This window comes from Bubalus bubalis, chromosome 1 (genome assembly GCF_019923935.1).
Source record: "Bubalus bubalis isolate 160015118507 breed Murrah chromosome 1, NDDB_SH_1, whole genome shotgun sequence".
In the NCBI taxonomy this organism is placed as follows: Eukaryota; Metazoa; Chordata; class Mammalia; order Artiodactyla; family Bovidae; genus Bubalus; species Bubalus bubalis.
Window position 1 is genome coordinate 43,515,623 of NC_059157.1, and position 142,909 is coordinate 43,658,531.

Below are 142,909 nucleotides of genomic sequence, written 5' to 3' on the forward strand. Positions count from 1 at the left end.
TGGCAGCCTACACGCTGGGCCATGCACCGCAGACAAGGGGGTCCGTATGAGCCTGATGTACCGAGGTCCTCTGGATCCAAGTGGATGCTCTGGGGGACGGAGTTCCCAGCTGGACAGTCAGGCTAACCAGTGCTCAGTCACTGCTGGCGAGGCCAGCGGACACGGAGGGCAGGGCTCCGGGATCAGCTCCGCGGGCGGCTCTGAGGTCCGTGCCCCCGGCCTTGTCTGCCGGTTCCGTGCCCTGGCCGTGCTCCAGGTGGCCGCTTCCAGCAGAGGTCCCGGCCCTCCCCTCACTCCTCCTGTGAGTCCAGCCCTGTTGTCCCAGACCTGGGGAGCACAGGAAGGCTGGCCTCAGCCTGACTTTCCACCAGTGTCGCCTGCAGCCCCAGGGCGCCCGCCCGCCCACCTCCCTGCACTCCGAGGCCCTGGCCTGACTTCCTGCTGGCACGTGGGCCCCGGGAGCACGTGTCCGCACGACGTCACTAAAAATAAGACTGGGAGGTTCTCGACTGCGTCCCTGGAGTCTCTCAGCAGCGACTGGGGATTGAAAGCATCCTTCCACAAGGTGCCGCCTCTGGGAAGGGACCAGTGCGCGGTCCTGCCAACATAAGGGAACAAAAGGCAACTCATGCTGTTGGATGTTGCATTTTTAAATAAAAAGACTTTATTTATGAAATAAGATAGCAGCTAGCAGTTTAAGGAAACCTGGGGAGATATTACTTTACATGGGGGCACATATGCACCTTGGAAAATATTTGGCTAAGTCACAAAATTAGCATTTTTAGTCAGCTTTAAAGTGCTGAGACATCTGTCTCGGGTGAATGCCTGCACTGTCTTTTTTTTTTTTAACCATCCAGTGAGTAGAACATGGGTAGACAGATACACATGGAGCACAGGGAACCCAGGTCACTCGCTCACGGTGACCGAGGCAGGCGGCCTGTGTGCCGGGGCTGTGCTGACCGAGGGCCACCCCACCTGTGTCCTGTGTTCACCGCCAGCAAGGCCACACCCCCGACCAGCACCACGCATCCTCCAGGACACGTTCGAAGCCAGACAGCAATCCTGGTCGACAGGTGCAGACACAGCAGGAAAGGATGGACCAAAACGCCGTCTGCCCGGCTCCGGCAACACAAAGATACAAGCATTTATGATGTGGGTATTTTGGTCTCGAGGCTTGACTCTAAATATTGATAGGAATTGAGCATTTTGGTTCCATGGAAACATTATTTGTGAAATGTTACATGTAATATATTGACTAAAACTTTGTTAATTTTTTTAATAGAAAATTACGATATAAAAATACTACTTTGTTAAAAATATACAATACATGCATTATAGCACTTTGGAAAACCCAGCTCAACTCAGAAAGCAAATAACACCACTTGGACTGGTATATTTTAACCAGCTTTCTTCATTGTTACAAAGTCTATTTTGGCGTTAAAGGATATACAACATAAATAAAAGTAGTGAATCTGAATCAAGTAAAATTGCTCTGAGACTGTTAATAAACCCCTCCACTACCGCCCATGTGGGACTTCCTGTGAGTTCCGAGTCTGCGAGCTCTGCAGGTAACGGGGCAGACGTGGAGCACCCTCAGCTCCACGAGCGTTCACCCCGGGCTCTGCTGTGGGAGGAGCAGCGAGGGGGCTGCCCAGAGACGCCCCCAGGACGGTATTGCACATTTCAGCCCCAGAGACGGTCGGGGATCCATCCCCAAGCAGCTCGACAGCGGTGAGCCCGCACGGGGCGTCGGCCTCGGCGGGCCCCTGGCTCACACGTGCAGCAGGGGGATCTGCCAGACCATGAGGGACGAGGCCAGCTCCTCCGGCCGCTGTGGCCTGGCCTTCCTGCTCACACGCCGGTGGCCCTGGCCCCCACAGGCCACCAGCACGGAGCTGGCCCTGGGCCTCCGGGCCCGCCGGCCTCGGCCGGGGGATGTGCAGGGCAGGCGCAGGAGGTCCTGGGCAAGGCTCTCCTCCGGCCGGGGCTCCAGGGAGCCAGAGCCCTGGGAAGGGGTCGGGGACCCAGACGAGGAGGAGACGTCGCTGCCCTGGGTGACGGAGCCCGGCGAAGTACCCAGCCAGACAGCGTCGGGGCCGCCCCGGCCCGTGCAGAGCCCCGGCCCCTCGCCGGGGGGCACGTCCCGCTGCTCGTCGTCCTGGGGGTCAGCGCCGGGCGGCGGGCTGTCCCTGGGCCTGTCCTTGTCAGCCTTGAGGGCGGCCGCAGCCACAACCAGGAACTTGACAGGCCCGTGGTGCGCGTGGTGGGAGACCAGGCCCCGTCCTGCAAGGGCACAGGGTGAGCTCGGCCCTCCCTGCACTCCCCGGCCACCCCGCCACTCGGGACTCCCCATACGCAGCGGCTCAGAAGGAAAACAGAGCCCAGGCCACGTTCCCTTGCGCTTCCAGCTACTCCGAGAACACCCTCAGAACCATGGTCTAAAAAAGTACAGCCACGGCTTTCGTCAACAGTATCTCAGTCTGGTACTTGCTTAGAATGGTTAAAGTGATAAAACAGGTATTTTGTTCTTTGCATCAGAGCTTTCTCACCTGCTCTATGTGCTAAATCAATTCAGTCGTGTCTGAATCTGTGAGACCCCACAGAGCCTGCCAGGCTCCTCTGTCCATGGGATTCTCCAGGTAAGAATACTGGAGTGGGTTGCCATGCCCTCCTCTAGGGGATCTTCCCAGCCCAGGGATCGAACCTGAGTCTCTTACATCTCCTGAGTTGGCAGCTGGGTTCCTTACCGCTAGCGCCACCTGGGAAGCCCACGTCTAATATGACTTCCACCTCTTACTTACAAATTGGCACCTAATATGGTCACTCAGTTCATTTTACTCCATCCTCTCCCACTACCTGTCCACCATCCTGTTGTAAAGAGACTTTTCATATAACAAATGGAGAAGGTAAAGTTTCATTTGGGTAAAAGAATAAGGCTGGATGAAGTACAAGCTAGAATCAAGATTGCCAGGAAAAATATTAATAATCTCAGATATGCAGATGACACCACCCTTACAGCAGAAAGCAAAGAAGAACTAAAGAATCTCTTGATGAAAGTGAAAGAAGAGAGTCAAAAAGTTGGCTTAAAGCTCAACATTCAGAAAACTAAGATCATGGCATCCGGTTCCATCACTTAATGGCAAATAGATGGGGAAACAGTGATAGATTATTTTGGGGGGCTTCAAAATCACTGCAGATGGTGACTGCAGCCATGAAATTCAGCGATGCTTACTCCTTGGAAGAAAAGTTATGACCAACCTAGACAGCATATTAAAAAGCAGAGACATTATTTTGCCTACAAAGGTCTATCTAGTCAAAACTATGGTTTTTCTAGTAGTCCCCTATGGATGTGAGAGTTGAACTATAAAGAAAGTTGAGCGCCAAAGAATTGATGCTTTAGAATTGTGGTGTTAGGGAGAAGACTCTTAAGAATTTTTTGGACTGCAAGGAGATCCAAACAGTCCATCCTAAAGGAGATCAGTCCTGAATGTTCATTGGAAGGACTGACGTTGAAGCTGAAACTCCAATACTTTGGCTACCTGATGCGAAGAACAGACTCATTTGAAAAGACCCTGATGCTGGGAAAGATTGAAGGCGGGAGGAGAAGGGGATGACATAGGATGAGATGGTTGGATGGCATCACCGACTCAATGGACATGAGTTTGAGTAAACTCTGTGAGCTGGTGATGCACAGGGAGGCCTGGCGTGCCCAGTCCATGGGGTCGCAAAGAGTCAGACATGACTGAGCAACTGAACTGAACTGAAAAAAACAGGGTGTCCTTCCAATTTCTGTTTAGAAGTGTATTCCCTTCAGAGCATTCTCGGCTGTTGCTGTTGCTCCCTCTGTACTCGAGTGAGGTGAGACAAGTCTTCCAGCCCTGAGCTTGGACCTGCAGGTCATTTCCTGCTCCTTCTGCATCAGGCCTGCTCCTCCATCTGGCTGCTTCCCGAGACAGGCTCCTGAAGGGGAAACCTGACTGCTGACGCTAGAGTGTTTTCAGATCCTTGACACCCAGGTGCTTTCCAAAAGGCCGTGCCTATTGGAGCTCCTCCCAACACTGCACAAAAGCACAACCGAGCCTGCTCAGCTGCTGGTCTCTTCTGCTGCAGAGCATACCAGCATCCGTCTTCACTGAGTAAAGGCGTATAGCAAGGCAGAGACTAACAGATGGAGAAAAAGGTAACATGAAAACATGTTTTCAGGAGGAGGGTCTACCTGGACCACTGATGACAGAAACAGGAAAATAAAAGCATGACCTGATGATTCAAGTTGATAAACAGTCTTTACAGGACGAAATGAAGGAAAGAAGGGTGGGAGGAAAGGAGAGCGAGAAGCCACCAAGATAATTCATACTAAGTGAAGACACAGCTGGACACAGACCCGTGGGCTCAGTGAGCGTCCAGGACAGGAAGAGGCCCCAGAGGCGCAGATGCACGGCGTGCACTCACCGGTCACCTTGGGGATTCCCTGCAGACGCGGGACGGGCAGGGCCACCACGACACCCAGGCTGGTGCCCACCATCAGCAGACCGTGGCAGACGAGCAGGCTGGTCACAGACAGCCGCTGGTGCCCTGGACAGAGGGACAAGACAGCTTCTGCCCGCAGCCCAAGCTCCAGGGCAGCGGTCCCGGGAACTGCCCAGAAACACTGCAGACCCCACCCCGAGCGCTCCCCAAGCCGCATCTCCCAGGAAGGCGGGTGTTGCCCGAGCCCTAAGCTCACACTGCGATGCTGCAGCCAGATGAGGAAGACTCTGAGGGGTGGGTGCGTCCCGGCTGCGCTCAGGACCACACAGCTGAGGCCAAGAGACAATCCAGGCATGATACTCTAGGCACCACTGGGCCGGCGCTTCCAGAGCCGAGCGCATCCCCGAGAGCCGTGCAGGAATACCATCTACTTCCAGGCAGAGCCACACATGCACACACACACACACACACACACACACACACACACACACACACGTCAGACAGTGGCTACCATGAGCCAGGGCCCACCTGCACAGAAGAGACCCCACTGTGGGTGAGGCTCCCAGGGCAGCCCACGCCAAGCCTCTCAGAAGAGACACAACTGAACGCTGCACAGAGGTCTGTGGGCAGGAGATGCCTGAGGTCTGGGCAGCTCTGGGAAACACTGAGACAAGACTCTGGAATCCCAGGGAGGGCTGACCCTGCGCTCACGGCCACCCCTCTGCGACCCTGCCCCCAGCAGCAGCGCCTCTAGCAGGAGCTCAGTCAGGCACCATCCAGCGGCTCCCTTCAGCACTGCCCTCGAGCATGAGACCAGCCGTCCAGGCTGCTCCCGGGAAGCCAGGAGGACACTTAAGAACAGCTGGACCCTTCTGTTCCCCAGAAACGAGTCATTTCCAGCTTTTCTGCATTTGACCTGAAGTTCCCCTTAGATAAACAGTGTGAAAATGGTCTAAACGCAAAAGCCAAAGGCAGGTCAGCATGTCTACAGAAGTCCCTTTATGATTACTTTTGCAGCAACAACTACCACCAAACTAAAAGAGCAGCTACGGAAGCCAAAGCGTTGGTTTTACTTCTAAACACAGGCATGTGGTTTTTAAAAAGCTAGTGTACAAAGTTCCCAGGATCCTGAACGTGTGCCTGTGGGGGCAGCCGGGGCTCTGGCAATGACTAGGACCTGCATGTCTGCCTGCACCTCAGTCTGCTCCCTGGCTCATAAACAGTCACTCTCGAGTCTGGTTTCTGGTTTAAGTTGCTGAATTCCCTTCTGATGTGATTGATGGGACTTAGAAAAGCTACAGTGACTTTTTGATTAGATAGAAAACGTGGCTGTTTCATTTGGTGGCGTTACCCCTGGAAGGCACTGCATTCGCTGCTCGGGCCCTGCGAAGGCCGATCTGATGCGCACTCAGCACGCTCCACCCGCCCTGCCGCCCTGGACACAGCAGGAAACAGCTGCATCCTGGTGTCCCTCGTGACCCAGAGGACACGCCACCCTCTGAAACCTTGACCAGAACCCCCCACCCCTAGAGGGGAGCTGGGAAGGCTGATCGGCTGCCCTTGCAAACGTGTGCGCTGACCCAAGGCACCACCACCCACTGTCTGCTGAATCCGACACGGTTTATGGCAAACGTGTGGCACTAACGGAGCTCAGAGTGAGCTCCAGAGAGGACGGAAAGAGGCGGCTCATCACGCAGACCCAGCCCACAGGAGCGCCGGCCAAGCCCCCGTAAACTAAACAGGCCATCAACACTGTGACAAAAACAGGCATGAGTTACAGTATATATTTTTTTCCAATTCTTATTCCTCCTTGCCTGGAAAGTCTTCATTTCTAGAACCTACTGGGATCGCACATTCTGAGAGAGAGAGCACAAAGGGACAGGTTACGTGTTTCTGCCGTTTCTGCATAAAAAGCAAAGCCCACTCAGTGGCCTCAGGAACACAGCTGCAGAATGAGGCCCACACACACGTGTCCAGGGTGACGGGAGCCCAGCGGCTGCGATGCCACAGACCCGTGGTGCAGAGATGCACGCACCGAAGGCCTGAGTGTCAGGCAGAACAGCACGAAGCACTCACTGTGCACCACTGGCCCAAGGGTAAGACGATTCACGAAGAGACGCGAGAGGGGTTCCCTGCTCCCAGATCACCGGTGCACCGAGAACCAGACCCGCAGCAGAGAGCTGTCTGAACATCCTGGCAACGCTGTCGGTGAGGCTGCGGCCTCATGCCAGTGTACCCGAGTTCTGCTCTAACTTCCACCTTCCTCACGGCCCGCCACACCTGGTGGCTCCAGATCCAGAAGTAAAATACAAGATGCAGACAGAGCACAAACCCCCGGGTATGGCCGAGCTTCTGAGGATGTCTCACACGACACACTGACACGGAGCCCATGCCAGCCAGAGACTCCGCCTTGACGGGCCGCAGCTCAGGAGGAAAGGACCCAGGCCTGGAGCACGCGGGGCGGAGCGGGCAGGGGGGCAGGCACGGGCCCGTGACAGTGGGCAAGGCCATGTGGGTCCTGAGCCTGATAGCAGGAGCCACGCTGGTGGGTGAGACACAGGGCATTAGCCAGGGGCGGGCATGGGGAGAGAGGGAGATGGGGCCCGCCCGCAGCCCAGCGCACACGGACCACAGGCCTCCTGGGCTCTGACCCACGGGCACTGGGAGCTGGGGCGCCTGGGGGCTACACAGATCCGTTCACACCATGCAGGGCGGCCTGCAGGCTCTGCCAGCAGCCAGGAGAGGCGGCCAATGTGGGGAAGGACAGGACGCACCTGAGGTGTGAGCGTGCCTCCAGAAGGCCCACTGAGGCATGCACACGTGCCAGGCAATGCACGTACACACTAGCTACATGCATGTACACACTCATACACATGGGCCACGTGCTGATACATGACAAGCACACGTGTATACATAATAGCCACATGCCTACATACACACGCACGCATGCGCGCCACACGCGGCCCACACCCCCCTGCTCTGCATGCTGGCTGCTCTGAGTCCCGCTGTGGGAGCACCTCCCTTCCTGGGGCTGGTGGAGCCCAGTGGGGCCACCCTGTGACTCCCCAGGGCCCCCACACCCTCCAGCCGGTCTCCCCCATCCTCCACTGCTCCACTTCAGGTCCTGCCCACCCTCGACCCCGGGGCCTGCTGACCACAAGGAACAGTCCGCGACCCTCGGCTCTGGCTCTGAGGAGGGCACCCCGCTGGGCCCCGCGCCCCAGCCATGGGGAGGCCCCACCTGGCAGCATGTGGTGGACGGGGGTGGCGACCCAGCCGTGGGGAGGCCCCACCTTGGTAGCATGTGGTGGACGGGGGTGGCGCCCCAGCCCTGGGGAGGCCCCACCTGGCAGCATGTGGTGGACGGGGGTGGCGATGTTGACGTCCTGCAGGTGCTTGAGGGTCTCCGTGTGGAACAAGCGGAGCGTGGACCCCGAGGTGAAAGCGACCCAGATGCCCACGCCAGCGATGGCCATGTGCGAGACCACCATGCCCTCCTCCTGGTGGGCCTCCAGTTGGCCCTGCAGAGACAAGGGAACGGACATGGTGTGGCATCGGGCGCTGCGCACTGAGTCTCAGGTGGCCTGTCATCCCCCCATCTGTGTGCGGTGTCCAGCCGGCGCCCCAGACCTCACCTCCCGTCAACCACCTGCCGTGAGGGCACTGTCACCCCAGACCCAGGGGCGCTGAGCAGCAGGCCCTAGACGCGTGTGGACCCATCAGCCCCAACCTGAAGGGAGCGAGGGGCCGCACTGCCCATGGGGAGACCCTGGAGGCAGCAGGATGCTTGCCCGCTCTCAGCGCCCCTCCACGTCCCCCACTCCGGTCCCTGCATGGCCACCTGCTGCTGCTCTGTCTGACCAGGTCCCCCCGAGCCTCTGAGCTGAGCGTGTCCCCACCTCCACCCTGACTGCCCTGCTCTGGGAGAACCCCAGGAGGACCCCTGCACCCTGTGCCCACAGTGGACAGCTGGTGCTGCCTGGGCAGCTGCGGTCAGTGCCAAGGACTGGGGGGCAGGCGGGGTGAAGCCCGGAGACTCTGGGCAAAGGAACAGCATGCCCACAGAAGCCCTCTTAGCCCAGAGTGGATCACAATCCTGCCCCACTCCCTGCCCTGGAAAGAGGTCACTGAAGACCCCCTAAGGGTAGACAGCAGGTTCACCCCTGTCCTGGGGCTGCTCCTCAAGCGCTGAGAGCAGGAGCGTTCACCACCCGCGACGCAGGCCGCGCACCGTCCTCGCATGCACACGGGAAGGGTCTGCTGGCAAACCTTCCTGCCACACCCACACCGCCGGGCACACCCGAGCTGGACCTGCGAGTGTGCTTTTAGTAGGGTGGGGATTCCAGTCCCTAGGCATCACACCCCGTCTTAAGTGAAGGTGGCCCCGAGCGCCTTGGGGGGTTTCTGAGGCCCCTGCACAGAGGCTGCAGAGCCTGGGGAGGAATGGCCAGGGGTCATCCCGAAGCCAGAACTCCGGCAGCACCGAGATTCTGGAGCCGCGGCGCTCAGTGGCTGGAGCACGCAGTTCTGCTGCCACCACGAGCCGCAGCCGCGCGTTCCCTCGGAAGGCAGGCCCCCCCAACACGCATGTGCGCCTCCCACAGAGTCTCCAGATAATCGCAAGTGCAATTTAAACGTGCCAGCGGGCTGGGCCAGCGTCTCAGTCAGGAAAGCGTCCCGAGTCCTCAGGGAGAGGCCCTCCCGAGCGCACGCGGAACCCCACGGTCCGCGTTCTGGGGAAGGACAGCCTGCGCTCCAGCAGCACTCGGGCCTCGGCGCCCCCACGCCGTCTGCGGCACGCGTCAGCGCTCCTCTGCTGTCACTGCTGTCTCCGTGGGGGTGACACGGTGTCTTACAGGCGCTTCAGTCTGCGTTTCCTTGAAGACTAACGATGTGGTGTGCCCTTCCCTGACTGCGTGGGCTTACTGGGTATCTTCCCTGCGGAATGGTCCATGCAGAGCCTCGGTCCACTTGTGAATTTATTCCTGCTCTGACTGTTGAGCCGTTTAATGTACATCCTTGGCGGGTCCATGACTGGTCTGTCAGTGTGTCCTGCCTCCCGAGGGTCGGCTTTGCACTCTGTTGGCAGCCTGTGGAGGGGCTGGGCTGCCCCACCCGCGTCGTCATGTGACAGACACAGCGGTTCTCTCCTGACGGGCCTCCCGGTGGACGATCTTGGTCCTCGTCTTCTGAGAACCAGCGCAGACCCCTCGGGAAGCCCACTGCCCAGACGGGGCTGCAGGAAGTGGGCGCCTGGTGTCACCCCACACCCCGCGCACCGCCGACAGACTGGGCGGCCGGCCCGCGGACCGCGTGCAGACACTGACCTCCCGTGTCCGGTCACCACTGAGGGAGAGCTCAGGACAGCGGGGCCACCCTGGGAGGCAGGGCCAGGCGGCCCCCCAGAGAGGAACAGGGCGCCACAGGGCCATCCCCATGCTCCCAGAGCTTGACGGAGCACCATGCCTGCAGCCCTCTGGCGGCCGACTGTCTCGCCGTCAGCGCTGAGGCCTCTGCAGAGAGCCTGGAGGCTGCAGTCTGGGGAGGCGGCCGGTCCCGCCCCCGCCCAGCCTGGGGAAGGCCCGCTGCTTCTCCAGGACCACCGTCCTGCGGGTCCTCCGGTCACATGTCTCCCAGGAGGAACTCACAGGCCGGTCCTGGTGCCCCCCACACTGGGCCCCGTGCCCACCGCCGCCTCATTCCCTCCAGAAGGGCCTCAGTCCCCACCCCGCTGCCCACCACCCGCAGGCACGGGAACTTTCCCACGGAGCTCTGCGGTAATGTTCTCAGTGCGTCTTCCGCGGCCAACCTCGCCCCCCTCCCCTCAACACCTCTCAGAAAATCCTCCAAGAAGACAGATTTCCTCACATCTGGTCGGTGTTTAAATCCCTGCCCGCCCACCGCCTCCGGAGCACAGCATGGGGCTCAGGCTCACGTGGCAGCTGGTTCCAGAAACAGAGCCCAGTGCACCGCCTCGTGGCCGCAGCCTCCGCCTTGCCAGCCCTGTCCAGGCAGGCCGTGCCCCCAAGCCCTTGACGGGGCCAGAGGCTGACAGCCCCCGAACCCAGGCGAGGCCTCTGAGCCCCAGCCCAGCCTGTGCGCCTCACACCCCCATGCCCACACTCAGCCTGTTTCTGGGCCGAAAGGCCCAGAACCGCCTGCTCACGTCCCTATCAGCCCTACCCTGGGACGCTGTGCGTCCTTCCTTCTGGGGAAGCCCGCCCCCTCCTCCAGACAGGGCCGCTTTGGGGGTCAGGTCCCCACTCAGAGGGCCCCTGCCTGGTGCAATGCCTGACAGCTGGCATCTTAAGAGGCAGGACGTGGGGCCTGGCAGACCCACAGCTGTCCTCACCCGGACATGCCCCCCAGGGCCGGCGGCCAGCATCGCCCTCACCCACCCTGGGCACCGTGACCCGCCCCTGAGTTCTCCCCGTGTGCCGGCGCTCTACACGGCACCTGCATGCGGTGAGCGCAGGACACGGCTCCCTGCGTGACGGACAGTGCGAGTAAGAGCTCATCTCAGGACGCTCGGCTTGCCTCCCGCTGTCTCAGAAGCCTGGTCTTCCGTTTGAAAACGGGAAGTTTGGGCAACAAGGCACCTGAGTCCCCTTCTACCATGATATCATGAGGCTCCAGACACCAAAGGCCTCTGAAGGGGCAGGGTCCCAACCCTCAGTGGGTGTCTCAGAACCGGCCCACCCGTGGACTCAGCGCTGTCCCCACTGTGCCCTGCGTTCCGTCTTTCTACAGAGTGACAGGAATTAACTCAGAAGAGATGCATCAACTCAGGAAACACTCTGCTACCTTAGTAACTTTTCCGTTTCATTCTTCCCATTTTCCCCTTCAGCATCAGGGGTGGGGGTAGAAGGAAAGCTTTTTGTCCTTCTTTCCTTCTGTCTGTCTGCAGTCAGTAGTACCGCACATTGCAGAAAATCAAGAGTAAGGAAGAACAGGCCTTAATGGAAACAGCTCCAGTAAGAAAACAGACTGAAATTAAACCGTGGCTCCCAGACACAAAGCTGCGTGGTTAGCACCTGCAGAGCCCGGAACATTCCGTGTGCTCCCAAACGTCAGGCTACCTTCCGAGCTGCGACTGTGTTCCCAAAGCTCGACGTTTTCCTAAAAGGCATGAAATGAGTCCCAGAAAGGAGGCTCTCGTAGCTGGGAAGGAGGAAGAAGCCTGACCCCCAAATCCATGCAATGCAGCTCCATTTTATACACTGAGCATTCATGGTTCCCCGTCTGCTCTCCCTGACGCAATGGCGGGCAGGCGGGGAATTCTATTCCCACAGCACTGGGCACACGGCCCACCCACGGCAGCACCATGACACGGAGCTGGCCCTGCAGACCTGCCACCACCTGGAACTGGGCCAACCACCGCCGAGCAAAGGTCACTGCAAGCACACTGGTATGCTGCTGAACCTCAGACACCCTTTCCTTCCGAATGTACATCGTGTCTCACCTCCTGATTGACCCAATCCAGAAAGAGTGCAGCCTCATGACCGTCACAGCGCACGCCGTGACTGCCCACGTCACCTCCGGGAACTCTCCCAGCAGCAGCTGCCCACATTTACCCTACACCCTCACTCCCCACCAAAGAGGGTGCAGACCACCGTGATTCAGGTCTCTAGGGCTACACCAGCAGCCCACTGTGGTCTCCCTGCACGACAGAACCACGGGACAAATTACATCTTTTCATAACAGCTTCTCTCTATATAAATACATCTACTCATTTTGGTACTAAAAATGCACAGAAAGGAGGCTCTTACTTAAATCCAAACATACTATTTCTGAGTATCCGAGATTTACAGCATGCACTCTTCGGAATTTTTGAATGGAATATATTCTGAGGATTATAAGGTCGTACTGTTATGTTAGCCTGGAATTGCCCTGGTGGTGGCTACAGAAACCATCTTTCCGGCTTTTGGTATGAACGTACGACAAAATTACCGCACTGGTTTTGGAGAAGTGTCCTAAAGCAGCGGTGCCCAGCATGTTGGCACCAGGAGCGATTTCACGGAGACAATTTTTTCCGCGGGTGGAGGGGATGGTTTCGGAATGAGACAAGCGCATCGCATTTACCGTGCCTGCTAGTCTGGTGTCCCGGCAGCTGTGCCTCAGGCAGCAGGCACAGACCCTGGAGGTGGGGCCCTCTTCTAATGAAGGGCTGTTATATTATTATTCCTTCTGTGTGAAAAGAAATCGAAATACGACCACCGTGCAGTGTGGGGCTGAGCTGGGATGTGAACTCTGACTCTCACTAGCTGACTGATAAGGGGATGCTGCTGCGGGGCACGGCAGAGAAACGTGGTTCCAGCAAGTGGTTTCCACGCTGATGAGTCTCCTGTGCAGGCGCTGTGGTCAGTGACTTCTTCACGCCCCACTGAGGGTGTCTTACTACCCTGAGGTATGTGAAGCGAGAAGGAGCAGATGCATAGAAGCAGAAACAAGTTACTACACAAACACTGAGCAGGGACTCCCTGGAGGTTCAATGGTCGGACTCAGTGCCTTCACTGCCAGGACCCTGGGTTCAATCCCTGGTGGAGGAACCACAATCCTGCAAGCCGTGCGGCACAGCCAAATAAAGAACAAACAGGAAATACCGGACAAAGCCAGGTTTCTCTCCTGCCTCCGCTCTTGCCATCAGCCCCGTCTCCTCTCCTGCTGAGCGCTGACCCTTTGTCACCTGAGGAGGCTCTGTCCTGCGGGCCCCGGGGAGGTCACCTCAGAAACACGGAGGAGCGGCTTGTGGTCCAATGGCCAGCACACCCCACTGTGGGCACCTCGTGTCTGTGGCTTTGTTTGGGCTCTCACGTCCCTCCGTCCACATGCCTTCAGGGTAAAGACTCGGGGTCTGAGACCAAGCTCTGATTTCTCCAACAGCTGTCATCTCTACCGAATAAATCCGTTTATCGCACTGACGCGAAACACCTCTTCAATCAAACACTAAGCTTCCATATGTCCCTGAAGACTTCCCACTATGCTCCTACCGAGCACATTTTTTAAAGTAACATTAATACTAATCAGCGGGTACGCAATGCATAATTATCCCCTGGGTGTGGCTGGAAAAGGGCTGTGGGATCCTCAAGTTAATCCCTCTTCCCACGCCAAACTAGGAGGGCTCTCCCTTTAGCGCAGTGGCCGCAGGCAAGACGCTGCCTGAGCTTTCTACAGGCAAGGGGCGCCTCAGCCACGCCTGGGAAGTCAGTGCACCGGTGCACGGTATCTTTCCCACACGGCGTCGCCACTTAAAACAACGTACCTCCACGGCAAGAGTCTCCACACTGATGATGAAAACTTGACCTCCAGATGCCGCCCACAGCGTGTCTTCCATCAGGAGCAGACTTCGAACTGGGAGGACACCTAACTTAATCACCGTTTGAGGCTCGGAATTCCAGGATCCATCTTGAAAGAAAATATTTCTTTCAATTTCATTCAAATTCAGTTTCTCAAACTGACATTTATTCAAAGACGACACACAGATGGCCAACAGGTACATAAAAAGATGCTCAGCATCACTCATCATCAGGGAAATATAAGCCAAACCCGCAGTGAGATACCACCTCACACCTGTCAGAATGGCCATCACCAAAAAGACAAGAAATAACAAGTACTGGTGAGGATGCAGAGAAAAGACAAGCCTTGTGCACTGCTGCTGGGAATGTAAGCTGGTGCAGCCACCTTGGAGAACAGTATGGAGGTTCCTCAGAAAGCTGAAAAGAACTACCATACGCTCCAGCAACGCCACTGCTGGGCACATATCAATCCACACAGAACAGAAACATTACTTTGAAATGATACACACCCTTCAATGTTCACTGCAGCATTATTTACAACAGCCAAGACACAGAAGCAGCCTAAGCGGCTGATAGATGAACTGATACAGAAAACGTGATACGTATACACACAATGGAATATTACTCAGCCATAAGAAAGAATCAAGTCGTGCCATTTGGACCAGCAGGACTCAATGCTAAGTGAAATGAGTCAGAGAAAAGGAAACACTGTTATGGTCTCACTTATATGTGGAATCTAAAAAAGCCAAACTCAGAAACAGAGAAGAAGAGGGGCTGCCAGGGGCAGGGGGTGGCAGAGACAGGGCGATGATGGCCAAAGGGCACAGACTGCAGTTGTAAGACGAAAGGTTCTGAGGACCCAATGTGCAGCATTACGGCTACAGTTAACAACATACTTGAAACTTGTTAAGAGAAAGGACCTTAAATGTTCTCAGAACAAAAAGAGCAATGGCTAGCATGTGATGTGATGGGGGTGGGAGATAGCAGGTGGTGGTGACCACTTTGTAACATGTACGTGTATCAAGTCAAGACACGGTGTACCTCAAACTTGCTGTTGCTGCTGCTAAGTCACTTCAGTCGTGTCCGACTCTGTGTGACCCCATGGACGGCAGCCCACCAGGCTCCCCCATCCTTGGGATTCTCCAGGCAAGAACACTGGAGTGGGGTGCCATTTCCTTCTCCAATGCATGAAAGTGAAAAGTGAAAGTGAAGTCGCTCAGTCATGTCTGACTCTCAGCGACCCCATGGACTGCAGCCTACCAGGCTCCTCCATCCATGGGATTTTCCAGGCATGAGTACTGGAGTGGGGTGCCATTGCCTTCTCCAGTACCTAAAACTTACACACTGTTATATGTCAGTCATATCTCAGTAAACTTTGCGGGGGCGGAGGGAGGGGGGTAGATTTAAGTTCACCCAATAAACAAAAATAAAGCCTTAATAAATTCATAACACTGGAAGAAATGGACACAGACACCCCAAATCAAGTTGGAGACCAGATATATCATAGTCATTTCAAACTTTCAAATAGTCGATAGTTCCCATGAAATTTAAACTCGACTGGAGCAGCAGAAAAAACAACTTGAGTAATGCTGAACAAAGGTTGCAGAGAAGAAAAGCAGAGAGAATCCCATGATAAACACTCATGTGATTCTAAATACATGTGTATTTAAACACGAAATCACACCAAGCAAGAGCGAAACAATGGGTCCTCTGCAGAGTGAAACCTCACTGAGGGGCCCCGGATCCTGCTGCACCGCTCATCCTCTGCAGGAGTTCAGCGCGGGCCTTAACCCTCCCCTACCCGGGGCCGCGGGCTTCTGCTCTGGGACGCAGTGAAGTGTGTGCAACAGCTGGCGCTGCGCCGGGCGGCCTAACCCTGACCCTAATCCAACAGCTGGCGCTGTGCTGGGCGGCCGGCTTCTGTCTACGTCCTCCCTCAGGACCGACTGAGTCACGGGAGCCTCGGGATGCGGGGTGGCAGGTACTAACGGGACTGCCGTTTGGCCCGGAGTGAACCACCCCCACCCCAGATGCAGCAGTGACACCTCTGCGCAGGCGCGCCCAGGACACTCACCATCCGCTCGGGCGTAGACGGCCACGGCGCCATTGACCAGGCCGGCGTACAGGCTCTGGGCTGTGCAGGCCAGGCTCATGACCGTGGACTTCTCCGGGGTGAAGAAGTGCTGCAGCCGCACCTTCTTGCAGCCTTGGCTGCTCTTGTAGATGGAGATGCTGAGAGATGCATCACCCGGTGGGCGCTTGCTCACATGGAAGGGCGCGACTACTGAGCAGGAGAACCCTGTCCACCCCAGCCCGCCCTTCCCCACCTCCCGCTCCTTCTGCAAATACCTGGTTGCAGTGAAAAGGCTGCTGACCCTCTGATCTCTCTCTTCTCTTTTAAAAGACAAGTTCTGGGTTCTTTTTTAAGCCTAGTTCTTCCTACAGATCTAGGGACTTCACACTAGGAAAGTCAACGCAACTTCCCTTTAAACTCTGAACGATGCTCAGTGTGAGGTTAACACAGAGCACAACTGTTTCATCCTGAAGTCTAAGAGTGATGTGCCCTTAGAAGCATGAATCAGCAGCAAGCGCGTCTGCGGCAAAGGGCAGCAGGAACTAGAACTGTCCCTGTCAGGTGCTGCCGCCCCCTGGGGTTCCCCGGGAACGTCCCACTCACGGGCTCCTTCAGAGTCCAAGTCCCAGCCTGCTCTACCCTCACTGCACAGACCACAGCAGAGCCGCCAGGGAAGGGCAGTGGCAAGGCCCAGGGCCGGGGGAGGTGCTCACCTGCCCTCCTCCGTCCCCAGGCAGACGGTGGGCACGCCCAGCACCCGGCCCCCGCCCTCGGGCTCGCGGGGCCTGTCCTCGGCGGGCACGTACACCATGCACAGCACGCGGGACTCCACGTTGAAGCACTCGATGACCTTGGGGCTGGAGTTGTGGAAGGAGACGATGGCGATCTGGCCCATCTGACTGGTACAGCTCCCAATCTGGGGGTCGGGGGGAGAAGTGAGCGGGGGGGGCTCCCACAGTGCCTGCACAGTGGACCCCCGCAAGGCCACTGCGAGACCCAGCTCTGGAGTGGGAACCAGCTCCCAACAGTGTTGAATGACCTTCCACGTATGCTCCCTCTGCTACCCTCTGTATTCAATTAGTTAACCTTTTCCTTTACTTAAGCAATGAGAGAAGTTTTGCTCTTGTGAAAGTCACATTTACATCCTTTAAAACCTGAACACCTAGCACCACAGTAGAGGCCCATCGATATGTAATTCAAAGTCTGGAAATACAGACTAGAATCAATCTTAAACCAGGCCTTACCTAAGAAAACAAAGATATAAAAAGAGGAAAAAAGGGGTGAGAACTGCCCCAGTTGAAAGAAAAAAAAAAAAACATTTAAATACTTCTATTATTTAAGTTAGTTGTCTTTGGACTGAAATTAACCTGGAGAAGTTTTATTGGAAAAAGAAAAAAGAGAAACATTTCACTCTAGGATTGTCCTTTTCCCATCCGGGACTTCCATGTTTATTGCGCACTGACCAGTAACAGCAATCTACGGGACGGCCCTGCTTTTCATCTCATTAATTGTGGACATGGATTCTTCACAAACCTGAATTAAAAACAAACAAAGGCGTCTTACCCACAGGAAACCATGAGCCACGGAAAACGAGTCTGACTGATTCTCATTATTCAGGTACGGCTCAGGATTGTAAACAGCACATTCAATCTAAAGGGGAATACAATCAAAGACTCAAATTTAAAATGGGACACAGAGGAGGCTGGAAGGCAAGTCTTTTAACAGATAACAGTGTCTGACATAAGCCACGGAAATGACAAAGACTAAGAGAGGAAAAGATGGATGTATGAGTTGTAGAGATTTCGTTTTTAGAAGCAAACACCTCAGCGTGCCCGGGAGCTGCATCCCCACGGGGGAGGCCACATCGACAGGCCCATGCCTCGTAGGGAGCGGGCTCTGCCACTGCAGGAGTCCCCGCAAACCGAGGGAGCTCCAGGTCTGAGTGTCGGCCAGAGACCACATGGGAAATAGTAACACGTCTCTTAAAGAAAGATACATCCACGTGTCTCAGAGGTCACAGCAGTCACTGGGGGTCATAGTGCCTGAGTGCACAGCACAGGCACCCAGTACAAGGCCGCCTGGAGATGGGTTTGCTTCAGTAAAGAGTGGGCCCCACACCCCAGGCCGGCAGAGGGCCCCAACTATGACCCACATGGGAGCCCAGCTGCCATGCGAGGGGCCTGGGAGGAGGGCGGGGCAGCGGCCGAGACGAGCAGGCTCTGGCCTGAAGCACCCCAATCCTGCAGGATCTCTACACACGCCAGACCAGAGGCCACACCCAAGGCTGCCCAGGCCCCACCTTGAACTCCTGCTGCTTGGCCACTGTCACGGGCATGTGTCCCAGGAGGAGCGGGTGTCTCTCCTTCCTGATCTGGTTTCCGTCGTCCTCCACGCAAAACCAGCCCAGGTGGTTCTCCTCCTCTGCAGCCGCCGGGGAGAACGGACAGAGGTGAGGACATTCTTGCGGGTGACCGGACGAACCCCTTCTCAAGCTTCCTTCCCAGCCGCGGGCTTACCCTCCCGGGCGTGCACCCATCATAAGAGAGGAACGCATGCCACCCCTCGTTTCATCAGCTGACCTCAAGCCGTCTTACCCAGGGCGAGCTTGGCCATCTGCAGGCTGTTGATCCAGGACTCCTTGATGGCGGGAGTGAAGGTGTTGAACACGGCGGTGAAGAAAGTCGGCCGGCCGGACCTGTAGGGAGAAGGGAAGGTCGTTCACTCTGCAAGCAGGCTCCAATGCGTGAAATCCAGTCCCGGGGCCTGCCTGTAGGATACGGTCCCCGAACCGCGAAGACGAGCAGGTTGGGACAGAGGCCCGAGCTCGCAGGCCACCCGCTGAGGCCCACTAACTTGTCCTGCTTCCCCGGGAGCTGCAACTGCACCCGACAGCAATCGGCCGCACGGATCTCTTCCTCCTTCTTCAGAATCAGCCTCTGTAAGCCGGACATCCAGTCCTGGGCCACCAACGGGTTCAGGTTCTAGGAGGAGACACGCAAGTGCACCAAGGCGTTAGTGAGACAGCACCAAACCGAGGTAGAGGAAAAAAGCGATGCCAGGACATGAAAGACCCAGGGAGACCAGTGACACTTCTCATGTCAGGAAAAAGGTTCCTTTGGGAGGAAGGTCACACGGTGCCAGGACGTTTCTAAGACAACTGAGGCTCGAGTCAGCCTCAAGGCGAAGATGGTTACACCGGAGGGCTTCAGCTCCTCGGAAACGGGAGACACTGACAGTCAGATCAAGGCTTGGAGTAACTCCAGTCCTCCCTTCTGGGCAGTGGGAGCCATGCTGACGATGGTTTAGAGACTAAAACAGAATTTGAACCCAAGGTTCGGCTGTCACCTGATAGTTTCCTTTGAGGTTTCCAACCAGCTGAGTGATGTGACCAATGACGCTGAGGTCGTGCAGCAAGTTTTGCAGGTCTTGATACAGCTGCCCCGGCCCCACGTAGACTCGGTCTGCAACACAGGCGACAAAAGGCGCACGCTGAGGACTGCCCTGGTGCTCCAGCGGCTCTGAAGGCAGGGGGCCCTGGTCCCACCCCTGGTCAGGGAACTAGACCCCACAGGCTGCCACGGAAGATCCCAAGTGCGGCAGCTAAGACTGGGCACAGCCAAGTGATACTAAAAAATTAAAGTGTACAAATCTCAGCATGTTCCCGCCAGGGCTCCGAGGAAGGAGACTCGAGAACAGAGTCAAGCTCACCCAGAACTTTTTAAAGGTGAATGTTTCTATGTAAGGAGATGCTTTCTGTTTCTGACCTTTCATTTGGAAGTAATCTGAGACTTTCCAGAAAAGCTCTAACAGCACCAAGTTCCCTGCACCTGGTGCTGGATGGTGACGGGTCAGAACCACAGAAGCATCCTCACAAAGCAGGGAATCACGTGGATGCAGCAACACTGACCAGCGTGGCCCCACCCAGACCTCAGGGCTCCTGGGAAACCGACAGCTTCTCACCAAGCCTGTCTCCATGGAAACTGCAACAGGCTTGAAATCTCAGGGTTGGAAAGCCAAGCGGAGTCCGTGTGGCCAAGGACGCAGCGACTGTGCCCAGAAACCCCCAGGAGCGTGGGCCGGGGCCCAGCAGACATGGCCGACAGCAGCTCTGTGCCCGAGGGTCCTGTGTCACCCCAGGCTCCCAGCACACACCGGGTGCCAGGGGCCTCCAGGGCTTTCCAGGCGGGGGGAACCGGGCAACAAGGAGGTCGCAGACAGACGCCAGCAGGGATGGTGGGGGCGCCCCCGGCTCCTGACGTGCACATCACCCCAATCCACCGCAGGTCTCCATGGTCTGTGCCCGCTCCTGGACAGGGGGGCACCGCATGTGGCTGCCGGTGCCCCGCAGAGCCCCTCTGCCCAGAGCCACGGTCGCACCCGAGCCTGAGCACATCTCCCCTTGGGACAGAGGCCCAGCCGTGCCTCTGGTTTTCACTGCCAATCGTGAGCATTAAGTAACTACGTAGAAATCAATGGGAGTGATTTTCCCAAAATGACATGCATCAGAATTTGCACAACTGCTCCCGCCTGCTGAAAGGTTTCAGGAACCTGTCCTCAGGACGGGCCAGCGGCTGGGTGGCAACTCCTTCCCCATCTTGTGTACACGTCTCTGAGGGTTTGACAGCTCACCCCCTGCCCCAAAGGCCCCCCAAGCGCCCATGTTGTGGACCAGCCCCTCAACACCTGCCACGGTGCCCACCTGGCACAATTTCTTGCAAACTGAGGGTGGTCTAGGGGCCACTTGTGGAAACTGAACTGAGGTTACGAGAATCCTAAATGAAAAATCCAATGTCACCTTATTTTTGTCATAAGGGAAATGTATTTCCTTATAAACCCGCCTCCTGTGAGAGCATGAAGCAGAGTAAAACTAAGACGTGGTGGGCACAGAATTTTGCAAAATAAGTTCCTGAGCTTAAACTAACCGAGAGCTTCTGGCTTGCAAGGCTCCACACCTAGCGGAAAGCTTGAGGCCTCACGTGGCACCCCCCGAGGACAGGCAGGGCGCGGGGCGGAGGCGCCTTCCATCCCGGCTCTGCAGGGCCCTCCTCCCACAGCTGTGGTTGCCAGGCAGGGAGGCCTACGCTGTCCCCACCGCTCGACAGCAGCCCAGCCTGCAGCACTGAACTTCAGAAAAGAGTCATTCAAACAGCACAACAGTCACGTGAACATCGGGGAGCAGGGTTTCTAACTCAGCTTCTCAAAATAACTTGGGATGAGAAGCGCGGGAGCATCAGGAGAGACATCAGTGAGGGCGCTGCAGCTGTTCTGTGAAAACTCCGGCACGACCAAGGCAGGCCGGCCAGCGACCGGCTCACGGACGGGAGGCTCCCAGCTGCCCAGACCCGCCTGAGGGACCCCAGCACTCAGCCTGGCGCTGGGGTCAAGGGGCGGACCCCATCCACAGGGCAGCTCACTGTCCGCCCCACAGGACCCGCCCTCTCTCCAGGTTCACCCGGACAAATCCCTCATCACTGCTGCCGTGGGACAAACACCTGGACCATTTTCAGCGTCTCTGTAAGCGCCGGACAGCATCACGCTCTGTCCCGGAGCTGGGAAAAGGCCCGGAGGGCCCTGACTTGAGTTCCGTCTGCCCACGCTTACAGAATCAGCAGACTTTAGTTCTAACCGAGAAGGCCTTCTAAAGACCATTTACTCCCCCACTCACCTTTCACAGCTCAGAGCTAAAAATTAGACCCACTCCACAGTTGGGGAAACCACAGAGGTTCCCACACTAATCCCAGGTGAATATCCGGTCCCACAGTGCTGACCGCATCTGTGTGCAGAGGACCCCAAGTCAACGTGGACCCCCACTCCAGGCTCGGCACCCGGCACACCCTGACCCCCCACCGTCTGTTCACTGTGCACTTAAAATGGGTGAACTGTGCTGTGTGAGAGTACCATAATCTTAAAAATTAATAAATGCTTAAAAAAGTAGCATATCTAACACAGAACCGAGACTATTAAACGGGTGGCGGCTCTGTCTCCCATCCCTGGGACACCTGGGTCGAGACCATGCCTGCCCCCTCACCTGGAGTCTCCCCACCCGGAAACCGCAGACAGAAGCCTGCCGTGACCACCCGCGTGTGACACAGGCCTGCTGAGGACACGCGGGCTAACCTTTCTCCTGCTGTCAGAGGCTCGCTGTCACCACCCGTGCATGACGGGCCCACTGGGGAAACGCGGGTTAACCTTTCTCCTGCAGAGGCCCGCCACCACCACCCACGTGTGACTCGGACCCGCTGAGGACACGCGGGTTAACCTTTCTCCTGCAGTCAGGGGCTCACCACCACCACCCACACGTCACACAAGCCCACTGAAGACACGCGGGTTAACCTTTCTCCTGCAGTCAGAGGCCCGCCGTCACTACCCACGCGTCACACAGGCCCGCTGAGGACATGCGGGTTAACCTTTCTCCCCGAGAGGCCGGCATTCTCTCAGCATCAGCATTTAGGGTCACCCTGCTTGCCTCTGTTCCAAGAGGAGGTATTTTACTACCTTATCAGCAACGAAAAGGTGTTTTCCTTTTCCGACCTTAGGCTTTGTTCTCCAGCGTCCAACCATGTGTGTAATTGAAACCGTAAGAGGAAGAGGCCCATTGGATGGGGATGGATCTAGGGGCCCATCTCCATGGCAACTTCTCTGTCCCGGGGTCTATCTGGGGGCCACTCAGTGGTCTCGGTCCTATTAAAGACTTGGCAGTACTGCCGTTGTAAGGTCAGAGCTGAGCAGCTGGACAACCCTAAATTCAGAATGAAAGCAAAGGTGTTGTCTGCAAAGTGGCGCACCGTCTCCTGATGGACAGTGAGAACTGCGTGCCTGATTTGCTGGGGCAGGTGGGAAGTTCCTGGTATCATCGAGGGCTCAAGTGCAGCAGTGAACCTAGCCTGGGTTTTTTCTTGTAATACTTTAAAAATCAAGTCATCCTGCGTTTTGCTTTTTAACCTGCTGACTTGACTCCTATTCTAAGCTGGCTCAATGTGAACCATAAATTAGAAGATGAACAAGAGAACGCAGTGTTCCAGGAAAACACCATCTATTTCATGGATCGAAGGCATCCCTGGAGATCTAACACAATGAGGTGATCGTGATCACAAACACATCTTGGGCTTGCTTCCATGGTAATAGGCACAGAAACATTATTTTTGTTCACAAAAACAAGACGTAATAGGATCTGCTATCCTTCCAAGTCATTTAACTAAATTTTTAAGAACTTTCACATTTTCATGTTGCTCTTTATTAAGTGAAAATGTTAGTAATCGAGTCAATTTGGAGACTATTTCTCCCTCGCTCCCCCCTACTTCTCAGCTGGTCCCTCCTTAGGAAAACCTGTGATAAAGTCTGGTATTCTGGCTATTACTTGAGATGGTACGCACACTGTTTAAACAACAGCATGAGTTTTCATCAGCAATTCAGGAGTCTAGGAGCACATGCTCACGGAGCTCGCTCCTCAAGGAGGTGACCAGACGCGTGACTGTTAGCATCAGGGGAAGAAGAAGAGCAAGCAGTGAGCAGACCCCACATCAGCGGGGGCCCAGCAGGCACTGTTTCCTGTTCCCCTAGACCCAAATGAACATGCGTGCTCACTCGGAAAAGCTACACTTTTCAAAACAATTGATGGGAAGTCCCCCTTCACTGTACTTTAAGTACTCCACAATTCAGGGGCTGAGACCAGTGAGTACAATTTAGCCGGGTTTTAACTTAGACTGAAAAAAAAAAAAAGCAGAAGATGAAAGTAATGACCACCACTATGACACCAAGTTCAAGTTCTAGGTCCGTAGACCATTTCCTAACAGTCACCGTGTGCAGGACTGCTGAGCACCGCCCAGCGCCGGGCCCTTCCCCGAGCCCTCTGTGAGGGGCACAGGCAGGCATGACCCCCATGGAGACGGAAAGACACAGGGCAGAGAGCTGAGCCCACAGCCCAGCCCACGCCCGCTGGGACTCTCTCTGCAGCCACACGACATGCCCTCTGCAGAGAGCAGGGCCCCATCCTGGCTTCTGGTGGGGGGGGGCACAGTTCAGGATGGGGATCAGAAAGACTGATGACATCCCAAAGACAGGCCCCCACTCCCAACCCCGAAAGGGGACCGCTCAGAGATGAGCCGCCGGCTGGCATGTGTCCACGCTCCCCCCACGTCCCCTGTAAGGACCGCGCCACCCACACCTCCCGCCTCAGCCCCGGAAGCATCACTCACGGGACTTGGTGCTGGCCGCCAGCAGGCTCTCAGGCGCGGGGCCCGTGGGACAGCGGCCACCCTCTGCCGCACCCTCGCCGCCACCGTACTCGACCACCTCCGCCTGCCCAAGCGGGACGCTCCACTTTAGTAGGTACCTCTGGCCCGACGTCACCGCGCCGCCGTCATGGGAGGCGCTACGAGAAGTGGGAGCCCTGTTTTCAGCAAAAACCACGGGGACATGTCTCCAGGCTTCTCTTCCCGGGAGACGCCATGGAGACCCCCCCGACATGCTCACCAGGTGAGCTCTGTACACAGTGTCTGTGGGAAGGGGACACGCTGCCCGCTCCACCCGTGCCCACAGAGCTCGCGGGCTGACCCCGGCCGCCCACTCACCGGGTGCTGACCGTGGCGCACATGAGCACGTCGTTCAGCATGAAGAGCCGGCGCTCCTTGGTTTTCATGATCTCCCCCCGGTCGTTGTAGACGGTCTCTATCACGTCGTCAGAGCGGATGAGGTAGCGACTGCCGCTGCTTAGAAGCTAGGTATTCACAGTCCATCAAGGAAAAGAAAAAAGATGAGAAAGAAGCCTCATGAGAGACACGAACAGATAGTGTCCAAGTTTTACAGATCCTCTTCTCTTTACAGAGAAACCCTGTGTTTCCAACCACACTTTGTGCATGTATAGCACAGAGCTCAGAAAGTGGCTCTTTTAAAAAACATTTTTCTTTTCCCTTAAAACCATGCTATTCTTTTTAACTGATTTATTTAATGTTTGGCTGCACCCTGCGGCATGTGGGATCTTCTCTCCCTGACCAGGGATTGAACCCACTCCACCCACATTAGAAGGCAGAATCTCAACCACTGGACCACCAGAGAAGTCTCACAATTTTTTAAAATGAATCTAAACAGTGGCAGGAATCTAACTTCCTTCCTCGAGCACAGTTTCTCCAGCTAAGATATGCTGACTCAGCCACAGAAGGCTCACTTATTTTCCCGTGTCATTCACTGCAACCCTTCTCTTCCAATGATTCCTCAGAATACACACTCCAGTCTTCAGGGATGGTCACCCCCACCTTTCCTTTACTCAGGACACCGTCTTGACCTGGAAAGTCTGTGGGAGTCTTTATTCTCTGCTTTTACTTCTCCCGAAGGATATCGTAGTGATGTAACATCCTGACTGCTCATGGTTGGCCATGTTTTACTTGTCTGAGCCAAATAAGACACTCATGGTTTCCAAAGGAAAGGTGCTTAATACTCACTGGTAAAATGACTTAACTCATGCCAGAGGCAGACTTATTTTAGCGCTTTAGCCTGGCAGGAAACCAGGAATCCCTGGGCCAGACACCCACCCCAGCTAGCCGACCTCACGGGGACGAAGCTGCATGTCACTGACCCATCCATCAGTGACACCGCCCTCAGAGCACGCCGGCTGCCCTGGGTTCCCACACATTCGGGTACCATGGGGAAGCAGGACTTTAAACAACACGAACCCTGCTGAGAACATCTGTGAACGCTACTTCCTGCTTATAAAAATTCCTATACAAACCCTTTGGAGACTCAGAGAAAACCTGAGCTTAAAATGTATGGCCATAAAGTGCTTTCAGTTAAATTATTAGGTGTCAGTATCCGGTAGGAAAGGACCCCTGCTGACAGAAACAAAGGTGACTTTTAGCAACAGAGACTATTATACATAATTCTTCAGCACGGCTCATATCCAGTAACTGCTTCCTGTGAACAAGAGCTTCAAATAAAAATGGCACAGCCTACGTGAAACCGGATTATCGTGGCAGGAACACAACCTTGTAAACACGAAGCTGTACTGCGTCCCTTCTTCATGACATATGTAGCTTGGTCCCGCATGGATGGGACAGGTAAGACCATGTGTGACTGCCTATGCGTCTGTGAACGTCCATGCTTCAAGCAGGACTAAGAGGGAACGCTGCATTTTGAAAGTAAAATTCAGCTAGAAGAGTGACTCTTAACCCTCCCTGGGCCCTGGGTCCACCTGAGGACCTGGTCAGCCTAGGAGCCGCTTTCCAGGAAAAGTGCTCAGACCACATGGGCTTTGTGTGCACTTTCCAGGGTCTGTGACCCAGAGGCTCTCCTTGGACCTTGGTCAGCAGCTCTGGGCCCAGAGAGACTCGCCACCAAGGTCCCGGGGGATTAATAATAAGTGGCTCAGAGAGCCACAGCTCATTAGCAGAAGCACAAACAGCCTACAGAGAGGAAAGGCGTCCACCTTGTTCAGGTACCGCTCGTTGATGGCTTTTGCTATCTGTTTGATTTCACAGCGCTGGTCCGCGTCTCTCTTCCTCTCGTTCAGCTTCTCTGCTAGCGTCTCGAGCTCCGTCAGCGCCATCTGGAGGGGCAGCCGGTCGGGGTGTCCCCGGGGTGTGTTCTTCAGCATGTCCTTCAGGAGACACAAGGCAGGGGGAAGCTGACACGTGAGGCCGGGTGGGGGGCAGATGGTCACCAGGCACACCCGCCCCCTCATCGCGCGCCTCCAGCATGGGCTGGGGGGAGGAGGGTTCTGGCACTGCTGCTTCTGGGGAATAAAATAAGCCCTGGGAAAGGACAACCAACTCAGTGAATCATGCTTTGGCTGAACATTCGAAGCTCCTTTTGCAAACACAAAATTGACTCGTTAATCGGGGGTGGGAAGGGAAACAAGATCGCGTTTCCAGGGAAGGACCCCATGGCCGGCTCGCCAGGACCTCAGAAACCTCTGCCCTGGTAACGGTCAGGCTGCAGGTCTCAGCGAGAGTGTGGCAAAGGGGCCTGCAGACGCTCGGGGCCTCCTTCCCAGGCGTGTTTCCCAGTGCTGCGCTTTGAGTGCCGTCCGCCTGGGGGCACAGGGAGGGCCCTGTGGGGGCACAGTGTGTCACCTCCTGCACCTAGGTGCCCAGCTCCAGACTCCGAGTCAGGTTTGGAGAGGGCCATCTACGAGCCGGGCGCTGTCACCTTGGCGACCTTGCAGACTGCCCTCCCTACCCTGTCCCACCACCCTGTCCCACCGCCCCGCCCCAGGCCCGCCCTGACATAAGCCAGCCGGGAGGATGGACCAGGGCTGGGAGCCTGCCATGCACATGAGGACCCGGAGGGGCAGCCGGAGCCTCACCTGGAGCAGCAGGATGAACTGCGGGAACCTCTGGATGGGCTTCGTCATCAGGCTGTGCAGTGTGACGCGGTCAGGGCTAGACTCCTGACACTGCTGCGGGGACAAGGCCCGTCACCCCGGCTCAGACCATGCCGCCCACCTGCCCACGCGCCCGCGGGATGCAGCCCCAGGGAGGAGCACACACCACCCGCAGTGCCCACCAGGGACCTCCACGGCTTCCCGCAGCCACTCCCAGCAGGGTGGGGTGCACCCCGGGGTCAGAGAAGGGGCAGACCCCGGAGCCCCTCCAGCACTGTGGGGCTCATCCTCAGAGGGTCTGCTCCCTGCCTGCCCTGGAGACCAAGGAGCCCTCCGACCAGATCCCAGAGCCTGACCCTGAGGTCACCAGCAGCAGGCAGCCGGCCCCTGGGTCTGGGGTCTGGTCTCCACTCTCTGCCTAGACCCATCTGGCTACATCCTTCTAAGGATGTCCAAACAAAGGTGGTTTTCAAGAAGCTACTTTACCACTAAAAATTCATCTTTATTTCTGGTATTGATCCAATACCGAGGGTCCCACTGGTGCTAAAATCATTACAATAGATAACATTATACGTTTAGAAGGGAAATTTGGTAAAATTTCACTACAAAGTACTAGGCATCGAACCTGTTATCAGTTCAGTTCAGTCCAGTCACTCAGTGGTTTCCGACTTTTTGGGACCCCATGAATCGCAGCACACCAGGCCTCCCTGTCCATCACCAACTCCCGGAGTCCACCCAAACCCATGTCCATCGAGTTGGTGATGCCATCCAACCATTTCATCCTCTGTCATCCCCTTCTCCTCCTGCCCTCAATCTTTCCCAGCATCAGGGTCTTTTCCAGTGAGTCAGCTCTTTGCATCAGGTGGTCAAAAGGATGTTAAAAAACACAAAAAAATTTTCAAGTGTTTACCTTTAAAAATTCAAGGAAAGCAGGTTTTGTAGCACACGTTTTCTTAAGGATTGCCACAGCTGTGCTGAAATTATTCACATATTCACTATAAGCATCCAGCACCATGGATTTAGAAAACTGTAATACAAGAGAAAATCGAGACATGAAAACAATGGAGGGTTCACTGCTTCCTTGCCAAGCTTAGGATGAAGGATCAAAACCTGCACTAACAACAACCTCTCCGTCACTGTGCTCTTAACTTCATTATGACTAAGTGTGATTTTTCCTTTCTTTAAGCAGACTTGTCAGGAGCCTGTGGTTCTTACTCTGCTGACCCCAGGGCACGTCAGTGCTTCCTAGCTCAAAGCTGTGGCAGTTTGGCTGTCAGTTAAGAAAGTTCCTGACTACAGTCATATAAAGATGACAACAAGTACAGACATCCTTCTTTAAACTGCTGCTGACCGGCACTCTGTGGACAGAAGGTCAGGCGCCTCAGTGTGTGGATGTCCTGGGTTCCTGACCTGACCGTCCCATGGAGATGCCACTGTGTGGTCTGAGATGGATCGGGGCACCTGAGCCTCTGGATGTCTCCACATCCTTCCCCAGGTGCACACAGGTAGGTGCACAGAGCCTCCTGACCGCAAACCGGCTTCAACGGGAGGTCCACAGTGTCCGTCCAGGGTCAGCCGGGCTTGCACCAACAGGAGACCCACCCTGAGGCATCCGAGGAAGAAGGGAGGGGGCCCTGGAGCCCAAGGGAGCCCTGCAGACCCTCCGCGTGCACCAGCCCCGTTACCGAGGCCACGAAGACGTCTCCGATCATCTCCACTGAGTCCCACTCAGCCACTCGGCCAGCCAGCGCGATCTGGAGCAGGGAGTGGCACTGCAGCACCTCCTTGACCCGGAAGAAGACGGTCCTCAGCTTCCTCTCGCTCAGCACCTTGGGCTCCATCTCCCACAGCGGCTTCTCATATTGCTGAGGCAGAGACCAACAAGCACGGCCCAGGCTTTTCTCAGGTTCAACAAGGAACACAGAGACACTCGCCCTTATAATTACACATGTGTCCAAATAAACCGCATGACTCTTGATGTCAATGCATAGACACAACTCTCAGAGTCTTTTAAGAACTTGGCAAATTTGAGTATTTTATAATTCATAAAAGACAAAACAGCGTGATATTTGGGTACCTCCAATATCCTCTTAAGAGCATCCACATAGTTTTTCTCGCTCTCAACGATCGAGCCCAGAATGTACCTTCTTACGACCTGTTGGGAGTTTAAAACACAATGGTTAAAAACTGCCTCGGAAAACACAGCAAACAGATTTAACTTCTGTTGAGGCTTACTGATAAAGTTTCTCCATTTATTATGTTAACGATCTACCATGATGGGCATAAAACATACTTACCCATCACCACAATTCTGTTGTTTTTTAAAAACAACAAATTATAAACCACAACTCGAGCAACACAGCAAAATCATGGTATTAATAACCATTTCATTCACTCATACAACAAGAATAAACTGTGTGTGTTCTGCATGCCCAGCATGGAGCTACACGGGGTTAATGTATACTTCGTGTACATATTAAGTTCAGAAAAAAAAAAAACTTTCCAGTCTTCCCCCAAAGAATGGTATTAGCAACACTTATCTAAAATCATTATTCCGAAGTTTTTTTTAAAAGCCCTTGGAAGGTGGAAGTATAGATCTGTTTTGTTCTGAAGCCATTCAAAGCCTCCAAGGCTAGAAGCGCAGGGAGTGAATCACCAAGGTCATTTCAGGAGCAGCCCCCACTCCCTCAGATCTGAGAGGCCTGCGCTTGAAGTAGTGACATCACTCTGGGGTTTGTTCCCACGACCCGAGGGCACGCAAGCACAAGCTTCTGGCCCTAAGGTGCCTGCTGGAGACCAGGACGAAACTTGGCACTTCTGTCCAGCTGACACACAGTTTGGAAAGTTGGTTTTGCCAGTAAACGGGAAGTAGAGCGTAAAAAGCACAGCAAGGTTGCTCTTCCGCGCCCCGAGCTGCGCAGTGGGAGGCTCATCCCAGGAACCGCGGCGCCACCTGGTGGCAGGAGCCGCCCCTGGCTGCGTCAGCGTGACTTTCCTCACAGGAGGGGCTGCTCCTTCATGAGATGGAGGCAAAAATCAACCCTGAGGGACACTTGAGGAACAAAGTGACATGTTTAAAGGGCGGATGCGTCAAAGTACACACAGATGTGTCTATGAGCCCACAGACCCCTCGCTCTGGATCCTCCCCCCAAACTATAGAGGGTCAGATTCAGAGTTCCAGACACTGTCTCAAGTCTGGAGTCAGAATATCTGGGAATTTGGGGGAATCTAACATTGCAGATGGTGACTGCAGCCATGAAATTAAAAGACACTTACTTCTTGGAAGGAAAGTGATGACCAACCTAGATAGCATATTCAAAAGCAGAGACATTACTTTGCCAACAAAGGTCCGTCTAGTCAAGGCTATGATTTTTCCAGTGGTCATATATGGATGTGAGAGTTGGACTATAAAGAAAGCTGAGTGCCTAAGAATTGATGCTTTTGAACTGTGGTGTTGGAGAAGACTCTTGAGAGTCTCTTGGACTGCAAGGAGATCCAACCAGTCCATCCTAAAGGACATCAGTCCTGGGTGTTCATTGGAAGGACTGATGTTGAAGCTGAAACTCCAATACTTTGGCCACCTGATGTGAAGAGCTGACTCATTTGAAAAGACCCTGATGCTGGGAAAGATTGAGGGCAGGAGGGGAAGGGGACGACAGAGAATGAGATAGTTGGATGGCATCACCGACTCAATGGACATGGGTTTGGGTGGTCCGGGAGTCGGTGATGGAGAGGGAAGCCTGGCGTGCTGTGGTTCATGGGGTCGCAGAGTCAGACATGACTGAGTGACTGAACTGAACTGAACCCAGGTGTTAAATACTCTGCATAAGTGCTGAGATGACTCTGATGTATCAGGTCAAAGGGCCTGGAATTGGTATCAAAACAACTGGAAAATAAAGATAAAACCCCAAATCTGCCCTGATTGCAGGGCCCCCACAGGTTAGGACACCCCTCAGTCAACCCTGGCATGTGGACAGCACGCCCGGGGCCAGTCCCCAGACTTCAGGCCTCCCAAGATCCATGCACGGCTGACGGGGCATCGTCCCGGGGCTGCGCTTACACCTTCCTCACGCACGGCCTCCTCGCGCCTCCCCTCTTCACACAAGCCCTCCTCACAAATGCCTTCTCTACGAGCCTCCCTGCAGACAGCCTCCTCACGCACTCACACACGGCCTCCTGAGCACAAGCCCGCTCGCCTCAGCCCCGCCCTCACCCTGACGGTCGCTGACGGTCTCCTCGCGGCAGCTCGCCATCTTTCCTGTCGGACTCTGAACTGACCGCGAGGGGTTTTCATGGTCTGCACGCCATACGCATGCGTGTGTGTCATGTGTACGATGCGTGCATCTATATCGACCATCACCTACCTGCCCACTTACGTCTGTCCAGCTTTGTCATCTACCAACGTTGTCGGTCATCTCGCTCAGCGTCCATGAACTGCAACATGCAGCCCACGTGGGAAGACTCAAATTACATCCCCCCAGGACCAGCAACCCTTCCCCCGAAGGCCCCTGGCTCTCGGGTATGCCCTCGCCCCCCCATGCCTTCCTCCCCTTTCACCCAAACATAGTCAAATGGAAACCACTGAATTTTTTCCCCTCTGCTACTGATGTTCAGAGATTAAGAAATTCGTTTACATTTGGCTAAGTTCATGAGTTACTGGAAATCTGTATTCTAACCTCACCATTGCACAGACGCTTCACACACTCACACCTGGTCTTTTGGCTGTCAACATGAACGAGCATAAGTGAGTCTCACAAAGAAGCAGACCTTCCATGCGTGCTCACAATCACACAGCGGGGACACCTAACGTATTTAAGGACAGCGAGGCCAGAGGCCAGGCGGACGGAGAAGTCAGCGCAGCCCTGCCGTGCCAGCCCCGCCCCACGCCCTACCTGCTGCTGAGACAAGCCTTCCGGCATCGGGGTGAGGATGGCTTCGGGATGCTTGCAGTCCACGTCGATGAACACGTTCTGCTCCTCTTCAAGACAGGATCTGTGGTCTTAAAGGAAGACAGAGCGTGCTAGTCTGATGTTGAAATGGGGCGTTTAGAACACTGCAGGGCAGTAAAGCTGCCGTCAGAGGGGCGCCCTTGGCAGACACCTCAGCCCCAAGCGGCCTTCCCACCCAGCGATGAGTCAAGTGAAGCTTTAACAAACCCAGAAAATAGCCCCTCCCACAAGGGGACCACAGAGTTTGTCGATATTTGAAGTTTTTGGTACTTGAAATCTAACTTCAAAAAGGCAGAGGTGTCATTTGAACACCTAGAAGGCAGAGTAGAAACACATATTTCAGTTCCTGAATCTATAACATAACCAAAATCAGAAGCAAATAAAGGCAGTTCTGAGTTACTCAGAACCAACACTCCACAGATAAAAACGAAGGGAGACTCAGTAACCTCCTGACTTTCTGCCTCTCATTAGAACTCTGAAAAAGCACAACTCCCCCCAGATCAAATATTTTAGACCAAAACTAAATTCATTTCTAAGAACTTAGATGCAGCTAAGTAAGCTAAAGAATCCACAGAATGGCTAGAAACCAGAAAAGCATGGGAATTTTCAGGTAATATTGAGATTATCTAATTCAGAAAACTGTGAGGAGCTTTAAAAAACCAGCACACGGGATCCTGATCCGAGCTTCTCTGCTCTGCCGCAGTCCGGAAGGGGCAGGAAACACACCCAGGGGTCCCAGCACAGTGAATGCATCCCTGTGATCATGTTCTATGATGAATGACCATGCTGAGAACCCAGAGGCTCCGGGAGCGACAGCGAGGGACCCCCATCATCCGACTGCTGGGAGGAGCTGTTTGGGAGGTGGCGAAATCTACCACCTGGGAGAATGCCCCCACTTTCTGTCGCGGGGAGAGAGTTCCCCCACCCCGTGCCCACCCGGAGGGGACCCAGTAAGGAAACGCACCCGCAGAGATGAAGGATTTGGTCCTGATGAAGGAGCGTCCCCGCTTCACGGCGGCCTTTGTCTTCTCCAGCCCATCCTTGGTGCCCTCTCTCGCAGCCCGCACCAGTTTCTGCATCTGCAGGGAAGGGGGGCCGGGTGAGGGGGGCGGCTCGGTGAAAATTCCTTGTTGCTCTTAATCCATTTTAAAAGAATACTGTCAAGTAGTCTGGTCTTGAAACATTTGAAATTGGCTTTTTGATCTGGGAGAGCTTTCTTGGCTGTTGTGTGGGGGGGATGGGGAGGTGGTTTGGGGCTGTTTTGGTTTCACTGGTTAAAAAAAAAAAGGAAAAAGAGACTTAAAAAAAGAGCCCTTTCTTAGCATAGGTTTTAAAATGTGTCCTTCTGTGTTTAAAAGTTGACCTTCGTTTTTATTACAAACACTTGCCAAGAGCCTTGGAGAAGCCTGGGTGTGGAGAAACTGAGGGCACGGACGTCAGGGGGTTTGCCTGAGGTTAAAGGGCAGATTGCAGGATACAGGGGAGCCGCCAGCTGGAGACCCCCCGGCCGGCCCAGTGGCTCACAGGCTCTTTATACTGACCACTCCCAGGACCCACTGCGCCTGCGGGAATACCTGCCAGGATGTGGACAGAGAGACAGCCAGCCTACAGGAAGGACCGGCAGAGCCCCTGCTCTGCGGAGACTGAAGAGTCAGGAAGACCACCGCCCATCACAGGGGAGCGTGCTCAATCTGGTTCCCAGGGGCAGGTCCCGGCACAGTACTTAGACTGGCCACCAGTGTCCAAAGCGCCCAGCCATGTGCCTTGCGTTTTATCCACTTTTCTTGCCCTTTAGAAGCTAACCTTGGTGGTACTGGCCATCCGGCACCAAGTGATTGATTGTTTAGAGAAAATCCAGATGGCCTCTTATGACACAAACCCCTTCAGTCCGTCTACGGTGCCTCCCTACCCGTCCTCCTGTGATCCTCCCCGGGGGGCGGCGGCTGTTCAACACCTGCCAGCTCACCCCCTGCGGCTGCAGCCAGGGCCTCCCAGTGCCAGGCCTCCAGGGCCACCGCCTGGTTGTGCATTTGTCCAAAGTGCCGCCGGCCAAGGGGCTCTTGGGGGCTGAGGCTCGGCTGACCCAGCAGTTCAGCCCAAGTGTGCATCCCAGATGCAAGAGCCATGCCCCTGCAGGTTACCCACTCGTGGGGCCGCCAGTCTGGTGCTGGACGCGCGTAACTGCAGCCCAAAATGACTCTACAGTTCCCCTCTGTCCCTGCGCCTTAGCCGGCCTCCCTGATGCGCACCTGGCCTCCCAGCCAACTCGACGGAAACCAAGCCCAGGTCACGCTGTCTGGCCAACCCCAACCCCAGTGTCCTGTACCCCACCACCACCCACCTTCGCCAGGTCAAACACGGCCAAGCCACTTCTGCCTCCGCTCCTGCACCCCTTTAACCAAACTTGGCCGCGTCCGGAGACCACCGTGAATGGCATCCGGCCACCCCCTTCTCCACGGTGCCCACACCCTGCCGGTGCACCTGACTGCTCAGCTGCCGGGCGCCTCCCCTTAGCTCCTTCCCCACAGTCTCCCTGGATCCTCCCTCCTCCTGCCAGACACGGCCTACAGCCCGGCTCCGTCCACACTCCCTCCAAGTGAAGCCACACAGATGCCAGGGTCCATGGGGAAGGAACAGCTGACTGGGGCCCCACAGCCACCAGCCACACGCCGGGCCCCGCTCACCTGCATAGGACAAGTCGTCCCACTCTGCCACTCACGGCACTTCCCACTGTCCTTTCCTGAGTGTGTCCATCTCTTTGCTGAGCCAGTCTCCCTCACACACTGCCCTGCGCTGCCTGGAAACCCCCAACAGCCTCCGACTATCCCCGGGGCTGCCACCTGTTTCCTGCCCAGGGACCAGCCTGATGCTGAGCCGAAAGAGATGCTATGATTCTGGGGGCTTTGCTCCTGATTTGAAAATTGTGGAGCACAGCGGTGGCATTTACAGGGACGTTTCTGAATGAACACCTGCCTCAGGCAAGTGCCCTTCAACACCTGAACAAACGACAGACATCAGAAGGATGGCAAATCCAGCCGAAGTGAAGTTACTTGACAGTGCTCTTTTAAAAACCATCTCAGACAGCAGACGCCACGACATTCAAGCCAGCAGTTCTCAGCTCTGCGGTCTCAGGAGCCCTTCACACTTACAAAGTCACCAAGCAGCCCTGAGGGCTTCGGCTTACCTGGTGCATTTGTCTGTATTTATTGTCTAAGGAGTTGAAATTGAGAAAAAACATTGAATATTTTTTAAATATTAATTTTATGAACAACAAAACTATTTAACTTTATCTTAGCTAGTAACATTTGATGATAAATTACTATGTTTTCCAAAACAACAAAAAAAGTGCATTGGTTTGCACATGGGGGAACCTGCCTCGAGTCTGGTGTGGAGTCGGAGGATCCCGCGTCCCAGCAGGTGTGGCACAAGGCAGGCAGGACAGAGGCAAAGGAGGTCCCGGAAATGACAGGAACCATCCACTGCCTGGGTGGCCCTGGGGTTCCCTGGACCGCACCCTGAGAACCACCGCAGTTCAGATGTGAGCTTGCTCATTAAACAACAGTCTGCTTCTGCAGAAGCATTTCCAGCGGGAACCACACACCTTCAGTTCATGTTTGTGCTTTAGCTGCTGAATCTCTACCGCGCCCACCGTGTTTGCCATCAACTCTCTCATCTTTCTCTCATAGTGCTCCTTTAAGCGGGTTAGGTCATGGGAGAGCTACAGCACAAAGAGACACAAGCTTTTCACAACACGCTCTTCCCGGCGCTTTCAGGCAGTCTTACATTGAGAGGACTTGAGCCGCATCTGGTGGGTGACGTTCACGCACCAACGTCCTCCTGCCCCGGGCCCCCCGTCCTAGCCCTCCGGCTCTCGGGAAATAAACACACGAGTGAGTAAAACATGTCAGCAGAGGGCAGACTCCAGGTGAGCCAGGATGGAGACTCCTCTGTGCTGAACCAGAGCAAGTAAACGCACAGAAAAATCTGGGCACCAGCATGCGTTTACATTTTAGTGGATTTAAAATGACCCAAAATGTAGAAACACATATAAAATTATTCCTTTATGTCAGCACCAAAGCAGAAGAAACTTGAGTTCAACACTGAGAGGGGCATGGTTTGGTAACAGCCACGTAAACTTTTAAGTCTCCAGACTGACGTGACTTCCTCTGCAGCTCCCAGGGATGGGGTGAGGTCTCAAAACTCTGTCCTCACATCATGACAGACGTCTCCAACGTGCAACCCAAGGCCTGCGCCTTAAAGAGTGTGGCCCATGTTCCCCAGACAAGGACATCTGGGCAATTTCTGATCCAATCTAAGACTGTTTTGGAGATCAGTCTTCTTTGGCAGTTTTTGAAACATGACTCTTTAAACTAGGGAACTAGGGACTTGTTACAGCATCGCCTGTCCTGTCCCAGGATGCGGCCTGCTGGCCCCTGTGAGGGCTCTGCGCTCGCGGCCGCCCGACCCCCTCCGGCATGTTACTGTGGTGCGTCTGGGAGCGTGGGCTCACCTGGACAGCCACGAGGGCAGAGTCTCTTTCCAGAAATCATGCTCACGGCTCACGGGCCATCGCTGGACCAAGCCGGTTTGCACCAACCCCCCGGCCCACTGAAGATGAAATTTAGTTAGGAGTTTCTTAACCGCTCTCCAAAGCCCCCACTGGGTGTGCCATCCTGCTGAAATCAGGCCCCAGCACCATACTGAAAATCTCCATTTAAATCTGGAACGTTGGGCTCAGCTAAAACAAGCGAAGTGTCACCTTAGGCACCAGCTGCAATTAAAACTATAGCTATAACTTCACTTCCTGGTTAAGTCTCCACTGTAATGACTCTGGTGACAGACGAGAGCCAGGCTCCTGGAAAAGCTTGTTAGTGATGTTGAGTAGTTGGGGGACTTCCCTGGCGGTCCAGCGGTTAAAAGTCCTGCATACTTCTAACGCAGGGGGGCATGGGCTTGATCCCTGGTCGGGGGAACTAAAGATCCTGCAAGCCACGTGGCCAAAAAATACATATACGTACATAAGTATCAGGTAGTTGGGTTGACCGCCAGCAGTTGGTAGAGCTTTCTTAAGTTTCAGGATGAGATTACAGAACATGTGAACCCCAGTGCCCGGAATGACCTATAAGCCACACATACATGGAGGCCATGCAAGGAGCCCACTAGATTGGTTACAGGGGCTCAGGCTGCTGTGACTCATGGTGATTTATTGATTGCGTCATGAGGCACTGGCCACAGCCTCTGTCCACGTGTGGCCTGCATGTCAACCTCACACAGAACACAGAGTGCCCTTGGACGTGACTGTGGATGGCCGTACAAATCCCTCTTTCACCAACAGCCCAAACGCCAATGACACGAGCAGTGGGGGCAGCCAGTCACCACTGGCCACCAGGCCCCTCAGTGAGCAGCGCTCTGGTCCCCACTTACACCCGCTGGCCCTGGTGTCAGCCTGGAATCCACTCCTTCAACCCAGACCCTGGTCTCAGGACTGTCCCGCTGAGGGAGGAGAGTGCCCAGCGGGGTGGGGCCTTTGTCCTGTAACATCCTCTGTAACACCTTCTATTTTTACCTCTTCCTGTTTGTGCTCAGAACGCCGAGGACCACAACATTCTGTAAAGGACAGCGGGCTGCGCCATGTCCACCGGCCAGGCTCCCACACAGCCGGCTGCGCACTAGCAGCGCTGTGTGTACACAGCACAGATAGCCAGGGAATGCCTCCTTACTTCCTGAATGCTCAGGACAGGGAGCTTGCTCGGGGCCTGTTGAGGGATTCCATTTATGTAAATTTCATTTTCCCATCCTGCTAGGACTGTACTGTATGAGATAAAGGGCCTCTTCTCTTTTGCTAACATCAGGTGCTTTCCTCAAACTACACATCAACATCTTAGAAAACAATCATGTAAAGACTACGTGAACGAGGCAACCCCTTCTGGTCCTGGCCACACACCCGTGTGAGCACGCTGTCCCCCAGCACACAGCCGGGACACCTGCCTGCTTCCTGTGGTCGCCGCGCAGGAAGGAGCGGGGGACCCCGCTCCTGCTCTCCGAGTCGCTCTGCTCCTCGTAGCTCTCGAACTCGCTGGAGCTCCACCCGTACTCCAGAGAGCTGTGGCCGCCTTCATCTCCATTCTCCACGTCGTCATAAATCATTTCATCTGAGTGCAAAAACACCAAATGAAGAATTAAATTGCAGAACTCAATTAAAATGCAGAACTCCTGGCTACTCTGTGCATGTCTGTCGTGTGAGAGCGTCACTGAGAGCTGGGGAGGAGACACCCGGGAAGAGCTTGGAGGAGCAGTGGAGGGCCCTTGGGGGGAGACCCCTGGCAGTGATGGGTGGGGGCAACAAAACTCTGACAAACCCCCAGCCCCATCCACATCCAGAGGACCACTGGTCTATGAGAAGCCACCATGATTATACCAAATGATTTCTTGCCCATAGAGAACTTTTGATGAAGGAAAGATATTCTTTAGATAGATATGTGGAATATAAACAGATTACACAGACTGACAAATCACCGATAGATGATAATCAAAATATGAACGAAAGTAAAGCATATTACAAACAACTGTAAATTCTTTTGTGCTAAAATTAGCCCATAAAACCTATAACCTGTTGCATGCATGCATGCATGCATGCTCAGTCACTTCAGTCGTGTCTGATTCTGCAATCCCATCAACTGTAGCCCACCAGGATCCTCTATCCATGGAATTCTCCAGGCAAGAATAATGGAGTTGGTAGCCATGCCCTCCTCTAAGGGAATCTTTCTGAACCAGGGATCGAACCTGGGTCTCCTGCTTTGCAGGCAGATTCTTTACCGCTGAACAACTGGGGAAGCCCATAAACTGTTACTGCATTTAAATGTCTTTATCACATCAGTCATTTCACAATTAGTGATGAGCATGTCTGTTCACGCCTCCAGATCACGACAAAGGCGCTGCCCGCACGGGGGGCACCTGGCCTAACAGAACGGCCGACATCTTCAGCAGGGGCACTACTGACCCACCTGCCATTGGCGTTTGGTTTTTGAGACCCCAGATCATCCTGTTTGTGCCGGGAGAGCCCTACCAGGGAGGATCAATTATCCCAAAATGCATTTCAAACCTGGCTTTACAGAAACTAGCCTTTAGTCCCCATGTTGCTTGTAGCAGGTACTTGAATACTACCCAGGAGCACACTTACTCTAAAGATCCAGTAGGTTTGTTTATAAAGAGGCTAGAAGGTCTCCCGTCCTGCCGGGTCTCGGGAGGCAGCCTCTGTTAGCTGAGGCTGTAGCAGCTCTGGGGACCTGGTCGCCTCCAGAACACTTTTGGGATGAATAAATGAGTCCATGCTTTTAAATATGAAGTTTGCTGTCGATTTTAAGAATATGTCCTCCATGAGGCTGGGAAGGTTCTGTCAGGAATTTTTAACACCAGAAGGCCACTGCATGGTACCAACTGCCTTCTAAGCATATGATTTCTGTCATTCACCTGGTCCCCTGGGAAATGACACTGAACCAGCCAATGTTGGAAGACATCTGAACTCTGGAGACACACCTCCAGGGCTAGGATGGGCTTCAGCTTGCTTGCTGGGCGTGCAGGCCTGACCTTTCAACTGGGTCGTTCGGCATCCGGCTTTCTAAGTGCAGGGGCTCTATGTCTGAGCTAACAACCTCTGAGGGCCAGAGGGGGTCCACTCACCCATCACTGCTCTCTGCTGCCTTCTGTGGGTTCAGTACCCCTTTCCCATGAAATGCAACATGGACCGTTCCTCCAGGCTCTACAGGCGGTCCAGCTCCCCAACCTGTGTTTGATGCTGCCTGTGTCTCTCTAAAAGGACAATACTTTGGCCGGATGTGGAAATCTGGGTCAGAACACTGCATTTTCTTGAGCAGTTTGGGAACATAATCTGCCTGTCAGGAAGTATGCTGTTCTTCCCAAACTGCGGCTCCTCCCAGGTGGCGGCGGCTCCTCGCCCACTGCCATTACGATGGTCACGGTGGGGCTGTGCTCAGCTGGCTCAGCTGTAGGCACCTCTGTGTGCATTCACACGTGACCCTGCTTTGGCTCTGTATTTGTATAATCTGGGAGCTTAGGTCTGTAATCCCGGAAAATTCTTAGTAATCCCTTCTTCCATGACCTCCTGTGTGTCACCTGCTACCTCCCGGCCTCCATGCCCTATCTTTCCATTTGTATTTTTCACATTTTTAACTCCTCCTGCTTCTTTCAGGTAATCGAGACACTCATCCAACCTCCGGGGTCGGGTGTGAACACACGCACAAGTGTGCACACACAGCGTTCTACCCCACAGCATCAACAAGACACTGAAACCTTACAAAACGCGACTACAGACGCGCAGGGGCTGTGCGCCTAGGGGCTTCGCCTGCCCGCTTCCATCTAAACTGCAGCCCGTTAAACTCAGTTCCAGACAAAACCAAACCTGGCTCCGAGTCTGAATTTTCTCTTGGCACGTCGTCGTAAATGGCTTCTTCTGGATCTGGAAGGAAAGGAAAGGAGACTTTAAAACTGACCCAGACACAGAGAGAGCAGTCTGCACTCGCGGGGCCCACGGCCTCCGGCGAGGCTTCAGCCACTCGGAAGCTTGTTTTACGGGGATGGTAACTGGCGGGGCCCCACCGGAGCGCAGGCATTGTTCTTAGGGCGGAACACTTCCTGGGCAAGAAACGACGGCTCTACATGGCGCGGCTGTGAAACACCTCCAGGAAGAGGTTTACGGCCTCCAGGCCAACGTATTCCTTTTTTTCGTTTGTTTTGCGTTCAATTACACATCTTTATAAACATTTTTAAGTTACTGCAATTAATGTTTTCTGACGTGCAAAACACACAAAGGTGGCGTGTAGTCTCAGAAACAGAGGGATAGATTCACTGCTGCTCTGAGTAGGTCTCGGCTGACAGCGTCCTCTGGTTTCCCACGACTGCAGATGAAAGGCAGCCATGTGCACGTATGAAGATGTGTAACTTTTAGGACAAAAACCTCTAAAGCTGTACTACATGAACCATTAGGATCCTAGGAAATTGTTTAAGGTGTTTTCTTTTTTTAAAAAAGTAGGGGTCCTCCATGGCTGACGTTCCATGTGCCTGACTCAGGGGTCCCACAGGAGAACAGAGTTTGAAGCTCATGTACGTATTTGTGAGAGCTCCATGCTCTGCAGGTAGACCGACGAAATTACAGTGTGCTCCATCCAGGAACCCACAAGAGTGATGGCTACTAAGCAACAGGAGACAAAACCAGGTAAATACAGCCTCCCTCTCCTCTGACATGCAGCCACTGTCCCTTCCCACGTTCCCAGGGTGAACGCATGGCCAAGGCCCGGCGTATTCTTGTGTTGCTGTCAAAGCCCAAGTCAGAGACGCTTGCTGTCCCGAAATAGTATGTTTCAACTGCGGCCACAGTATTTCCACCCCTATTAGAGCACGTGAGCGGCTACTGGTGTACAGACCTCACGTTCGAATGCAGTTATTCCACTAATGAAAACGAGTCATGGGAGAAAAAGTCAGACAGCTTCTACTTTGTAAATAAAATTGCTTGAGGACAGCGAGATGATAATTTAATCCTATAATGATCCGTATTTAATAGCCGCTCGCAGAAGCATCTACGTTTGCAGAGTTCTTTGTTTCGACAATGTCATAATTAAAACAGAAATGAAACATTCCAGGGGAGAATTTAATAATTAGGATAATGTTTAGATGGTCATACCTTGTGAGTCAATCGTATAAGACAATTACACAGACATTAGTGAGCCAGTGGATGGTAAAAGGGCTAATTAGAAAAGCAAGGTTACTTTAAAAAAAATTAAAAAACAAGCCTAGCTAAAATTAGTTCTGCTTTCTGCACCACACGTGGAATAGAAGGTCTGCCAGGCCACGCCATCTGGTCTGTGGGCTGGCTTAAACACCCACCACCCCTCTTCGAAATGTACCATAAGAAAGCATCTCACTGGGGATCACAAGAAAGAATGCCTTGTTAGTGCCTCTGTCCCCAAATCTCTGGCTGTTATGACAAAAGACAAGATCAGTATTGGAATAAATCCATCAGCCAGGATGAGGGGGTTGCTGAGATGCAGAGAGCAGAGATGATCTGATGGGAGACAAAGCCATGGCTTCGTGGGGCCTGGGGAAGCAACTGCAGTCAGCGGTGGTCGGGGCTTCAGATGAACGGACACAGGACAGGAGAACAGCAGCAGAGCCGGACAAACACGCACGGCCCCTGGGGTCCTGGCGTGGTACTCACTCTCCATCCAGGCTGTGTTGGCCGGATCCGCCACCCAGCGGGCCAGGGCGCTGTCCTCCTTCTGATCTGGATCCTCACTTAAAGAACACACAAGAACATCGGGATGTTGAGAACCCCTCACACATGTCTGGTGGGATGAAGAATGGTGCAGCTGTGGTGGAAAACAGTTGGCTCTTCCTCAGAAAGTTAGACACAGGATCACCGTGTGACCCGGCGCCTCCGCTCCTAGGTGTGCCGCCAGAGGACGTGAGGGCAGGGGCCTGCCAGGCACCTGGACGCAACGTCCACAGCAGCGTCAGCACGGCCGCCAGGAAGTGGGAGGGACCAGTGTCCATCAGGAGAGGAGGAGATAAACAAAATGTGGTGTGTGTGCACAATGGAACGGTACCAGGCCTTCAACAGGAAGGAGATTCCAACACACACTATAGTATGGATCACCCTCGACACATGATGCCAAGCCAATGAGCCAGACATAGAAGGACAAGCACTGTACGATTCAGATCATATGAGTACCTAGGACAGGCAAGATCACAGAACATAGAACAGAGGCCTTGGGAGCTGGGAGGGGGCACTGTGGGTTACAGCATGAAGGGCAGGGCTTCTGATCAGGACGATGAAAATGTTTCAAAGGCAGAGAGTGGTGATGGCTGTACGACTCTGTGAATGAATTTAATGCCACTGGATTTTACAGTTAAAAATGGCAAACTTTATGGTATGTATTTTTATTGCACTTTTAAAATGAATAATGCCATATACTGAAAACTACAGGATGGTCCACTTTAAATAGGTGAAATGTAGTATGGTATATGAATTATAACTCGATAGAGTCGCTTAAAAGCAAACACACCTACCATGCAGCAAGCACGCTGCCATGCTAGGCGGTAGGTGCTCTAGAACGTGGTAAAACCTGGTCTTTGTATTTGAAGAATTCAGTCTGGTAGAAGAAAGGGACACAGGAGATAACGGTGAGAGCACAAAGCAGTCAATCACAATGCAGGTGTGTGCACACGGCTCTGGAAGCACAGAGGGGGACGGTTTCATGAAACGAGACACTTAAGCTAGAGTTTTGGAGGGTGAGTAGGAGTTTGCCTGCAGGCGGGGATCCTCCTGGGAATTTCAAGCAGATGAAGCAGCATTTGTGAAGGCAAGCAGCATGAAAGAAACACCTGTAATCAAATCAGTTTCAAGGATTTCAGATGAAAGCTGGGTCAGACAAAATTAAAAATCCTTTCTCCCCGTTGGGACTCTTGAGAAACTTAACAAGGTCAAGCACATTGTCCAGCTCTATCTGGTCGTGAACCCAGTTTCTCTTTATCCACAAAGTGTCATATTAACGTCTGAAAGAATCCTGGGGTTCAGGAAGACCTGATCTCGGGGTCCCCGGGTGAGAAGGCAGAGGGAACACAGGACAGAGGGACCAAGGGGTGGGGAGAGGCCTCGGCAGTGAGCTCAGATTCACAGCACTCGGCACGTCAGGGAAGCGCCAGGCCTCAGAACACCTGCGGAACACAAGCAAGATACCTGTTCGCTGGATCCTCAGAACTCAAGGAATTCAGCTGGCTGTCTTCTGCCGCTTCCTGTGTCTCTGCCAGGAGAGGAAAGTTCACACTGTTCACGCTTGAAAGACACGTCTAGGAACTTGCTTTTTACCCTTTAAATGGTTTTGTACTTTCCTTTCTCATCAGTGAGAGGCTTATCTTATCGTAAAGATGATGGACTGACAGATTTAAACTCTTCAACTTTTAGATAAAATGTACTCCAAACAGGATGCCGATAAAGAGTGACACCCAAAGGCCTCATGAACCAGCCTGCAACAAAGTGGTGCCCAAACGAATCAAGCCAGAATTGAAAACTAACACCACGGGAATCTGCAATTATGATCCACTTGAAAATGTGTCCACAGGACAAGCTCGAAAGATTCTCAAGCGTGAAAGATTCTAAAGTTGGTGAAATCTGATAACCAAACTGCATGTTCCCCTCAGCTGTCTTAACTTGGCAGGAAAAAACCACTTTCCTCAGACTTCACACGTCTGTCCTGACGGCACGTCTGAGAGGCCACCATCCCCCAGGCCTGCTCCTGCCATCAGGACGTCTAGCCCGGGGCGGTCCTCAAGCGTGTCCTGGCACGGAACAGGGAAACAGACCTGGTGAGAGCGGGACAGCTCAGCAGAGACGCCGGCACCGGCCCATCCTGGACAGAACCCGCTGCGCTTGAACCCGGACGCATGACCGGGCGGGCGCCGGGGAAGACGCAGCCGCTGCCCGAGGGCCTCGCTGTGACAGCGGGGTGCTGCCCCCATAGAACCCCGCAGCCTGAAGGCTCACGGACGACGGCCTGAAGCCTGGACGTCCAAGGTCAAGGCGCCAGCGTCTGCTCGGGCCCCTTCCGTCTTGCAGACCGCCTTCCCGCCATGTCCTCCCATGAGGAGAGCTGGGGGCTCAGCGGGCTGTGTCATCGGGCGCTAAACCTATGCGCGGGGCTGCACCCTCAGAGCCTCGTCACCTCCTGACACCATCACCTCGGGGGCAAGGTCTCAACATGCAACTCTGAGGCAGACACACAGTCTCCTTTTAAACCTGAAGACCCAAGCCCTGCACAACCAGCTGAGGCTGAAGCAACACAGCCAAGGGGGGTCTGTAGAGATGATGGACACCGGCTTCATGAGCCACGTCCTCGAAGCTACAAGCCAGCTCCTTCCCTCTAAGCAGAGGTGCCGCTGTGCCTCTGACAGCCTCACAAACCTGGGACCCGTGGGGACCCTGGCCCCCGACGGCCCTGTCACAGGTGCGGGCTCAGTCTCCCTGCACCTGCCCGCCATGCCGCCGCTTCTCAAGGAGCCTCCTGATTCTCCCGGACACCAACCTGCACTCCTGGATCCCTCCCCCTAGCCCTAGTTCCATGAACCGATGCTCCAGCTGGACAGTCTGATGGCAGAGAGCCTGTCGCCCGTGAAGGGACGACATGAGGGCACAGAGACACACGACGAGGACAGTGCCGCCCACAGGCACAAGGCGTGGGGGCATCTGGGGGAAGGAGGCCAGGGGTGGGGACGGAGCCCAGGCTGCTCCACGACACTGCAGACAACACTCCGAGCCTCTCCTTGACTGGTCCCCACTGAGCAGCTGGGGCACAGTCTCAGGGCCCCCTACCTGCGGGGTCGGCGGGTGGGGCGGGCAGCACGGGGCTGGTGTAGGCTGGCAGCAGCAGTGGCAGGCTGGAGGGCACGGCATAGCCGCAGGGCACTGGCACCAAGTACCCACTGGGCACGTGCAGGCCCCCACCCTCTGCCTCGGCGTCCGGGTCTGGGGGTGGCGGCTGGTCTTCCTGGAGGGGCGTGATGTCAATGACGGAGTAGGGGTTGACTCTTGACGGGACCCCGGGTTTCGGTGGTTCCGCTCCAGGTCCTTTTTCACATCCTGAGGATGAAAGAAGACTGTGGCAGACACGCCCGGCTGTGCAGGACTTGGCTGACACGCCCTGCTGGCCTGGGAGACCCCAGGCCTGGGAGCACCTTGCTTTGGGGCATCCGAGGGGTGAGCGCGACCTTGGGAACCAGGGGCACACAGCCTGGCTGAGCCCAGGGCAGCTCCTCTACTGAGGCGAGTAGGTTAGAAGCTGCCAGAAGTGGGGCATCATTAACCACATGGAGAGCTGGTGAAGGTACCAACCAGACCATCGGTCAGTGAATAAAAGTGACCAACTCTACCTCCAAACTTTAAAACACAAATTAAACTTGTACATTTCATATTAAATAGCATTATTTTGAAATAATGTTTCATGTAGGATAGTGACAAACTATGATGAGGCCATTTTTATTAGGAAAAAACATATCTGTTTCTTACAGAACATAAACAGAAAAGAACATGGACAAGATTGAAAACCACAGAAAACAGAACAAAGAAGAGAAATCTTGGCCAAACTTTAATCAAGTCATTTCTATCCACAGCACATCACAGACATATGATAGATTTTGGGGTCCTGGACCCTACCTTCTCCCGGACGGTCTAACCCGCAGGTGGGCTGGCTGGTCCCTGGGTGGTGGCCGGAGGATGCACAGGGTCCCGCGGTGGCGGCGGCGGCGGCGGGAGCATCTGCCCCAGCGTCCCCTGCCTCGGCAGAGCCCGGAGCCTGCCTGTCGGCCTCTGGAGCTTCGTCTCCGCTGTCCAGATCGAGCTGTTCCCCCTCCTCCTCCTCATTGTTATTAGTGTCATACTTGACTTCATTCTCTGAAGTTGAAGGTCACGCAAATCACATGTTAGTGTTTATTACCAGGAGAATGACTTCCTCTCTCCTGAACACACGGCAGGCAGTCAGCCAGCAGCGGGCACCCAGGTAGGCACCAGAGGTGTGATAGCGCTCCCTGCCCCCTCCGGGCCCCCGCCTTTCTACTGGGAAAAGTCGGTGCCATCAGGCTTGGGGCATACATCTGGGTTTCCTCTTGGAAGGAACCTCAACTCACAGGCTGGGAAGAAAAAGCAGGAGAGACAGAAAGGAAGAGAAAAAGCCCTTGCTACGTTTTACACTCTGGTCTTAGAACTGCACGAGTAAAAATCAACTTGGAGTAACACTAAATAAGCCACCAGGCAAGGATCAAGTTCACTTCAGCGGTTCCTATGAGATCAGTGCAATGACTTCACCTGTTTTGTGCATTCTGGCAGCTGCGCTACCATCTTCAGGGTAAAGCTGTGAGTTACCTGTGTCAGCTGGGTTACGCTCTTTTGGAGGGAAAGAGAGGAGATGCAAAGATTTGCTGATACAAGAGTTTTTACATGACTCTTACATAACTCTTACAAACAATAAGATCCCTCATGTAGACTTTTAAAAGGAAAAAAAAATCAGCTGAATCTAAAGGACCAGAACACTCAGTGTATCTGCTGTAATCTCAGATCACTAGAAGGCCTCTAAAAATTTTTTAAGAACAAAGAAAAAAAAGTATATGCTGGAATTAAAATGTGAAATGGCATTAAAACCATCCGTGTCTACCTGAGTTTTCTATACATTAACTATAAAAATACTAAATAAATTGTACTTAAAAATACGTTGTTCTAAAAAGAAATGAGTGACGGTGGTCCCGGGAGACCCTGTGTCTCAGGTCCCACAGACCATGTTTTGTTCTGACCCCTTCCAGGTTATCTTAGAGCCTATGCAGTTCAATAAATTATAAAACTCTCCTCTTTGTAACAGTTTTCATCAATTTGATTTTAGGTGTGCTTCACCTAATCCTCGAAGTCCAGCGGCTGCACGGTGTAACCCCAAACGAGAAGGCTGACGAAGCGCCAGCCCGTGGTTCTGACTCGCGCCGTCGTGAGCCTCCACACTGCCCGGCATGACCCGTGACATCGCTAAGTGGAAACGTCACTTTCGTCAGGGTATTTAATTGGCATTATGTCCCTGTCGCGCTCATCTGGCAAAAGTGTGGATTTAAGGAAATGGTGACAAATGTACTTGGAAAATGTTCCGGAAAATTTTATTTTTCTGTTGAAGAGACTTCTTGCTCTAAGACGTGTTCACCAGTTTATTTCAGTGAATAAACTGAATACTTAATGATTTAGCAAAAAAAAAAAAAAAGGCAAGGAGGCAGGAAGGCAGCTGCAGAGAGACATGGGGAGAACTCTGTCAGGCCCAGCCCATCCCAGCTGCCCGCAGCTCCTGGCAGACTAGGACCGAATGAATGCCGCAGTCAGCCCGCACAGTGACTGGAGGCCTGGAGTCGGGAGTGCTGGCTGGCAGGGAGGAAGCCAGGTAGGCTGTCCCTCCTCTGAGGAGATAACCCCAGCACCGCTGACCCATTAATGGTTTTTAAAGACTTGTCACAAACTAACACATTAAGAGAAAAGACTAAAAGAATAGTCATTTTTAAGGCCAGAGATCAAAGCTATGTATATTGTTCCTGGGTTCTCAGACCATAGCTGATTAAATCTGCAAGCTTAACCCAACATATGATGTTTCTCCTGTTTCAGATGAAGGCTATTTGTTTTTAATTCCTTTTACTGTTATGAAGAAGAAGAGCTTTAAGAAGGACCAGGCTGCAAACAGACCCACCAACAAGGGGCTATTCATAGCGGGTCCCCCACCACCTCCAGGCTCTGCGTGTCACAGCTGGGAGCAGGTCCCTGGGGGCAGCAGGGTCCGCAGAACAAAGCCCCTCCTCTGAAGGCCAGGCCCCTCCCCCGCTGGACACTGCCTGCTGTCCTTGCCTCTGCGTGAGCTCACTGTACATCACCAGGCAGTGTACGAGGACAGTCCTGAATCAGCATGGATATGGAGACACTGATGACTTCCTTTCCCTGCCAGGACTCACTTTTTTTTGTTACTAATTACAGAAAGGTTTTAGTTTCTGGTGGCTTATTGTTGCTGTTCAGTCCCTAAATTCTGTCCAACTCTTTGCAACCCCATGGACTGCAGCATGCCAGGCTTCCCTATCCTTCACTATCTCCTGGGGTTTGCTCAAATTCATGTCCCCTAAGTCAGTGATGCCATCCAACCATCTCATCATCTGTTGGCCCCTTCTTCTCCTGCCTTCCATCTTTCCCAGAGTCATGGTTTTTTCTATTAAGTCAGCTCTTCGAAATAGCTGGCCAGAGTACTGGAGCTTCAGGTTCAGCATCAGTCCTTCCAATGAGTATTCAGGGTTGATCTCCTTTAGGATGGACTGGTTTGATCTTGCTGTCCAAGGGACTCTCAAAGTCTTCTGCAGCACCACAGTTCAGAAGCATTTACAATAATTAAATGTTGAGATCTGCATCCTGAGACCCCCTGGACCACCTTGTAATGGTGTTTGCATCTGGGACTTGCATCTTGTAATTTGATTCTCTGAGCGCCTCCAGGGGCCCCACCTCTAAGAGTTTTAGGAATGGTACCTCCTGAGGTCAGGGCTACTCCAGTTCTGTCATCCCAAGGAGGAGGGAAACTGGTGCCACGAGAGACGCACACATGTTCTCAGTCATTAGCTCGTGTGTCCTGAGGATGACGTTCAAACCCGAACAGCTGTTTGGGAAACCCTCAAAGCCACACGCTTCTCTGCCACACCACTTCCTCCCAAATCCTGCTTCATCCAGACGATTTGACTTGGTGCCTAGGAAGCTGCTAGAAAAGGCCCAGGTCCCTGATGGCAGGCTGGAATGGATGGAGCTTTCCCACCTGAACACGTAAGGACACTACGTACAGAACACTATGCCGCCACTGGAAACGACAGCTGTGAGAGCCTCGGAGGGACATGGAAAATGATAAAGTCTCAAGCATAACGTAAAAATGTACAAACAGTTTTAACAATGGATATTCAACAGTTGCTATCATGGAGAAAAGAAATACAAATGAAAAGACAGAAACCTGATCAAAATACAGGTGTCGTAGTGGTGAGGGAAGCACAACCTCGATGATTTTTTAGCTCCCTCTTCACATTCAGGGGAATTTTTAGGAGGACAATTTCACTTTCATAATGGGGCAAATCATACCTAAAGTATCGCTGAATCATTAAGAAGGGGACTTCCCTGGTGGCCCAGTGGCTCAGACTCCACGCTGCCCGTGCAGGGGGTGGAGGTCTGATCCCTGGTCAGGGAACTAGACCCCACATGCCACGTGGCACAGCCAGTCTATTAGCCCCAGTGCTAACTGTTACAGATGTTAATTACCCAGAAAGTCATGTAAGGATTAGAGTACTATCGTGTTAAAATGTGGCACCAACATGCTTCAACCCTGGTCTTAGCCCTAGTGGCCAGCCAGGAAACAGCCACCAGCTGCGGGAGATGGTGTGGGTTAGCAGCCTGAACACCCGGCGCCCTATGTCTGCACAACCTTCCAGGCTCCCCAGGGAACACCCCCAGGTGGACCATGCCTGGAAGAGAGCCCACACGTGCCCACCCACCTGCCCCACCGCCCGCGCGCAGCCCGTTACCTTCTCGGGCGGGAGCTGGCGGGCCCGGCTGATCCATGCTGCCACAGCCACCGTGCTCTGGGCTTTGGGGCGTGCAGGGCCGCAGGAGGAGGCTCGGCTGTCAGGGCCGGGTGGCGGTGGCCCTGGTGCCACTGGGTGCCCACGGACAGCCTGAGGGGAGGAAAAAGTGGGTGTTCATTGGTGGCTGCAGTGAGGACCGTAACCTCCCGGGAATAACACTCAGGGCAAAGTGAGGCAGAGAAGAGACTCCTGGTGTCTTGACGGCACCTGGAACCGCATGCAGGAGGCACTGGCTGGACCCCTCCCTGCTCGGGATGCCAAGTCCCTGCTGAACCTCACACGTGTGCTGAGGGGGAAATGGACGCGAAAGCCCAAGCATTTTTCTTTTTCCTTCAACTAAATCTTTACCAGTTTGGGGTGAAGGGTTAATTTCTGAGGACTGAGGAGGAGGCTAGCCCTTTCTCAAGCCCTTTGGAGCGAGCGTGTCGGTGAACCCGCAGGCCTGGGCTGGATCCCAGGTCCTGCTTCATTCTTTCTATTTCCTGCATTCCTATTTCCTCACAAGTGGTCTGAGATGTGTGCCACACCAGGCAGGCCACGGGAGGTCTGGTCTCACGTTCCCAAGGAGGCATCCTGTGAACCAAGGACACTGTTTACGGTGTTGATACCCCCAGACACCTGCCTGGGCTCCACCAGAACCATTATGGGAAGATAAACTTAACAGACGTGACTTCCTGGTTCTCGGGGTCCCGGATGAGCGCCAGGGAAGGCCCCCACAGACGCCACACAACACTTAGAGACACCCTCTGGAAGAGGGACCGAGTACGGTCTCCAAACCATCATGACAACATGCGCAGACCACAAGGGTCAGGGGGCTCGAGGCCTGGAGGAGCTGGGACAGTAGCAGACAACCTGAGCCTTTCACCCTCACCAGCAGACACCGGCTTCCGACAGTGAATGTAACACCACTGCTTCCATATAGAGTCAGCAGACCCTCAGCCCACACCTGCCGTGTCCTGCTCTGCAAAGTCACAGCAGGGAAGCACACATCACAGAGGTGTGTGTACACATACATACACATGTGCTCACACATGCAAAGGTGTGCACATACATATTCGTGTGATCACACACGTACGCAGAGGTATGTGCAAACATACATACAGGAGTGTTTGCATGCATGCACACACAGATGTGTGCCCACATACACAGACGTGCTCACATACGTGCACAGAGGTGTGTGCACATGCATATATGTGTGCTCACACACGTGCGCAGAGGTGTGCGAATGCATTACATACATGTGTGCTCGCACATGTGCACACACAGATGTACATACATACATATACATGTGCTTACATGCATGCACACAGAGGTGTGTGCACACATCACATACACATGTGCTTGCACATGTGCACAGATTCGTGTGATCACACACGTACGCAGAGGTATGTGCAAACATACATACAGGAGTGTTTGCATGCATGCACACACAGATGTGTGCCCACATACACAGACGTGCTCACATACGTGCACAGAGGTGTGTGCACATGCATATATGTGTGCTCACACACGTGCGCAGAGGTGTGCGAATGCATTACATACATGTGTGCTCGCACATGTGCACACACAGATGTACATACATACATATACATGTGCTTACATGCATGCACACAGAGGTGTGTGCACACATCACATACACATGTGCTTGCACATGTGCACAGAGGTGTGCGTGTACATGCATACACATGTGCTGACACATGCACAGAGGTGTGTGCACATACATATATGTGTGATTGCACACATGCCCAAAGAGGTGTGCACATTATATATTCGTGTGCTCGCACATGTGCACACAGAGGTGTGTGCATACACACACACACATGCACATGGAGGCCCAGAAAGCTACAAGGAGGAAACAGGAGGAAGGCCAGGAGGACTTGCAGTCAGGAGAACACAGAAGGGGGTGACATCAGCTGATATATCATTTCCCAAGAAGAAATTCAAAAATGCCTGGGAGGAATCGAGGAAAGAAGAACCTGATGTTCTCAGGGCTCCTGGGGCGATCGGCACTGCTGTCTTCACGCCCTCACCACAGTCAGGGGTGGAGACACTGCCTCCCTCTCCCAGTGCAAAGCAGCCGAGTCCAGAGCAATCTGAGGACCCGCACAGGCCCTGGGGCTGGCATCAGGACAGAGCAGCCCCCACGCACCACTCTGTGGGACCCTAGCCGCATCGTCCATTGAGCAGACACCACTGGCCCACGGCTGGGCTAATTCAGAGAAGCCAGACGCACAGGCGCACCGCACCGGACCTCAGGGTTTTCTGAGTGTTACAGATTCCTTGGGTTTCTCTATTGCGTCATTTACTCATCTTAAACCACACGGTACAAATCTCATTAATGCTATTTGTCCTACTTAAAATGCACAATAGAGAGTCTAAGTGATTTCCCCTTTTCCACTGCTAACACGGGACAAAACAAAAGAACACGCCAGTGTCTGTCTTCCTCTGGAGCCTGATCCTACTGAACAACCACCGCTCACCTGCTGAGCTCCCAGGACACCGAGATGCACTGCACAGCCATCCTAGTCTTCCAACTGCAGACGAGAGGATGCCCGGGGCTCGTCCCCGGGGCACAGCTGGCACTGGGACCAGCCCCGACACCCTGGTCTGTGTGTGTGACGTGTATGGAATTCAGAAGATCACGACACTCCAAAACCAGCATCGGCGGGAAACCACCTTCCTGAGAAGGAGACTGTTCAGGAAGCTCACGCACACAGGACCTGCCTCTGGGTTTGGGGGCATGGGTGCCCATGTTCCATGCTCTGCTCCGTGCAGGCATCACCCTGGGAAGCTCACTCCCCGACGCTGGGCGGACGAGAGCTGGGTCTCCTCCCACCTTCTCTGGCCGCCCCACAGCCTCGGGCCGGCGCCTGCTGCCTCCTGGCTGCCCACTGGGTTTGCAGACAGTGCTTTCGGGGACAGCGTGGAGCCTGCTTGGCCCACGACTGACCCAGGGACAGCGGACAAGCCTGGCCTTCTCACAAGCCCCCCCACCCCCGGCGGAAAAGCGGCAGGAGGTAACACCAGTCTGGGCTGCCGGGCCCTGGGAATTATCACTGTCCTTCTCCAGTTTAGGGCTGTGGTTTCCAACAAAAGACAGCACGTGCGACTGAAGCGGCCGCCTGGAAAGCCAGGCAGGGCATGGGGTGGGCCCACAGTGCGGCCAGGACTCCGCCCCAGAGCCTGGGCAGCTACAGAAGTGCCCCCATCACTAGCTTTTTTTTTGTCACAGTTTCATGGAAATAGCCTGAGTCTTTGCTCCAGCGAGGTTTCCAGCAGCTGAGCCATCTCTGCAGATCTGCAGGGAGAGCGCCATGGATGCCCCAAGGGTCTGGGACCTGCTGCCTTTCCAGTGGGTATTTCCCCCGGGGTCTCGGGGTCCAGAGGGTCAGGAAGGGGGTGCACTCGCCACCAAGGTCATCCCTGCGGAGAAACAGCACGAGTACCCGGGATGCGGGAGCCTGTCTGGGGAGAACCTGCTCAGGGCTCCCCTCTGGCCCAGGGCCGCGGCATCGTCACTGTGAACCGAGATAACGGGATGCCCGTCAGCGGCCGCGGGGCTGGGGGCCGACGGCACTCTCCCCCTGGCGTCGGTGCCGCCCAGTCACACGAGGTCGGGCACAGATTATAGGCCGAGCCTCTGCCCAACCCACCCAGCTCGGGCCCCCAGAGTCCAGCCACCACAGACCGTGCTGAAGACTGTCGAGGGACCCAGGGTGCCCCACAAGGACTGGACATATGCCACGAGTGGGAGCCAAGCACCTCAAACCCGGGGACAGGGCCTGGGGATGCTTGGATGCGAAATCCTGATGGGCCACCAGGCCCGTCTCTGTCTAAAACCACAAACTTCTGAGCGAGCTCACGAGAGAAAGGCTCTATCTACCTCCACATGGAGATCCAGGAGGGGAGTGAAAAGCTCACATATCTTGTTGGGAAGGCTCCATGAACTTAACTCTAGGTTAAGTCAAAAACACAACAAGCCTTTTCACTGAATGTTTTCGTAGATTTTTAAGTAAATGTGATGCTCACAGAAACAAGAATGAAGGAAGGAAGGAGAGTGGAGAGAGGAAGGGGAAAGAAGAAAAAGCAGCTCTCCCCATAAGCCAGGCCAGGAACGCAGCTGCCGGGGGATGTCTACTTGATGACCATCGAACCTGACCACAGAGGGCACGGGGTGCCAAGCACCCTCAGGGCCCCGCTGTGGTGTGTCCTGGGTCGCCTGTTTCTCTGCTCATATCAGACAGAGGCCACTTCCATGAGGCCTGAGTCCGCTCTCCTCCACAGAAAAGAAAAAAGAGTGAATAGAAGCAATTTATTCCATGCAGCAAAGACTGTTAGACAGCAGCTAATCGGCAAATGTTCACTGTCTTTTCCAAATGCTCCTTCACCCTGGGGATCAACCCCTGAGAACTCCTGGGAGGGACGCTCACCGGGAACCATAGCCCACACCCTGCCGGCCACACCCAAGCCTCCTGGCTCTGCTGCCTTGGCCTCAAATCCTTACAAACCAACTTCCTCGTGCACACTCCCGGGTGTGAATCCGCTCACCCTGCAGACTGAGCTCCCATCCTCCCTCCCTGCTGCGGTGTCTCTGTGTCCCTCCATGTTTCTCCCTCTCTGTGTCTGTCCTGTACCTCGGTATCTCTGGCCCTGTCTCTACATCTCTGTGTCTCCCTGTGTCTCTCCATGTCTCTCCCTCTCTGTCTGTCCTTGTATCTCAGTGTCTCTGGACCCATCTCTGTGTCTCCCTGTGTCTCTGTATCTCCCTGTGTCTCTATCTCTCCATGTCTCTCCCTCTGTGTCTGTCCTGTACCTCGGTATCTATGGCCCTGTCTCTACATCTCTGTGTCTCCCTGTGTCTCTCCATGTCTCTCCCTCTCTGTCCTTGTATCTCGGTGTCTCTGGCCCTGTCTCTGTGTCTCTGGCCCTGTCTCTATGTCTCTGTGTCTCCCCCTCCCCCTTCCTGCCTGCTCTCTGGTCTGCCAGCAGGAAGGGACACACCCCTTCCTTGGGAAGCCCATCCTGGGCGGGTCTGGTGACAGGATTCAATCCCAGGGAACCAGACGGGGAGGCAGGGACAGGAGAGGTGGACACTGTGGGGCTGGGGACACAGCAGGAGGAGCAGGGGACAGATGGCTGGGGGGACACAGGGTGGCTGAAAGTCAGGAAATGGAGTCCCACTGCCGCCCCGGCCTCCACAGCAGCGCTGACCCCATCCCCATGTCTGCCCGGCCCCTCAGGGTGCAGGCTCCAGGACAGAGCTCTGCCACTCCTGTTGACCTGGAAGGGGGGCGGTGACAGCTCTTCCCACGGTGTGCCCCCTCCCCGGGGAGTCACCTGGACCTCCCCAGACGCGGTCCCGATAGGCCCCAGGCCGTGACACGCGGGACCACAGGAACCAACCTGTGGAGCTCTGGCTGCCGCCCACGCCATCATCCGTAGGCTTACAGGCGTGGAAACGCATTGACTATTCATCAGGGCCTCCAAACAAGGATCAGAGCCCAGAGCCGTAGTTAACGCGTGGACTGCTTACAGACGCACCGAGGGCGGGGCGGCCCTGGGCGATGCTCCTCGCCCCTCCTGGTCCGGCTCTCCTCCCCTCAAACCCCTAAACCAGCGGCCTGCATGGGACTGGACGCGGGGTGCCCCCCAGACCCAGCGGGCCGTGCCCCACACTGGCGCCGAGCCAGACTCGAGAGTTAGGAGGACCGCCGCCCCGCCGCCCCCTGAGGGCCAGGGGCCCAGACTCGCAGCCCAAACGCCCCCTCTATGGGCTCCTGAAGCCCTCCTGCCTCCAGGCACAAACACGGGTGTCCACGGCCACGCAGTCCAGCCCGAGAGCCTCCTCTCAGAACCATCTAGACACACGACCCCTTCCTTTCAGAACTCACCAAGGACGAAGTTAATTCTGCCTTCACTTGGCCACGCCTCTGAGAAATCTTTTCACAAAGCCAGTGTCACAGTCATCGAACAGGAGAAAGTCAGCGCTGCGAAGGGGGCAGCGCCGACGGGGGGCGACAGCCCGGGCCCTGGTCACTGGCTGGAGCCGGCCGGCCGTCTGTCCAGGCCTCCCTGTCACCTCCCCCAGCACACGGCCCGACTGAGGACAGGCCCCGAGCACACCTGCCAGGGGCAGTTCAGCACCTGTGCAAGGACCAAGAGCCCCGCGGACCAGGAGTGGGGGAGCAGGGAGGTGGGGAGCAGGGAGGAGGGGAGGAGGCCGGAGACGCACCCCCACCCGCCCCTCCTCCCGGGACCCACACGCCCAGCAGTTTCTTGCATAAAGTAAATTCCAGCTCTCAAAAATCACCCTGACAGACACGGCATCCCGCCTTGGGACAGAAGGAATTTGGGGAAACCCTGGGCTGACATCCAAGCCCCTGCCTTCCTTGCACGGGCACCTGCTGCCCGCCTGGGGGACCCATCTGAGGGGTCACGCTGAAGCAGGAGTGCCCCCTTATTTACGGGAAATGCAAGTAACTCCTCCCGCAGAGCAGGAAGGGTGCCGCGTGCACGTGTGATTACATCAGGCAGATGCAGGCGAAACTGCTGTCCCCCCAGACCGGAGCCTTCCGTCACACGTCAGCGCAGCGGCCCGCCCAGTGTAGGGTGGCCTGGCCCCACCTGGTCCCTCCCTACGGACACCCACCCACCCGACAACGGCTCGGATCACCCTGCAGACCGAGGGGGCACCGGGGGGAGCACCTTGCTGTGAAGCCCAGGACGCCCTCGACCGCCTGGCCTCCCCGGGGTCCCCACCCCCACCCACACATGGGGGAGACGGGTGCCAGGGTCCCCTGCCCTCCTGTCGGCCCAGACGGGCTGCAGGGACGCACACCCTGGAAACAATCTCTCCCCCTCGACTACCTGCGATTCACGTCCTAACACTCCTGCCGTCTGGCAAACGCTGCACCTTTCATTCCTTCCTATTAAGTCACTGGGAGCAGCGCATGTTTAAACACTTTTCCAGAACAGAGGCCAGCGGCAGGCCCAGCAGGTTCCCTCCAGGCCCCAATCAGTTCTGGACGAGGCGGGACTCTGTCCTCCGCAGACCCCTGGGAGGTCTAAAATTGGCCTGGGTCTGATTTTAGTTCCAACGGAAAAGTGACCAAGGCCATGTCCCCTGGGACAAGAACTCTGACACCAGGCCTGGCCCCCACACCATCTGGCAGAAGGGCCCGCAGGCTGAGTCCCCAGCCACGCAAGCAACATCCGACTCAGCTTCTCTGACGGACGGAATCAGGGCTGCCCACTGGCCACTGCCCAGTCCAGGGCTTGAGAACAAAGTGTGCATTGATGTCTTATCAGTTTCACAGCGAGCGGGCTGCCGGGGCCAGGGGCCAAGGCCACGTCCCCCAGAGGGAGCTGACGGTCACACCAGCCCAAGCTCCAGCCCCACACTTGGCCTCCCGGCATCTCCCAGCCAGGCTCAGACCTGCACACGCAGGGAGTGAAAAGACACGCCGAATTCCTTCCATCAGAGCTCAGCGCTCCTTGCCCAGAAGCAGACTCTGGCTCCTGACTTGCAATCACGTCTAACTCTGGAAATCCTGGGCTGTTTCTACACTGGCCCACACAGGTGTCCCATCCCCACCGCTAGGCAAATCCCTGCACTTCCAAGCCTTTGCATGCCACTGCTGAAGCAAGGCAGAGCTGGCCTGACGGGCAGAGCACCCGCCCGACTCCCTGCGCCAGAGACCCCCACATCCTCCAGGGTCCAAGGCCTCCTGGGCTTCCCCGGTGGCTCAGTGGATAAAGAACCCACCTGCAATGCAGGAGACACAGGTTCGATCTCTTGATCAGGAAGATCCTCTGGAGGAGACCATGGCAACCACTCCAGTATTCTTGCCTGAAGAATCCCATGGACAGAGGAGCCTGGTGGGCTACAATCCACGGGGTCGCAAACAGTCGGACACAACCTTGCGACTGAACAATAACACCCACCAAGGCCTTCCAGGCCTTTGCAGAGACCCTTTCAGCTCAACACTCTCAAGCTCCTTCAAGTCAGTCGCCACTCCATCTTCTCTTCAGAGAAAGAACGTGAATAACAGAAAAAAACATTGAGTGTGCATGGCTGCTGCTGCTGCTAAGTCACTTCAGTCGTGTCCGACTCTGTGCGACCCCATAACGGCAGCCCACCAGGCTCCTTTGTCCATGGGATTCTCCAGGCAAGAACACTGGAGTGGGTTGCCATTTCCTCCTCCAATGCATGACAGTGAAAAATCCAAGTGAAATTGCTCGGTCGTGTCCGACTCTTAGCGACTCCACGGACTGCAGCCTACCAGGCTCCTCCGTCCATGGGATTTTCCAGGCAAGAGTACTGGAGTGGGATGCCACTGCCTTCTCCAAGTGTGCATGGCACACTTCTATTAAAACTCCTCAGCCTGTCCTGTATGGTCAGATCCTGGTCTCCACACCGATGAGAAATGACTCAAGTTCAAAGTTCACATCTGTTTGACTTTGAAGGCTGAATGTCCACAGTGCTTTCTTTAAAAAAAAAAATGACATCCACTTGCTAGGCTCTGGTTCCCCGCAAACTGCCAGCTTCCAGGCCAAGAATCAAGAGCAAAGCCTCAGTCCAGGAAGCAAAGCCCCCACCCTCAGGACCTGGACCTCCTCGCGCGTGCAGAAGTCCTTGTCTTCGCGTAGTTATCATTGTGTGGACTGTTTGGGCACCCTCACCTATTCCTTTCATTTCTTCATAAAATGCCCAGTTCGGGAGCCCAGGCGACTACTGAGTCAAGGTCTTGGAGCCTCACCTGGGCCACCAGGCCAGCGGCCCCCTGGGAAAGGCTGGCTCAGCCGTTCCTGGGAGCACTGAGGCCCCCCCCACCTGCCCCCACAGGCCTTGTCCCCGCTCCCTTTCACAAGGGCACCAGGAGGCTGCAGCAACCTCTGACATCACATTTACTTTAAAAAGCAATTTCTAGTATCAGAAAGTGGCTCCTGGAAGAGAAACACTTTAAACCTAAAACAAAAAACTTCAAAAAATCTTTTTAAAAATCTTTTGAACATTGCTTAAGGGAACCATAAAACATCAACAACCCACAGAAAGCACTCTCTACTAGCAGGTACCCATTACTTTCCCGACATAAAGAAGAACAGGAAATGAAAGAACAACAGCAGTGCCCGTGACTGGTCATTTTTATAATCAAAGTTTTGAAAAGGCACACACAGAAACAAAGATGTAAAGAAGCAAAAGCCGACCTCAAGGCCTGCTTCTCTGAAGTCTGAGTTCGGAAGGAGTCCCAGTGAGGGGTGTGTGCTGGGTGGGGCTGGTGGCGGCTCAGGGGTCCGGTTCCAGCTCTCCCAGGCCTCACTCCCACAGCCATCACGGTCAGAGAGGGCCCGAGTCCCCACTGCTGGCCCCAGCCCACACCCCCAGACCCAGTGCCCCTCTGTACTGCTAAGCCCCAGAACTTCCCAAACTACACTTCCAGAAGGCTTAACTGGGGAGCAGTAATCCTGCTCCATAAATGTTTAATGCCTGTGATCTGCTTCTGTCTCGTTTCACTCCACTCCCTTTCTACCCGGGCAAACTATGAGTAATGTGTGAAATAAACACCAACATGCTCTGAGTATCTCAAGATCTGGATTTTCATTGCAGCCTTTCTATCACGCCTCGTGCAATAAGAATACCGTATTATTCAATGTGGGTCTTTAATTTATAGTGACACAGCCACACTCACGGCATTTTCATTTTGCTCTCATGCAGAACATTCTTGGTTTAAAATGCATTTTCACAACTTGCCTTCCAGCAATTTCCTAAGTGAGTAAACTGAGGTTCTACAGGGGATGTGACTCTTCCAGGGTCAGGTGAGTAGTTCCAGAACTCAGCCCAGGGTCTGAATGCCACCAGAACACCCCAGTCCCCAAGAATCTCCAAAGAGAAGTTTGTAAGCTTCTAACCTCACCAGAAAAACTTCAGAGAACATCAAAATATGAAGAAAACAAATTCAGTAAAACAAAGTCAAGCTTGACCGTAACAAATTAAAAAACTATTTTTAATAACTGGATTTTACCTCATCCCTAACTGTCTATAAATGCTTTGATAATACCTGGTCTGAGAGAGAGACTAATTATTTCAGGAAACCATGGGCGTCTACAGCTGACTGTGAACAGTCACACAGCCACCCAACTGCAGATGTTGTTATTGTTGTAACAACAACAACAGTCACTAAGTCATGTCCAACTCTTTGCAACCCCATTGACTGCAGCATGCCAGGCTTCCCTGTCCTTCACCATCTCCCGGAGTTGGCTCAAATATATGTCCATTGAGTTGGTGATGCCATCCAATCATCTCATCCTCTGTCATCCCCTTTTCCTCTTGCCTTCAATCTTTCCCAGCATCAGGGTCTTTTCCAATGAGTCAGTTCTTCGCATCAAGTGGCCAAAGGATTGGACCTTCAGCTTCAGCATCAGTCCTTCCAATGAATATTCAGGACTGATTTCCTTTAGGATTGACTGGTTTGTTCTCCTTGCAGTCCAAGGGACTCTCAAGAGTCTTCTCTAACACTACAGTTCAAAAGCATCAATTCTTCAACACTCAGCCTTCTTTATGGTCTGACTGTCACATCCATAACATAACTGCTGGAAAACCACAGTTTTGACTATACAGAGCTTTGTCGACAAAGTAATGTCTCTACTTGTTAATATGCTGTCTAGGTTGGTCATGGCTTTTCTACCAAGGAGCAAGTGTCTTAATTTCATGGCTGCAGCTGCCATCTGCAGTGATTTTGGAGCCCCCCAAAAATAAAATCTGTCACTGTTTCCATTGTTTCCCCATCTATTTGCCATGAAGTGATGGGACCAGATGCCATGATCTTACTTTTCTGATTGTTGAGTTTTAAGTCAGCTTTTTCACTCTCCTCTTTCAACTCTCATCAAGAGGCTCTTTAGTTCCTCTTGCTTTCTGCCATAAAGATGGTGCAATCTGCATATCTGAGATTGATATTTCAATAACTGAAATACTGACTGCAGATGGAGTCACTTAACCAAACCATACCCCAGGGCCAGTCAAGTAAATACGGTGAGAGCTTATGGGATACATTATAACAATATATTAATATTACACAGAGTATATCTCATCTTTCCTTTATTAAAAAAGTTATTTCCTTGAAAACATGTTCAAAATATGTATTTTAAGCGATGAACAGTAAAAATGTTATTCCTTGCAATGTTCTACCTGGAGGGATATTAAGTAACTCTTGCATAAGATCCAGGACATTGGCAGCTACTTTATTTTGACTTTGTGGCTCAACCAAAGAAAAGCTAAAAATCCACTGTACTTTGAGTTCATGAGAATTTTCACCTCCAGTAATTGAAATGTAAATATTACATTGCACCAAGTATGTCTGCTGCTTTCTCAGAATGTTCACATCCTGTTAAAAGCTGAAACATTTACTCAGATTTCTACCTTCAAACTGAGGGTCTTCCAGAGGGGAAGTGTTGCCAGGTAGGGATGAGGAGTCACCTGTCCTGGCTGGCAGCCCACCTGTTTATCTCCCAGCCATGCAAGACGGGAGGGAGGGTTTCTAAAGTAGCAATTACCTTCACCCTAAAGTGGGCCAAGGAGAAGGAAATGGCAACCCACTCCAGTATTCTTGCCTGGAGAATCCCAGGAACAGAGAAGCCTGGTGGGCTGCTGTCCATAGGGTTGCACAGAGTCGGACACAACTGAAGCAACTTAGCATGCATGCATGCATTGGAGAAGGAAATGGCAACCCATTCCAGTATTCTTGCCTGGAGAATCCCAGGGACAGAGGAGCCTGGTGGGCTGCCATCTATGGGGTCGCACAGAGTCAGACACGACTGAAGCGACTTAGCAGCAGCAGCAGCACCAAAGTGGGCCAAGGACTTTTGCCTTTATAGGAAAATACAAACGACTATTCCTGACCTAAACACCCCAACTGGCCACTCCTCAAGGGACTTCACTGGGCCCTGATTCATCCAGACCCCAGGCCGGGACCGGTTGCCTCCTGCACCTCCTGACGGCCGGTGGGTCTCGATCCGTTGCCGTTATCCCAGGACTCGCGATAAGTGGGGCGCTTCCAGGGCCTCAGCTCCGCCACCTGCACTGTCCACGCCCAGGGCTGCGTGTGCCCCGAGCGGCCCTCGCACCGTCCCCCAAAATCTGGGGTGGGCGGGCAGCCCGGACTGCAAGGTGCGGTGGGATCGGCCAGTTCGAGGGACCTGGGCAGAAGGGAAGCTTCCCAAGGAAAAAAGGAAACTCCGAAGCTCCGCGATAGGTCGGCTCGCGGGCGGCGCCCTTCAAGGACCCCAACCACACCCCTGCCCGCTCTCATCCTGCAGGACCCCAGCGGCCCCCCGCCCGCACTCAAGCCACGGGACCCCGTCCTCCCTGGCCCGCACTCACCCTGCAGCCGGGACTGGACCCCCGCCCGCCGTCCCTCCGACGACCCCTCTTCCAGCCCCGAGTCAGCCGCCCCGGGATGCGCCCCGGCCCCGCCCACAGGGAGGTAGGCCCGCCCACGCGCCGCGATTGGCCTAATTTCGAAGCTCCGGGATCCCATTGGCTGCCGCGCCTGCCCGTTCCTCGGCCGTGCCCCGCCCTCGCGCCCGCGCATTCCTGCGGAGCCACGTGGCCGCGCGCCCCCTCCTTCTGCCCAACGCCCGGCTAGGCTGCGCACGCGTGGGATCGCGGCGCCGGGCGGGCAGGCTTCCCGGACCCCCCGGACCCCCGTCTCTCCCCGCAGAGCCCTCGGGCTGGGCACACGTGGGGAGGGTCCCCGGCCTATCTCTCCCCCAGCTCCCCGACCCCCTCTCCGTCCCCAAAGCGTCCACCCCTTCCTTTTGCTGGCTGGCCCTGCCTGCAGGGGCGTTCCTGGCTCCTCTGGAGGTCAGCTGCCTCAGACCCGCCAAGTCTTGGGGATTTGGAAAAGCAAAGATTTCTCATGTTTCCGAGGCAGTTTTTAAAGCTTGCCTTTTACTGAAAAGTTCTCATATTCACCTTCACTTTGCCAGTGAACATGGGTTAGAATTCACTATCCTGTAAGAGCCAAAAAGTAATGACTTAAAAGGCAGCGGTTAACCCTGCGGTGTCACCCTTTGAATGGACAATGCTAACAGGGACTAAGGCAAACTGTTAGCCACTCAGTAGTGTCAAACTCTTTGCGACCCCGTGGGCTGTAGCCCCCCAGGCTCCACTGTCCGTGGGATTTCCCAAGCAAGAATACTGGAGTGGGTAGCCATTCCCTTCTCCAGGGGGATCTTCCCGACCCATGGACCTGAACCCCGGTCTCTTGCTTTGCAGGCAGAATCTTCGGGGTCTGAGCCTAAAAAGCATCCTTCTACTATAAGCTCATTTGAGGTGAAAATCCGCATATATGCTTGGTTTCCCACAAAAGCACCTTGAGATGAAAAAGAATTCCCTAATGTGTTGTTGAAATTATTTGCAAGGAGCATTTCTTCGTTTTATAATTTTAAAAAGGAAGCATATTATTATAGCATATGCTGTAATTTCTGCTATAGGACAAAATGCCAGAGAAGAATACAAACCAAAATGACAGCTTTAGAATGTTGCCTGTTACCCGGTCAACACAGTAAATAGTGAGTCACACCCTAGGCTCCTGTCCAAATCTCTCAATCATAGAAGTGATTTAATTCAGAATTTTAGAACTTCCAGGCATCATAAAGATCTAGGGTGCCATCCACTAGGTTTGTAGAAGGGAGACGATAATATAGTTAAATGTCACAAAGCTGATTTAAACATCAAATGACTCTAAAGCCACCATGCTCTGTAAAAGTTCTTTCCCTGCAAATTATAGCTCATGTAACTCACAGCTACCATATAAAGAATACAATGACTGGGGGAAAATAATAGTAGGTAAGATATTATTTTCGGGTCTCCCAGGTGGCACTAGTGGTAAAGAATCCACCTGCCAAAGCAGGAGATGTAAGAGATGTGGTTTCAATCCCTGGGTCTCGAAGATCCCTAGAGGAGGGTATGGCCACCCACTTCAGTATTCTTGCCTGGAGAATCCCATGGACAGAGGAGCCTGGTGGGCTTCAGTCCACAGGGTCTCAAAGAGTCGGACATGACTGAAACAACTTAGCACAGACACACACACACACACACACGCACAAGGTAATATTTTAGCAATCTCTGTTATTAGAGATTGCTAATTTTATGGGAAAAGATTGAGCTGTTTTAGAGAACCCTGGAAAGATACTAGAGCCTGAGTCAATTGAAAAATATACTTCCTCTCAGTGACTTTAATGTTGGAAAAATTATTTTGGGTCTCTTTTCCTAAGACTCTTTGAATAGCTTATTCAAAGATCTCTTACCCAATTTTCATAGTAACCATGGTGGACAGAGATAGAAAGCCCAAGTGAATTAGCTCTAGTTCACCACCGAACAAGAAGATCCTAATACGTGTTTTCTGATCTAGTGGAGCAGAAATAAGAAGGAAATCATACTGTGCATGGATGAAACAAGGGATGTGGGGATCCTATTTCAGTCTGTAACACTAATAAAATCCTGTATGAATTACACAAGTCTCTGAACTTCCGTCTCATCCTCTAGAAAATGTGATTAATAGTGTCTACATCATAGATAAGAAACTTGAAAGGGAGAACTACACAGAGAACACTGTGATGTCCGGGAAGAGTAGATGCTCACTAAATCATAATTTTCAGGAGCAGGAAAACATATTGAATCAGTGTTTCTAATAGATGGCTCACAAGTTCATTTTTAAAAACTTAAGGAAGTTCAAGAGGCTGCCATTGTCATCATTTTTCACCCAGAAATCATATTATTTTAGACCAATGGGGACAATACAGTAGCAGCACCGTAACTAGAAGCATGGAATGAAGCACCCCATTTCCACAACGGCCCTATTAACCCCTAAGCTCCGAAGAGCATGCTCACTGCGGAGAGCATGCCGAAGCGGGTGGGGTGGGGTGCTGGGGCAGAAAGAACACCGACTGAGGCCTCCAGTCCTGTCTAGTATACACCATTTTCTGTAAGCCCTTTTGTGGAAGAGGATGAAAGATGTGAGTTTCCACTGCAATTCTGCCTTTGACCAGTGGGCTACTATATGCATATTTGGAGAGAGAAGCCGGGAGAGACTGATTATGAGGAACTGGCTCACACAGGTATGAAGGCTGAGAAGCACCATGATGCACCATCTGACTCTGGAGAGCCAAGGAATTCCGAGAGTCAATGATGTGAATCCCAGTCTGAGGACAGGAGCAGATGACATGAGATGACCCAGCTCACCAAAGGAGGGTCTCCTCCTTCCTCCATCTTGTTACAGTCAAGCCGTCAATTGATTGGGCCATCCCCACCCACATGAGTGGGGGCAGTTTATTGGGTCCACCAACAAAAGGACAATCTCCTCTGGAGGCACCTGGAAGTAATGTTCAATCTGGGTAACCCATGGCCGTCAGTTGCCCCATAAAATGAACCGTCACAACTGCACATTGCTGATGTGAGTGTAGAATGGTTCAGCCACTCAGAACATTTCTTCTGCAGTTCCTTGTAGGACAGGCTCAGCAACCCTACTCTTAAGATATGTCCTCAAGGTACGTGAAAAGAGAAGTCCATAAAAAGACCATTACAAGAGTTTTTGATTCATAACATTTCAAACTGTTCAAAACAGTGCATAGTTCAAAACTGGGAACAATTCAAATTTCATCAAGGGGTGAGTGTATCGACCGAGTGTGGTACAGTCACACAGTAGAAGACAGTGTGTAACAAAAAATAACAGTCGCAGGGAATCAACTGCACCCAGTAGCTGAGATGAGCCTCAAAGCCCTCGCACTGCAGGAAAAAACAGACCTGACGCAAACCCTCTGCCCAAAACCGCATGTCCCTGTCTGCATAAATGACCGCCAGAGTGTCTGGGGGTGCACTCCTTCAGCCCAAGCCCCAGGGCCTGGACCAGCGGGGCTGTGGTGCCCAGGGCCTCCTCCCTCGCTGAGCCACACTCCCCTCCTGGGCTTGCCTGAAGCGTCTCTGCTTCCCACCCTGCCCCCACCCATATCCCCTGGGATAGCTGGCAGGCCAAGGGGACACGGGGTGGCGGGAAGCAAAGCCCAGGAAGCAGAGAAGAGGCAGAGGCACCCAGAGAGATAAGTGAGGCGGGGTCACGCGGCTGCTGTTTCTAGCGGTCACTGGAATCTGGAGGGGGAGAAGGAAGCATTGTTCCAGGCAGGAGACAGGACTCTTTTGTTCCCAGAGCACTTGTAACAAGGACTAAGCTGTTTTCTGGCTTTGCTGTGTCTCCAGCGGGGGAGGTGAAGGGCAGGCTCGGAGCAAGGAAGGCCATCCCCCAGCCTTGCAGAGTTGGGGGTTGGTGGACAGGGGCCTCCATCTCAGTGCTTCAGGCTCACACGCAGGCTCCTGGGGGCCAGGAGGTGACACCCGAGGTGTGAGGGCCCCGGGGGGCTGTGCTCTTCCCTCCCTCCCCCCTTCCCCACCTCTCCTCTGGCAGAACAGTTCAAAATTCAGGGATCTGGAACTGGGAAGAAATGTCAAAGAAGGACAGGGAAAGAGGATGGGTGTTCTAGAACGTTTTTTCTTGCTCTCAGAGCCCTGGTCCTCCCCAGAGCAAGCTCTGATTCTCAGCAGGGTGGGCGCAGGGGTCACAGGTCCGAGAAGGTACACAGTCAGGAAGGTGCCATGGCTCAAAGAGCCCCGAGACACGGCCGGCACCCCACTCCTTTTTCTGTCCCCACGGCCTGAGGGCCTCTGTGCGTGAGAAGCAAGGCATCGCAGCCCCCATCCCACCCTGAGAGAGGCCAGTGCCCCTCAGAACTGGGCAGCACCTGCACCTAGTTATCCAGGACCTGCCAGATGGTGGAGGGGACTGGGTCTGGGCCCTGGGAATTCGGAGCCAGGTGGTCTGACAGCGCAGGAGAGAGGAGCCTGCAGGGGACAGAGGGGTGCAGATCCCCGCCGGCACTCCCACCTGCAGCTCCCCGCCTGGTCCTGGAGCCTGCCCCCACGCCCACCCTCCCCCCAGGATGTTTCCTTTGCTCAAGGGTATCCCCACCCCCTCGAGGAGGTCCCAGCCCTGAAGGATTCCCTGGGCTGCGCCCCCCACTACCTCCCCCTCTCAGCAGGATGCTGACTCCCGCTGCACCGACAGCCTGGAGGCGGGTGACTTGCGGGGTCCACTCCCACCCACGCCAGGACATGAGCGCCTCTCTGGGGACCAGGAGTCCCCACTCCTGCCTGAGGCCACCTCGGCTACTTTGCAGGCTCTGCTGCCACAGCCTGCCAGTCCCCCTCCCCAACTTCCAGACCCTCTCATGGCGCGTGCAGGCCGGCCCCCCTCTGCGCCTGGGACCCTTTCTGCGAATTCTGCCAGGGGTCTGTTTCTGTGGAACGCCACTGAGATTGCTCACGCTTCCACTTCCCAGCCCCCTGCCCACCGCCCCCTCCTACGTGGCTGTGGTCACGGAGCTGTGACCCAGGGGACAGAAGTGTGTCTGCTCCAGGGCCAGCCCAGAACCCCTCAATCCCGTGGGGTTCCTGGGTGCTGGCAGTGCGTTTGTTCTAATGTGGTGGCTTCAGGATGGGGGCTCCAAAGTCACTGAGCCGAGATTAGAAGCTTGGAACTTCGAGCCCCACCCGCCTCTCCTGGGAGGAGAGAGGCTGGAGACTGAATGCATGATGCATTGTGACTGTGCCTACATGATGAAGTCTCCATCAAAACCCACAAACTACGGGGTTCAGAGAACTTCCAGGAGTGTGGGCACAGCCCCAGCTCCAGGGGCGGAAGCTCCTGTCCCCCAGACACTCCCAGACCTTGCCCTCTGTGCCTCGTCATCTGACTGTCTGTCTGTATCTTTCAACCTCATCCTTTCCTGTATCAGGTAACACACCAGTAAACGTAAGTAGTGTTCCCTGAGTTCCGTGAGCAAATTACTTAACCTAGGGAAGGGAGCCCAGGTCAGTCAGAAGTGGGAGAGGCCTGGGCTGGTGTGTAAGCTGGACATCTGTGGGACCCAGCCCTTAACTGCAGTGTCCCTCTCTTCATCCTGCTTGTAATCTTCCAAAAATGACCCTGGTCTTTATTTAAAAGGAGATGTTTGCTCATAAGAATGATACAGTGGAGAATTCTGACAACACCAAGGCTGGGAGCAGGGGGTGACTGGAATTCTCGTGTTGATTATGGGGGTGTAGATAGAACATTTTATCAGGAAGACCATCTGCAGTCTCATAAAGTAAGCATGTAAGTACCATCCGACCCAGCAATTCCACTAGGTACTTATCCCAACTACAGAAACCTGAATTGCAAGACTTGTACAAGGAGTGTTCTTGGTAGTTTTATTCAAAACACTGCCTTTGGAGAGACAACCCATCAGTAGGTGACCAGATAAACAAATACTGTTACATCTATGCAATGGAATGCTGAAAGTGAAAATCGCTCAGTCATCTCCGACTCTTTGAGACCCCATAGACTATACAGTCCATGGAATTCTCTAGGCCAGAATACTGGAGTGAGTAGCCTTTCCCTTCTCCAGGGGAATCTTCCCAACCCAGGGACCGAACCCAGGTCTCCTGCATTGCAGGTGGATTCTTTACCAGTTGAGCCACAAGGGAAGCCCAAGAATACTGGAGTGGGTAGCCTATCCCTTCTCCAGCGGATTTTCCCAACCCAGGAATGAAACTGGGGTCTCCTGCATTGCAGGCAGATTCTTTACCAACTGAGCTATCAGGGAAGCCCTCAGTGGAATGCTACTCGGTATTAAAAAAAAGAATGATGTTGACAAATCTGAAAGAAATGAGACACCTAGACTGTGTATTCCCAAGTACACGAAGTTCTTCAGTAGGCAAAAATAATCTTCAGTGAAGCCTCAGATAAGACCCAGGGCCTGGGGGGAGACCTGGGGTCATCCAGCTGATGGAGGTGCCAGCTGGGCTGCCGGTATCACAAGCGTATGTGTTTTTCTAAACTCATCTCACTGTACTTTTTAAATGGGCCCGTTCATTTGATAGTATGTAAATTGTCCCTTATGGGAGTTCTTTTTTTTTTTTTTAAGTAAGTAGGATATCAAGGTCAAGAAGAGGCAGAATTTCAAGTAAGTTTTAATGTGATCAAGAAACACTGTGAATGTTCAAGTCCATCAAACCTGCAGGTTCTTTCAGAGTCCCAAGGCTCTCCTTCCATCCTCTATAATTAAACTTACTTTTGCTGCTGCTGCTACTGCTGCTAAGTCGCTTCAGTCGTGTCCAACTCTGTGTGACCCCATACTCGGCGGCCCACCAGGCTCCCCCGTCCCTGGGATTCTCCAGGCAAGAACACTGGAGTGGATTGCCATTTCCTTCTGCAATGCATGAAAGTGAAAAGTGAAAGTGAAGTCGCTCAGTCGTGTCCGACTCTTAGCGACCCCATGGACTGCAGCCCACTAGGCTCCTCTGTCCATGGAATTTTCCAGGCAAGAGTACTGGAGTTGGGTGCCATTGCCTTCTCCAAACTTACTTTTGGGTGGTAGCAATGTTTTATATAAAATTTAAGTAATTTATGTTCAGTTCTAGTATCTTCAATTATTTTCACTTTGGCTTACTTGTGGGTGTAGAAACAGCATATTTCATATTATAGTTCCAAATGCATGGTATGGTAGCTTTGTTAGGTTTTGTGAACTTGCCTGGGTATAAAGCAACAATCAGAGCGATACTGTCACAGATATTTACTTCAACTAAGGATGTGAAGTTCTGTGTCATGAGGTACCTTCAGGTTAGAGACAGTCCATCAGATCCTCCCCCAGAAGGTGCCATTCCTACTGGTGAGCCCTCAGTACCAACAATTCAGTTTTTCTTGTACATCCAAAATCACATCTTTTAGTTAGCTTTTATCACTTTTTACTTTTTTCACTTAATTGTTCCCAAATTTAATATGACTGAATTATTCAACAAACAGACAACAAAGAAGCTGTTCTCCAAAATAAAAAGTCCTGTCCTTTCTAGCTCCTGGCCTCTAATGGGTCAGATCCGGCCAAGATTTGAAAGCATTTGTGGAAAAGCTATGACTCAGTGTGTGCTCACTCTATTGTCCTTTTCCTATTTCCTTCCCACATGAAACTTAGACAAGACCACTGTGTTGCAGATGGATAAAGTGAACACACTAATTTGAAGGGAGAAACGTTACCATTTTCTAAAGTCTCTGAAGCATTTCTTTCCTTTACTTGTACTACTACTTACTACTTGTATCACTATTTATTGCTTGCAGCACTGTTACCTGCACCCAGGGTGCTGAGGGATTCTGTTTTGCCAGGCACTGCTGCCAAGCGGGGCAGAGTCCTATTTCATCTCCACTGACATTGGGCTCCAGTCCACTTCCCCCATTAGCTGCCTTCTCTCTCCATGAAACCTCAGTTTCTAGAACATGGTTCAACCCTTCCCCCTAACCCCACACTAATGGAGCCTCTCCTCTATATAAGGTTCATTACTGACCTTCTTGCAGTCCACAAAGTGGAAGCACAGGGCTTGGTGAGTGGAGCTCTTGGATGTTAGCTGCCACAAGTCCCGCGTGCAGTCAGCAACCTGCACATCCATACAGGCCAGACCTGTGCCCTCAGTGCTCCCATCTGGTGGTTTCTTCTTCCTCTGAACTCCTACGAGTCAGGTTGTTTACTTATGTGACACTGTAAAAAACGTTTTAAACTTTGCTTGTATGATTTTTAAGGCCACTTTCATTCCTGAGATTCTAATCCTTGGAAGTGCTGGCTGTCATTTTAAGATAAGAGATTAAGTCGAGGTACTTGCTTTCTTATATTAAGTTATTCAGTACCCCCTCGGAGGTGTTGCTCCGGGTTGCCAGAAAGGAAGGCGGACAGGAGACACAGTTTGTTCCCACGCAGGGCCTGTTAGTAGTAAGGCCAGGTCTCAACCTCACAATCCAACGTCCCCTGGTGGCTCTAGTCCCTTGAGCCATTTCTAATACCTCCTTGTAAGTTAAGGATCACAGCCCCATCACTCATTGGATGCTCAAGCTGAAACCCACTGCACCTGCCCCTACCAATCAAGGCTGTTATAAGACTTCATGTCCTCCATGTGGCCTGAAGTCTCAACAACAAGCTGTTTGCCCCAGGTTTTCCAGGCCCTTGGGGTCTCAGCTGCCTAGCTTGGACGTTGAACCTGGATAGGACCACCAACCCCTCAGCTGAGTCTGCACAAGACTGGAGACCCGTGATGTTCGGAGGCCTGGAGCCTAGTTGCGCTTGCGCACAAGGTCCACCAGGCACATTTTTACAGTCAGGATTCCAGCCCTTCCCCGCTCTGCATACGACCCCAGGTTCCCTATATCCATGCCCTCCACGCCCTGCGTCCCCACGTCCACGTCCCCCACGCCCTGTGTCCCCACGTCCGCGACCCCACGCCCTGCGTCCTCACGTCCACGCTCCCCACTCCCTGCGTCCTCACGTCCACACCCCACGCCCTGCGTCCCCAGATCAGCCGTCCGTCACCTCTCTCTCTGGGCTCTTGGGCTTCGCTCAGGTGTTTTGAAACTTTGGCGTTCCCTCTCATCGTCTGGCTATGAGTAACCACTCTCTGTGCTTCACCTCAGTTTGTTTTGTGTCGAACAAAACCAACTTAGTGATGAATTTGGTGATGAATTTGGAAGCGGGCCGGAAAGGAGGGGATACCAGGGACCTCAGCCCATCGACTTGGAGCCTCACAGGGACCGAGAGGCCCAGCGTGAGCTTCGGACCCCTCTGCTCCAGGGCTGCCCCTCGGGTCCCCACCAGGCACCCTGACCCCTGGTGCTCGGTTTCGTTTTGTGGCAGAAAAGTGGTTTTGGGGCTCGGGTAGGAAGACATCTTTTGGTGTGTAGTCTAGTTAAAGAGACACGCCTGTGCCAGATCGGCTGCAGGTCCTGACTGGGGCGAGGCTGGAGGGTTTGGAGACAATTAGGGAGAGTCAGGCAGCTGAGGGGCTTCCCCTGTGGTTCAGTGGTAACCCGTCTGCCAGTGCAGGAGAGGCAAGAGACTCAGGTTCCATCCCTGGGTCGGGAAAGTCCCCTGGAGGAGTAAATGGAACCTTCTCCAGTATTCTTGCCTGAGAAATACCATGGACAGAGGAGCTGGGCGGGTACCATCCATGGGGCCGTAAATAGCCAGCCAAAATGGAGTGAGCACAGGGCGGCAGAGGCGCCGGTGCGGTAGGCCCGGGCGCTGGTGTTCGGTCTATGTTCACATCTGTCTTTGTCTTAACTGTTGAGAATTGGCTGTTCTGTGCAAGAAGCAGTTATCCAAAACGGTAATAAACTGAATATACCACTCAACTGTAATTATACAAACTAAGGAAATACACTTTAATCTGCATGAGGTTGTCTAGAGTACAGAAGTGTGTGGATGAAAGGGCTGATGTGGAGAGCTTCTTTTATGAATCTTTGTGGATAATTGTTAAAATTGGACAGTTGAAATAATAGAGAGATCCTGTATGCTCTTTACCCAATTTCCCTCATAATAACACCCAGAAAAACTGTAGTTAAACATAGCAACTAGAATGCTGACCCTGATATAGTCACATGCGAAGTCGCTTCAGTCGTGTTTGACTCTTTGAGAGCCCATGGATTGCAGCCCGCCAGGCTCTTCTGTCCAGGGGATTCTCCAGGCAAGAATACTGGAGTAGGTTGCAGTGCCTTCCTCCAGGGGATCTTCCTGACACAGGGATCAAACCTGTGTTTCTTATGTCTCCTGTGTTGGCAGCAGATTCTTTACCACAAGCGCCACTATCCAGTCACATACAGAACGTTTAAGTGCCCACAGAGACCTTTTTATTGCCTGCCTTTTATCAGATACACCTGCTTTCCACCTTTCTTTGTTACCTTATTCATCCTTATCTCCATTTCTGTAATTTCCCCTTTTCACAGATGTTGTTTAAATGCGGTCATACAGTATGTAACCTTTGGCTTTTTTCACTCAGAGTAATTCTTTGGAGATTCACACAGATTAAGTGCTTCAGTGGTCTTTCCTTTTTCATTGCCAAATACTGTATCACTATATGGCTGTATACAGTTTATTTACCTAATAAACGACATCTGGGTCGTTTCCTGTTTTGTGTTATAGTAAGTAAAGCTTCTGTAAGAAAAACAAGAATTGGCTATTGAGAACTAAGCTTCTTGATGACCACAGCGAGGACCCTTACATTTCGTTGCTGTGACCCCTAGAAGCAAAGCCGCTTCAGAATGGGAGGTGCTTATCCCAAGGTTCCCTCTTGTGATTCCCTTTAGGCTGTGTTCACCAAAGTTGGGTGACCTTGACTTATGAATCCATGCACAAGGAAGAAATAGTTTTCTTCCTACCTCTTTTCCTCTATCTCCCTGTGCCCAACCCCCTCCCCGCCCCCGGCCATACACACACACTCACACTCATTCTCTCTGTCTGCATGGCCACAACATCCTTTAGACTCTACAGGAAAACAGCCTGGAAATGGATTCTTAAGTTACAGTATAACTTTTCAACCAGATTTGTTTTGTAAATGAGAAGGTGAAATGCTTTTTATAGTCTCTTACGTTATATCAGAATAAACCTGTGCCAAGAAGATGTGAAGTCCTGCAAGGATGGAAAGAAACCTGTTTTGCTTGGTCCTAATGAAAAGGTGGACAACTTGCTGTCAATCAAACACACTTGGGTACCGATTGGGCCAGAAAGCTACCCAAACTCAGGTGGGGCAACATCTGTTAAAGCAGGTTTCCCTTGGGAGTGTGAATGCGAGGTGGGTGGGATGGATCTGGGTCCACTCTTCTACAATTTTGAACTTATTTGGAAGAGCAGTATTCCAGCTTACAGAGATGACCCCAAGGGGGGGCTCCAACCTGATTTGGACAAGTGTTCAAAAGTGTATTAAACACCCTTCTCACTTCAGAAGAACATAGAATAGTGCAGGGTAAAGCTCAGAAGGAGGCATTTGGGCTTCATACAGAAACCCTTGGTGACCCAGCTCAGGCTGCAGAAAGCATAATTGTGTGAAAAGCAGATCCCAGTTGTGTTGTGAATGCTGGGGAAAGTCTGAAACGTGAACATTATAGAGATTGCATTCTTGCAGGTGTGTGAAGAGGGGGGCAAAACAAAGAAGCCTTGATGAAGTACAGAAGATAAAACAGAAACTGAATGAGAAGTCTTCAGAATTTCTAGACAGGGTCTGTAAAGCCTACTGGCAGTACAGATACAGATCATAAGGACCTAGAGAATTTAAAATGGGCCTTATGTTTCTCTTTCATCAGAGCAACTGGCACACAGAAGCTGCAAGAGATGGCAGGGGCTTTAGAGATGCTGACATCTCAACTTGTTGAAATGGCCTTAAGTTTGTAATTGCAGGGACCAGTTTCAAGAGAAAAGGAAACAATGGAAAACAAAATGGGCCATTGTGCTGGCGGCTGCCTGAACTCAGGGAAGAGTGGACCAAATTGAGGCCCCAGTGAGGGACTCGGCAAAAGGTAGGAGGCGCAAACCGTCACTCGAATGGGGCACCCGATAGTGGGACCACAGTAACGTGCCTACTGCAGGCAGAGGGGACCCTGGGGTAGTGTCCATGCTTAAACTCTTAAAGAAGGTAAGTAAAAGTGGCTCAGTCGTGTCTGACTCTTTGCAACCCCATGGACTGTACAGTCCATGGAATTCTCCAGGCCAGGGTATTGGAGGGTAGCCTTTCCCTTCTCCAGGGGATCTTCCCAACCCAGGGATCAAACCCAGGTCTCCCACATTGCAGGTAGATTCTTTACCAGCTGAACCACAAGGGAAGCCCTGAAAAAGGTAAGCAGGTGGTATACCCAGTGCCCCAGGTAACTGACCATGACAGTGACCAAGGGTGATGCTGCTGAGTCAGCACTCCCTCCCACATGGAGCCCTGGGTGACTTGACAGAGGGAAATTGCTATGTGGGAGTCTGGGGACTTGGTTCTAACTACCCAGCTTTCTAACTTTCTTTTGAGACTGTTAGTAGCAAGGGGTGTCAGAGGACCCTAGAGAAAAGCTCTTCTCCAGCAGGGGAAGAGCTCCTATTGGCTTTCTGCCCCTGCCTGATGGGCCTCGCTTCCCCTCTGGGATGAGATTGACCGAACTAAGTGCCGGGGCAGCCTCCGCACCTGGATACCGAGTGGACATTAAATCACCACTAGAGCAGATCTGTGAGTTGCAGGCTCTACCGCAGCAGTTCTGGGAGAGAAACCCCAGAGAGCGAGTCTGGGGGATAGGCAAATGGGGTGCTGGGAAGAGGGCAGATGGCCACAGCTGTACAGATCAGGCTCTGCAGGGGGCAGGCATCCCAGACGTCATGCAGTATCCATGAAGAGGAGGAAGCAAAGCCTGGGGTGGACTCCTAACAACCTTCCTCCAGTATGACCCAGTATGATCCTGCTGGTCACTTTGTGATTGGCTGGTCCACATTTGAGTGTTTGTACTGGATTGAAGAGCACTTAATAGGTTATAGGAATGCATTGCTCTCCCTAACCCATACTCTGCTCGTGACTTTGTCCTGGGTCTCTTGTTGAGTGACCATTTTGGACTTGAAGGAGGCCTTTCCTGCACTCTTTTGAGTTTTGAATCCCAAGTCTGCTTTCGAGTGGAAATATGGAGGTAAAGGAGTTAGACCACAGTACTGCTAGACAGCACTTCCTCAGGGCCTTACGAGTTCTTCACTGGAGTAGTCCTGGCCAGACTCCGGGGACCTTGAACCCTTAAACCCTGCTCCAGGATGCAGATGATGTTTGGGCACCAGTGAGACAGAGGACATCTGAGACCAGGTTCGGGTTTGACTTCAGACTTCTTGGCTGAATGAGGCTGTAAGGGGTCCAGGAAGAAGGCAGATTCTCAGCACTCTTAAATATTTGAGGTTATGAACTCAAAAACAGAGAGCTGGCTGCTGATGGGGGCAGGGAAGCTCTAACCAGGATCGCAGTTGCCACCAGAAGACACTGTGGGGATCCTGGGAGTGACTGGGCTCTGCCACACCTGGACCCCCAACTCTGGACTCACAGCAAAACCCTTCTGGAGATGCTTTTAAAGGAGGAAACAGGAGACCTCTAGGCTAGAATCTTGAAAGATGAACATCCGGAAGGCTGGCTCCATCTCTGCAGGATGGGCCCTCAGGAGAACTGCGATGGGAAATGGAAAGCATGCAGCAGAAGGAAAACTTGGACCAGGGTCGTCCGAACCTCGCTGGTTCCAGCCCCAGCCCTGACACTGGCTTCTCCCAGAGGCAGGGCAGCCCCTTCAGATTTCAAGTTGCTTTTCAGAAGCTGCAAGGAAAAAAAAAAAAAGCTACAAGAAAGAAACCAGGGTGAATGGGTTTGCTGCAGTGGTGGCTTTGCTCAAGTCGCAGCCTTTGGAAGGCAACTTCTCCATTACGAGCAGGATGTGTTCTTTTGTGAGTCCTTTGTCTCTAACTCCCAGGCTTGGAAGCACTTCTGCTTTGATAGAAATAGGTTATGATGAGGATTTCTGCTACTTTGGTAGAAGAGGGTAATCTCTCTGGTGATGGCTCTGTCTTCCAGAACCTGGTTTTTTCCAAAACCTTCCAAAACCAGATTGTGCTGACCCCTTGGTTGTGCTGGTCAACTTTCTGACCATAGCTAACTTCACTGACTTCAGATGTAACCTATCAATTGGGCTGATCACAGGTCCCCTCCTTTCCCTGGATAAAACCCCTAAACATCCTGAACATTACCTGTGGCTTGCTTTCTGTGTGCCCCTTGAGGTACGTCTCTGCAGTTTCAGTTACCAGCCTTGGGCCTGGGGCTGCCTTGACAGCTGGTGCACAGGAGGTATTTGTTTGTTGGGGTCAGTGTTACAGTGAGACCGGGGATAAGAAAATACACTCAGACAAGTGCTGAGTAGTTTGACTCTTCAAGCCCTTGTTGAGTCTGTGCCCCTTATGAGCAGAAAGTAACTAAACCATCCTCTTCCCCTCTTTCCCAGATTGAGGCACGATCACAAGATGGGGGAGGCACTGAACCCAGAACCTGTGGGCTAAACCTGTTCTCCCTGCTGTCCCTAGTGAAGGTTGTGAAGGCTTACATGTCCTCCCAGCAGTGGGAGGACATAAATGCTTATTGATAAGCATTTATCTGAGGTGTCTTCTAGCTTGGAGGCAGCTCTGTTGAGTTTGGACTGAGCTGGTTGAGATGGGATAGGACCACCACCCCCACCCCTGGATCTGCATGTGCACTGGTGAGCTTGTGAATGTGCAGAGGCCTGGAGCCTAGTCACGCCTGTGCTCAAGGACAGTTAGGCACCTCGTTTATCACGGTGCCCATGCGGCCCTGTTTACTCTCCTATCAGTGCCCCAGTCCGGCACCTTCTGGGAGGCAGACCTGAGATTTGTTCTCCAGTCTCCACACTTGGCTGCCTCACAAGAAAAAGGCCTCTTTGCTGGCGACCTTGGCATCTCAGCGTCTTGGCTGGCTTGCACCCGGCAGAATGAAGCTGGCCACTAACCGTGACAACACTGGTGGATTTTGTCTAGGAGGGCTCCTGCATCTCCATCCCCGGAAAGCCCCTGACGGGCAACCCAGTGCCGCTGGGCTCCGCATCCTCGGGCTCCGGGCCTTCCCACTCGGTCCTGAAGACCATGTAACTCGTCATCAGAAGTGGTTAGTCTTCCAGTTGTTCAGAACTCGGAGGCAGGGCCATCTTACCTCCTGGCTGGAGCGCTTTCTGAGTTGGGGCAGAAGGTCAGTGAGTTCCAGGGCAACAGGACTTCTGTGTGACCAGGATCCAGGGGGTGTGGACAGGCGTCAGTAGTGCTTTTCCAGACCCAGCTCTCTAGAGACGGGTCTCTAGAGACCGTCCCCCTAGAGACGGTGGACTCTGAACTTGAAGGACAAGAGCTGAGTCCCCTGACCGCTGTGGGAAATGCCATCATTTGAGGGGACAGGGGGTCAAGGGTGGTCCTGCACTGAGGGTGGATGCTCCCCAGGGGACCCTGGATCAGTGAGCAAACGTCTCTCCCTGGCAGCTGCTGCCCATGCAGGGGGTTTCCCGTGGATGCAGGCGCCCTCTGCTCTTTGTGATCAGTGATCTTACTGGAACGACTTGGAAAGCTCAGGTGCTGGTTAGCATTTTTAGCAGTGAAGTATTAACAGTGTGTGCACCGTTCAGACATAAGTCTGTACACACAACAGGCTGAAGCGTGGTGTTAGCGAGCTTTATATGCACGGGACACCTACCAGTTCACATGACTCACATTGTGTGATCAAGTCCTGGAGGTAGATGTAAACCCGAGTTCTCTCCCAGGTCTGCCTGTCACTTGCCTGAGGGGGAGCCTGTGGAGTTCTGGAACAGGACTGGGGGTACGGGAATGCTGTGGGCCCCTCTGCACTGTGGAGAAGGGACAGTCTAGGCCAGTGTGTCAGTGACAGGTGTCCTGGAGCAGAGGAGGGCCACAGTCTCTTCCGGACCAGACTCTAGTCGGGCTCCTCTGAGTGGTTCCCATCGAGGTCCTGTCTCCTCAGGCTTCGAGGTCTGTCTCTTCTTTGTCCCATTTTAGCAAGATTCCTGTTGAGTCAGATTAGCCGGAGCTCCCCAGGCTCAGCGTATGACCGGACTGCTGATCCCCTTTCCCCAGATAACAAGGTCTGAGCCCCTGTCTGCCCTCAGCACGAATCCTGTACATCATTCAGTGGGGTCATTCTGCCATGGTCTGAGTGTGTATCCCCCCAAAACTCAGGCTGAATCCAAGTGCCTGGGGTGGTGGTGTGGCCTTTGGGGAGTGATGAGGTCATGAGGGTGGAGCCCCCATGAATGGGGTCAGAGGGCTCCCAGCCCTTCTGCCACTTGAGGACACAGGGAGAAGGCACCATGTGTGAACTGTGGAGGGGCCTCACCAGACATGTCATCTGCTGCGTGTTGATCCTAGACGTCCGTCCTGCAGGCTCTGAGGACTCAGCTCGTGGTCCTGCTGTGACAGGAGCTCAGCAGATGGCCCCGCCCCTGCTATTCCCTCTCACCAGCTTCCTGCTGCGGCTCCACCTGCTCCTGAGGGTCGCCTCCAGAGGGGGAGGTGAGCCTGACCTTGCCCCCACGGGAGAGTCCACGGCAGGAATGAATCCCTCTTGCCTGGGTCTCCTCCTGTCCTGTCGAACGTTGGGGATAGACAGGGTCTGAGGATGGGGGGCTGCCGCGTGCGTCCTGGCGGGCGGCTTCTCACATGTTTGTGAAGTCACTTCACAGAGGAGAGTGTGGGGCCGTGATTTGCTGGACTGGAGCCATGTTTGTCTTGGTTTTCACTTGTAACCATTAAAATATAGTAAACCGGTTACATATTGACAAAACATTTCTTGCCTTAAGAGAACTGCTTTCCAAAACTAACCGTTCACTGATACATGTAAATTATTGTATATTTTTGCCAGTTTATCCTGAATTTCCAGTAGTGAGGCGAGCTCACACCCGTTCCAGCATCTATCGGCCATACCAGACCAGGGCCTGGAGCCGTTTCCCTAAGTGAGGAAACAGGAGTGGGGGGATGGTGCCCCGGGGCCAGTGGGACCTGCCACTTCGGGAGCTGCGCGGGCAGTCCGGCCGGGCTGTGGGCACTGGGGCTCTGACCCTGAGAGCAGGGCCCCTGGTGGTCTTCAGCCGAGAACAACCGTGTGGTGACTCAGGAACGGAGTGGTTCTGCCGTGTGGACCAGGCTGTGGTGGGGAGCCGGGGCGGAGGCGGAGGTGTGCATCCCGGCGCGTCCTGCAGGTGGAGCCCGCGGAACATGCTGGCGGGGTGGAGTCCAGGCCATCCCGGGAGGACTGACTCAAACACATGGGAGGGAAGCTGTGCCCTTCACGGAGGCTGAGGCGAGGCGGGTCGAGGCCGGTTCGGGGTGAAGTGGCACTCGATGCGTTTCGGACACCCTGGAAACACCTGGGGACAGCTGGCAGTACGGCTGGAGCAGAGGTAAAACCTGGGAGCCTGGAAGGGCCAGGCCTGGCTGAGACCCCCGGGGCAGGGTGGGCTCGCAAGATGAGGTTGTGTCCCAGACCCCCAAGGAGGAGCCTTGAGAAGGGGAAGCGACTGTGTGAGTGCTATGAAGGGTCAGACACGGGTGCCGCCGTGCCGGGGTGGGCTGCATGCCGTCGGGGAGATGGGGTGGGGGCTGCCGGGGACATGGGGACGCGGGTACAGGAGGCCCTTTCAGGGTTCTCTGTGAAGAGGAAAAGTGGCTGCCAAAGGAGTGAGATCCAGGACGTCACTGCACGTCCGTGGGCTGGCCGTCATCAAGCAGAACCACCGACCGGCAGGGAAGTGATCACGTGATGGTGGAGGAGGGCTGCGGAGAGGCCTGGACAGGCCCGGGCACGGGTGGGAAGAGGCCGGGGAGGCCGGGCCAGGCGCCCTGGGGCAGTTGGAGGGATGGACCGATGGTGAGAAGGTGTGGACCTTCTCTTCTGTGTAGAGTCCTTGTGGCCTCGGGAAAGGCTGGGGCCTGAAGGGCAGCACAGAGGGCAGAGCCGCGGGAGCCCGTGCTCAGAGCCTCTCAGGAGGGCCCCGTGGTTGGTGGCTGAGCGTTCAGCACGAAGCTGGTCGGGAAGGGCATGGACTCTTACTGTGACTGCGGGCCTCGGGGTGCTCATGGCCCGGCCCCACTCCCATGCGGGCTCAGATCTCCCTAGCTGCCTCTCTTGTAAATACTGCTGCTGTGAACTGTGGGTTGCACGTTTCTTTTCCAGTCTGTGTTGTCGTTTTCTTTGTGTGTGTACCCAGGAGTGGGATTGCTCAATCTCTTGTTGGTTCTATTTTTAATTTTTTCCACTACTGCGTTCTGCATAGTGGCTGCACCGATTTCCATTCCCACCAGCAGTGTAGGAGCGTTTCCTTTAATCCACAGCATCCTCAGTGCTTCCTGTCTTTCTGAGGGTAGACAGTAAAGAATCCGCCTGCAGTGCGGGAGACCTGGGTCCAGTCCCTAGATGGGGAAGGTCCCCTGGAGAAGGAACAGCTGCCCCAGTCCAGTACTCTGGCCTGGAGAATTCCGAACGACAGAGGAACCTAACAAGCTTTAGTCCATGGGTTCACAAAGAGTCAGGCACCACTGAGTGACTAACACTTTTTACTTTTCATTCTGACAAGTACAAACTGAAACTTCACTGTGGTTCTGACTTGTATTTTCCTGATTAGCCAGTAATGTTGAGCATCTTTTCATGTGCCTCTTGGCGATCTGCATTTCCTGTTTGGAAGAACTGTCTGTTCTTACAAAACTGATGGGTTAGGGTTAGGGTTAACCCTGCTGCTGCTGCTAAGTCGCTTCAGTCGTGTCTGACTCTGTGCGACCCCATAGACGGCAGCCCACCAGGCTCCCCCTTCCTTGGGATTCTCCAGGCAAGAACACTGGAGTGGGTTGCCATTTCCTTCTCCAATGGATGAAAGTGAAAAGTGAAAGTGAAGTTGCTCAGTAGTGTCTGACTCGTAGTGACCCCATGGACTGCAGCCTACCCGGCTCCTCCATCCATGGGATTTTCCAGGCAAGAGTACTGGAGTTGGGTGCCATTGCCTTCTCCGGGTTAAACCTAACCCATCACTATTAAGATAGCATTAATTTTTTGGAAATTAGTAGACAATATTTTTGCAAAGTAACTGTTAAAAAATTAAACTGTTATTAAAATTTAAAATGAGACAGTTACTTTCCAAAAATATTGCCTTACTAATTTATAAAAAATTAATGCTATCTTAATAGTGAGTAAGACAATATTTTTGCAAAGTAACTGTTAAAAATTTCACTGTTATTAAAATTTAAAATGAGACAGTTACTTTGCAAAAATATTGTCTACTAATTTCTAAAAAATTAATGCTATCTTTATGGTGATGGGTTTTCCAACATAATTTTAAAAGTTAGCAGATTTCAGAATAATTCCATATTGAATTTAGAGTCCTGGAATGATTCATTTTACACTCTTTTGATGAGTCGTTATAATTGAGTTAGACTTCTTTGTTGAGAACATATATAATTGAATTTTAAGAGGTCTTTTTTTTAAATGTGTCTAGGAGTTTTCTTTCATTTTTCAGTGTGATTCCATTAACCTTGAGGTTGATCCTTTGGAAAATGAGCAAAATTATAATTGACATCCTCTATCTGTATTCAAACAGTCTGCAACCCCGATCCTCAGATCTTGCTCAATTACCAAAGGGGAATTTGAAACTGAGTGAGAATGAGATTAAATATTGTTGCATTTCATCCTTTGAATGACATTTTTAGCTCTATGTGGGACAATATATGAAGGTTATTGATTCATTGAAAACAAACCTAATTGACCATTGAGATTTGGTAGAATTTGTCTTTTGTTGGTGAGCATTATTTGGGATGTAAAACCATGGACTAATTTTTACTGTTACTTCAGAATATGACTATAAAGTACTTAGATGAGTGTCACAAAAAAAATCAATGATTGCTAATTATTTCTGATAATTCTGTTATTTTAGTTACTCAAAAAAGCTTTCACTTTGGATCAAAAATAATTCATTCCTTTTCAAAAGCTCTTTTAATGTGTGTTTAGGTAATTGACTCCTAGAAACATGTTCTTTTTCACTCAGCCAAGACAGCTGGCTAGATAATAATATATAATAGATAGACAAATAATATCATATGCAAGGAGATACGATAATTAAGGTTATTCAAAGATAGAAGCATACCATTCCCTTCTCTCAAAGCCAGATCAAGGGATAAATCTGAGACAGATGTATTTAATGGTATGTGAAATTTTCTGTACCAGAATAATATATTAATTCAAGAAAATAAATATTTTCTTTGACCCAAATAGCACAATAAGCTGTCAAACATGTGAATAGAGAGATAATACGGATGGTTGATGATAGCACAGTTGGTAAAGAATCACCTGCAGTACAGGAGACCCAAGTTCAATTCCTGGGTTGGGAAGATCGGCTGGAGAAGGGATAGGCTACTCATTCCAGTATTCTTGGGCTTCCCTTGTTGCTCATCTGGTAAAGAATCCGCTTGCAATGCAGGAGACCTGGATTCGATCCGTGGGTTGGGAAGATCCCCTGGAAAAGGGAAAGGCTACCCATTCCAGTATTCTGGCCTAGAGAATTCCATAAACTGTAAAGTCCATGGGGTCACAAAGAGTTGGACACGACTGAGCCACTTTCACTTTGGCTTCCATGGATGGTTAAGAGAATACACACAAAACAGGCTGTCAAGGTTGAAATCTTAGTTCGACTTCTGTAGTTATGTGACAGCAGGCAAGACTCTTAGTATTTCTGCCTGTACGTTTACTCATCTGAAAAACGGAGAAAACTGTCTACCTCATCAGGTTTGTGTGGAGAATTGAGTTTTCACATAACGGAATGCCCCAAAACATGGCTTGGCATGTAGAATACACAGTATATATGCTTTTATGTTATGTGTGCCACGCTGCTTTGTCTTGGTAGTCAAGACCTCTCAGGCACTTGTATGACATTTAAAAATTAATAAACAACATGTATATATGTTTAGAGAAGGAAATGGCAACCCACTCCAGTATTCTTGCCTAGAGAATCCTATGGACAGAGGAGCAACCCTGTGAGCTGCTGTCCATAGGCTCGCACAGAATCGAACACGACTGAAGCAACTTAGCATGCATGAATGCATTGGAGAAGGAAATGGCAACCCACTCCAGTGTTCTTGCCTGGAGAATCCCAGGGACAGAGGATCCTGGTGGGCTGCCGTCTATGGGGTCACACAGGGTCAAATACAACTGAAGTGACTTAGCAGCAGCAGCATGTATATATGTATATGTATGTATGACTGAATCACTTTGCTGTATATATATTCTTTTTTAGATTCTTTTTCATTATCCCTCATTACAAGATATTGAGTATAGTTCCATGTGCTATACAGTAGGTTCTTGGTGATTATCTGTTTTATAGATAGTTGTGTATATATTTAATCTCAAATTCCTAATTTATGCCCTTTCTCCCCACTTTCCTAACCATAAGTTTTTTTTCTATGTCTGTGCTGCTATTTCTGTTTTGTAAAAATTCCATTTGTATCATTTTCTTGATTCCACTTATAAGCCGTATTATAAGGTATTTGTCTTTCTGTCTTACTTCACTTAGTATGATAATCTCTGGGTTTATCCGTATTGTTGCAAATGGCTTTATTTCATTTTTTTTAATGTCTGGGTAATACTCGTGTATGTGTGTATACATACATATATATTACATCCTCCTCATTCAACCGTCCGTGGACATTTAGGTTGCTTCTATGACTTGGCTGTTGTAATTAGTGCTGCAGAGAACCTCGGGGGGTTCATGTATTTTTTTCAAATTATAGTTTTCTGTGGATATATGCCCAGGAATGAGATTGCAGGATCATATGGTAGCTCTATTTTTAGTTTTTTAAGGAACCTCCATCCTGTTCTCCAGGTGGCTCAGTGGTAAAGAATCCACCAGCCAATGCAGGAGATGCGGTTTCAATTCCTGGGTCAGAAAGATCCCCTGGAGGAGGGCATGGCAACCCACTCCAGTATTCTTTCCTAGAGAATCCCATGGACAGAGGAGCCTGGTGGGCTACAGTCCATGGGGTTGCAAAGAGTTGGACTTGACTGAGTGACTGAGGACACACACACACCTTCAGTAGATGCAGGATTATGCTACCCCTTACCACCTTCAGGTCTTAGGTAAACATGTTTTATCCTGGATGTTGGCACCTTGTAAATAAACCATACCTTTTTGTGATCCTTCTGTATCAGCATGTATGATTCAGATTTAATTTTTCATTTTCAGATGCATTCACCAGCTGCCATGCATGGGGGATGTCAGATATTTGTTCTAAATCTCAGCACCCAGGAGATGGGCTTGTGACTCCCTCCCTGGGCACGGGGTTAGCATGAGTGATGCAGAGACTTGGGGCTGTGATGGGACTAGAGCCCTGGGGACAGCTTCAAGAGCTTCCTGGGGGTGGTGGTGGTTCCAGTTGCAGTGGAGCAGGCCTGTCCAGGCTGGGGGCTGGGTGCAGCAGTAACCCCAGCCACCAGGGGTGGCGCTGTCCAGCCAGGAGAACCCAGTGCGGCTCAAAGGGCCCAGCTTCAGAGATTTGTTTTGAGAATGAAATGTCAGGATGTCTCAGCTGCTTGGAACAGTCCTGCCACATAGCACAGGTTCTGCAGGACCCCCACTTACTAGAACATCTGCTGCATGATGCCTGGGTAGTTGTCTGGCCAGCTTTCCTCTTAAATCCCCAGTTCGTACAGTAGAACCTGGAACATAACAATTGCTCAGTACATATTTGAGAAATGAAAAAAATGGTGCTGTTTTTGCAGTGGTTCAACATCCGTTGGCTTCCATTAAGTTACTGTGGCTCATTCTCCAGCTGTTTATAATTCTGTCCATCTCTTTGCTTATTCTGATAAATTTGTAGTCTGCTTAAATTAACCAAAGCTACTTTCTGTTATCTGCAAGCAAGACTATGTATTTTTGGCCATAATAGATCTCAGACTTCCAATTAATAACATCCTGGATAATGGACCTGCCACAGGAGACATCATATCACGACACAGGGCAATAGGAAAGGTCTTTTTTAATTAAACTCCTGACTTGATTCTGAAATTATTATGCTGTCTGGAGCTCCTAATTAATTTCAGCTATTTGCCCATGTTTTAATAACTTGAGGGGTAATACATGCACATGATACTAACTTAAAGGCGTAAGCAGATACAGAAATAAATATGAAGATGATGGACATAAAGGGTCACGCCTTGCCTTTTGCACTAGTTTTCCTCTTTATAATTAACACGGTCTTCGGTTTTGCTTTTGCTTGTGCTTTAGCGTCCTTCACATAATGTGCTAGTATAGTGTGTGTGTGTGTGTATTAGTATTTATTTGTTTGGCTGCACCGGGTCTTAGTTGCGGTGTGCGGGATCTAGTTCCCTGATGAGGAATGGAACCAGGGCCCCCAGCATGGGGTGTGTGGTGTCTTAGCCGCTGGGTGTCTTAGCCAGTGTACTATTAATATTTGTGACTGTTTCTTTGTTCTTATTTTCCTAAAATACGGGGATACTATTTACATTATTTATATTTGCCTTTTTTAACTTATCCATATATTTGTGAGTTTCTGCATCTGCACCTGTGAATGTAGTTGTTTTCCAGTGTGCAGTATTCTATTAATTGGCTGTTGAAAAACATCTGGGCCATTTCTAGTAGTTCTCTGTGATGCCACCATGAAATCCTCTTTCTACAGAGATGCATCAGCAGGAGGCTAGATATAGAGGATAGATTCTAAGAAGTAGAAGCGCTGCCCAACAGAACGTGTAACTTGTAGTGTTGCTCAGTCTTACTAATCTCTCTCCAAAGTGGCGTCCCGATTTCCTCCCAACCCATCTCAGGAGAGACCTGGACACTGCGTCCAGTCTCCCCCCACCTCGCCCCCCGCCTCCACCCTGGCCTCTTGCTGCCCCCCTCCTGCACATGATTACCACTGCTGCTGCCCTACGAAATCAGATGCGGTGCGCAGCTGTTTGCTCAGTTGTGCTTCTTAAGAATGAAGGTGAGTGTCTTTTCATGTTATAGGCTGGAGCACTACTGAAAGAAATGCGCATACTATAGAATTCACCCTTTTAATGCATACATATACTTCAAGGCTTTTTTTTTTTACTATTGAAAATGTGGGAGTTTGATGCTGCGGTGATCACCACAACCTATGTGAGAATACTGCTGTCGCCCCTAAAATTGACAGGGCCTCTCAGCAGCCACGCCTCCTCCTCCTTATGCCAGACTCGTTTTCAACAACCACTACTCTACTCTCTGTCTGTATAGATTTGGCTGCTCTGGATATTGCCTGTAAATACAGTCATTCAATATGTGTTCCTTTGGTGAAAGGCTTCTTGTATTTAGCATAATGTTTTCAAGATCTTTTCACTAGTTGATGGACATTTGGATAATTGGGAGGAACGCTGCGCTGATACAAACATTCATGTACAGATTTATGTGTGAACATAGTTTTTTAGTCCTTTCGCCTGTATGTGTTGGAGTGTAACTGCTGAACCTTGTGGTAGCCCCATGTTTCAACCACCCGATGAACGACGGCCAGGCTGTCTTCTGCAGCAGCCTTACCATTGGTACTTCCCATCAACACAGTGCAAGCGCCCCAGTTCCTGCACATCTCTGCCTCCACTTGTTTCTTGTCATTTTGGTCTGAGGCACCCTAGTGGGTGTGAAGTGGTTTTGATTTGTTTCCCTAATGATTAATGATGTTGAGCATCTTTTCATTTGCTTGTTGGTCATTTTTATGTCTTTGGAGAAATGTGTTTTCAAATTAATTGCCAGTATTTTAGTTAGGTTATTTGCCTGCTAAACATGTACTATTTAGCCATGAGTGTTCACATATGTTGGATATAAGTCCCTGAGTAGTCACATGGCTTGCACTTTCTCCCATTCTGATTGTGAGCGGGGCAGGGGGGCAGGATTGCAGCTTCAATTTTCTTAGTACTTATTTATTTTTATATATTTGTTTGGCTGTGCTGGGTCTTAGTGTGTCATGTAGGATCTAGTTCCCTGACCAGGGATCAAACCTGGACCTTCACTGGAGCACAGAGTCTTAGCCATTGAACCACCACCGAAGTCCAGGGAGCTTTGATTTTAATGGAAAAACCAATTTAGTTCTGTTTCTTACACCAGTTTTGCATTGAGTTGCCTTTCAAACTAACTTTTTTTTTTTTTTGATACTCAGTCATGTCCGACTCTTTGTGACCCCATGGACTGTAGCCTACCAGGATCCTCAGTTCGTGGAATTTTCCAGGCAAGAGTACTGCAGTGGGTTGCCATTACCTTCTTCAGGGGATCGTCCCAACCCAGAAATTGAACCCAGGTCTCCCGCATTGCAGGCAGACGCTTTACCATCTGAGCCACAAGGGAAGCCCAACTTGGTTGAAAAAGCAAGAGAGTTCCAGAAAAACATCTATTTCTGCTTTCTTGACTATGCCAAAGCCTTTGACTGTGTGGATCACAATAAACTGTGGAAAATTCTGAAAGAGATGGGAATACCAGACCACGTGACCGGCCTCTTGAGAAACCTGTATGCAGGTCAGGAAGCAACAGTTAGAACTGGACATGGAACAACAGAATGGTTCCAGATAGGAAAAACAGTATATCAAGGCTGTCTATTGTCACCTTGCTTATCTAACTTATATGCAGGGTACAGCATGAGAAATGCTGGGCTGGAACAAGCACAGCTGGAATCCAGACTGCCAGAAGAAATATCAATAGCCTCAGATATGCAGATGACACCACCCTTATGGCAGAAAGTGAAGAGGAACTCAAAAGCCTCTTGATGAAAGTGCAAGTGGAGAGTGAAAAAGTTGGCTTAAAGCTCAACATTCAGAAAACGAAGATCATGGCATCTGGTCCCATCACTTCATGGGAAATGGATGGGGAAACAGTAGAAACAGTGTCAGACTTTATTTTTCTGGGCTCCAAAATCACTGCAGATGGTGACTGCAGCCATGAAATTAAAAGACCCTTACTCCTTGGAAGGAAAGTTATGACCAACCTAGATAGCATAATAAAAAGCAGAGATATTACTTTGCCTACAAAGGTCCATCTAGTCAAGGCTATGGTTTTTCCAGTGGTCATGTATGGATGTGAGAGTTGGACTGTGAAGAAAGCTGAGTGCTGAAGAATTGATGCTTTTGAACTGTGGTGTTGGAGAAGACTCCTGAGAGTCCTTTTGGACTGCAAGGAGATCCAGCCAGTCTATCCTAAAGGAGATCAGTCCTGGATGTTCATTGGAAGGACTGATGCTGAAGCTGAAACTCCAGTACTTTGGCCACCTCATGTGAAGAGTTGACTCATTGGAAAAGACCCTGATGCTGCAGGGATTGGGGGCAGGAGGAGAACGGGACAACAGAAGATGAGGTGGCTGAATGGCATCACGGACTCGATGCACATGAGTTTGGGTAAATTCTGGGAGTTGGTGATGGACAGGGAGGCCTGGCGTGCTGCAATTCATGGGGTCGCAAAGAGTCGGACACGACTGAGCGACTAAACTGAACTGAAAGAGAATCAGTTTTGTTTTTTTTTTTCAGTTTATCTACTGACTGGAGACAGTTAAGAAGTTGTTTATTTTTATCCATAAAAACAGTATAGCCATAACTTTGAAATGAATGGCTGTTATTGAAACATCACTTACACATAAACTTTTCTCATTAGTTGAATGTGAGACTTGCTTGTGATTCAAATTATTTTGTGAGGCAAATTGTTTTTCCTGACAATAAGCTCATCATCACATGAGAAGAAAAATTAGTTGTTATAACAAGCTGTTCTTTTGTTAGATTATAAAGAAATGGAGCAGAGCAAAGAAAATTCTCAACAGCAAAATGATGGTTCCGGTCAGGCTCGCTGGATCAGTAAACTCCGAAATCCATAGAGTATAGTGCAGGGCTCGCTGGAGTGTCCTTAGATAGAATTACTAGAGCATGTGCCCCTGAGAAAGGAGGGCAGATAACCACAGGGTTTGGCTCAGAGCAAGAGAAAACTTCACCATCATTAGTGCCGGCCTATTTTCATTATCTCAAAATAATGTGACCCCATTGAAAGCTCCATCTCAGCCATGGCTGACATTGTAATTTAAAGCTTCTTCTATGTACAAGTTCTTAATTTGGAAAGATGGGTTTAGAGTATTTTATGATTAATTATCCCTTTTGGTCAAGTTTTTTGTTTTTCAAGTGTGATTATTACAGGTTGGTATATATTTCCTTCAGAATCCCTCAGGATATTGATAAAGAATTTATGAAATGAGTACATCAGTGACAACCATCACCAAATACTACACTCATATTCCTCTGAAAGACTGCTTGATGTCAAATCGTACATAGCGGTACTCCTCTGTGTACAATGAATACATTAGTAACATTCTGTAAGTAATGTAGAAAGTAGCTGATAGTATTCAGGAGAAGTGTGGTGCTCATCATCTGATCTCCATGAGAGATGCCTCTTCTCATCTGTGTTAGCAGCAACATGAGCAAAGACGTGTGTGAGAAGAGCTTTAGCACAAAGCAGACCTTCATACTGACTCTCAATCTTCCCAGCAACCAGGAACAGACTCTCTACTGAGATTTCAGATGACGAAATAGGCTTGACAATGTTGTAATTCCTCGTAGATCACAAAACTAGCAAGTGAATGAGGTAAGCTTCACATCTACTGTTTTTTTTCCAAATATTTATCTTGTCTAATTAGTACTTGAGAAAGACATAAAGAAGGCAGGTCGGCATATTTGTCCCTTCTGTCTATCTAGAACAAAATTTTTTCTCATATATGTCATTAAGACCTTTCTACATCATTATGTAATCTTTGTTTTCTAATGATATATACTGAATTAAACTGTCCTCTATTTAGTGTAACACATTGTATAAGATTGATGTAAGAAGCAATTCATATATGATAGATGTGTGAGATACCTAGGTTATTTCTAATTTCAACTATTAAAAATAATCCTGCTGTACACATACCTGAATATGCAAAAAATAATGATCACACTTTTCTGATTAAAAATTTTAGAGGTAGAATTATTGATAAAAGAATATTGTCAAATTGTACACATCTACTCACACACTCACCAAAAATGAACACTCAGGTGCCTTTTTCTAGTACACCCCAAATCATTTTTTAAAAACTTCAGCATTCTTAGCTGAAAATGATCTCCCTTTGTTGTTATAATACATATTTTTCAAGTTAAGATCTTTTCATAGTTTATTGGCCATTTTTAATTACTTATAATTAATGATATTCTTAGGGTAATGTAGTTTGTTATTCTTTGAGTTTCCACTTTGCTCTTTTTCCTGTTTTTCAAAGTGTCTCTTTGTAAATTGAGGATATTAATCCTGTGTCTGGCAGATTGATTGCATTTATACCAGCTGATATTTTCTCTTTTGCTTGCCAGTGCAGGGGACTTTTTCCACCCAGTTGTAAGTTTTGTTTCTGTTTCTTTCGAGTCATGTCCTTTCCGTCACACCCAGCTCAGTCATCTGCAGACTAACCTGATATTTGATTTGAAAAATCACGTAAGTCCAGCATATCTTGCCTTTCCAGCTTGAATTTCCCAGTCTTTTCCGTGTATGTCACCTTGAAAAGTAAACTCTCTCCTTTCAAGAGTCCGAATGATATCTGATACACGTGAAAAGGAAGAAAACAACAAGGGTTAATCATAACCTCTTTTATCATCATATAAATATTTCTCCTATTTATACACTAATGGTTAATTATTTAAAAAATTTGTCATTCTTCTGAGTTTCCCATTTATAGTGAAATTGAAAAATACAGACATGAATTTCAACTAACAAACCCTGTCTCATTTTGATCTCAAAAGCAGTAGTGAATTTTAAACTTTTATAGGTTGAGTATCCTTTGGAAGGGGGAACACACGTATGAATCACCTCAGAGCCTACATTATGTAAAACTCACCGTGTCACAGCTGCTGTCTCCTGTGTATCACGTGAGGCCCTTTACGCTCGAGTTTGATGATGAATTTGTGCAGAAGCAAAGGGTTAACTTGCAAAGGAGACTGTGAAGGGGCGTCTGGAGTCTCTCTCATTGCACAATGGGTGGTTACCAGGGCCTGGGAAGAGTGTGGTCTCATTCTCACAGTGGGGTGTGGTCTGCATCTAAGCTCTTCTGTCTGGCAGGAACAGCCTGTTGCTCCGGGCCAGTTTCTTTCTGGTCTCAGAGACGGCTTTCTTCCATCAGATGATGAAGGGATAACATGGCTGCGAGGTCAGGACAAGGGCCCTGAGTTTTCACAGTACAGACAGGACCCAGGTTGTCTTTGAACGAATCCCCGTTGGTGCCCCCACCTCTATGCAGACATGACGATTAGAAGACCCTCCAGGAAGTACTCACATAACCATCCAGTCCCCGGTTGTTCTCAAAGTTGCTGATGAAAATACCACTGGGCCTTTAATCTGAAAAGCTTTTACAAATAAGTGGGCCTCCTCCTGTTTGTAAACACCTAGGAAAGGATCATGGGTTCTTCTTGCATCGTAGAAACGCTTATGGTCAGGAAGGTAGGCACTTGGTCTGTTTATGTGGAATATGTTACAGACAGGATAGTGTTTTCAATAACAGAGATTAATATTTTATTTTTAAAGTTTAGCTGCAGTCCTTCTTTTTTCCTAAAAATCACTTCTTATTGAAGTCCTCCTCTGTCTCAAGTATCATCTACTTCACTCAGTTCAACTTTATCCCAAAGAAGGAACAAAAGTAGTATACATTCAGTTATGTTAATTTTTTAAGTTCAATATTTTTATTCAGTTTTTACTCACTTCTGAGGATAAGGGTATGTATTAGAAAAAAGAAAAAGAGACATAACCCAGGGGATTAAACTACTGTGCAAGAAATAAGCTACAAGGATATATTGTACAGCACAGGGACTATACCAAATATTTTACAATAATTTTAAATGGAGAATAATGTATAAAAATATGGAATCACTAAAAAATGTCTGCATAAAAACAGCTATGTTGAAAAGACATGTGGAGAGTTTGTACAAAATTCTTATTTAAAACATAAATATTTCTAAATCAATATAAAAGAGAGACCATAACAATAGCCCCAAATATAACTACTTATACAGATGAACTGTGCTTATTAAAATGAAATGAATGGCATGATGGACAAAGGTCCTTGGAATGACTGCTGAATGGTTTTGTCCAGAGGGTCTGGGTATGTGTGTGGGGTTGGGGGAGGATGTGTTTGCAGCTATGGCTAATTCCCTACCCACAGGAGGAACCAAATAAATAAGTAAACAAACAAATGAACAGATATTTAATAATAATAATAATGAACTTAGACATCATCTGTGCAGAGAGACAGGTTCAAGGGGAAGGCACACTGTTCATTTCAGGGACTCCAGCAGTTAATTCCCACTTCCTCCCATCAGAGAAACAAACCTCTTAACATCGCAGGAAGAGTGTCCACTGGCCAATCACACAGGATGGAAGGGAACCCCAAAGGCGAGAAGGGCCTGTGGATGGGAAGGACACAAGGACGGGAAGAACCCAAGGACAAGAAGGACCAACGGACAAGGAGTACCACCTGAAGAGTTGACTCTGGGCTGCTGTCCATCTCCACCATCAGCAGCTCTGTGTTTCTGGTATCCAGTTTAACCTATAAAACTCTGAACCCCACTTCAACAAACTATCAGTAGAGAGAAGATATATGTACTCAGGAGAGGTTTATGGTGATTAAATTACAGCACCCCACAGGACACCGGGTCCTGGCTGGCACTCTGGAAGTGTGACTTCCAATTCCTCCTCTATACTTCTTCCCAGTCAGACTGTACATGGCAGGTGGACTTCTGTCCACTGGGACTAAGTCTGAACAACTCTTTGATTCAACCTCTTTCCCAAACCCAAGTCTAATGCATCAAAGTCACACTGGAGAGCATTCCTTTGGGGAAAAAAATCCAAACTCCATGAAGAGAAATATTATCCAAATGACCTGGGTGAGCCTAAGAAATCTGAGTATTTTACAAAGTCTCAGTTTATTCTGATGCAGGACTAGATTTGAGCACCCGGTCTATCTCATTTATACATTCACAGGGTCAAGGTTGACAAGCAATTTTGGGGACCCTGGATCATGAATTCATAAATAAGTATGTGTTAAAAGTCTGTGAGTATGCATTATTTTTCTTTTCCTAAATCCAGAGTGTGTGCACCATTTTGAGATGTTTTCCCAGTCAGGGATGCAGGAAAGTGAAACATGATGGATGGGAAGAGTCCTGCATGATACTTTCCATATCCATTTCCAAGTATTTCCAGAATACTTTCTGGAGATGAACCATGTGTCTGTCTAGTCATCAGTGATGCGTGGGTGCCCCTCAGTTCAAATCAGCCACTCAATCATGTCCGACTCTCTGCGAGCCCAAGACCAACATGCCAGGCTCCCCTGTCCATCTCCAACTCCCAGAGCTTGCTCAGAATCATGTCCATCAAGTCAATGATGCCATCCAACCATCTTATCCTCTGTCAGCCTCTTCTCCTGCCTTCAGTCTTTCCCAGCATCAGGGTCTTTTCCAGTGAGTCAGTTCTTCACATCAAGTGGCCAGAGGATAGGAGTTTCAGCTTCAGCATCAGTCCTTCCAATGAATATTGTGGACTAATTTCCTTTAGGATTGACTGGTTTACAGTCCAAGGAACTCTCAGAGTCTTCTCCAACACCACAGTTCAAAAGCATCAATTCTTCGGTGCTCAGCTTTCTTTATAGTCCCAACTCTCACATCCATACATGACTACTGGAAAAACCATAGCCTTGACTAGATGGACCTTTGTTGGCAAAGTAATGTCTCTGCTTTATAATATGCTGTCTAGGTTGGTCATAGCTTTTCTTCCAAGGAGCAAGTGTCTTTGAATTTCATGGCTGCAGTCACCATCTGCAATGATTTTGGAGCCCAAGAAAATAAGTCTGTCACTGTTGCCATTGTTTCCCCATCTATTTGCCATGAAGTGATGAGACCCGATGCCATGATCTTAGCTTTCTGAATGTTGAGCTTTAAGCCAGCTTTTTCTCTCTTCTCTTTCACGTTCACCAAGAGGCTCTTTAGTTCTTCACTTTCTGCCGTAAGGGTGGTGTGTCATCGTTGTGTCCGAGGTTATTGATGTTTCTCCCAGCAATCTTGATTCCAGCTTATTCTTCATCCAGCCCATCATTTTGCATGATGTACTTGACATATAAGTTAAATAAGAAGGGTGACAATATACAGCTCTGATGAACTCATTTCCCAATTGCGAACCAGTCTGCTGTTCCATGTCCCATTCTAACTGTTGCTTCTTGACCTGCATATAGATTTCTCAGGAGGCAGGTCAGGTGTTCTGGTATTTCCATCTCTTGAAGAATTTTCCACAGTTTGTTGTGATCTACACAATCAAAGGCTTTGGCATAATCAATAAAGCAGAAGTAGATGTTTTTCTGGAACTCTCTAGTTTTTTTGATGATCCAACGGATATTGGCAATTTATCTCTGATTCCTCTGCCTTTTCTAAACCCAGTTTGAACATCTGGAAGTTCATGGTTCATGTACTTTTGAAGCCTGGCTTGGAGAATTTTGAGCATTACTTTGCTAGCTTGTGAGATGAGTGCAATTGTACAGTAGTTTGAACATTCTTTGGCATTGCCTTGCTTTGGGATTGAAATGAAATCTGACCTTTTCCACTCTTGTGGCCATTGCTAAGTTTTCCACATTTGCTGGCATATTGTGTGCAGCATGTTAATAACATCATCTTTTAGGATTTGAAATAGCTCAACTGGAATTCCATCACCTCCACTAGCTTTGTTCAGAGTGATGCTTCCCAAGGCCAATCTGACTTCACATTCCAGGATGTCTGGTTCTAGGTGAGTGATCACACTATCATGGTTATCTCGGTCCTGAAGATCTTGTTTGTATAGTTTTTCTGTGTATTCTTGCCACCTCTTCTTAATATCTTTTGCTTCTATGCCCCTCTGGGACCTTTATGTTCAGAACCAGGGCTGGGGCTTGTGGATAACTCAGAGTCTGAACACTTTAGGAGTTAGTCTATAGAAAAGGATACATTGTTATAAGAAGTGAGACAATTTTTAAAAAACAGAAGGCAGTACATTCAGTCTGAAGGTGATTCTGTGCCATGTGGGTTGAGAGCTGGGCTCCAGATTCTAATCACTGAGATTCTGACCGAAGAGCTCAAATCCTACTCCTTTTCTATCACTTAGGAAGACTGCTTAATTTTCCCAGGTGTTTCTCTTTTTTAACCAGTTTAAAAAAAAAAAAGTGTTTAATACGATTTCTTAAATCACAAGATTGATGCAAGAAGGAAAGGGACAATACATATAAAGCACTTAAAATAGTGTCTCTTGCTTACAAGTAAACCAGAGCTGGTGCTTTTTTTTCTTTATCTCCCTTCCCATTCCACCTCTAGGTTGATACAGAGCCCTATTTGAGTTTCCTAAGACATAAGCAAATTCCCTTTGGCTATCTGTTTCACATATAGGAATGTAAGTTTCCATGTTACTCTTTCCATACATCTCACCGTCTCCTCCCCTCTCCCCATGTCCATAAGTTTATTCTGTATGTCTGTTTCTCCATTGCTGCCCTGTAAATAAATTCTTCATTACCATTTTTCTAGATTCCATATATGCTTTAGAATACGATATTTATCTTTCTCTTTCTGATTCACTTCAGTCTGTATAATAGGCTCCAGGTTCATCCACCTCATTAAAACTGACTCAGATGTGTTCCTTTTTATGGCTGAGTAATATTCCATTGTGTATATGTAGCACAACTTCTTTATCCATTCATCTGTCGATGGGCATCTAGGTTGCTTCCATGTTCTAGCTATTGTAAATAGTTCTGCAATGAACAATGGGATACATGTATCTATTTCAATTTTGGTTTCCTCAGGGTATATGCCTAGGAGTGGGATTGCTGGGTCATATGGTGCTTTTATTCCTAGTTTTTTAAGGAATCTCCAAACTGTCTTCCATAGTGGCTGTATCAATTTACATTCCCACCAACAGTGCAAGAGCGTTCCCTTTGCTCCACACCCTCTCCAGGATGTATTGTTTGTAGACTTTTTGATGATGGCCATTCTGACTGGTGTGAGGTGATATCTCATTGTAGTTTTGATTTGCATGTCTCTAACTAAGATCATGGCATCTGGTCCCATCACGTCATGGGAAATAGATGGGGAAACAGTGGAAACACTGTCAGACTATTTTTCTGGACTCCAAAATCACTGCAGATGGTGATTGCAGCCATGAAATTAAAAGATGCTTACTCCTTGGAAGGAAAGTTATGACCAACCTAGATAGCATATTCAAAAGCAGAGACATTACTTTGCCAACAAAGGTCCATCTAGTCAAGGCTATGGTTTTTCCAGTGGTCATGTATGGATGTGAGAGTTGGACTGTGAAGAAAGCTGAGCACTGAAGAATTGATGCTTTTGAACTGTGGTGTTGGAAAAGACTCTTGAGAGTCCCTTGGACTGCAAGGAGATGCAACCAGTCCATTCTGAAGGAGATCAGTCTTGGATGTTCTTTGGAAGGAATGATGCTAAAGCTGAAACTCCAGTACTTTGGCCACCTCATGTGAAGAGTTGACTCATTGGAAAAGAGTCTGATGCTGGGAGGGATCGGGGGCAGGAGAAAAAAGGGACGACAGAGGATCAGATGGTTGGATGGCATCACCGACTCGATGGGTGTGAGTTTGAGTGAATTCCTGGAGTTGGTGATGGACAGGGAGGCCTGACTTGCTGCGATTCATGGGGTCGCAAAGAGTTGGACACAACTGAGCGACTGAACTGAACTGAACTGAATAATGAGCAATGTTGAGGATCTTTTCATGTGTTTGTTAGCCATCTGTATGTCTTCTTTGGAGAAATGTCTATTTAAGTCTTTTGCCCACTTTTAAATTGAGTTGTTTGTTTTTCTGGTATTGAGTTGTATGAGCTGCTTGCATATTTTGGAAATTAATCCTTTGTCAGTTGTTTCATTTGCTATTATTTTCTCACATTCTGAGGGTTGTCTTTTCACCTTGCTTATAGTTTCCTTTGCTGTGCAAAAGCTGTTAAGTTTAATCAGGTCCCACTAATTTACTTTTTTTAAATTTCCATTACTCTAGGAGGTGGGCCATGCTGCTGCTGCTGCTGCTAAGTTGCTTCAGTCGTGTCCAACTCTGTGTGACTCCATAGACGGCAGCCCACCAGGCTCCCCCATCCCTGGGATTCTCCAGGCAAGAACACTGGAGTGGGTTGCCATTGCCTTCTCCTAGGAGGTGGGTCATAGAGGATCTTATTTTGATTCATGTCATTGAGTGTTCTGCCTATGTTTTCCTCTAAGAGTTTTACAGTTTCTGCTCTTACATTTAGCTTTTTAATCCATTTTGAGTTTATCTTTGTGTATGGTGTTAAGAAGTGTTCTAATTTCATTCTTTTACATGTAGCTGCCCAGTTTTCCCAGCACCATTTATTGAAGAGGCTGTCTTTGCCACATTGTATATTCTTGCCTCCTTTGTCAAAAATAAGGTACCCATAGGTGCATGGGTTTATTTCTTGGCTTTCTATCTTGTTCCATTGGTCTATATTTCTGTTTTTGTGCCAGTACCATACTGTCTTGATGACTGTCAGTTCAGTTCAGTCACTCAGTCGTGTCCAACTTTTAGTGACCCCATGAATCGCAGCACGCCAGGCCTCCCTGTCCATCACCAACTCCCAGGGTTCACTCAGACTCACACCCATCGAGTCAATGATGCCATCCAGCCATCTCATCCTCTGTCGTCCCCTTTTTCTCCTGCCCCCAATCCCTCCCAGCATCAGACTCTTTTCCAATGAGTCAACTCTTCGCATGAGGTGGCCAAAGTACTGGAGTTTCAGCTTTAGCATCATTCCTTCCAAAGAACATCCAAGACTGATCTCCTTCAGAATGGACTGGTTGGATCTCCTTGCAGTCCAAGGGACTCTCAAGAGTCTTCTCCAACACCACAGTTCAAAAGCATCAATTCTTCAGTGCTCAGCTTTCTTCACAGTCCAACTCTCACATCCATACATGACCACTGGAAAAACCATAGCCTTGACTAGATGGACCTTTGTTGGCAAAGTAATGTCTCTGCTTTTGAATATGCTATCTAGGTTGGTCATAACTTTCCTTCCAAGGAGTAAGCGTCTTTTAATTTCATGGCTGCAATCACCATCTGCAGTGATTTTGGAGCCCCCAAAAATAAAGTCTGATACTGTTTCCACTGTTTCCCCATCTATTTCCCATGAAGTGATGGGACTAGATGCCATGGTCTTCATTTTGTGAATGTTGAGTTTTAAGCCAACTTTTTCACTCTCCTCTTTCACCTTCATCAAGAGGCTTTTTATGACTTCATCAAGAGGCTTGATGATTGTAGCTTTGTAGTATAATCTGAAGTCAGGAAGGTTGATTCCTCCAGCTCCATTTTTCTTTCTCAAGACTGCTTTGGCTATTGGGGGAATTTTGTGTTTCCATATGAATTGTGAAATTTTGTCTTCTGGTTCTGTGAAAATTCCACTGGTAATTTGATAGGGATTGCATTGAATCTATAGATTGTATTTGGTAATATAGTCATTTTCACAATATTGATTCATTCTACCCAGGAACATGGACTATCTCTCTGCTTATGTCATCTTTGATTCATTTCATTAGTGTTGTGTAATAATTTTCTGTGTACAGTTTTCTTGTCTCCTTAGATAAGTTTATCCCTAGATATTTTATTCTTTTTGTTGCAATGGTGAATGGGATTGATTCCTTAATTTCTCTTTCTGATTTTTCATTGTTAGTATATAGAAATGCAAGTGATTTCTGTGTATTGGTTCTGTATCCTGCAAGTTTGCTAAATTCACTGATTAGCTTTAGTAATTTTCTAATACTATCTTTAGGGTTTTCTGTGTATAGTATCATGTCATCTGCAAACAGTGAGAGCTTTACTTCTTCTTTTCTGATCTGGATTCCTTTTATTTTTCGTCTCTGATTGCTATAACTAGGACTTCTAGAACTGTGCTGAATGATACTGGTGAAGGTGGACACCCTTGTCTTGTTCCTGATCTTAGGGGTAATGCTTTCAGCTTTTCACCATTCAGAATAATGTTTGCTATAGGCTTATCATATTTGGCCTTTACTATGTTGAGGTAGGTTCCTTCTTTGACCACTCTTTGAAGAGTTTTCATCATAAATGGTGCTGAATTTTGTCAAAGGCTTGACAGGCTTTGTGAAAGGCTTCTGTAACGAGGCAGAAAATCTGCATCTATTGAGATTATCATATAGTTTTCAAGTTTCAGTTTGTTAATATGGTGTGTCACATTGATTGATTTCCATATATTGAAGAATCCTTTCATCCCTGGAATAAACCCAACTTGATCATAATATATGAGCTTTTTGATGTGTTGCTGAATTCTGTTTGCTAAAATTCTGTTCAGGATTTTTGCATCTGTGTTCATCAATGATATTGGCCTGTAGTTTTCTTTTTTTTGTGTTGTCTTTGGTTTTGGTATCAGGGTGATGGTGGCCTCATAGAATGAGTTTGGAAGTGTTTCTTCCTCTGTGGTATTTTGAAAGAGTTTTAGAAGGATAGGCATTAGCTCTTCGCTAAATGTTTGATAGAATTCTGTGAAGCCATCAGGTCCTGGGTTTTTGTTTTTGGGGAGATTTTTGATCACAGCTTCAATTTCAGTGCATATAATTTGGTTGTTCATAACTTCTATTTCTTCCTGGCTCAGTCTTGGAAGATTGAACTGTTCTAAGAATCTGTCCATTTCTTCCAGGTTATCCATCTTATTGCCATATAGTTATTCTTAATAGTCTCTTATAATCCTTTGTATTTCTGCACTGTCTGTTGTAACCTCTACTTTTTCATTTCTAATTCTGTTGATTTGAGTCTTCTCTCTTTTTTTCTTGATGAGTCTGGCTAAAGGTTTGTCAGTTTTGTTTATATTTTCTCAAAGAATGAGCTTTTAGTTTTATTAATCGTTACTATTGTTTCTTTCATTTCTTTTTCATTTATTTCTACTCTGACCTTTATGATTTCTTTCCTTCCGCTAACTTTGGGGGTTTTTTGTTCTTTTTTTCCAGTTGTTTTAGGTGTAAAGTTAGGCTGTCTGTTCGATGTTTTTTCTTGTTTCTTGAGGTAGGGTTGTATTGTATCAGCCTCCCTCTTAGAACCGCGTTTGCTGCTTCCCATAGGTTTTGAGTTGTGTTTTCATTGTCATTCGTTTCTAGAAATTTTTTGATTTCCCTTTTGATTTCTTCAGTAGCCTGTTGGTTATTTAGAAACGTATTCTTTAATCTCCATGTGTTTGTGTTTTTTTATAGGGTTTTTTTGTGTGTAATTGATATCTAGTCTCATAGCATTGTGGTCAGAAAAGAAGCTTGATACAGTTTCAGTTTTCTTAAATTTACTGAGGTTTGATTTGTGACCCACAATGTGGTCTATCCTGGAGAATGTTCACGTGCACTTGAGAAGAAGGTGTGTTCTGCATTTGGATGGAATGTCCTGAAGCTATCAGTGAGATCCATCTCATCTAATGTATATTTAAGACTTGTGTTTCCTTATTGATTTTCTTTGATGATCTGTCCATTGGTGTGAGTGGGGTGTTAAAGTCTCCTACTATTACTGTGTTCCTGTCCATTTTTCCTTTTATGTCTGTTAGTGTTCTCTTATGTATTGAGGTGCTCCTAGTTGGATGCATAGATATTTACAATTGTTATGTCTTCCTCTTGGATTGATCCCTTGATCATTATGTAGTGTCCTTCCTTATCTCTTGTAATAGTCTTTATTTTAAAGTCTATTTTGTCTGATATGAGGATTGCTACTCCAGCTTTCCTTTGCTTCCCATTTGCATGGAATATATTTTCCTATCCTCTCACTTGCACTCTATGCGTGTCTTTAGGTCTGAAGTGGATTTCTTGTAGACAGCATATAAATGGGTCTTGTTTTTGTACTATTCAGCCAGTCTATGTCTTTTGGGTGGAGCATTTGATCCATTTACATTTAAAGTAACTATTGATATGTATGTTCCTATTGCCATTTTCTTAATTGTTTGGGGTTTGATTGTGTAGATCTTTTCCTTCTCTTGTATTTCTTGACTATGTAAGTCCCTTTAACATTTGTTGTAAAGCTGGTTTGGTGGTACTAAATTCTGTTAACTTTTGCTTGTCTGAAAAGCTTTTGATTTCCCCATCAGTTTTGAATGAGATTCTTGCTGGGTACAGAAATCTTGGTTGTAGTTATTTCCCTTTCAGTACTTTAAATATATCCTGCCTTTCCCTTCTGACCTGCAGAGTTTCTGCTGAAAGGTTAGCTGTTAAACGTATGGGGTTTCCCTTGTATGTTACTTGTTGCTTTTCCCTTGTTGTTTTTAATATTCTTTCTTTGTGTTTAATTTTGTTAGTTTGATTAGTATGTGTCTTGGTGTGTTTCTCCTTGGGTTTATCCTGTGTGTGGGACTCTTTGTACCTCGTGGACTTGATTGACTATTTCCTTTTCCATGTTGGGAAAAATTTCAACTATAATCTCTTCAAAATTTTTCTCATACACCTTCTTTTCTCTTCTTCTTCTGGGATCCCTATAATTCAAATGTTGGTGCATTTGATATTGTCCCTGAGGTCTCTGAGGCTAACCTCAGTTCTTTTCATTCTTTTTACTTTATTCTGCTCTTCAGAAGTTATTTCCACCATTTTATCTTCCAGCTCACTGATTCATTCTTCTGCTTCAGATATTCTGCTATTAATTCCTTCTAGAGTATTTTTAATTTCAGTAATTGTGCTTTGTCTCTATGTTTATTCTTTAATTCTTCTAGGTCTTTGTTAATTGATTTTTGCATTTTCTCCATTCTGTTTTCAAGGTTTTTGATCACCTTTACTATCATTATCAGAGAAGGCAATGGCACCCCACTCCAGTACTCTTGCCTGGAAAATCCCATGGATGGAGGAGCCTGGTGGGCTGCAGTCCATGGGGTCGCTAAGAGTCGGACATGACTAAGCGACTTCACTTTCACTTTTCACGTTCATGCATTGGAGAAGGAAATGGCAACCCACTCCAGTGTTCTTGCCTGGAGAATCCCAGCGATGGGGGAGCCTGGTGGGCCACCGAGTATGGGGTCGCACAGAGTCAGACACGACTGAAGCGACTTAGCAGCAGCAGCAGCAGCAGCAGCAGCAGCACTATCATTATTCTGAATTCTTTTTCAGGTCGTTTGCCTATTTCCTCTTCATTTGGACTTCTCTGTTTCTAGTTTGTTCCTTCATTTGTGTAGTATTTCTCTTCCTTTTAATTATTTTTTTTCTAAACTTATTGGGTTTGAGGTCTCCTTTTCCCAAGCTTCACAATTGAATCCTTTCTTCCTTTTGGTTTCTGCCCTCCTAAGGATGATCCAGTGGTTTGTGTAAGTTTCATATAGGGTGAGATTTGTCCTGAGTTTTTTGTTTGTTTTTCCTCCGATGGGCAAGGCTGAGTGAGGTGGTAATACTAATACTATCTGCTGATGACTAGGTTTGTATTTTTGTTTTGTTTGTTGTTTAGGTGCTACTGGTGGTTGGGTGATGCCAGGTCTTGTATGCAAGTGGTTTTCTTTGTGTGAGTTCTCACTGTTTGATACTCCCTAGGGTTAGTTCTCTGGTAGTCTAGGGTCTTAGAGTCAGTGCTTCAGGGCTTGATCTCTCCGGCGTTCACAGATCTTTCTTCTTGTGATTGCGCTACACGTGTGGCTAACTTGTGGTTCTTTCCATAGATCAAATGTATTTGATCTATGGATCAAATACAGTTTTCCCTTCAGTCATCTCGTGGACAAACTGAACAAAATAACAGTTCTGGAGTCTAGAAGTCCAAGGTCAGGGTGCCAGCGTGGCCCAGGTCTCACTGAGGATGTCTTCCCCTTAGGTCCTCACAAGGGCTCTCTGATGCATGCTGGGAGAAAAAAACCCTTTTTCTAAAAAAATTGCTTTTTTAAACTGAGATACATCAATAAAAGCTCTCTAGGAGCAAACAAGTTTTAAAGAATGACAGCAAGAGAATATCAAAACTGAATTTTGGACATGTGAACATCTGGACCTAAGTCTTACATATCTGATGTAACACAATCTGTGTGTCAGTTCAGTTCAGCCGCTCAGTCATGTCTGACTCTTTGTGACCCCATGAACCACAGCACGCCAGGCCACCCTGTCCATCACCAACTCCCGGAGTCCACCCAAACCCATGTCCATTGAGTCAGTGATGCCATCCAACCATCTCATCCTCTGTTGTCCCCTTCTCCTCCTGCCCTCAATCTTTCCCAGCATCAGGGTCTTTTCCAATGGGTCAGGTCTTCGAATCAGGTGGCCAAAGTATTGGAGTTTCAGCTTCAACATCAGTCCTTCCAATGAACACCCAGGACTGATCTCCTTTAGGATGGACTGGTTGGGTCTCCTTGCAGTCCAAGGGACTCTCGAGAGTCTTCTCCAACACCACAGTCCAAAAGCATCCATTCTTCAGCGCTCAGCCTTCTTTAGAGTACAGCTGTCACATCCGTACATGACCACTGGGGAAACCATAGCCTTGACTAGACGGACCTTTCTTGGCAAAGTAATATCTCTACTTTTTAATATGCTGTCTAGGTTGGTCATAACTTTCCTTCCAAGGAGTAAGGGTCTTTTAATTTCATGGCTGCAATCACCACCTGCAGTGAAATCTGTGTGTAATCTGCAGCAAATTAATTTGTTTTTCACTACTGGCTTTGTAACCTTTAAAGTGAGGAGATAGAACCATCCTGCCTCGGTCACTGAGATGACCTAGTGAGAGGCAGCAGGTGCAAAGCCCTGGTGACATTAGCCAGCACTTGGCCCGTGTTGGTGCCCCTCAGCCAGAAGACTAGCAGAGGGTCTGGTGAGGGAGACCCTTGGGTACCTACTGTCAACTTCAGCTCCGCCTGGGAGGCTTCAGTGCGGGTCACATCCTCTTTGCTATTAGTTGCATTGAACCAGTCAACAGGGTCGCAGGCTGTCTTTTCCCTATATATTCGTAATATCCCTTCCTCAGTGAATGCATGAAAAACACATCTGGAGGATCTGTGGGGCGTAAACAGACAAATGTTAGCACACACAGAACAATTACATTAGACATTTTAATACACAGAAGGCATCAGATCAGATCAGTCGCTCAGTCATGTCCGACTCTTTGCGACATCATGAATCGCAGCACGCCAGGCCTCCCTGTCCATTGCCAACTCCCGGAGTTCACTGAGACTCACGTCCATCGAGTCAGTGATGCCATCCAGCCATCTCATCCTCTGTCGCCCCCTTCTCCTCTTGCCCCCAGTCCCTCCCAGCATCAGAGTCTTTTCCAATGAGTCAACTCTTCGCATGAGGTGGCCAAAGTACTGAAGTTTCAGCTTTAGCATCATTCCTTCCAAAGAAATCCCAGGGCTGATCTCCTTCAGAATGGACTGGTTGCATCTCCTTGCAGTCCAAGGGACTCTCAAGAGTCTTCTCCAACACCACAGTTCAAAAGCATCAATTCTTCAGTGCTCAGCTTTCTTCACAGTCCAACTCTCACATCTATACATGACCACAGGAAAAACCATAGCCTTGACTAGACGAACCTTTGTTGGCAAAGTAATGTCTCTGCTTTTGAATATGCTATCTAGGTTGGTTATAACTTTCCTTCCAAGGAGTAAGCGTCTTTTAATTTCATGGCTGCAGTCACCATCTGCAGTGATTTTGGAGCCCAGAAAAATAAAGTCTAACACTGTTTCCACTGTTTCCCCATCTATTTCCCATGAAGTGATAGAACCGGATGCCATGATCTTCGTTTTCTGAATGTTGAGCTTTAAGCTAACTTTTTCACTCTCCACTTTTACTTTCACCAAGAGGCTTTTGAGTTCCTCTTCACTTTCTGCCATAAGGGTGGTGTCATCTGCATATCTGAGGTTATTGATATTTCTCCCGGCAATTTTGATTCCAGTTTGTGTTTCTTCCAGTCCAGCGTTTCTCATGATGTACTCTGCATAGAAGTTAAATAAGCAGGGTGACAATATACAGCCTTGATGGACTCCTTTTCCTATTTGGAACCAGTCTGTTGTTCCATGTCCAGTTCTAACTGTTGCTTCCTGACCTGCATACAAATTTCTCAAGAGGCAGATCAGGTGGTCTGGTATTCCCATCTCTTTCAGAATTTTCCACAGTTTGTTGTGATCCACACAGTCAAAGGCTTTGGCATAGTCAATAAAGCAGAAATAGATGTTTTTCTGGAACTCTCTTGCTTTTCCCATGATCCAGTGTATGTTGGCAATTTGATCTGGGGTTCCTCTGCCTTTTCTAAAACCAGCTTGAACATCAGGAAGTTCATGGTTCACATATTGCTGAAGCCTGGCTTGGAGAATTTTGAGCATTACTTTACTAGCGTGTGAGATGAGTGCAATTGTGCAGTAGTTTGAGCATTCTTTGACATTGCCTTTCTTTGGGATTGGAATGAAAACTGACCTTTTCCAGTCCTGTAGCCACTGCTGAGTTTTCCAATTTGCTGGCATATTGAGTGCAGCACTTTCACAGCATCATCTTTCAGGATTTGAAATAGAGCATCTGGAATTCCATCACCTCCACTAGCTTTGTTTGTAGTGATGCTTTCTAAGGCCCATTTGACTTCACATTCCAGAATGTCTGGCTCTAGGTCAGTGATCACACCATCGTGATTATCTGGGTCGTGAAGATCTTTTTTGTACAGTTCTTCTGTGTATTCTTGCCACCTTTTCTTAATATCTTCTACTTCTGTTAGGTCAATACCATTTCTGTCCTTTATCGAGCCCATCTTTGCATGAAATGTTCCTTTGGTATCTCTGATTTTCTTGAAGAGATCCCTAGTCTTTCCCATTCTGTTGTTTTCCTCTATTTCTTTGCATTGATCTCTGAAGAAGGCTTTCTTATCTCTTCTTGCTATTCTTTGGAACTCTGCATTCAAATGGGTATATTTTTCCTTTTCTCCTTTGCTTTTTGCTTCTCTTTTTCACAGCTATTTGTAAGGCCTCCCCAGACAGCCATTTTGCTTTTTTGCATTTCTTTTGCATGGGGATGGTCTTGATCCCTGTCTCCTGTACAATGTCACGAACCTCATTCCATAGTTCATCAGGCACTCTATCTATCAGATCTAGGCCCTTAAATCTATTTCTCACTTCCACTATATAATCATAAGGGATTTGATATAGGTCATACCTGAATGGTCTAGTGGTTTTCCCTACTTTCTTCAATTTAAGTCTGAATTTGGCAATAAGGAGTTCATAGAAGTTCACAGAAGGCATAGCACTGCTCATTAAGACAGCACGACAGTGGCGATGGTGATGAAGAAGACCTGTCTCCATGTCCCTTCACAGCAGGTTTGTAAGAGTCAGGTGAGCCGGGCGGGAGCAGGCAGGCTGCTGCGACATGCAGACAGTCATCTGTCACTGGGGTGGATGCAGCGCACCTGTGTTACCAGATCCGCCAGGGCCAGCGTGGGTAGTGAACTGGGACTGCGGACACTAGGTAAGGTCTCATCAGTCAGGCTGACCTGGAAATCACTACTGCCGTGTCACTGACTATCCGAGTCCACTTGCTGTGGGAAGACTTAGGAGGCTCAGAGGAACTGACATCTGCCAGGGCCCTTCTGCCCTCAGAAAGCCTGCATTTCACAGCACCACTTTGACTGCACAGATCCGGCTTATGGAAACAAAGATGCTTTATTTCCCAAGATCTTTATTTTGTAAGTAAAGCCAATCTCTCATCTAGCTCTTCTGCTCTACTCTAATCCCCCTGATGAGAAATAGTCCAGAACTGGTAAGAAAGCTAGACTAAATGATGTCAAAAACCAAAGGCAAACTGTCTTCTTAAAATATTACAGTTCATCTGGAACAGGAATTCTTACAAAGATTATTGAGCTATTCTCTTCACTGGATACCAAAAAAATAAACTTTTTCACATTTCTGCTAATATGTTTAAAATTCTATTTTTGCAGTATTGCTGTAACATTTTACAAGGGAATTGATGTAAATATGTATCAGTGAATCCCCTAAATTTCTCTCTGCTCTGTCTCATGACATGTGTAAATTGTTTAATTGGACAACATCCGCCGTGAGTGGGACGGGTCACAAGGTACTTTTGGACTTCCCAGGTATAAAGAAAGATGCTGGTCTCCCTAAATGTGTTTTTAGCAAACGCACTTATGGCCACAGTGTGATGAGGACAAAGCACAGAGTCCCTGGTTGCACTTTTCTTTCTGGCTCCACTGGACGTTTGCCTGTTTTCCCAGACAGGCTGACCCTACAAGACGTCTCCCAACAACAGAACAATGTCAGCACTTGCTAGGGCTTTGATGGACCCAACTTCCTAATAGTAATAGTTTTAAAACTCAAGTTTGAAGCAAGGACTTGACACAGGCCTCTGACACAGCTGCTGATTGATCAGGACACTGAGCAGGCCCGTCATCAGCAGTATCACCAAGGCCCACTTTTTATCAGCAAGCCCGAGATGCCTTGTCTTTTTTTTCTAAAATAAAAAGCCTTTTAAACAGTATCCAGATCGCTTTCCCTAGTTGGAAGGGGCACACCCAGTGGAAGCTGTGAATGTGCCAAGGCCCTCTCGTTGGCGGGTCGGGTGGACCAGCCAGGCTGGGCACCAGCAGAAGCAGCAGGTTGCCAGGGCAGTTCCAACTGTGCTCAGCTGTGACCACTGGGGACATGGAGGATCCTTTTGGGTCCTTGTCCTCTGACCTGTTGCTGGTGGTTTGCAGTGTAATGTAACCACCACAGTGGAGGTGCTAGACTGTGTGCCTATACAAAGAAGCTCGTTTCATCAGTGCTTCCCTTCAGAGAGGATAGGGCACATTGAGGTAGAGTCTGCAACGCTATAGCTGATTCATACCGATGTTTGGTAGAAACCAATGCAATATTGTAAAGCAATTATCCTTCAATTAGAAATAAATTTAAAAGCTTGCAGATTTGTCACTGACCTTGACAAAATCAGCAAACAGAACACACCACCACCATCCACTGTGTTTCCTTCAATCAAAGAAAACATTGCCTGGATAGCGCACTGATTTCTGTGTTTGATTTGTAAATAACATTTATATAGAATAGTTCAGAAAAAAAATTTTAAGGTAGGTCTCATACTTCATGGTGTACAATGCATGAATTCCTTTAACCATGTTGGAACTTTTTGCCTCATCTAAGAATTAAATGCAAAACCCAGCAACTGTGACTGAACTTACAGCATTTCACATACTCTCTCCACATTTGACCCTGGAACAGAGTTTATGGCTAAGAAACCAGTGTGAAAACCTGAATACAGAAAACACCAGAAAATGCAACTTATCTAAGTGTTTTCTGTTCTGTTTTTAAGTTTGACTTACATTATAATTTGGGGACACAGTATATTGTCTAAATATTCTCTAAATTTATAACACACAACAGGCCAGGTGATTTGGAGTAATGAATATCTTCATTAGGAAATAAACCTGCACCTCGCTTGTTTGCTGCCGCGTGCATTAAGCAAGGTATGACACACAACAGAAAGCGAGAATTAATGTATCGGAGACGGAGGATGTCTGATGATGGAGACACTTAAGGAAGGACAATTGAACTGCTGGAATGCACAGCTGATGCTGTCACGATGCGTTGTCTACTGTAGCATCCTCATGTGGGGAGAGACGCACAACCCTCTTTATAAGGCTCCCTGTTATACCTCATTCCGGTTCAACATCTGAGTCCACTTCTGCCTACAAAGTGCCCAAGCCTCCTTTCAGTAAAACAGCGTGGGACAACGGCAGAGGTTTTCCTTTTAAGTAAAGTAGTGATATTCCATTAACAAACCACCGTTATGAGGGGAACAGGAACCTGTGTGGGCTTGGTGTTTTAAATAACTGAAACATTAATTTGTTCATGGACTAAACGAATCAGAAATTTGTTTGGCTTCACAGAGTATAGTAGTGAACTGAACATCTTATTTGATTTAAATCTGTAACTGTTCTGGTATACTAACCTGGAGTTTAGTAACTGTTTTATTAACTTCTCTCCTTTATCTACAAGTAAAAAGACAAATTATCACTTTGAAAAAACATTTATTTTCAAATAAGTTTGAAAAAATGTCAAACCAAAGCAATGTTCGTTTCTCCAGATTTTTAAAATTTATTTTAATTGGAGGCTAATTACTTTATGATATCATAGTTGTTTTTGCCATACATTGACATGAATCAGCCACGGGTGTATATGTGCCCCCCCACCCCGTCCTGAACCCCCCTCCCCTTCCCTCCCCATCCCATCCCTCTGGGTTGTCCGAGTGCACCAGCTTTGGGTGCCCTGCTTCATGCATGAAACTTAGACTTGTCATTATTTCACATATGGTGATACATATGTTTCACTGCTCTTCTCTCAAATCATCCCACCCTCACCCTCTCTCACAGAATCCAGGGGTCTGTTCTTATGTCTGTGTCTCTTTTGCTGTCTCGCATATAGGGTCGTTGTTACCATCTTTCTAAATTCCATATATATGCATTAATACACTGTATTGGTTTTTTCTTTCTGACTTCACTCTGTATAATAGGCTCCAATTTCATCCACCTCATTAGAACTGACTCAATTGCATTCTTTTTTATAGCTGAGTAATATTCCACTCTGTATATGTACCACAACTTTCTTATCCATCTGCCATTGAACATCTAGGTTGCTTCCACGTCCTAGCTATTGTAAACAGTCCTGCAATGAACATTGGGGTACACAGTTCAGTTCAGTCGCTCAGTTGTGTCCAACTCTTTGCAACCCCATGGACTACAGCACGCCAGGCCTCCCTGTCCATCACCAACTCCTGGAGTTTACTCAAACTCATGTCCATTGAGTCAGTGATGCTATCCAACCATCTAATCCTCTGTTGTCCCCTTCTGCCTTCAGTCTTCCCCAGCATCAGCATCTCTTCAAATTAGTCAGTTCTTCATATCAAGTGGCCAAAGTATTGGAGTTTCAGCTTCAGCATCAGTCCTTCCAATGAATATTCAGGACTTATTTCCTTTAGGATTTACTGGTTTGATCTCCTTGTTGTCCAAAAAACTCTCAAGAGTCTTCTCCCCAACACCACTATTCTAAAACATCAATTCTTTGGCACTCAGCTTTCTTTATAGTCCAACTCTCACATCCATACATGACTACTGGGAAAACCATAGCCTTGACTAGATGGACCTTTGTTGGCAAAGCAATGTCTCTGCTTTTTAATATGCTGTCTAGGTTGGTCATAACTTTCCTTCTAAGGAGTAAGTGTCTTTTAATTTCATGGCTGTAGTCATCATCTACAGTGATTTTGGAGCCCAAAAAATAAAGTCTGACACTGTTTCCCCGTCTATTTGCCATGAAGTGATGGGACCAGATGCTATGATCTTAGTTTTCTGAATGTTGAGCTTTAAACCAACTTTTTCACTCTCCTCTTTCACTTTCATCAAGAGGCTCTTTAGTTCATCTTCGCTTTCTGCCATAAGGCTGGTGTCATCTCCATATCTGAGGTTATTAATATTTCTCTTGGCAATCTTGATTACAGTTTGTGCTTCATCCAGCCTGGCTGGATGAAGCACATTCATTCTTTCTCATGGAAGAAATGGAGTAGCCATCATAGTCAACAGAAGAGTCCAAAAGGCAGTACTTGGACATACTCAAAATGACAGAATGATCTCTGTTTGTTTCCAAGGCAAATCATTCAATATCATGGTAATCCAAGTCTATGCCCTGACCAGTAATGCTGAAGAAGCTGAAGTTGAATGGTTCTATGAAGACCTACAAGGCCTTCTAGAACTGACACCCCAAAAAGATGTCCTTTTCATCATAGGGGACTAGAATGCAAAAGCGGAGAAGGCAATGGCACCCCACTCCAGCACTCTTGCCTGGAAAATCCCATGGACGGAGGAGCCTGGTGGGCTGCAGTCCATGGGGTCGCTAGGAGTTGGACACAACTGAGCAACTTCACTTTCACTTTTCACTTTCATGCATTGGAGAAGGGAATGGCAACCCACTCCAGTGTTCTTGCCTGGAGAATCCCAGGGATGGGGGAGCCTGGTGGGCTGCTGTCTGTGGGGTCGCACAGAGTCGGACACGACTGAAGCGACTTAGCAGCAGCAGCAGCAGAATGCAAAAGTAGGAAGTCAGGAAACACCTGGAGTAACAGGCAAATTTGGCCTTGGAATACAGAATGAAGCAAGGCAAAGACTAATAGAGTTTTGCCAAGAGAATACACTGGTCATAACAAACACCCTCTTCCAACAACACAAGAGAAGACTCTACACGTGGACATCACCACATGGTCAACACTGATATCAGATTGTTTTCTTTGCAGCCAAAGATGGAGAAGCTCTATACAGTCAGCAAAAACAACACCAGGAGTTGACTGTGGCTCAGATAATGAACTCCTTATTGCCAAATTCAGACTTAAATTGAAGAAAGTAGAGATAATCACTAGACCATTCATGTATGATTTAAATCAAATCCCTTACGATTATACAGTGGAAGTGACAGATTCGAGGGATGAGATCTGATAGAGTGCCTGAAGAACTATGAACAGAGGTTCGTGACATTGTACAGAAGACAGGGATCAAGATCATCCCCAAGAAAAAGAAATGCAAAAAAGCAAAATGGCTGTCTGAGGAGGCCTTACAAATAGCTGTGAAAAGAAGAGAAGCAAAAAGCAAAGGAGAAAAGGAAAAATATACCCATTTGAATGCAGAGTTCCAAAGAATAGCAAGGAGAGATGAGAAAGCCTTCCTCGGTGATCAGTGCAAAGAAATAGAGGAAAACAATAGGATGGGAAAGACTAGAGATCTCTTCAAGAAAATCAGAGATACCAAGGGAACACTTCATGCAAAGATGAGCTCAACAAATAAAGGGGTCACCTGTCTCTTTCAGTTGTGGTTTCTTCGGTGTGTATGCCCAGCAGTGGGACTGCTGGGTGGTATGGCAGTTCTTTTTCTGTTTCCTGTTTTTTAAGGAGTCTCCACACTTGTCTCCATAGCGGCTGTATTAGTTTGCATTCCCACCAACAGTGTAAGAGGGTTCCCTTTTCTTCACACCCTCTGTAGCATTTGTTTGTAGACTTTTTGATGGCAGCCATTCTGACCAGTGTGAGGTGGTACCTCATTGAGGTTTTAATTTGCATTTCTCTGATAATGAGTGATGTTGAGTATCTTTTCATGTTTGTTAGTCATCTGCCTTCTTTGGAAAAATGTCTGTTTATTTCTTTGACCCATTTTTTAATTGGGTTATTTTTCTGGTATTGAGCTGCATGAGTTGCTTGGATATTTTGGAGATTAATTCTTTGTTGTTTCGTTTACTGTTATTTTCTCCCATTCTGAAGGCTGTCTTTTCACCTTGTTTATATTTTCCTTCGTTGTGCAAAAGTTTTTAAGTTTAATCAGGTCCCGTTTGTTTATTTTTGCTTTTATTTCCATTACTCTGGGAGGTGGGTCATGGAGGATCTTGCTGTGATTTATATCAGAGAATGTTCTGCCTATTTTTCCTCTAAGAGTTTTATAGTTTGTGGTCTTACATTTAGATCTTTAATCCATTTTGAGTTTACTTTTGTGTATGGTGTTAGAAAATGTTCTAGTTTCATTCTTTTATAGATGGTTGACCAGTTTTTCCAGCACCACTTGTTAAACAGGTTGTCTTTTCTCCATTGTATATTTTTGCCTCCTTTGTGAAAGATAAGATTGTCCATAGGTGTGTGGATTTGTCTCTGGGTTTTCTGTTTTGTTCCATTAATCTATATTTCTGTCTTTGTGCCAGTACCATGCTGTGTTGATGACCATAGCTTTGTAGTATAGTTTGAAGTCAGGCAGGTTGATTCCTCCAATTCCATTCTTCTTTCTCAAGATTTCTTTGGCTGTTCAAGGTTTTTTGTATTTCCATACAAATTGTGAAAATATTTGTTCTAGTTCTGTGAAAAATACTGTTGGTAGCTTGATAGGGATTGCATTGAATCTATAGATTGCTCTGGGTGGTATACTCATTTTCACTAAATTGATTCATCTGATCTATGAACATGGTATATTTCTCCATCTGTTTGTGACATCTTTGATTTCTTTCATCAGTGTTTTACAGTTTCCTATATATAGGTCTTTTGTTTCTTTAGGTAAATTTATTCCTAACTGTTTTATTCTTTTCATTTCAATGGTGAATGGGATTGTTTCCTTAATTTTTCTTTCTGTTTTCTCATTGTTAGTGTATAGGAATGCAAGGGACTACTGTGGATTAATTTTATGTCCTGCAGCTTTACTATATTCACTAATTAGCTCTAGTAATTTCTGGTCATGTCTTTAGGTTTTCTATGTAGAGGATCATGTCATCAGCAAACAGTGGGAGTTTTAATTCTTCTTTTCCAATCTGGATTCATTTTATTTCTTTTTCTTCTCAGATTGCTGTAGTTAGAATTTCCAAAACTATGTTGAATAGTAGTGGTGAGAGTGGGCACCCTTGTCTTGTTCCTGATTTTAAAGGAAATGCTTTCAATGTTTTTCTATTGAGGATAATCTTTGCTGTGGATTTATCATAGATGGCTTTTATTGTGTTGAGGTGTGTTCTTTCTATGCCTACTTTCTGGAGAGTTTTTATCATTAATGGGTGTTGAATTTTGTCAAAAGCTTTCTTTGCATCTGTTGAGATAATCATATGGATTTTATCTTTCAGTTTGTTAATATGGTGATTCACATTGCTTGATTTGCAAATATTGAAGAATCATTGCATCCCTGGGATAAAACCCACTTGGTCATGATGTATGATCTTTTTAATATGTTTTTGGATTCTGTTTCCTAGAATTTTGGCTCAGATCCACCTGCAAGGAAGAATCCCGGATAGCAGGTGTATACCAAGGTGTAGCCAAAGGTGGGGAGGCCTATGGCTTTCACATCTGCATGGGCTGGTATTTCAGGCTGGCAGCAGGTGTGAGCTGAAATGGGATTTAGTCCATTAGTAAGTCCACTGGAGCCTAAGCTTATGTGTCTAAGGAAATACAGACAAAGAGATGGAAATGGCTATTAAGTTAGTTTGCCATTTACAATTGAGAATACAGGAGCTTTACAGATCACTGACACTCTGGTCTCTGCAGCTTACAGCACAGCAGAGCCTTGGTGTTGCCAGGTCTCTCTCTTCCTCTCCCTCCACCCCCCTCACTCTCTCCTCCTCCTCTGTCTCTGTCTGTCTTCTATTTATCATCTATCTATCATCTGTCTATCTAGTCTCCTTCTTTGCATACATGTGTTTATGTAATTATGTTATATAAATTTAGAAATCATAGCTTTAAAATAAACACTTCTGACATAGTGTTAAGATAAATGGGGCCTCCCTGGTGGCTCAGATGCTAAACAGTCTGCTTGCAATGCAGGAGACCCAGGTTCAGTCTCTTGGTCAGGACGATCCCCTGGAGAAGGGAATGGCTACTCACTCCAGTATTCTTGCCCAGAGAATTCCTTGGACAGAGGAGCCTGGCGGGCCACAGTCCACGGAGTTGCAAAGAATTGGACACAACTGAGCAACTAACACTAAGATAAATAATATGTTAAATTTCCTTAAAAGAGCAGTCCTTTAAGCTAAACACAAACAGATTAATATGTACTTTAAAATATGCTTTGATTTTCGTCCAGTAGCAACTGGAAAATTTACTGCTCAGTTAAATGAATAATTAATTTTGGTCAAAATCCACTGTGCATTTAGAAAGTTAATTGAAATATAGATTCTTACTTCCTTTAAAAATATCATTTAGGAGTAAATAAGATTGTAATTGTTTTTGTTGTTTAGTTGCTAAGTTGTGTTTGACTCTTGTGACCCCATGGACTGTAGCCTGCCAGGCTTCTCAGTCCATGGGATTTTCCAGGCAAGAATACTGGAGTGGGTTGCCATTTCCTTCCACAGGAGTTCTTCCCACCCTGGAATCGAACCTGCGTCTCCTGCATTAGCAGCCAGATTGTTTACTGCTGAGCCACCAGGGAAGCCCCAAGGTTATAATATGCTGTGCTTTGTGTGTGTGCTGTGCTAAATTGCTTCAGTCATGTCCAGCTATTTGTGACCCTATGGACTGTAGCCGCCAGACTCTTCTGTTCATGAGATTCTCCAGGCAAGAATACTGGAGTGGATTGCCATGCCCTCCTCCCAGGGATCTTCCTGACCCAGGGATCAAAGCCAAGTCACTAACTTATGTCTCCTGCATTGGCAGGTGGGTTCTTTACCACTAGCGCCCCCTGGGAAGCCCCATGCGTGATCTCAAATAAGTTATCATTCTTCATAGAGTACACATTTATATCTCAAATATAGGACTTGGCCAAGTATTATAAAACGAGTTTATATGATTAACATCACTAATGCAATCTTTTTAAGTATTGTAATATTTTTCACTTTGACAGACTTTCAAAGTGGTGGTGGTTTAGTTGCTAGGTCAATTCTTGTGACCCCATAGACTGTAGCCTGCCAGCTGCTCTGTCCATGGGATTTCCCAGGCAAGAATACTGGAGCCGTTTCCATTTCCTTCTCCAAATTTTCAAGGTAATGAAGACCTAATATTAGCTAGCTCCACACACAGACACACACACCTATGTGTATATACATACATATACATGCGTGTATGTGTGATATCTCTGTATAATATTCACATAGAGGATTCACGTAGAGATTTAGAATAGAGATGATAGCTTTGAAATAAATACTGATACATAAATACACAAAATTCACAACTTACATACTCAGAAGATATTTGTATAGTAAGAGTTAGATACTACTTTGCCGTAGATTGGTAGAGGATGAAAGGTTGATTACTAATCATTACATTTCTCCTAATTCTAATGATTAAATCACAAAACAAAACTTGGTCCTAAGTATTTGAATTATCAATTCATATGGACTCCAAAAAGAATAGTTTAAAGACGTGTATTAATACTCTGATGAGTCACATGATCTTTAGTGACCCGAGGTGAACATCCTAGGGAAGCAGTAACACAAGTAGGTTTTCTCTCGGTGAGTGTTAACCAGCATGTTATCCACTGGTCTTTGGTTAAGGACAGTTTCTCAGGCTTTTGGGCCTGGATATCACCAGAGGTGCCTGGGGACTACAGACTGGGGTCCCCCTGCTCCTCTTCTCCGGACCTGCCCCTGGCCCCCAGAGCCTCAGATACTGCAGGGGTGTGCAGGATGGCACTCAAGATTCAAACTTCAACCAACTCTGGGTGCTGCTGCTGATGGTTCTAGGGAGTCAGACTCTGAGAAATGAGTTTAGGGAATGGAAAGTAAACAAACAAAAATAAGCCCCTCATTGTTTCTCAGGAAGGTGAATTCTTCCAGCTGCTGGAGAGAGGACAGGCCCTGCCCTTGCACAGGGTCACACTTACGGATGCACTCTGTCTGGATGCCGCTCCACGTCAGGTTCACCAGGCAAGTTCGAGTTGTAGAGCCTTGGACGTGGTAACCTTTTCGGCACCGGAAAAACACCATGCTTCCAACCTGGAGGGGAAAGCCAGCAGCAAGCTCAGAGGTGACGTGGACACACTCGCGCTGGAAAGCACGCTCCAGGGTCAGGTCTGAATCAACGTGTATGTGTGAAATGTGGCTTAAAGTGTCAGACACAGTTGTTCTTGTTGTTTAGTTGCTCAGTTGTGTCCAACTGTTTTGTGACCCCATGGACTGCAGCCTGCCAGGCTCCTCTGTCCAAGGTATTTCTCAGACAAGAATACTGGATTAAGCTGCCATTTCCTTCTCCAGGGGATTTTTCCAACTCAGGGATCAAACCCACGTCTCCTGCTTCGCAGTGTTAGACACAGTACAGGTTGTTCAGTGGATCGTGTGAGGTCTTAGATACAGTGACTCATGATTATTTAGAAGCAGTTTATTTGGGTAACAAAAGTATGCCTTTTATCTTTAGTTTTAGCCTTATCTCTCTTTAGTCTGTGATAATTTTCTTTTCCTTTTCTGTTTTTTTTTTTTTTTTTTTCCCCCTCTGCTAGTCCTATTCTGGGCTTCCCAGGTGGGTCGGCAGTAAAGAATCTACCTGCCCAGGCAGGAGACCTGGGTTCAATCCCTGGATTGGGAAGATTCCCTGGAGGAGGAAATGGCAACCCACTCCAGTATTCTTGCCTGGAGAATTCCCATGGACAGAGAAGCCTGGCGGGCTACAGTCCCTAGGGTCGCAAAAGAGTCCGACGTGACTTTGAGACTAAACAAGTCCTATTCTAAACAATTGGTGCTTATTAGCAAGTTGCTTTAGCACTTGCGGGAACTGGCTTGGAGACTGATAAGGACTCCATCATAGAATCCTCCAGAACTATTCTTCTGATGGTCTCAGTCATCTCTTTAAAAGATGGCATCTGGGTTTTTAAATGATTAGTAAATCTTGCCTTGGGTCCAACCTGTTATCCAGGATAGTGTAACTACTCTGTCATAAGGGGAATGGTGGGTTCACCCCTCCCGATTAGCTTCTCACAGCAGATCACAGGACTGCGTCACTGAAAGCAATCGTCCTGAAGGTTCACTTACTACAGGCCACATGCAGGCAAGTTAGCGATCACTGAAACCAGGGGTGACCACAACTTGGGTTTCTCATGGTGAGTGAGTGAGAACACACACATCTTGTTTTTTCTGGTATTGCAATATGTTCAGCATATGCCAGAAAACATTACCTGAAGCTGTAAGGCCACACACGAGACCCTGCATAAAATGCACTAGATTTAACCTTGGGGACCTGTGAGGCTGTCCTTGCAGAGTGAACCAAGGCTGTCAGGAAGGAGCCAGTGTGGCATCAGGGCAATCAAATGTAGTTTACACTTCAGGAAAAAGGAGGAGAAGTGGCTGAAGAAGAGACTTTTATTCTCAATGAATGGGAACAGTAACTTGAAAGCAGTGTGTATATTCAGCTCTGGCTTTCAAAGCCATCTGATCAGAGAACCTGAAGTCACTCAATTACTTAAGATGGTTGAAATATTTTATTTCAAGCTTCTTTAATTTCCATTTTCAGGTATTTCTCTGATATTTGTGTTAATGTACTTTGAAGGCATTTTCTTCTGTTTTTGTCTCTGGAATTTAATGTTATTTACCCATTTTGTCTGGTCACCAAGTGGGGTCTTCTTATGTGAATCAGTGGCAAATTACCCTGATTTGAGATTTGCTGTGTCAATTCAGCAGACAGAAAGAAATATACATGCTTTCAAACAGAAATTCATATACCAATTAATCCTGTGTGAATAAGATACAGTTGTCTCAGTTCTAACAGTTAAAATAATAAGAAATCCTCTCTGAATGGACTATATTTGGGCAAATGTAAAATGAGTCAGATATGCTACATAAACACATGTATATTTAAGTATCAATTACATTTTGAAATAGAGAAAAACATAGTAAAATAAAAATGGAATACCTCATATCCTCCTGAGCTCATCTGTATTCCAAACTGTGGAGTACCAGGGTCTGGACAGGTGTTATGAGCAGGATCTGAAACTCAACAATTTAAAAAAAAAATCAGAACCAGATATGGTTATTACAGAAATTCTAATATTTTCACTAAAAGGCCTTTCAGAATTCAGAAAATTGTGTTTTGACAAGTGGGCATGATGTTTTGCAAGAAAGTTAAAAAATTAAATTGCTATTTTCATCTTTTTTCTGACTTCTTTAGATGTTAATCTTTAGTGCTTTATCAGACTCTAAATTGCTGTGAATATTATTTTCTATGTCAGAAGAAGCACATTCTTTTCCATTCTCTGGTTTAATTTTTCTCTACTGACATACTGTATTGGTTGGTTAATGATATATAATCTTCAATAATTACCTATTATGACCTTTTATTTTGTATTGATTTAATTAATCACCATCTCATTTGGTCATCTATTATTCTAAATGTCTTAAATTAATTTTCTTCAAGATTTCAAAATGGGGAATATACTTAATGCTTCAAAATAAAAGCATATGGTAGACCAACAGTGATATTTTTCTAAAAACCTGTAGTACTTCGGCAATCAATGAGTGGCTTCAGTACCAGTACGGCAGCTCTCCAGCTGCTGATGGGAAAACAAAATGGATAACTTTAAAAAAGTATGTTTTCAAGAGAAACTAACCTATTGGGAAGAGAAAAAAACCTTTTTTTTTTTTTAGATTTTCAGAAATAGCTATATATGGATGTGAAAGTTGGACTGTGAAGAAAGTTGAACACCGAAGAATTGATGCCTTTGAACTGTGGTGTTGGAGAAGACTCTTGAGAGTCCCTTGGACTGCAAGGAGATCCAACCAGTCCATTCTAAAGGAGATCAGTCCTGGGTGTTCTTTGGAAGAACTGATGCTAAAGCTGAAGCTCCAATACTTTGGCCACCTCATGCGAAGAGTTGACTCATTGGAAAAGAGTCTGATGCTGGGAGGGATTGGGGGCAGGAGGAGAAGGGGACAACAGAGGATGAGATGGCTGGATGGCATCACCGACTCGATGGACAAGAGTTTGGGTGAACTCCGGGAGTTGGTGATGGACAGGGAGGCCTGGCGTGCTGTGATTCATGGGGTCGCAAAGAGTCGGACACAACTGAGCGACTGAACTGAACTGAAAGCAAAGCAATAGTTTTAGCCCAATGGCAGTAAAGTTTAATTAGGAAAAGCAGTGTTTCAAAGAAATTATTGTTGACACTGTATTTTTAAGTAGATATTTACTTTCTTAGAAAACAACCAGGGATAGAAGTCATTCCCTGCTTGCTGCGTGTGTGCAGAAGGCCCGTGTGCAGAAGGCCCTCTCCCACTTGGGGAAGCAGGGTGCGCGGAGCAGCCGGCCCTCACTCATTCAGTCTGCAGGGTGAGGTGGAGAGAGGCTGGGAAGGAGGCAGGGAGGGTTCTGGTTCCTTTGTCACTGACGCAGTGACTGTTGACCAGTATAATTTCCACCTGAACCCTTCCTAAGAGACAGAGATTTAGTCTAAAAATGAAGGGTTTAGGTCATGTAGAGAATCTCTTTTAACTTGTAAGTTTCACTTCATGTTGGAAGGTCAACAGAGCTCGCGTGACCCTGTAGCCCTTTCAGCCATGGCTGACAGAGCAGGTGGTTTACTGGGGAGCAGGGGTGGGCTGGGGGAGAGGGTGTCAGGCTCTGAAGTGGAGGGGGGGGCCCTTCTGCTGCCACAGCAACATTGAGATCTTCAGCAAACTGGTATTTCCCCTGAAGATCACGGTTGTCAGCTGACATGGGCAGAGGCGGGGCTGCCAGGGTAAGAGAGTCTAGGAGCTGTTTTTAAATGACTTGTCACGTCAACTCCAGGCTCCGCGACAGGATTTAAAAGAGGCTGCCATCAGCGTGGCTGGTCAGTGCCTGCACAGAGCATCTCCCAGGAGAGCATCGCCTGTGTGCCCACAAACACTCCAGCTTTAGAATGAAACGCCCTCTCCCCACCCCCAGGGCTGTCTTGCCATCATTACCGATGCAGGTGGGCTGGACGCCACTCCAGGTGCTGTCTGCCTGACAGACTCTCCCGGACGACCCCACCAGGAGGAAGGGGGACTTGCACTGGAAGAAGACTTTAGATCTGTAGGTGAAGGTCTTGCCGCTGAGACGCCCCTCGGCAGTGGTGCCGGGGTCCCCAGAGAACACAGCTAAAGAAGACAACCAGGAGGTGAGTGCACAGTCTGTGCCCCTGGGTCAGGTTAGTCTATTCAGCTTCTCTAACTGCTTCCCATTAAATCCTCCCATTAAGCCCCGGAAGGCTCAGTGGGTAAAGAATCAGCCTGCAGTGCAGGAGACGCAGGTTCAATTCCTGGGTAGGGAATATCCCCTGGAGAAGGAAATGGCAACCCACTCCAGTCTTCTTGCCTAGAAAAGCCCATGGACAGAGGATCCTAGAGGGCTATCGTCCAATGGGTCACAAAGCACATACACACATTAAATCCTTAGGAATCAACGATGAAGAAAAGCACAGAATCTGCCCGTGGGCAGCGGGTCTCAAACGTGGAGCCTTTAACCTATTGCACCCTGGCTACGAGTCCTGCAGGCTCTCCTCCTCAGACTGCAGCCCGAGGTTTGTGTGCCGTGGTCTGTGCCCCCGAGGACTTACGCAGGCACTGGGGCACCTCGCCTTTCCAGACGCCTTGGCCTTCGCAGGAGAGGATGGCGGGCTGGGAGAGCTGGAAGCCGTGGGCGCAGCTGTAGCTGATGCTGGCACCCCAGCGGAAGTCCGTTCCTTCCACCTTCCCATCCTGGACCGGAGGAGGCTGGCCACACATGACGGCTGTCAGAGAACAAACAGGATTCAACATTCTAGAGTTTCCACCACAACGCAATGCTCCAATGTCATTTTGCATGACTTCTACAAGGGGGCAAATTTTTTAATAGTGAAATTACTGAGGAAGACAGTGAATCAAAAGAATAAAACTTTTATCCAATGTTTCCTCATTAATTTAGATCAAGTCTACAAAAGCAAAGTCAAAACATTTCACACCATGAAAGTGGAATAAACAACACAGTCTCAGTAGGTATAAGAGCAAGAAAGAAAGAATGCTATTCCACTGATGTCTTTTTGTGTGCGTCCGACTTGTTGTGACCCCATGGACTGTAGCCCCCCAGGCTCCTCTGTCCATGGGGATTCTCCAGGCAAGAGTACTAGAGTCGGTTGCGATGCCCTTACCAGAGGCAAATCCAGTCATAATGTGGTCCTATGACATGAGAACAAACGTTGGAGTTTATATACACAGATGGTAAGAATTTCTCTATCTGTACTTTTTTCTTTATATAAACATAGCATATAGTTTCCAAAAGACATAGGCTGCTGATGCACTTGCTGAAGAATTGAGCACCAACACTTGCGTGGTTAGAGATGACCCTGTGAGAAACCGCTTTGCCAGGGTTCTGTCACATCCAGGGGCTTCCCAGGAGTGACGTGCCCACTGGTGCTGGCGTCTGCCTGGCCCACTCCAGCCATTATTCTGTGACGCCTGGTCTAAGACCTCCCTGAAGACCCAAGAGCTCCGAGACTTCACACTGGAGGAGGTTTGCCGCTGACAGTCTGGGCACGGAAGGCGGCGGGAGAGGAGACTCAGCTGTATTTCCTTACCTGCACTTTCTCACGGGTGCTCACACCTTCTTAGAAAGACACACAGACACAACCACACGTGCACGCCTGGAAGCTGGAAACGGGCCCTCCTCTTGCCATTCACCTTCTCTCCATGTATCCACTCATTCAACAAAGATTCCTGCAGAACCCCTAAGTGAAGACTCGGGGAACAGTCTATAGACAGGTCGAGGTCAGGTGACAGGCCCCCAGGTGGGAACGGTGATGAGTGACGTGCCTCCAGGGAGGAGTGGACAGGGTGGCCAGCAGGAGAAGAGAGAGGTCTCCTCCATGAGGGCCTGGATGGCTGTGGAAGGATTGTTAATCCAACAGACACTAAACAGAGGGACACGATCTACACAAATGGATCTGAAGTCCAGAAATCAGACGTTCTAGGGATAAGCGCCATGGACACACTCACTGGACTAGAATGCTCCCAACAGGACAGTGTGAGCTGTATTAAAGACCCTCTTAGCACCTGTCCCAGAGCTGCATGGTGTTAATAACTGCAGCTGGAAAGAAGGACACGAGACAGGGCTCCTCACCCTCTGATGGGAGGAAACCAGGATGCGCCAGAACCGCCCCGGCCGGAAGTGGGTAAACGGCCCTCGGGGTGGGGGCTCCTCTGACCTCAAAGACTCGACAGGACGCACCTTCCTCCGAGATTTCCTGCTACTCCAGCTCCAGCTCTCCCCCCTCCCTCGTCTAACGACGATAAGACGCCCCTTTCTCCTGTGTGGTCACTGCCGGCCTCCACGTCCTCTCCCGCCCATCCGAGAAGGCCTGAAGCTCCCTGTGGATCTAGTGGAGACACTCACCCTGCAGATCAGCCCTGCATCAGCGGTCCGCTAGCCCCCATGGTCCCCCAGCCATGTGGACGCTTTCTTCCTGCTTGCTGTCTCCCTGGAAAGTCCACCAGCCAAGTCGTGAACCTCCCTGTACCCCTTCCTCGTTGTAGGGCTTCGTTAGTCTCAGCACCCGAGGCCCACCAGGCATCAGGACACTGGCAGGCTCTGCCACTGTTCTGCCCTATCTGATGATCGGCTCTGACCCACCTCTCCAACCCCGTGATGATGGCCACAGACTCAACACAGCCACGCACACCGAGACAGCAGAGCTGGGTTCACAGCACAGACTCCAGAGTCGGCCCTGAAGCCCGATGGCTCCCAGACCTAACCTGCGACCCTGAGAATTTACTGCAGCTCTCTGTGAGTCAGTCTCCAGGCTGTAAAACCAAGATTAAGGTAGTAAGAAAAGGAAGTGATTTAATATTTGCGAATGAGTTTACAGGAATGCTGAGCACATAGAAGGTTTACACGGGTGCTCGCAAACTGATGTAAAATGTTAACTCAATAGACTCTCCACGTGTGAGTGACGCACAAGAGAAGCCCCGACACTCGCCTTTGCAGGTTGGTTTGCTGTGATTCCAGGTACTGTCCTTGGTGCAGCGGATGGTGGGGGACGTGGCGGGCTCCATGGTATAGCTGGGGTTGCACTGGTAGCTGACCGTCTTGTTGAAGGTGAAATCGGTCCCGAACTGGATGCCGTTAGCCAGGGTCCCTGGGTCTCCACAGCTGATGACTAATCAGCAGAGAACAGACAAACAGAGAGACACAGTATCATCACGGGATGACTTATTCCTGGTTCCTGTTTAAGTGCCTCTCCTTAAGCTGCTCTTCAGAGCGATGATGCGGTGGCTGAGCACAGCGACACCAGCCTCTCTGGGGGACGGTTTCGCTGGCCGGCACTCAGGAGGCTGCATGTTTGGAACCGCTTGTTTCTACTCCACTGACGTTGTCTGTGTGGATGACAGCTGTCACCCGCGTTCTGTCCTTAACCAGACGTCGTGAGGGGTCACCCCACAAGGTCAAGGACAGAGACACAGGCTGAGATCAGAGAACAGGCTCCTGCACCATTTCCCTTCAGACTAACTGGTCTACAGAGAGAAGGAACCTTGCTTTTTCTGAACTCAGTTTTGTAATATCCAACCCAACCAGCCAGGCAAAGCACTTTTAACCATATAAATAAGAAAGTGAAGAAAAATCTAAAAGTGCTTAGAAAGTGGTCATATTATCAAACATACGTATGACATAATCCTTTTTCCCTAGGGATTAAACAACACAGCCCTCTGTAAAATCAACTCCTTTTTCTCAGTCAAGTACAAGTCGCTGTGGGGACCTGGATTTGGCCAGGACGGCGGCCACTCACTTGTGCAGTCGGGGGCCGTGCCGGTCCAGGTCCCATTGGCGGTGCAGTGGCGAGTGGTCAGCCCTGAGGTCCTGTAGCCGTCCCAGCAGGCGTAGACCACCGAGCTGGAGAACAGCACGCCATCGCTGCTGATGATCTTGCCGTGGGTGGGCGTCCCCGGGTTCCCACAGGACACAGCTGTGGGGAGACAGAACAGCATGGAGACCCGTTACCACGTGATAAACTCGAGAGGTCGAGGGCCATCTGCATAACAGACTGCACATTTATTTAAAAAGTCATCGGAAGGACACTGTGGTCCTCCCCCCACCCCCACATCCTCTGCCTGCCTTTTGTCTGTAGAAAAACTGTAGCCAAACAATGAGTTTAATCAGAGAAGTGAGAAAATGCAGAACCAAAGAAAGCAGTCCAACAAGACAAAAACAGTTTAGTCATTAAGTCAAGGACCTTTAACAGTTCCTCCTCCAGGGCCATAGATAAAACTGTGAGCCATGTCCTGTGAGCTCTTTTGTAGAAACAGAAACCCCCACCAGGTGGAGAAGTTAACTGCATGATGACCAGACTGTAGCCATGACACAGGCTGCCACAGTGTAAGAAGTGGCCTCAGGGAAATGGGAACAAACCGATCCTGGAACTGAAGACTGACTGTACTTAAACAACCAAACGACGCTGGTCAGACCACCGGTGACCGACCTGCAGATGACTCTCAGAGCTATCTGTGCTGTTTCTGCATGTAGCTCCCTCCTCCTGTCTATAAAAGCTCTGTATTAGTGCTCAGTCGTGTCTGACTCTTTGCGACCCCATGGACTGTAGCCTGCCAGGCTCTCTCTATCCAAGGGACTTTCCAGGCAAAAATACTGTACTGCGTTGCCATTCCCTGCCCCAGGGGATCTTCTCCACCCAAGGATCAAAACTGAGTCTCTTTTGTCTCCTGCATTGGCAGGCAGTTCTTTAACACTAGTGCCCCTGGCTTTGGAACGGCCGCACCTTAAATCTCTCCAGATAACCACAGTGTCATCCTGCACAGGAATGAAGACTCCAGCTGGGATGGGCAGTGAGGCAGGTCTGCCCTCTGAGTACGTCAGGTGTGTTCTTTCCTTAGCGAACAGGGAAACTCGGCAGCTTCTGGGTGTGTATCAATGTGATGATCTCAGTCCTTTACAGGCTTTTTGCCTTTTTTCATTGAACCTATTTACCATAAAGATGGTTATTTTTCCTCCTTAATCCTCCCACAATAATGCACAATGGACAGACATACAAAGAATGTAATTCTAATGTCAACAATGTATCATGAGTCCCTTTTCTGAGAATGATCAAAATATTTGAAATACTCTGGCCTATTTAGTTGTTCCACTTTCAAACTTAGCCTGTGAACAAATATACACTGTTCTTAAAAACATGGAAGAAAACAGATTTCAAAATAAAAGTCACTATTATAGAAGTTTATGAATTCCCTATCATATAATGTTAAAAAATGCACATAACCCTCAGACTGGACTAGATTTTGTTTGACAAAAAGTATACTTGTTGGTGCTTTAATGCCTGTGCCTATGCTTCCCTGGTGGCTCAGACAGTAAAGGATCCGCTTGTAATGCAGGAGACCTAGTTTAGATCCCTGGGTTGGGAAAATTCTCTAGAGAAGGAAATGGCAGTCCACTCCAGTATTCTTGCCTGGAGAATCCCATGGACAGAGGAACCTAGCAGGTTACACAGTTCCTGCGGTCGCAAAGAGTCGGACACAACTGAGCAATTAACACTTTCACTTTTCTACGTCAGCTATAACTAATCAGTTACAACCTTCTTCCCTGATGAGTCTGGGTTTGGACTTTCAATCCCTTCTAACACAGATCATTCAGTGGTTTCTTGGTTGACATCTGAGATGAGATATATTTACCAGTCCTGAGGCAGACGATACCTAACATCCTCTAAAGCTCAGAGTTCTTTGACGGCTGTGACATAAATTAAAATTTCACTTAGCAAAAATCCAAGCCTATTAAAGAACACTACTCCATTCCACAAACACTGATCCATTCCTTCCTATGCACAGTTATTGTTCATGAGTATGGGTGCAAACCTGGCACAGCAAAGAATTGCATTGATCCAACTTGTAACAAAAGAGACTCATGTCACTATATATTATTCCAGTCATATCTGGAATATTAAAATCTATGCAGCAGTTTTCAAAAGTGACCTGTGAAAGGCTAATGCTGAAATAAAGCAGGTGACTGTTGAAACATATTCGACTTAATTCACAGACAAATGTATTGTCAGTAAAGGAATGTCCATCATAATAATGACACCCTGATGTTTATAATAAAGTCCACTCTACTATTGTATTTGATATAGTCAAATTCATGGTTAACTTTTTTTTTCCTGACAGGGATACTTTCACTGATGATCATGCCTATTAAAGTGTAGATTAGAAACAGGGTCAGCATATCTGTTTTTATATCAAGGTCCTGAGGTTTCAAGGCATACAAAGACTGACACTTAGGCAAAATGAGAGATTACATTTTAAGGATGATAGAAAACAAGATATTTTGAAAATTACAAGTTAAAATTTATTTTTAAATACATCTTTTTAAAAGTACATTTAGTTAATGTGCCTCCTTTTCGTAAAAGATCATTGTCTTCTACTCAATTTGTAATAAGGTAGCATCATACTTCAGAGAAGGCAGTGGCACCCCACTCCAGTACTCATGCCTGGAAAATCCCATAAACGGAGGAGCCTGGAAGGCTGCAGTCCATGGGGTCGCTGAGGGTCGGACACGACTGAGCAACTGCACTTTCACTTTTCACTTTCATGCATTGGAGAAGGAAATGGCAACCCACTCCAGTGTTCTTGCCTGGAGAATCCCAGGGACGGGGGAGCCTGGTGGGCTGCCGTCTATGGGGTTGCAGAGTCGGACACGACTGAAGTGACTTAGCAGCAGCAGCAGCATCATACTTATTCCAACTACACATTATTGTTTACTGGTATCAATATTGCTCACTTAGCATGCTGTATTAGGATGATTGCTGTTAAACTGAGATAGTCATAGGTTTGAATCTCTTCTCATGAAAGTTAAATCAATGTGAATGATCAATTTGAGTTCTCAACATGTAGTGTCTTCACTATAAAATTGATAAAAAAGATAACTCTTCCCTGTTGTAAGATTACACATGTGCATGCATGCTCAGTCACATCTGACTCTTTGTGACCTCATGGACTGTAGCCCACCAGGCTCCTCTGTCCATTGGGATTCTTCAGGCAAGAATACTGGAGTGGATTGCCGTTTCTTCCTCTAGATCCTCCCAACCTAGGGATTGAAACCATGTCTCCTGCATCTCCTGCATTGGCAGGTGGATTCTTTACCACTGAGCCACCTGGAAAGCCATACTAAGTGCAAAATGCCACCATCTTGTATAGACATATTAGTATTTTTCTTTTCATTATCATCACTTTAGTCACATGTCCATTACGTGAATAAAGGTCAACTTTATCGTAATCTCCTGGGAAATAGGATTAGGAGTTACCCCCAAAATGTAGTTACATTTACACAACTTGGTAAGATATATGCATTTGAAAAGCTAAGTCAGTGAGCCTGTGATTCAAAGACTAGATCTTAACAAAAGAAAACATGATTTAAAGTGATGAAAATAGTTATCAGAAATTTAAGGTTTTTGATGCTTAAGAATTTTTCAGTATTTCTCTCATAATTCATGAACCTGTTTTAAAAATTAATTAATATATCCCATCAAAATCTAATATATTTTTAAATAGATTCAGAGAAGGTAAATTCATTAGGAGGGGCATGACCTTGGTCAAGGGATTGAGTACATAGGTCATGGCCAACCTTTGTGGCAATGAAAAGTTGCTGATAACCCCACTTTCTACAGAAAAGAATGTGTGCCCCAAAGATACGGACCTATGATAGCAAGTAAGAAAAACCAGAAAGCGATAGATTCTCCACAGTTTTAAGAGTTGTAAGTGTGTGTGCAGGAGTGGGAAGGGATTAGTCATATATTCCTAGACATCATTTGTGGCTTTTCCGAGTGTAACTGTACTATCACTCACACAACTTCCCATGATTTCTATACAATGCATTGTGCTTAGTCGCTCAATAGTGTCTGACTCTTTGAGCCATGGACTGTAGCCCGCCAGGCTCTTCTGTCCATGGGGATTCCCCAGGCAAGGATACTAGAGTGGGTTGCCATACCCTCTTCCAGGTACAATGCAATTAGAAATAACCAATTTTCTGGAACATTGCATATTTGAGAAATGTTTTCAGCATTGAAACATTTTAGTAACTTCTTTTTGTACACAGATTTTAAGGGAAAGTTTAAAAGGATTTTATAGGAACCCTCTGAATTTCTGAATTTGTTCCTAAGTTACGTCTGACTCCTTGCAACTCCATGGACTGTAGCATGCCAGACTTCCTTGTCCTTCACCATGTCCTGAAGTTTGCTCAAACTCATGTCCATTGAGTCAGTGATGACACCATTTTGATAAACTAAATGCTATTTAAAAAGCACTTTGCATAGTCTGCGATAAGTACATCATGAAGTGAAATCTAATTAAGCTCTCCTAATCGAATAAATGAATTCATTTATGTTTTGTTGGGAAAGAACTCATAGTGTGGTACCCCAGCAACAAAGTGAGATTTTTACGGAAAACATGACTTACTCTCAACTGCTTTAGTTTTTTGACTGTTTAAATTTGCCAGAGGGACTTCCCTTGTGGTCCAGTGGCTAAGACTCCATGATCCCAAAGCAAGGGACCCAGGTTTGATCCCTGGTCAGGGAACTGGATCCCACATGATGCAACCAAGACCCCATAAGTTAATTAATTTTTTAAAAAGTGCAAGGAATTAAGACCAGGGCGCTGACAGACTGGAAATAACATGTGAATGAAATGTGTTCCAGCAGCAGGGAGCCCCCGTCAGGACCTGCCCTGCTCACAGCACCTTCACCTGCGTTCTCAGCCCCACCAGCCATAACACCCTGAGTGCCACACAGAGACGGTCACCAGGAGAAGACTTCCTGATGATTCTCTTAAGTTTGGGGGAAAAACAGGTTAATTGTAGAAACAGCATAATCTGTAAGATGTTGCGGAGCGTCACTGGTCATTTCAGAGTGAGCTACCCGGTTTCAACCTGCAGCGCTGACTTTCAGGCTAGGACCCACTCACCCTCGCACACGGGCTGCAGTCCTGACCAGGATCCATTGAGCAGACACGTCCGCTCGGCCGAGCCCCGCAGCTGGTAGCCCATTTCACAGGAGAAGCGCAGGAGGCTCTTGGCCTTAAACTCCTCTCCAAGGCAAGACCCTTGGCCTGGGGTCCCCGGATCATTGCAAAATCCAGGGCTATTTCCTGCAGAACACAAAACACATGGCAGTAGATGATGCTGCTTAAAACCAGGGCTGTTATGTTCACAGAGAATGAAGTTTTATGTAAATGTGTATCAAACATGGCCCCAGTCATATAACATTCTGGAAATCCTATGAGAAAGATTTTCCTTATTATAGCACAAAAGTAGAAGACTCTAAGAATTTGTTTATATGTAACTAAAGTCAAAACAGTTTATTAAAATATGGTAGTGACAATAATTGATATTCTTTGGAAGAAACAAAACACTGGGGACAGTGAGTGCAGGAATTGCTCACTGGAAATGCTGGTGAGGATGCCCACAAGGAGATGGGGGAAGGTGTGTTGGAAATAAAAAAATCAAATAAGAGGTGTGATCCACTGAGTTATTATGAAACATTCATGGAAGAATTAAGATGATTTCTTTCCAAACAGGACCGATGTGATTGTTGATGGTGGAGATAGGAAAGATATGGAAGAACTGAGGAAGCAGAAGGAGAGAAAAGGGAGGGCAAGCTGAGTCAAGGCGAGCAGGCTTCCTAGTCAGGGGTGGGAGGCTCCCGGAGCTCCAGCAGGAGAAACCGTGCTTGGACATGCATTCATTCAAAGAGAAGAAGCCGCAGATGCCGGGGATGTGTCCTAGGGGCGTGCTCGGCTGGAATGGGTTAGTAACCACTTTGGAGACGGGCGCCGCCAGTCCGTGTCCACGCAGTGGACGACTGCCCGCGCCAGCCCACCTGTGCAGTGGGGCAGGGCTCCGCTCCAGTGACTGTCCTCCTGGCAGGCTCTGCTGCTGTCGCCCACGAGACTGCGGCTCCCTCGGCACGAGTAGTGGACCACGGCCCCATAGGTGAACAGGTCTCCTGTGAGTATGGCGTTGGCAGGGACACCAGGGTGTCCACACGACATCACTTAAGAAGAAGAGAAAATAATAAGTATATTGTTCCTGTTAAGCTGCTCTGTGTTGGTCACTGTACTTTAGAGACTCATATGATCACCGCCTATTAACGAAAACACATCCCTGGTACCCTGTGGATAAGAAGCATCAACTTTCAGACGACCCTCCCTCACACATGACTGAAGACCAGGAAAAGGTCCGTCAGTGAAGCTTTTTGTTTGTTTGTTTTTTAATTAAGGTAGCTTTGCTGAAGGTAGAAATTGACATTGAGATTTTGAAAAAGAAAGTCATCTACCTAAATTTTTCCATTTTCCCTTAACTGTATACTAAGTAAGCGGTGTTCATACAAAATGGTAGAGACTACCACAGACCCGCCAAAGCTATCACCATTATTTCTTCAGTTAGTATGCTTTGCATGGGACAAAACTCGGTCAAATCTGCTCCCTCTTCCAGATCACAGTCTAGACAGACCATTCTAACAATTTTTCCTTGAATAGGTGGCAATCTAAAATGTCTTTTTTTTAGTATTTTAAAATTGGATCTAGGTGCTTTATAATATTGTGTTAGTTTCTGCTGTGCAACAAAGTGAATCAGCTACGTATACATATATCCTCTATTAATCTTTTTAATAGAGGATAAAATGTTTAAGTTAAAAAGTCATAATAAATTAATAATTCATTTTTCCCTCAAGTATTCCATTTATTTCTTTATACCAAATGAGGCCCATCATCTGATCATTATTCCTGAAAAAGGAAAATTCTAGAATCCAGATTACCACAGGATGGTAAAGAGTTCTGTCTTTTTGTAAAGTCCAAAATTTTTATGGTTAACCATTAAAAAAAAAGTATACCATGTTCAAACAACTACCTGGACTGAGGGTGCCAGAAACGATCCAAAGGGAGCTGATTTTACATCCAAGAGAGATTGCATTTGGTCATCGGCAACCGCAGAGCGACACCAACCAGAGAGGCAGGTTTCAGAAAGGCCCCAGTGCCCCCCGAGTCACATTCACCCTCCCCTGACACTCTCTCATCCTGACTGACATCCACTCATCGGAAAACAGGAGTTTATCTAGAGTCCTGAAAAGAAACTAACTCGAGGAGAATCAGTGACACGGTTGGTGAATGATCAGTTCCAGGTAAATAAAAAAATTGGCACAAAAAGAGATGGAAGCTAGCCTAGCCACTGCAGAGCCTGTGAAAACAAAGCACTCCTCTGAGAGCACTGTTCCCAAGTTCCGGTAACTCCAGAGGTTCAGGACAGCAGAGGTGGGAACTCTCCACCTGGGAAAACGAGAGCAGTGAAAAGCTGGTTCCTGGAGGTCTGGGGCATCATCACAACCACTAATGGAAGTCTCGGGGAGGCCAGGGAAGAGGCTAGGTATATCTTTGGGGAGAAAATAAAACTAATTTCTCTGAAAAGTTCCCATGTATGAAGGCACGGAAAACCAGAGCACACAACATATGCTGAGAACTGTAACACATTCATAGATGTGGGGGTTTGGGGTCCTATACGCTTGTACATTTGTTTTTGGAAGGCATTGCTCTCTTTCTCCACAGATACTAACTGTATTGTTACACTTAGAATTTGACACAGGTTTCCAGGCAGATTCAAAGGGCTTTGCTGCTGCTGCTAAGTCACTTCAGTCGTGTCCGACTCTGTGTGACCCCACAGACGGCAGCCACCAGGCGGGGGTCCCCTGTCCCTGACATTCTGCAGGCAAGAACATTGGAGTGGGTTGCCATTTCCTTCTCCAGTGCATGAAAGTGAAAAGTGAAAGTGAAGTCGCTCAGTCGTGTCCAACTCTTAGCGACCCCATGGACTGCAGCCTACCAGGCTCCTCCATCCATGGGATTTTCCAGGCAAAGTACTGGAGTGGGGTGCCATTGCCTTCTCCCAAAGGGCTTTGAGGGACCTTGACTTGCAGGAAAAGTCTCCAGCACCAGTCCACTCTGCAAATGTACTGAAAACGCTGTAATCATGAGGGGTAAAATGGACTATCACATTTTTCCAGTATTTCAATTCATAATGTAATTGTCATTTCCCGTTTTCTCTATGCACACAAAATGAATACTAAAAAGATAAGATTTTGAGTCTAAGAAATGTTTTGTTTCTGATTGATTTTTAAAGGACCAAGGAGAGTGACTCCCTTTCCTTCATTTTCAGACTCTGTTTTAACAAGACACAAGACGATTCTCTTTGAACTCAAGGACAATATGCTATTTCAAGGGAAAGAAAGTAATAATGTAGCCAGTGGGTGAAAAAGAAAATGTCCTTGCTCATCTGCATACTGATAATAACGTTTTCTGGGAACCTAGATCCATGACCTGTAATTCTGTCTGCCTGGAGGAGCACCCCCCCCCAACCGCCCCCGCTCTTCCTCTTGGTTAAACCTAAGGGTCAGGAGGAAGTGCCAACCAGGGTGCCTTCTTCTTTATCAGGCTCACACTGGACTGTCCTGGAAGTGCCAATGAGACAAGTGAGGCCCCCAGAGTGCTCCACGCTTCCAGCCACAGATACTGGGTCCATAGATGGAGACTCCATACTATAGCCTCCATACTATAGCCTTTTGCAGTATCTCTGAACGTGGGTCCCCAGGGAGGCAGCGTGTTGCGAGAGGCACAGTCTGGAGGCTGCTGGCACCCAGGTGAACTGGAGGATCTGCCCGCCTGCCGGGCTGAAGCAGGAAACGAGCACTGACGAGCGGACACAGGGACAGCAGGGTCCAGGCGGAGCTGACCGAGTCCCTTGTCCTCTGGGACCAGTTTGTGAACGACCTGCACCCCGTGCCTGTCTTCCCCTGAAACTAGTTTTGAGTTGTATTTGGTGATTTCTTTAAAGATATCATAAAAACTAATACGATTTGTGATGCGGTCAGGTAGAATAAAAAATCAATACCTTTTTGAATACTTAAAAAAGCAAAACACGTGTTGTGTTGGCAGCGTTCTTTCAGGGCTCTGCGGCATGAGAGCCCAGATGACCCCACTCACCCAGACACTTGGGCAGAGAGCGATCCCACAGGCCGTTTGCCATGCAGGTGAGGGCGGAAGATCCCAGAAGACAGAAGCCCCTCTTGCACTGATACTGATACACGACACTGCATACTCAAAACCCTTGGGGAGGCTCTGGGGCACGTGCCTTGGGTCCAGGCAGGTCACCACTGCAGAGGGAAGCACATCACACATACTTTACACGCAGCTCTAGTTACAACCCTGGAGGGGAGGATGGCAGCCCACTCCAGCGTTCTTAGCTGGGGAATCCCAGGGGGACAGAGGAGCCCGGTGGGCCGCAGTCCAGGGGGACACAAAGAGTTGGGCACAACTGAGAGACTAAATAACAACAACATTTATAAATGAAACATACTGCAGAGAAGGTGAACTCCTCCTTGTGGTTTTGGGAAGTTTGTAGGATAAGGAGTTAGAGAAGGCGAGGTTCGGAAGAAGAAGGAGACCGGCACTTTACAGGAACAGATCACCTTTAATGAGGCAAGAAGGGGCAGCAGTCAGATTAGTGAGCTGCTGCACTAACCCAAGAAAAGAGGAAGTGTATGTAGGCATATACATGGAAATCTACTGTCTTAAGGGGCCTGTTCTTCTCCAAGGTTGTTCGGCGTAGTTCTCTCTTAAAGGTCTGGGGCAAGGAATTCTGGAGATGGGCCAGAGGCTGGACCGGCTGGGAACTGGGTGTAATCAACTTTAATGTCTGTTTTTTTTTTTTCCTTCGGGTGAGAGATTTCTTTGTTTTGCATAGAATGCTGGGGAGGACGGAGGGGAGTTTTAATTCTAGGCTATTTTGAGCCCTGTAACTTTCCTTCATTGACAAGCTCACGGTAAAGGCTTAGTGTGAAATCCTACAGCCTTGAAAGCTCCACTTTCTGCTCTGGGCCACTAGACTTCAAAATCAAGCAATATAGTGGCTTCTACAGCAATTTTAACAACAGGAGACTGATAGCTTTTAACGGCTTCCTAATAATAAGCTTCTTCAATGTAAAGTCTAAAATCAGTTTTCCTGGTTACATTTTTATGTTATGAAAATGTTAAAATACAAATGGCTAAAGTCTTTGATACTTTTGAACTGTGGTGTTGGAGAAGACTCCTAAGAGTCCCTTGGACAACAAGGAGATCAAACCAGTCAATCCTAAAGGAAATCAACCCTGAATATTCATTGGAAGGGCTGATGCTGAAGCTGAAGCTCCAGTACTTTGGCCACCTGATGTGAAGAACTGACTCACTGGAAAAGACCCAGATGCTGGCAAAGAGTGAAGGCAGGAGGAAGAGGAGGTGACAGAGGGTGAGATGGTTGGATGGCATCACTGACTCAATGGATGGGAGTTTGAGCAAGCTCTGGGAGATAGTGAAGGACAGGGAAGCCTGGCTTGCTGCAGTCCATGGGGTCACAAAGAGTTAGGCACAACCAAGCAGCTGAACAATAAGAACAAAAGTCTCTGTATGTGAGTGTGATGCTTTAGGACAGCCTGGGACACAGTAATTAATTCTTCCCCCTACCCCCACCAACATGCACTAATGCTTCAATATGTTTCTGCAGCGATTTCTGTTCTATGTCTAAACAAAAATGACTTTCACAGGCAGACACAGCTGTTATATCTTTTCCTCTTTATTCTGTTGGCTCCACTAGGGGGTTCAGCTATCTACCACCCACGGGGAAAAAAAATAAGGCAGAGAGATTTTAACTTATTTGTTCAGGACAGAGAGAACCCTGTAATATCCCATGTCATTGCTGCAAATAGCTGTGTTTTACCACAGGGAGAGCAGGCTGCCAGCCAAGACAGCTCACAGCCACGCAAACCACTCTACTGCCCCTATTCTTTCTCCTTTGTGTGCAATTCCTGTCTGGGATCCGGTGGCCCCAGATGCCGTGTGAAGAGGTGAGCTGTTAACACAGTGGGCACAGGAGTCAAATTACCTGAGATGACCAACCAAGTTAATGGTGCAAGGAAAGACAAGACAGGCAGGTCAGACCTGCAGGGACTGCTACACTTTTTTAGCTGGAGACACAGTGTCTAGCAGAGGGTAATACATCAGAGTGAAACTGGTGAGAGACGCACTGTGGGGGTCTCCCCACAACCCAGCATCACACCCCTCAACACGCTAAGCACAGAGACCTGGCCTTGATGTTCAGGTGTTAAAACCTGACACAGAACGAAAGTCCTCAGCTGGAGAGAAAGGGAAGCTGTGTATACACACAGCCCACGTGGAGTCCCGGAGGTTGTTTGTGGATGCTGGGAGTTAAGACATTCATGTAATGACCAGCAACACGTCTGAGGCCACAGAGGTGATTTCACCAGAGGTAGGTGAGGGTCAGAGCTCCGAACTCCCTGAGGACTCCTGAACCTCCTGCAGTGGACGTAGGGCTTTGTGAGAAATGGAGGAGGGACGAGGGGGAAAAGAGGAAGGGGAGGAAGGAACCATTCCCTTAACTTCCTAAATTATTTTTTGTTTTACAACTTCTGTTTACATTTCTTTTTCTGTGTTGACTCCTGTTTCTTGCTTATTTCTTAATTTCTTTTATGGCTCATTAAGAATGATGCTAAAGCTGAAACTCCAGTACTTTGGCCACCTCATGTGAAGAGTTGACTCATTGGAAAAGACAATGCTGGGAGGGATTGGGGGGCAGCAGAAGAAGGGGATGACAGAGGATGAGATGGCTGGATGGCATCACTGACTCGATGGACATGAGTCTGAGTGAACTCTGGGAGATGGTGATGGACAGGGAGGCCTGGCGTGCTGCAATTCATGGGGTCACGAAGACTCGGACACGACTGAGCGACTGAACTAAACTGAACTGAAGAATCAGATCACAAACAGGAAAAATATAAGAAAATGATGCTATAATGGAAACTATAGTCAAATTATCTGGCAGCCGGAAAAATGGGTAAGAATTAGTTCACAATTTAAAAAAAAAGCATTCATGGTTGATTAGAGTTCTGAGTAATATGTGTTTTTAAATTTTCCAATAGAAGGGATTATGCGAAGTTGAGAGGACATGGAAGGTGAGATGACTCTGCAGTGTTCGGTGTACTGCACAGAATAAATGTTTTCAGCTTGTTTACTAACGGCATGAATCAAAATTTAAGATTACTGGTCACAGGGGGAAAATAATTTATTATGACTATTTTTCAAATACATGAAAATTACTGTTCATCTTTTATCAAAAACTGTTAAGAATAAAGAAATTGACTTTAAGTGTAATTAGACATTCAGATGTGATAAAGAAGCAGCATTCTAATTGATTATAATTGATTCTAATTAAATTTCAGAGGCAGGTGGGGTGGAGAGACTGAGAACCTACTATGTGTCAGGCACTTTGCTAAGCATGTCACAACGTACTGGTTTAAGAACTGATGCTTCTGAATTGTAGTGCTGGAGAAGACTCTTTTTTATTTTTGGAGAAGACTCTTGAGAGTCCCTTGGACAGCAAGGAGATCGAATCAGTCAATCCTAAAGGAAATTAACCCTGAATATTCACTGGAAGGACTGATGCTGAAGTTGAAGCTCCAGTACTTAGGTCACTTGATGCAAAGAACTGACTCATTGGAAAAGACCCTGATGCTGGGAAACATTGAGGGCAGGTGGAGGAGATGATGGGATGAGTGGCATCACTGGTTGGCATCACTGACTCAATGGACATGTGTTTGAGCAAACTCCAGGAGACAGTGAAGGACAGAGGAGCCTGGCGTGCTACAGTCTGTGGAGTCGAAAATAGTCAAACATGACTTAATAACCGAACAACAACAACTACATACTTAATGCCATTTTATTCCCTGTTTTCCTTTTTTTTTTTTTTGTAGTTCTCTGTTCACTTCTTGTTTCTCCTGTTGAGGTTTGGTTTTTCTTTGGTACTATGCTTGGTTTCCTTTCATTTTTGGTTTTTGTGTATCTTGTATCTATTGTAGGTTTTGGTTTATGATTACCATGGGGATCATATGTTGACTCATAATTTTATACACTTGCTTTAAACTGACAGTCATTTAAGGTCAAACACTTTCTAAAAGATCTTTTTTTTTTTAACTCCCCTTGTACACTTTCTATATATTTGATGTTATATTTTACATCTTGATGTTCATCTCCTTACTGTTAGTGGCTATAACTGCTTTTACAATTATGTTGCTGTTCAGTTGCTAATTCACGTCCAACTCTTTGCGACCCTATAAACTGCAGCATGCCAGGATACCATGTTCTTCAATATCTCCCTGAGTCTGCTCAGACTCATGTCCATTGAGTTAGTGATATCATCCAACCATCTCATCCTCTGTTGCCCCCTTCTCCTCCTGCCTTCAATCTTTCTCAGCATCAGGGTCTTTTCCAATGAATTGGCTCTTTGCATCAGGTGGCCAAAGTACTGGAGCTTCAGCTTCAGCATCAGTCCTTCCAGTGAACATTTAGGGTTGATTTCCTTTAGGATTGACTGATTTGATCTCCCTGCAGTCCAAGGGACTCTCAAGAGTCTTCCCTAGCACGACAGTTTGAAAGCAGCTATTCTTCAGCACTCAGCTTTCTTTATGGTCTAGTTCTCACATCCGTATGTAACTGCTGGAAAAACCATGTAGCTTTGACTATACAGACCTTTGTCGGCAAAGTGATGTCTCTGCTTTTTAATACACTGTCTAGGTTTGTCATAGCTTTTCTTCCAAGAAACAAGCGTCTTTTAATTTTGTGGCTACAGTCACCATCTGCAGTGATTTTGGAGCCCAAGAAAATGAAATCTGTCACTGCTTCCACATTTTCACCATCTATTTGCAATTAAGTGATGGGAGCAGATGCCATGATCTTAGTTTTGCTAAATGTTGAGTTTTAAGCCAGCTTTTTCACGCTCCTCTTTCACCTTCATCAAGAAGCTCCTTAGTTCCTCTTCACTTTCTGCCATTAGTGTGGCATCATCTGCATATCTGAGGTTGTTTCTCCCAGCAATCTTGACTCCAGTTTGTGGTTCATCCAGCCCCATTATTTCACATGATATCCTCTGCATATAAATTAAATAAGCAGGGTGACAATATACAGCCTTGATTTTGAATCAGTCAATTGATATACATAGGGAATCCCTGGTGGCTCAGAGGTTAAAGTGTCTGCCTGCAGTGCAGGAGACGCGGGCTCAATCCCTGAGCTGGGAAGATCCCCTGGAGAAGGTAATGGCAACCCACTCCAGTATTCTTGCCTGGAGAATCCCATGGAGGGAAGAGCCTGGTAGGCTACAATCCACGGGGTCGCAGAGAGTGGGACAGGACGGAGCTACTCCACTTTCACTTTCACTTCACTTTCATTGATATACATACTGGTTTAAGTGACCTTAAACCCTTAGTATATTTGCCTTTCCTGTTGGGCTTTCCCTTTCCTATAGCTTCTTACTACTCCTTCATTTGGAAAAGATCCTTCAGCACTTATTCTGAACTAGAATCAGTATTGCTGAATTCGTTTTGTGACTGCCTGAGACATTCTTTCTCCCCTTCTATCCTGTGTGATGCTCCTGCTGGGGCAGTACCCTCGCTTGCAGGTCTTGCCCTTTAGAATTTTGCATGCATCATGCCACTCCTTTCAGGCTGCAGATTTTCTGCAAAGGAATCAGCTGAAGCCTTGTGGGGATTCCTTTGTATTTGACTGCTCTCCTGTTGCTGCTTTGAATCCTCTGCAACTTTTGCCATTTTGGTTATTCTGTGTCTCGGTGTGGGTCTGTCTTTATGCACCTTATTCAGGAACTTCCTGTGCTTCCTGTACTTGGCTTAAGGTTTGGGGAGTTTTCAGCCATAACTTCTTACACATTATTGACCAGAGATGCATTAACATGTGTTTTGTTACCCAAATGTTATTCACTAGACCTTTCAGTATTCACTCATATAACAAATCACTGGCCACAGGCGTTAGTTTCTGCAAAAATCTCTAGTCAATAGTGTCTTAAAGTACACTTGACCCCCGTTCTTTTCCTTGTGGGCAATCTCTATAATGTAAATGCTGACAGTTTAATCCCATGTGAAAGTGAAAGTCGCTCAGTCATGTCTGACCCCTTGTGACCCCACGGACTGTCCATGGAATTCTCCAAGCCAGAGTACTGGAGTGGGTAGCCTTTCCCTTCTCCAGGGGATCTTCCCAACCCAGGGATCAAACCCAGGTCTCCTGCATTGCTGGTGGATTCTTTACCAGCTGAGCCACGAGGGAAGCCCGTTTAATCCTGTGTATTGCCCTGTTTTTTTTTCATTTGTCTTTCTGTCTGCTGTTCTGATTGGGTGATTCCTAGTCGTTCAGTTCACTTATGTGTTCTTCTATGTCATTTAGTCTGGTATTCATTGCTTCTAGAGTGCTTTTTAATCTCAGATTTAATTACCTATTTTTGATTAGGTTGTCTTTACAGCTTCTAGCTCCTTTTTAAAATGATCTGTGCTTAGATTAGTTCTTAATTCAGCTGGCATTTTTATTACCAACATTTTAAATTCATTGTCTGGTAGACTACCTTGGGTTGGTTATTTTCTTCAGGGTTTTTCTTTCAGTTGAGAGTCGTTCCTCTGCCTTTTCATTGTACTTAAATTTCTGTATCTATGGATTTAGGTGGAAGTTACCTGTTGTGACTTTGAAGGGGTGCCCTTACATGGGAGCATCCCCGTACAGACGGTATCCAGGGTATGTTGGCCACCATCACCGTGGTGCTGGAGGAGCAGAGCCTCTGCAGGGCGTGGCAGGACTTCTCTGCTCAGAGGCCCCCACCCCGTCAGCGCCCGGGGAGTGTCTGCTCCCAGGTCGGAGTGGACGTCCTGAGGGCAGCCCGGAGCTGGCTCTGTTCCTTCAGGGCGTGTCTCCTTCTTCCTGCTCTGGGGCCACTGCGGGAGCAAGTGGGGCCCAGGTGTGTACACAGCTCTGTGCTGGCGTCTGTGCCCCTGCTCACACACAGCAGCGTCACATCTCTCCCGTGGTGGTCGTCCCAGATCTAGTGCAAGGCGGGGGGTATGCCATGGGTGGGGGAGAGGGTCAGCTCAGCTGGGGGTCGGGGGCTGTGGGGTTCAAGGGGCTCCCCTGCTGTCAGAGGGTCGGGCTGCCTCTGCAGTGCTGAGTGCCAACAATAGCCGCCACCCATCTGCCCTCATGCCAGGCCCGTGGGCCACCTGTGTCCCCAGAACGAGCCTTTCCCCAGGACCTGGCTGCCAAGCTGTGGCGTGGAGTGTGGTGCTGGGGCGTGGCTCAGCTCGGGTCGGGGAGCCTGGCAAGGTGGCCTCCGGGTGAGCTGTCTCTCCACCTTGTCCAGTGCAGCCAGCCCCTGTGTGCTCCTTGTGGAAGCAGCTACCCGCCTTCAGGCTTCCAGGGACCCTGCCTCCTCCAGGTAGTGTCCTAGAACTCGGATGCCTGGTCTGTGGTGTGACTCACTCACTCCCAAGGGCAAGTGCCCACCACGCAATCTCCCTTCTTAGTCCCCTCCCTGGGGGTCCTGCACCAGTGCTTTTCTTCCCATCCTACCTGATTACGTGTCTACCCGACAGCCTTGGTTGTACCAGTTCTGGTAGTTTCCAATTAGTTTTTGATGAGAACTGCTCTCCACATATGGATGTGTCCTGATGTGTTTGTGGGAGGAGGTGCCCTCCACGTTCCCCCTCCCCATGGGTCCTGACTACACTGTGACCCTGCCCGCCCCCATCTTGTGGTTCCTTCTTTAGACCCTGTAGATCTTTTCCAGTAGGTTCTGCTCTTTGTCAACAGTAGTTTCTTTGCAAACTGTAGGTTTTGTTTGCCCATGAAAAGAGATGAGCTTCAGGGCTTCCTACTCTGCCATCTCGGGAACTCCTGTGTATACCTGTTGACTCCCCCGAAATGTAACTACTAAGAGCCCACTACTGACCAGAAGCCTTACCAGTAACACAGTTTATTAACACATTTTCTATGTCGTATATATCATACAGCATTTTTATAATAAAGTAAGTAGAGAAAATGTTAAGACCATTAGGAAGAGGATGTTTACAACTATGATGGGCGTTTTCAAGATGAGTCATCTGTGAGGACGTCGATATTATGACATAAAACCATGTAGGTGTTCTACGTGTAATAACACTAGACATCAAAAGCAATGTGAAAATTCGTCTTTATTTTGAAGATATAACGGTTCACACTCTGGCAGTGCAGAGCAGCACTGTGGTTTAGGCAGTTTGGACACAGAACGCACCTGCCGCTCCAGGAAGCCAAGAAAACTGGGCCCCTGGAGCCACCTGCGCCGGCTGTCCCACGGGGGTTTACGAGACCCTCTGGGCTCTGGGCCCCAGCCCCAGACAGCTTATGTGCATGTCTGAAGAATAACTGCAGAGGGGCCAGAGTCTTGCATCTTCCCACCCATAGAAAAGCATTGTAATGATTACCTTGAAATGTCTGGGGTTTCAGTGTGATGAGCGGTAATCCTTGAATTTTTTTTTTCTTCCAGCAAAAAATGTATACACCTTGGCTCTGCTCTACCCTCCTCTGAGAGGCTGGGCTATCGAGTCCTCAGTAAGGTCCCCAAATAACCTAAAACTTGCAAGTTAAGCTGTATGTTTTTCTCTGGTCAGTGGTTTTGGTGACCATGAGGGGGCCCAGAGCAGACGTCTCCCCTTCGCCAGAACTCAACAGGGAGGCTCCTGGACCCACTTGCCTCCCTGGGGAGTCTCCTGGGTCTCAGATCTCCTGCTATTGGCTGATCCTATCCTATTTGCTGGTGGATAAATCCCTTACTGGAGGAGCAGGTTAGTTTCAAGAAGAGGTACCTGG

General features: G+C 49.0%; 2 protein-coding genes and 1 long non-coding RNA gene across 14 annotated transcripts; 1 reads left to right on the top strand and 2 right to left on the bottom strand.

Annotated features, from left to right (window-relative positions):
• Nucleotides 1-641: 641 nt before the first annotated feature.
• Nucleotides 642-62,780, bottom strand: ARHGEF10 (Rho guanine nucleotide exchange factor 10). 8 transcript variants are annotated; one of them, XM_025280894.3, is made up of 29 exons: nt 62,663-62,780; nt 50,227-50,376; nt 46,322-46,558; nt 45,482-45,748; nt 43,853-43,916; nt 42,332-42,408; nt 40,520-40,576; nt 38,089-38,252; nt 35,702-35,818; nt 33,065-33,179; nt 32,044-32,150; nt 29,229-29,306; nt 28,837-29,016; nt 28,062-28,178; nt 27,134-27,223; nt 26,255-26,425; nt 24,408-24,553; nt 24,033-24,208; nt 19,183-19,298; nt 18,691-18,818; nt 18,432-18,532; nt 18,137-18,258; nt 17,401-17,487; nt 16,551-16,753; nt 15,838-15,995; nt 13,730-13,872; nt 7,814-7,988; nt 4,450-4,572; nt 642-2,283 (listed from the first exon to the last, which is right to left on the bottom strand). In XM_025280894.3, exons 2-29 carry the CDS (start codon nt 50,261-50,263, stop codon nt 1,772-1,774), a joined length of 4,068 nt encoding a protein of 1,355 aa, XP_025136679.1. In that variant the 5' UTR covers nt 50,264-50,376; nt 62,663-62,780; the 3' UTR covers nt 642-1,771. The 8 variants fall into 8 exon arrangements, 7 of the variants coding, with proteins under 7 accessions (XP_025136679.1, XP_025136671.1, XP_006064858.1 ...); XM_025280886.3 differs by having other exon boundaries at nt 24,033-24,226; XM_006064796.4 differs by having other exon boundaries at nt 27,134-27,226.
• Nucleotides 62,781-95,539: 32,759 nt separating this feature from the next.
• LOC112577753 (CUB and sushi domain-containing protein 1) lies at nt 95,540-132,903 on the bottom strand. 5 transcript variants are annotated; one of them, XM_025280974.3, is made up of 10 exons: nt 131,020-132,903; nt 130,106-130,288; nt 124,939-125,115; nt 124,132-124,311; nt 121,738-121,911; nt 121,106-121,279; nt 119,076-119,155; nt 117,058-117,169; nt 104,600-104,756; nt 95,540-95,742 (listed from the first exon to the last, which is right to left on the bottom strand). In XM_025280974.3, exons 1-9 carry the CDS (start codon nt 131,189-131,191, stop codon nt 104,638-104,640), a joined length of 1,371 nt encoding a protein of 456 aa, XP_025136759.3. In that variant the 5' UTR covers nt 131,192-132,903; the 3' UTR covers nt 95,540-95,742; nt 104,600-104,637. The 5 variants fall into 5 exon arrangements, with proteins under 5 accessions (XP_025136759.3, XP_025136753.3, XP_025136731.3 ...); XM_025280968.3 differs by lacking the exon at nt 95,540-95,742 and having other exon boundaries at nt 104,286-104,756; XM_025280946.3 differs by lacking the exons at nt 95,540-95,742; nt 104,600-104,756 and adding an exon at nt 114,073-114,336.
• On the top strand, nt 121,165-125,709 carry LOC123332616. The gene is made up of 2 exons (XR_006549514.2): nt 121,165-121,299; nt 121,578-125,709. It is a non-coding gene; the product is annotated as an uncharacterized LOC123332616 (long non-coding RNA).
• Nucleotides 132,904-142,909: the final 10,006 nt, after the last annotated feature.

Coding starts and splice junctions, on each gene's coding strand:
- ARHGEF10 (XM_025280883.3), bottom strand. CDS start 50,263: ATGGATCAGCCGGGCCCGCCAGCTCCCGCCCGAGAAG. Junction 40,577..42,331: donor CAACACAGCCTGGATGGAGA/GTGAGTACCACG, acceptor CTTTCCTTCCAG/ATCCAGAAGAAGCCATTTAC. Junction 2,284..4,449: donor GGGAATCCCCAAGGTGACCG/GTGAGTGCACGC, acceptor GTGCCCTTGCAG/GACGGGGCCTGGTCTCCCAC.
- LOC112577753 (XM_025280946.3), bottom strand. CDS start 131,191: ATGTCGTGTGGACACCCTGGTGTCCCTGCCAACGCCATACTCACAGGA. Junction 130,289..131,019: donor AGCCCTGCCCCACTGCACAG/GTGGGCTGGCGC, acceptor TGTGTTCTGCAG/GAAATAGCCCTGGATTTTGC. Junction 124,312..124,938: donor CACGGCCCCCGACTGCACAA/GTGAGTGGCCGC, acceptor TCTGCTGATTAG/TCATCAGCTGTGGAGACCCA.